At 37.0% G+C, this 116,801-nt stretch overlaps 1 protein-coding gene across 4 annotated transcripts; it reads left to right on the forward strand.

Annotated features, from left to right (window-relative positions):
- Window positions 1-40,583: 40,583 nt before the first annotated feature.
- On the forward strand, window positions 40,584-101,535 carry SLC1A3 (solute carrier family 1 member 3; the record flags this gene model as incomplete). 4 transcript variants are annotated; one of them, XM_084304955.1, is made up of 9 exons in its annotated part: window positions 40,584-40,764; window positions 60,061-60,198; window positions 83,716-83,920; window positions 85,318-85,360; window positions 92,897-93,192; window positions 95,085-95,318; window positions 97,417-97,611; window positions 99,752-99,886; window positions 101,331-101,535. In XM_084304955.1, 9 exons carry the CDS (start codon window positions 40,584-40,586, stop codon window positions 101,533-101,535), a joined length of 1,632 nt encoding a protein of 543 aa, XP_084161081.1. The 4 variants fall into 4 exon arrangements, with proteins under 4 accessions (XP_084161081.1, XP_084161082.1, XP_084161083.1 ...); XM_084304956.1 differs by lacking the exon at window positions 99,752-99,886; XM_084304957.1 differs by lacking the exon at window positions 60,061-60,198.
- Window positions 101,536-116,801: the final 15,266 nt, after the last annotated feature.

Raw genomic sequence — 116,801 nt, forward strand, 5'->3', positions numbered from 1 at the left:
TGAAATTTGTCTTTTGGTGTTTTTATTATGTTAATAGCTTAAGCTTATTTTCTCTAAGGCTTAGAAGACATATTAGAAATGGGATGATGGGATGATAGTGCAAGAAAGTGGTTTCAAAAGTTGCAATAAGTGAATCAAAGGCATATTGGTGATGTCTTTAAAATATGAATCCCATGGCTTTTGAGAATCTGCCCTCTTATCATTTCTTACAAAAACATGCTGAAATATTCTGACAAATTCCATTCTGAAAAATCTGTCTTACCTCCCAAAAGTCACCACATGGCTTCAATTTGTAGTTTAAAATATATCTGTCTTGATGGCTGTGGGATGCAGCTGAGGGCTGGCAGTGAATGAAGAGTCCACTATAACTGACTGGATCTGGATGTTACTCTGGTATAGTGAAACATTTATCTTCTAATTAATTGTCACTTGTAAGAAGTGAATTTAATGTACGTAGCTCACCAAATGTTTTGGGATCTGTCTTGCTGAATGTCACCATGGAATAATAATACCTAGCTTGTCTCTATGGAGCACAGAAAATTAGACAGATCTAGAAAGAAATGTCTCTTATTAGCTTGTTTTTTGTAGATGGAACAAAAAAAAAAAAAAAACAAAAAAAAAACTCTCAGAGTGTAAATGACATATCATGGGTTACATTTGGCACCTCTTGCAGAGCTGGAGACAGCTTCTCAGCCTCTCGTCTATCCTGTGCTTCAATAACAAGACCATCGTTCTTCAGTAAGAAGAATTTCCCTGGGTGTGCAGTTGCCCATGGCAAAAGTATCATTTCTTATGTTACAGGACTGAAAGGTCAGAAAAAAATGCAAGAACTGTGGCAGCCATACAGTTAACTCTTGTTTATGTGTGAGTAGTTATCTGGGATGCTGAACATTCAACCATGCATAACAAGTTTAAGTTCTTCTCCTCTCAGAACATCAAACAATTGTGTTTCCATCCTGTGAAATATAGTCCTAAAACTCTTCATGTTGCCAGCCACAGAATAGCCTCTGATGCTCCTAAAAGCACTTAGGTTCATTAAAGTTTCTTATCTATATACATATATAGATAAACATAAAATTTAATGCTGAGAAAAATAATGCTGAAGCGAAATTGTATCTCAAGCTAACATTGTAAAAGTTAAATTCCAGTTGTAAATGTAACTTTAAAATGTTACAAAATACCTTAGAATAATATTTTCATGGAATTCTTAAAAGAATTAAACTTGGCTTGAAATCTGTAAAAATTTGACATGATAGGCAGTAAATTTTCAGTTCTGTGGGTAATATGTAAGCTCAAGAATACCCAGCTTTTTAACTTCAAAATCTGCCCCAAATGCATTGGAATCTGTGTAATTTATCTGAACCAACTCACCCACTGCTGAAATTAAGACCCTGCTCCTTAGCTCCTAGCCCCTTGAAGAGGCATGAAGTAGTTATTTCATAATATGCAGCAACACAATGAAGGGTGGGATAAAATTTTAGGGTTACCTTAAGAGATAGTACCAGGATGATTTTTTTTTTTTTTATCCTTGACAAAGACAAAATAGGTAATAAGCCTAATGTTAACAGTGCTTTAAACAGTTTCATGATTCAGATGAACACAAGGGCTTGATTTCATATTGCAGTCCAGTACCAGCAGCTGCTATTGTGCAGTGAGACATCAGTAAGACATCAGAGACACCAGTGAGATATCAGAAACATTAGTGAGACAACATGTAAGATTACACTTTGCACAGAGAAAATATTACAAGCTGAAATACTGGTATAGCAACAGCAGCAACAATCTTTTTCAAGCAATGGCACACAGAGCGTGAACCTACAATAATGATTTGAGAGATCTGCTTAAAGACTGAGAGGGTTTGGTTAGTCTGTGTAACACTTCAAGTGTTTTCTCCAGTGAGGAAGGGCTGAGCAGCTGTAAAGGGATACTTTAACCTGTGTTATCAGATAATCCTTGTAGTCCTTTAAAGAAAACAAAAAAAAAGTTATTGTTCTTGCTGGTAATTCACTTTGAAAGCAAGAGGAATAAAGCATTAGTATTTACAAACTGACAAAAAAAAATAAGCAAATATTGAAACTTTATTGAGCTTTCAGATTTTAAGATTCTTGGTTATGTGTCTTCAGAAATTTGATACTGTCATGTGATAGAGGCTTGGCACAGCTCTAGTTTGTTCACAGTCATTCTTTTGTTGTTATCTACAGCTGAATTTAATTGTATTTGAAACACCAATCTATATTTCTTTCCCATATGTTTGAAGTGTATTGTGTGTAAATAGATGTGAGAGGAAAAAAAAAAAAAAAAAAGAAAGAAAGAAAGAAAGAAAAAAAGCCTGGAACAGGGATACAGTCATTCAACCAGCTAAGACTGAAAGACATATTTATTATATGAGTGCTTCATTGTGAAGGTCATATCCGTATATCATATGTATACAAAGTCTGTCAAGAATTGTGCATTTTGTTAGTCTGTTCAACAGATTTGTAAGAAAATGTTACATTGTTACTCAGCCTGCAAATATACATATTTGTATTTAGACAGTGTTTGTCACTTTCTCTGTTCCGTGTTCCTTACTTTCACTCTGAAAAACTTAAGAGGTACCTCAGCTGAAGTTTGGATTACTTGTTCATAATTCATGTGCATAAACTATGTGGAAGAGATTTCTGCCTCTGTAATCTGAAATAATCCACATTTATGTGTCCCTTCTTATAAGGACAGAACTAAATGCTTTTCAGAGATTTGTGAGCTGAGATGAGAAGACTTTTCCTTTTCATTTAACAGAAGAATAAGACACAGAAAGACCATTTTCAAAACCGTCCCAAACCACTGTCAGTGGCTCATTTTTCAGAAAACTCACTTGAAATACTTACAGTGAGAACATGTTGCTGAGCCTATGCCACATTGCTTTGTTTTGTTTGAATGGCAACTGTAGACATGCAGTCCTTTTGAAAATCAAAAAACAAGTGTCTTAAATGATGGGTATTGCGTATGGACAAATGTATACAAGGGACGGTACTTTTGAAAATTTTGAGCTGTATCACGTCTCAAAAAGTATACAAGAGTTCTGTGAAATACTCAGAATCAGAACATAGCTCTTATGATTATGATTCCTTCCCCCAGAATTATCTTATACTTCCTGTCTCATTGCTCTCAAAGAGCTTTTAAATTTGCTCTACATAAGGTGCAATAGACCTGACATATACTGCCTAGCTACATTAGTAGAACAAGTCATTCCTTTCCACTATGACTTCAGCTGCTGACCAGGGTGAAAGGGTTTTTTGTGAAAAACTATTTAACAAGTCATGCAAAAGAACAGGAAGTATGTATTTCTGAATCTGTAAACCCAGTTTTAACGTTCTAGTTCTCGTCAGTCATTTATTAAAGAATAATCTTTCTCATCCTCTTTTTCAAACCCAGCAATAAAGCCAAATCTATGAATGTAGCAAGATAACAGGACATTGGAAAGTGTTCTGACATACTTTTATGGGAAAGTGTCTCAGTCCTATTTATGGGAGATCCATATGCAAGCAACATAGGTCATAACATGCCCTAAGTGATTTAAGTAGTTGGGGTTGGTCCACATGTCATAGAAAGAGGTGAAAAAAATCTCAGCAGGTAAGAGAATTTTACTCTGTTTCAACCAACACCAGTAAATTTAAATGGGAATCCTGCATTCACCTATACACAGAAGAATGAGAAATAGAGAAGACAGATGAGCAAAATAAACACTAGCTTTATTGTCTCTGTCTATCAGAGTATAAGGAGTCATGTTGGTGCTAATCTAAATAGGACACTCAAGCAAGGTGCAACTTCTTGTTATGCAATTGCTGAACAAATGAAAAATAAATACAATTTACACTTCAGAGATAAAGCCTAAACGTATTAGGGTCCTCTTGGATATTAAGCTTTATTCGTATGTCTGTTACAACCACAGCTTCTATTTCAGAACTAAACTCCTAGATGTGCAAAACCTTACAGTGTGTAAGTGATGAAACACTGTCTAAACACCATTAGAACTCTGAAATGCTGTCAGGGTGTCCTTCCTCATGAGGAACAACTCAAGAAGATTCGTTCAAAGAATCTGTTAAGTTCTGTGTTACAATAACTGTATGTACTAAACATGCCACAGACATCTGGTCCCTTCCGTATCTGGGTAGTTCTCTGACTATTTTGGTGAAATGGCTACAATTCAGGCAAAGCAAAATTTAACAGAATTTATTTAAGTTATATATTTGTTTTAGTTAGACTATATATTCAAAATGTTTGCACGAGATCTAACTTCCATTCATTATGAGTCCAGAGATTCCCAAAATGTTTGCAGTGTAACTCAGATAAATGCACTTTAAAAGGTAAAAAACAGAAAGCTAAGCTGTCTGCAGATGTCATACTTCGATCCTGCTCATTTTTGACCCTATCCATACATTTAACTTTTTACCTAATTTAACACCAAAGAGGATTTACCAGCATTGTAAGTTTATAAATCCTGTTACTCTCTATTTACTGAACCTATAACTTTAAAAGGGGAACACCTCATTTCCATAACTATTTTCTCAGTGTAAATACCATTTATGATATGTTATTTGCTAAGTTGAAGCTTGTTCTTCAGTTTACACAACAAAAACAGTCTAAGCGACATAAAATAAATCAAGCCACCTATGCTAAAGTACATAAAATGCTAAGAAATAATCAGCCCCAAGACTTTTCTCTTCCCTTTTGTACTGTACAGTTTGTCCATCTATAAAATGAATAAGATAATGAGTTACTTTGTGAAGTGCTTTCAGATCTACAGATGGAAAGCACTACATGAGAACTTGGTATTCTTTTTTATTATTGCTAATTTTTAGTAATGTTGAATAAAATCTACATTCTGGGGCAATAGCTTACACACAGAAGTTTTGCTAAGTTAGACATGTTACTGTGTTTAGTTTTTGGCCCCTCACCACAAAAAGAATATCGAGTTGCCCATGCCTGTGTAGGGAAGAGCAATAAAGCTGGTGAAGGAAAACATGACTTATGAGGAGTGGCTGAGGGAGCTGGAGCTGGTTAGTCTGGAGGAAGATGAAGGAAGACCTCATGGTTCTCTGCAACTATGTGAAAGGAGGTTGCACTGAGGTGGGTGCTGTTGTCTTTTCTCAGTTGACAAGTGACAGGATGTGAGGAAATGGTCATAGTTTGTCCTAGGGGATGTTTAGGTTGGATATCAGGAAGAACTTCACCATCGAAAAGGTGGTTAGTCATTGAAACAAGCTGACTGGGGAGGTGGTAGACTCTCCATCCCTGGAGGTATTTAAGAAACTTGTGAACATGGAGCTTAGGGATGTGGCTTTGTGATGGGGTTTGGTAGGTGTCCTGGTTTCAGTTAGGACAGAGTTAATTTTCTTCCTAGTAGCTGGTAGGGTGCTATGTTTTGGATTAGGATGAGAAGAGTGCTGATAACATGCCTGTGTTTTAATTGTTGCAGAGCAGTGCTTACACCAACCCAAGGACGTTTCAGCTTCTCACTCTGTCCTGCCAGCAGGCTGCAGCAGGAGCATGGAGGGGACAGACCCAGGCAGGACAGCTGACCTAAATTGGCCAAAGGGGTATTCCATACCATCTGACATCATGCTGAACAATATATAGGGGTGGCTAGCCAGAGAGGGGGGGCCGGCTGCTCAGGGTTAGGTTGGGCATCATTCAGCGGGTGGTGAGCAATTGCATTTTGCATCACTAGTTTCGTACACATTATTATTAGTAGTACTATATATCCCTTCCCTTCCCTTCCCTTCCCTTCCCTTCCCTTCCCTTCCCTTCCCTTCCCTTCCCTTCCCTTCCCTTCCCTTCCCTTCCCTTCCCTTCCCTTCCCTTCCCTTCCCTTCCCTTCCCTTCCCTTCCCTTCCCTTCCCTTCCCTTCCCTTCCCTTCCCTTCCCTTCCCTTCCCTTCCCTTCCCCTTCCCCTTCCCCTTCCCCTTCCCCTTCCCCTTCCCCTTCCCCTTCCCCTTCCCCTTCCCCTTCCCCTTCCCCTTCCCCTTCCCCTTCCCCTTCCCCTTCCCCTTCCCCTTCCCCTTCCCCTTCCCCTTCCCCTTCCCCTTCCCCTTCCCCTTCCCCTTCCCCTTCCATTCCTTTTAATTGGTGTCTTGCTTTTACATGTTTGGACAAAAGAAATGAAGAAATCATTTGGTTCATAAATATTTTTTGCCCAGTTCTCTCCACCAGAACTATACTAATCCATAAACAGTGCACATGAAAATGCCTATGGAGGGATTAGTGAATAGAGCAGAAACCAACCCATACTCTTTACTAGAACTGGAAGCTATAAATTTTGTTGAGGAATACACTGCGACTTTTTTACAAGTTACAAGCAGTTGGCTACTGTGAAGGTATGCTGCCTCAGGATCACACCTGAAACCAAAATATAAATCAAAATTTTGTAATTCCATTACTAGGTTTTCTTCATTCCAGGTCTTCAAACCACTAACCGTGCCTTAAGCACTTTTCGTACCATTCCATACATTTGCTGAACATACCTCTGCCTGAATGCGCACAAACTGTTCTCTCTAAATTCAGTGAGAAACTATAAATAACATACACCCCATGAAAGATTCAAATTTAATTGCAGATTCAGATTGCAAGTATTGATTTACATAATAGTTCATGCTTTGTTCTTTCTAAAGATCACAAAAGTGATCTTTCTAAAAAGTTCAACCAGTGACATGCTGGTTGGGTGAGGGAAAGGCTGTGGATGTGGTCTACCTTAACTTCAGTAAGGCCTTTGACTCCGTTCCCCACAGCATTCTCCTCAAGAAACTGGCTGCTCATGGCTTGGACTGGCGAATGCTTCTTTGGGTTAAAAAATGGCTGGATAGCCAGGCCCGAAGAGTTGTGGTGAATGGAGTCAAATCCAGTTGAAGGCCAGTTACCAGTGGCGTCGCCCAGGGCTCAGTACTAGGGCCAGTTCTCTTTAACATCCTCATCGATGATCTGGATGAGGGGATCAAGTGCACCCTCAGTAAGTGTGCAGACAACACCAAGTTAGGTGCATGTGTTGATCTGCTCAAGGGTAGGAAGGCTCTGCAGGAGGATCTGGATAGGCTGCACCGATGGGCTGAGGTCAACTGCATGAAGTTCAACAAGGCCAAGTGCCGGGTCCTGCACTTGGGGCGCAATAACCCCAAGCAGAGCTACAGGCTGGGAGAGGAGTGGTTGGAAAGCTGCCTGGCAGAGAAGGACCTGGGAGTGATGGTGGATAGTCGGCTGAATATGAGCCAGCAGTGTGCTCAGGTGGCCAAGAAGGCCAACAGCATCCAGGCTTGCATAAGAAGCAGTGTGGCCAGCAGGGCTAGGGAGGTGATTGTCCCCCTGTACTCAGCTCTGGTGAGCCCACACCTCAAGTACTGTGTTCAGTTTTGGGCCCCTTGCTACAAGAAGGACATGGAGGTGCTTGAGAGAGTCCAGAGAAGGGTGACGAAGCTGGTGCGGGGTCTGGAGAACAAGTCTTATGAGGAGGGGCTGAGGGAGCTGGGATTGTTCAGCCTGGAGAAGAGGATGCTCAGGGGTGACCTTATCGCTCTCTACAGGTAGCTTAAAGGAGGCTGTAGCAAGGTGGGGGTTGGTCCATTCTGACACATGCCTGGTGACAGGACGAGGGGGAATGGGCTAAAGCTGTGCCAAGGGAGCTTTAGGTAGGATAGGAGGAAGAACTTTTTTACTGAAGGGGTTGTTAGACATTGGAATGGGCTGCCCAGGGAAGTGGTTGAGTCATCATCCCTGGAGGTCTTTAAAAAATATTTAGATGTAGAGCTTAGTGATATGGTTTAGTGGAGGACTGGTTAGTGTTAGGTAGGAGGTTGGACTTGGTGATCTTGGAAGTCTCTTCCAACCTAGATGATTCTGTGATTCTGTGAAATATTTTTCTCCATTTGAGAAGGCAGTATTTCTGACTAGGCAGGTGAACAACCTACAGCAATAAAGATAGTAAATGCAATTCAAGAGGTATCTGTGAATGGTAAGATATTAACCAATTTGTTTTGCTTCTGATATTAACTGCTCAGTTATTCATAAAATCTTTAAACCCACAGATCTCAAACAGTGATTCTCCTCATACTTTTCTAATTTCTTCACTAGAATGGTTTTTATTACTTTCTGATATGGAAACTCACAGTGTATAATTACTTGGTGGGTAGCTTTTGTAAAGAACTACTTTTAACATGCTTCGTGAAAGTCTGGTACATATACCTGCGAAAAATTAAATTGACAATAATATTCTCTTTACTCTCTAGTTTCAGAATTTTTCTGGTGAACAAAGTAAAAATACATATCATGTACCCATCCATGTAAACAATACTTCCTGACAGTTGCCAAAAACTACCTTCAATATTTTACCTACTGCATATTTTGTGATAATTGATTCATGCTAGGCTTCATCGGAATGTAGCACTTCCTTGTCATATAGTTTTCTAGTATATTGTACTAGTAAAGGATGGAAACAAACCTATTAAATACAGTACAGCAAGCTCCCCTGTGGGCAAACCAACACATATTACACAAAGCTACTGCAGGTATTCAGCCAGTGAAGCTTGGTTGCCTGCAGCTTCTTAACATGACTGAAAACCCATAAAAGGTAGGCAGAATTAAAGAGGAAAATGAGACAGGTATGTAACTTCCTTCTGTGCTCTGAGGTGCAACACATACCAACAGAAGGGTGGGGATGACCTCCAATAAACCTTGCTCCACTAGCATTTTAGAAAAGGCAAAATACTGACAGAAGTGTTAGTAGAATTCTTATCCTCCAGCAATACAGAATCAATGATTTACATCTACTGCCTATTAGTTATTCAAATAGAGATTACATTTTTATGCATTATCTTAAGTGTAAGTCACACGTGGGCTTTGGGCTCCTCTCTGACGGAACAGTGTAATAGAATTCGATATTCTTGTAGGAGGCCTTAGAAGCATGGATATAAATGGATGAAGGAATGGACAAATAAGGTGTGTAGGAAGAGGAAATTGATCTTTATTCGACCAACAGATAAAGTTGGAAAAAAAAAAAAAAAAAAAAAAAAAAAGATAAGTTTCATCCTTTTTACTTTGTGTGTACTTTTATGGACCTACATGTATACCTGTTTCACCCTACTAAATCTGATGATTTTTCCTTTATGATATCTCTTTTAAATAACTGGGCTTTTTCCTTAGGTCTTAGTTTCAAAATTAAATTCAGTAAGGTTGGAACTAAGGTTCTAACAGTCTCCCAGATAAAATAAGGCTAATGGAAAGTTTCACCCTTGTTTGAATCGTCCAGATTTCTCTTTGTAGAACCATAACTATTAGCAAGTCAGAGCACGTCTTCTGTTTATGTTCTGACTTCTTCAATTTTAATTTCATTCCTGTACTATGCAGATTCCCTGCAATGACAGCCTTGTGATTAATTTCCTTAATAATCTACATAAGGTTTTAATTCCAGCAACACAGGGGGAAAAAAAAAAAAAATATATATATATATATATATATATATATATTCGTATTAATATTTAGAATAGTGGAACAGATAAAGTTCTCTTTTTTTTTTTTTGGTGGAGTTAAATCTGAGAGTGGCAGTTCTTATTCCTGGCATACTGTAATCACTTGTTGCTCCTTTTGAAATGCACTTCCATGCAGACTGCATTTTACTGGTAAAGGAAGCACAAAAATACACATGGTGGAAATATGCCTGATTCACAGATCTCTTCAATTCTGCAGTCGCTTTCCAAACTGATCAGCTATGGAGCTGACTTCTTGCCCCAGCAAACCAAGAAGCTGAGGGAGGATGCATGGTGTCCGAATGTTTTTAGGTGCCATTATGATCCCTAGTAACTGATATTTTTTTTATTTCAGATTTAACTGAGCACTGATTGATTCATACTAAGGGCTATTATACCATACCACATCTCTATTATAGTAAAAACCTGAGCACGAAATTCAACTACATTACTGAGAAAATGCTAGACCTTTTTTTTTTTTTTTTTAATATTGATAAAATAGCTTCTGAGTGCAAACTTCAAAATCCCTAGGACAAGCAAAAACTGGAAGAACATTCATGAAAATGTATGTGTCTATACTACTCTGTCACTCAGCAGAAATGAAGGACAAAGTAATGAAGCAGATTCTCAATACCGTTATTTTTCGTTGTGCATTGGAATATTTCAAAAGGGCCTGAACAGTAAATCCAGTAAATCACAATAGGAGAAAGTGTGTTTTTGCTGCTTTTTTTTTTGTTAGTTTATTGTTTTTGTTTTGTGCACAGTGACTACTGTTTTAATTGTACTACATTTAAAGTAAGACCCATCACCTGTAAATGAATCCCATTATTTTTAATGCCCAAGGAAATTTCTGTTCATTATAATGTGCCATTTAAGGATGGTGAGTACTCATTTATTTTCAGAAAAGCTTCCTTCACACTCCCATAGTGACAGGAACTGCCCACAGGGCTGCTGTTTGTGTGCTCTACCACTTCCAACTTTTGGTCACATCGTTCATTTGTTTACAATTACTATGGCAACGATGACTGCTATGGTAACTATTAATAAACTGCCACTAGTTCAGAAAAGAAAATAAAAGGAAAGAAAAGAAAGGAGAAAGAAATCAAAGAAAACACATTCTGCACTAAACTGCAGGAAGATAAAACATTTTAATCATCAGCTCATTCGCTGCAGGGCCAGATTCCATTCCCCTTTCTCACTCAGCGAGTAAAGGCAAAGGACTGATCAAGGAGAAAAAGCTAGCAGAGAGAATCAGAACTTTACCCTATAAGCTTAAGTTTCCCACTTCTGCAGAGCTCTTTTCAATGCTTACAATACTGTTGACTGAAAAAACTTTCCAGATCTTATTTTAAGGCCAGCCACTATAACTGTTTTTACAGGTTATATGGATCATACAAGTACATAAGTACTGACAATTCTTAGTGTATTAGTTTCACAAGACTCCGGTACAGTCTGGTCAGCCGGACAAGTATTTTGCAGAGGGGAAATTCATATACAGAAACAGTAAAGCACCAGACTCATGGATGACTATTCAGTGTAATGAGTTGCAAAGACATGACAACACTTCAGGCATGCTCCTAGACATGGGAAACATGCTTGAAATGCATTTTATTCTACTTCTGAAATGTTATATGAGAGACATCATGCTGTCTTAAAGCCTAATTTAAAAGTAATGGAACCCAAATCAATTACAGGAATGATTCGTAACTACTGTGTTCAGTCTTAGAAGAACAAATTGTGTATACTATTTTGATTCCTTTAATAATCAGTTAGCAGCATAGCCATATTTATAAAAGTTCTAAGTTCGAATTTAAACGTTAAGTTTTTAATTCAACTCGAGGTCATGAATCAGTAAAGATTGTTTTCCTCATTAATAAAATAAATAATAATAATTATTATAAAAATAATAATTTAAAAAAACATAGTAGATTGTGACTGTTGCTTAGACAGAAAGCTTTTCAACCTAAATAGACCCCACTGGTTTTATTTTTTTTATAAATTAGGTAGAAATGATAAACCCTCCAAAGAAGTCTCAATATCCTTATTAAGCTATGTTCACAGAAATCCTAAAAGAAGAAGAGGGTGAAGATTAAATCTGAGTAAGAATGCAGCTTGAGACCATGGCACCACATTCCTACAACCTTTGAAAACCAGAAGGCAGGATCCTTCTGAGAACACTCAGAAACTCAGTGAAAATCTCAGGGTGTTCAAGCTGTAACAGGACACTTCAGCTGCCCACATGGGCAAGTGTAGAGAATGGAATACAAAAAAGAGAGCTCTTTAGGGGAGTACAGTAGAAGTGCTTTGGCACCCGCCTGGCAGTGGAGAAAGCATTCAAACTCCAAATGTCCCTCAGAGAGTTTTTAATTTGTTATCTCTTGGATGTGAAAAGAGTGGAGTATTTTAATCTGCCCAACAGAAAAGCAAGATATGGCAACTACTTTTCTTCTCATAACCATTTTCAAGAAATCTTCACAGACTTGCAGAAGTGGCAGCACAGAAGCACACAAAGATACTTCTAGAAGTATCTTATACATCTATTAAGAATACCTGTTTTGTTAGTGTATTATTCAGTAGGTCTCATTCATCAGTCTTTGAAATAAATTGCAATTATAAGCTAATGAAGGAAAGGAATCTAGTTAAAAGAGACCAGCAGAAGAATAAAAATGTTAGTGTGGGAGCAGGGATGAAATCTACAGCCTAATGTAAAATGGCTAAGTAATGCCAGATGATGATAAGGGAGAGACTTAAGGCACAGAATTATGAAGGAGAAGCATTCATGTATGGTGGTGGAAGGATAGCATAGTGAAAAAAAAAATTCTGAGAAGTAACTTTACTATGGTCACAGTCTCTTGAAGGAAACATTTGAAAGTAGCTAAAACAAAATATTAAGCAATTTGCTACAGGAAACTTGGCTAGGTCCTTGCACCTGCCTGCTCAGTATACGAAATTATATGAAACATATATGAATAAGCAGCAAGAAGAGGTCAGACTAAAGAGCAATAAATGAAATCCACATAATCTCTTCCCATGTTGTAGAGAATTTCTCAATCCATAAAAATGGGGATCCTTTGTGGAGCAGACCTTGCAGCCAGCATGAATTGTGCTGTCTGTAGCTCAGCTGAAGACATGGGGGACAGTCTCATCTTTTAGAATTATTCCTTGCTGTTCTCCCTAGCTTGCACCTGGTGCCTCATTCATAGCTGCCCTTATCAAAATCTTTAAATGCTTTATGTTCATCACTTTCTTAAACAAAAACATATTAGCACTAGTAGGACAGCTGCGACCACAAATACTCACACTTCATTGATCTCAAAGAAAAGTTTGTGTCTTTCCAGCATGTTAGGTACTTTCTGCCTTTAAGATGCTCTCATACAAATACATGCAAGGTAACACTTCACATTACTCCGTGAAGAAAGCACTTTAGAGGGCAAAACAGTAACAGAGAGTGGGAAAGTACCTGTGGATGAATTAATTCCAAACATTGCAAGAGGCAGACATAAGACAGTTGTTACTCTACGTCTGTCTCTGTATAGTGCCTATGTCATTGCATATCAATAACTATCAGTGACAAATACATCAGCAAAACTTTCATCTGTACATCAAAAAGAGATCTTTCCAAGGGGAAAGTACAGGGTGCTGATATGAGAGGGAAATCTCAACTTTTTATATCTAGGTTTTCAGAATGCTTAATTTCTATGTAATGCAGATGCAAGTTAATTAATTACATATAATTAACAACAACAACAAAATTCAAAGCAATCACTAAGATTGTAAATTTTATATTAGTGTCTCTGTAAACAAGAGGCTAAACTCAGGATTTATGCATAAAATTCAGGGAAACCATTTATTCCACAAATAGTTAAAATATGCCTTGAAAAAAAAAAAAAAAAGAAAGAAAAAGTAGTACATTCAGTAAGGAAAAACAAATAATATTATATTTTGTATAAATTTATGTATATTACTGATATGTCAGATAATGCCACTTAATGGCATCAACATTCCTCCAGACCATAGACATACTTCAAGATCTATTCTCTGATAACCTCTTTAAGTAATGTAAGGTCTGAGCTGGCATGGCACAAATCACCTGAACTTCTTTACAGAGAAAAGCAGTGACACAGAACTATTCCATTCTGTCTCCCCTCACTGAAACAAGTCACTAAAGCTTTGGACTACTTTCTGGAATCTTTCCTGAGCTGTATTCTAGCCTTGGTCATTGGGTGACAGCCAAAAAAAAAAAAGTTTGAATTTGAGCTGCTTAATGCTTCACTGCCTAAAAACTAAAATCCAGGGTGCAGATAAATTTCTTATTTCATGATTAGGAGGGAGCTATATACCTAGAAGCTGTTGGTGTGAGGAGGAGATGACACCCAATCCAGATGACAGCGGATGCAAAGGAAAAAGCAGACCGCAGTGCTGTCTCTTGCCAGTCTGGAAGCTGCATCCAGTTACCTTTGTGAAACCTCAATTCAGAACTCAGGGTCCTTGGACACGTGTTAGTTCTGGCATGAACACATTGGCCTGAGGAGCCCCTTCCGAGTCAATAAAGTGGCTGAGCTGAAAACTTGTAACTTAATTCTCAGCCAGATCAGTCCCCAGAACTGGCCAACTGTTTAGCTTGGCCAAAGTTCATATTGGCAACTGAGACTTTTGGCAGCAGCTTTGAGAAATGGCTTGGAGAAATCAAGAAACTTCAGCTTAAGGATATGGTGTAAAATTACATCTAAGTGTGTCTAGTAGCTGCACGCTGCTCATGGGAAGAGCAGTTCTCCCCACAGTCCCTGCTGATCCGTATCTACTCCCTACCTTACTACAGCAATGAGGTTGATTTTTGATACATCAGCAATCTTGGCCACGAAGCTGGAGTGACTTAAAACTAAATTATGGAGGGGAAAAAGTTGCTTTCCTATCTGATCTCAGAACAATCTCTCCATCTAGTCAGGTATTATGGAAAACACTGAGGAGTACAATGGGGGTCAGAGGCAAGGACTGGACACATGAGGAGTAAGGGGACACAGGCTCACCTAACTGCTAGAGCAGTTAAAACTCTGGGATCTAGATGTTAGGTCACTCACAGGTCTTAACACCAAAACACAAAGTTTACTCACACATTTGAGCACTGGCACACAGATCATTGTTTTCTCCTATCGGCATAAAAGGTTAAGTAGGGATTTGTAGTTTTACCTTACCGCGGTAATCTAGTGTTTGGAGCACTTTCCTAGTCATTAGAAAATGTTAGGTTGTGTTCAGTCTCCACATGTAAAATTTTCAGTGAATGCATTTGTTATTTTATTTTGGTCTTACATCACACATAAAAGACAAATGTGAAAAAATAACACATCAAATGTTTACTTTGGTGTATTTTGAAGTCAGTAAAGATATCTGAGTAAAACGTTCTACTGTAAACAAGCATTCTAAGTAAACAAGGCAACTGCAGAATCCTGTAAGAATCAGAAAGGAAATATTTTAAATGTGTATACAGGTAATTTTGTAAAGTTAATATCTCCCTCTATAACATAAATTCACATTGTTTTGTACTTTCTATGATATTTTAATGTTTGTTCTGTCTAGAAGTACATTCTGTCCCAGGGCAAGAACAGAGACCTTTAAGCAGATTTTTTTTTTTTTTTTGATTGTATCCACTCCATATGTACAGCTATGACCTTACCATCTTGTTCTTTGGGCTCTTGCTTTATTTTGAATACCGAAATGCCTGACTAGTGAGTACAAAATAGTGTCCCTTTCTTCAATTTACGCCAATTTTGCAACTTAATATGCAACATTAGTTAGCTCTAAAAACATTTCTCCAGATTTTAAGGCATTTATCCCATTGCCTACTTATTCTTAGGAGTCTTTATAGGCATCCAAGTGCTAACAAATGCAAAATAAAAGAACCTGTTTTTCATGTTGCTGGAGGAAAACTTCAGACCAAAGGAAAAGCAGAATAATTATTTGTTCAGGATTTTCTAAACTTCTTTGAGAATGTGATTTCTAGTAATTGAGTTCTAGTGATGGTATTTCCTTCATTCTCATACGCGTTCCTTGACTGAAACAATTAATATGTAAGTAAAATTATAGCACGTAATTATTGCTAATGGTTTAATCATGTTATGCAGATACCAAAGTCACAGCTTCTATGGTTTCTCATTTCACCCTTTTCAGAAAAAGCAGAGTTGGAATGTTTTAAATAATAATCAAATAAGCCCTGTTTTTTTGCTTTGGTTTGGTTTGGTTTTTGCTTTTCCTGTGACTTGAAGTGTGTTTATAGGAAAAAACCTCTAGCTTTACAAATATTAGCAAGGGCTAGTCAAACGTATTTAAACCTCTTCACTTCATAGTCCTCATCTTTGGCAAGATCAAAAAGAAACTTTAGGCACTCAAGTTGTAATCCATGCAGAATTTTAAAGCTTATGGCTGTGACAAGTAACATCTGCAATATCAAATGTTTTGAGCCAAAACTTTTTTACCTGTCCAAACTCAATGTACCCTGTATTCCAGATGTATTCTGGATCAGCTATCCAACTCCCATGTTAGGCCACCTGGAACACAAAGGCAAACATCCTTGTGCCTAAATCCTCAGGAAAAAAAAAAAAAAAAAATATATATATATATATATGTATATATACACATATTAATAATAATAGTAACAGTAAATTAGATACATATATATGTAGTAGTGTCTTGAGCTCAGTTAATTTTATGTTCTTATCAATGGCTGCACATGACAAGATGTGTAAGCAACTGAAAGAGCAGAGAACTCAGGAAAGCAACATGGAGAAAATGGAAAATCTGTGACTGGCCTGGCAGGAGGTTTGACAGAGAAACCAATGAGAGATAATCGTAAGGCAATAGTTACTGTGATGAAAACTTCAAGAGGGTGCTGAAGCAGTTAAATTAGGGACAATGCTTTCTTAGAAAATGATGTGTGCATTGCAATAGAGAGAATGAGTTTAATACTTGCCCTGAGCTAGAAACTCAGAGTGAATGGAAGAATTTCTCCTGAGGGTTTATGCAGCACAGAAGTAGGTGTAAATTATCTCATTCTTATCTTCTCCAAATTTGGCCCAGTAATTTGAATTCCTTCTAGATGAGTGAACTAGGATATTTGAGCACTAAAATATTCCTGTAACTGGCACTATTTTTTTTTTCTCTGGCTCTTTTACTCACAAGTTCAGGCTTTTCCTAATCTGTCCCATGATAAAATATAACTTTACAAAAATGCAAAGGCAAAGAAAAAAACAAAACAAAAAAAAACAGTCTCTAATTCCATATCCTGAAAACTAATATTCTCCAAGTACCTCAAAGGAAACACAGTGGCAAAAGTTTTCTGATTAAATCCTGTTGAAACTTGATTGTGCAGATCATGTTTTGTATATATTTAGAGCTGTCTCTGTACAATTTTTTAACATTATTTTTTATAAATTAAATAAATTTTATAAATGTATAAATTACACAAACTCCATACAGATTTTTGTGAATTATATGTGTTATTCCAACCTACATGCATAAATGGCTGAAAAAGACCCAGGCATCTAATACACTGAAAGAAGTTACCAACAAACCAAAGGAGTTGTTATCATTTCATAGTTTTGATCTGACAGATATGCCTAAGGTGGAAGAACAGAGCAAAGAATCAAGATGGTCATAATAGCTTTAGAAGTGGAAATTTGGGCAAAAATATAAATCCAAATTTGGGGGTGATGTTCCTAGCATCTAAAGACTATATTTTTGTTATATTGACACCATGTAACAATGTTGAAATCTTGTTACCACATCACTTACATTCATGGAAGGAGACACTGAGTGTATTTTATGGTAATGTACATCTCAGGTCAAATTTAAATAACATTGCATTTACTTCTGCAAAATATAAATAAATTCAGTAGCTCAAGAGAATTTAGATCCCTGTTACTCTGGAGCTGGTTTATAATCTTTATCTGTAGTATGCTGCTGCCCAAAACATACAACTATGTTTTTCATAGTAACATCCTCAAGACACAATGACGCTATTCAATGTCAACACTCCATTAAAAGATTCACGGAAGTGTGTGTGTGGTTTAGGGCTTTGCTGCTCAAGGCCTTTTCCAGTTATGTTTTGAATACCTCTACTGATGGAGAGTCCACCACCTCTCTGGTCCCCTGTGCCAAAGTCTAATCAACTCTGAGGTACAAAAAAATATCTCATATGATATGAGTGATATAGTTTAGTGGAAGACTTGTTGGTGTTAGGTCAGATGTTGGACTCAATGATCTTGAGGTCTCTTCCAACCTAGACAATTCTGTGATTCTGTGATATCAAGTCAAAAATTTCCCTTCTTTCAGTTTATGTCCATTGCACACATTGTCCTTCTGCTGTGCACCTCTGAGAAGAGTCTGTACCCATTTTCTCTACACCCTCCCATTGGGTATTTGGAGACAACAATAAAATCTCCCCACTTTGTAATTTCTTCTAAAAGCAGAACAACCCCTGTCCCCTCCATATATTTCATGTGCTCCAGCATACTTAATATCTTCTTAGCTCTCTGTTGGACTCACAGTATGTCCATGTCTTTCTTGTACTGGGAAGCCCAAGACTTCATGCTCTCAACCAAATAAGGTCTCACAAGTGCCACATAGGGGAAAATTAACTTCCCTTGGCCTATCAGCTGCACTCTTGTTGATGAAAGTCATTTTCTGAATGTGATTGTCCTTCTGCAAGGACACACTAAAATATCTTTGAAAATATGCTACTACTAACAGAGATGAAGATACATATGTGTGCTAAACACTGCAGTACCAGGCCAAGAAAAAAAGATTCTGTTTTAATGGTATGCTTAAATGTATCATCAGGAATTTCTTAACGAAAATGCAAGCAAAATAGTTTGGCTTGTCTTCTGTTTTACTGTCCAGCTTGGGAGACATTCTCCAATTAATGGCAACTTATTACTCTTCAGCCCCTAACGGAAAAATAATACAAAGAGTATCTGATTCCTATGACTAGAGAGTATCACAGAAAGAAACTCTTCAAGGGGAGAGAAGTAAGGAGAAGGAGTGAGGTGAAGCGATGTCATGGGAAGTAAGTAAGAGGGACTAATCAAAGGGCAAAATGAGAAACGGAAAGGGAATGTGCAAGATGAGTATTAGAGGTGAAAGGTAGGGAAGAAATAGTCTAAAGTCTTTATAATGTTTGGAAAAACAGGCAATACTAGCAAAAGCATCTTCTCAAGCTCTAGAGCCTACTGCAAAGCCAGATCCTGCTGACCTCCTCTTTAAAACCCTTTTAGAGTTCTAAAGGCTATGAAATTTATCCTAGTGTTTTAAGTAAACTCATTGACTGCTTGCAGTGCGTGAATCCTTGATCAGTCTTTTGGCTTCACATAATCAACTTTCCACAGCGCACCGAGATTCTGGCATTACTTCTCAGTGGCCAGTGCCAGCAGCAACCTGAATTTCAACCATTTTAAATTTGGAAGGATTAAGAATTTAAATGTAAATCCAGTGGCTTGTTTTGTATAAAGGAACATTTTATGCTTCAATCTTTTTTTTCAACAAAATCATTCAACAAGTTGACCAGTTGTCCCTAAACTGGCTGGTTTCCTGTTAATTTCACTTTTCAACTTTCAAACTGTTCTAACTACCCCTCCTATTTTTTAGCCATTTGCCCCAACAGGATCAAACAGGGCATTTTTGTGTAATGAACTGCTTTCTCCATGACCACAGCTTTCACTGTGGACAGCAAATAGGGCTTTATTTATTTATTGTATTTGTTATATAACACCCATCCCCATGTATCTGGCTGCCCTACAAAAGTTAAAGACAAGAATAAATAAAATAAGGCCATAGCCAGTGGCCAGAGAGAAGCAGCTGTTCTGCCAAGAGAAGAGCCAAGAAAAAACAACTCTAACAAAAAGAGCTGTTGAGAAAAGCAAGATAAAATGATCAAAGATGCACTGTCCGAAAAGGTCAGTGGAGTTTATATACCAAGGCTTTTGCATGCCCTGCCTGTTTATTGCCATATCTAAGCATTTTACAGTCAGCCCTAGAGGCTAATGCAGGTGGAGACAGTGTGTAAACCTACCAATGGAACCAAAAAATGCTGTGTCACAGTGAAAGTCACTGTGGTGTGAAAGAAAAAAAGAATTGTGACACTCAGCCATAATTACTTAGCAGCAATGAGAACAGTTTACAGTTTATTAGAGTCACCACCATCAAGTCATGCAAAAGTTACTGTGAGGGCATAGCAGGAACAAAAACAAAAATGAAACCAAATTATCTTTCCTACTAGTTACTGTAGAAAAGTGTATTTTTTTCACTGTCACAAGTGGAACACAGCACAAAAAAATACAACAAAATTTCAGAGAATTAAAAAACAAAAACAACAACAAAAAAAGACCACTCAATTTCTGTTCAGCCTTGTTGGGTCTCTTATATAGGCATTAATAAACTATTTGAAATACATCACTCGACAAAAGAGGGGGGAGGAGTCATTATTCTATTTGTTACTTGAATAATCCAGAAAAGCAATTAATTTTGAGCCACAGCACTATACTGCACAGCCATGTGATCTTAAATTATCAGATAGCATAATACCAGACAGATTCTTCCTGCTCGCTAGTCAGTGTCAGAATATGATGTTGAACCCTGCCTGGAAGACATACAGACAGGACTGATTTGCAGCTGAGCTGAATTATGCCATTTGTACTTCTGGGCGGGCTAGGAGATTGTTCTGCTCTTTTGCTGTTGCTTTTCCCTCTCATTTCCTGCAAGTTTCACTGGAGATACTTACCACACACAGCAGCAGAATTCAGGTATTTTAGTGCACACAGAAGGTAGGCATCCTTTCCAGCTGCAGCTGTACCAGCTTAAGCAGCTATGAGTCCTCTTCATACTCTGGCTGCATTCTGGTGCACCCCTAGCAGTGCTTACCCCTTGCAGTAGTCCTGCCTGCAGATATCCTGTGCAGGCACCTCCAAAACATTTCAGGCAATGGGAAATTCATAGGAATTAGTGGGAGTATTACATATACATCAAGTTCCCAGCTAAGTCTTAGCAGTTCGAAGTGTTATGGGCCTGGGATAATTTATAGAAAACGAAATATGCCAAATCATGACACTGAAAATATTATCTCTTGTTGTAAAAATCTTACACTCTCTTCTTTTTCCTTTCAGCACCAAAATCCTAAACATGATTACAATTCCTTTATGATGATACTGTGCTTTGGAAAACTTTCCTCTTAAAATTCCTGTAACTAATTGGAAGATACTTTTATCTTCAACCAAATGCCTCCATAAGGCCCCACACTCTTGGCAAATTTCCAGCTATAAGATTTTGTGTCTGTTTCCCATCCATGCATTCCTTTTAATACTCCTTCCTTCCCAGCCTCCAGGCTCAGAACAATAACAGAAATGAGTATGTTTCATAGGACTCTGACAGCAGGACCAATTCTCCAACAAATTGATATGTTTGGTACAACCTGCTCATTCTTTGTACTCAGATAGAAAGCCCCTCAGGGCACCGACTGTCTGTTTTCTGTGCTTAATCAACACAAAAAGCCCAGCCCTCTCTGGGAATGCTGGATGCTATCTGGATTCTTACAGATGCTTTGATCTCCCTCCATTATGAGGCCATCCCTTTGAGACTCAAACTGCTGAGGTTCTTCCACATTTGTCATCATACATTAAACCCATATGCAGAAGAATATACATTTCTTTCTCTTCTTTTAAAAACACCCTCTTCTTCTCTCTGCACATCTGCTTAAGCACAAGAAAAGTTCCCTTAAAATTGCTGAATCTGTGCTCTCACACTGATTGTGATGCACACTGCACACAGGACCCTATAGCTGCAGGCTGCATAATGTGAGCTGGCCAATTGGAAACCAAATATATCAACATACACATCCAAATTCATATTCTATGAAACACGGATTTCTGAACACATGAAATTGCAGATAAATTAGTCTTAGTGGTAAGCACGTAGACCAGAAATTCCTGCAAGGGTTACTCCAATAACCATATGGAGTCACCAAATCATCAGGAAAATAGAAAAGGTGTTTTCTAAACTGTTCATCACCCTCAGCCCAAACTGAATAAGCGCAGAGATTGAATTACCTCTTGCCCATGGAGAAAATAATTGCTTTTGATCACAGGGTTCTGTGTTTTGGCAGGGTACCAGGGCGCTCCCAGCATGGCTGCCTGTATCACAGGACTGTATATGGCCAGAGGGCAAACATACGATTCCCACTGTGCCAACATATCAACCTTTGTAAACATAAACATGGAATGAAAAATAAGAAGAGTCAAGAATGTATCATGCCAGCAGTACATGCCGTATTTATTATTCTAGTGCATATGTTCTGAATAAAAAGATCGTTGCAGGGGTTCCATTGGCATTCTTCCTCAAAATTAGGCATTTCTAAATGTACAACAGCTGATTAGAGTACTTTTTAAGTTAAAAAAAAGATCATATGCAAAAAACAAACAAACAAACAAACAAACAAACTAGCTTAAGAATATATATATTTTTTCTTAATGTCTTTCCTTTTTTCATTTTCTAACTACGGTGTATCGTGAATCACTGTCAGTCATTGAATTGTATCAAAAAGAGACCTTTGTATTCTGATGCTTACGGAAAACAGCTGTCCCAGCTTCTTCAGGCATCAATTTCCTGCTGCTAAGTGAGTTGCAGAGAAGGTGCATACTATAGGAATTAAATTTCACATAAACCATCTATGAAAAATGAATTCTAATTATTTGAATTGTTTATTTTCCCAGTTATAACTTAATTAAAACCTTAGTTTGAAACAGATTTGAGAAAAAGAAAAAAAAAAGTTTTCTAAAGTAGTTTTCATTGTTCTAGTTTTGAATTTTGGTAAAAGTTATCATGATGATTGGGAAAAAATGGCATAATCAGTTTGATCTACTCTTTAAGTTACTTTATATCTAAGTTTCATATGAAATTTCTTCACAGTTACCCTGGGAAGGAATTCATAACTGTTACTGCCGGCTACATGAAATGTCATTTTTTTCTCTGAGTTTGCCCAGAGATTGAAGATTTTTCTGAAAACAAAATAACTTTTTTTTCAATAATTCATCTGAATCCGAACTCTCAGATCCTCATATGCTTTGACACTCTGCTTTTCACTCTTCATTCACACAGAATCCACAGGAACCACCGGAATGAGAATTGTGCCAGGAGGAAAGTGGCTTCAAGATCAAAGTGCAGATTTATCAAGAAAACAATAAAGAATAGGAAAACAAAACCACTTTAACTAGACAAAGCCACTGTATACTCATACCCAGAAGATTTCACTCATTAGCATATTTGTGAACAAAAGGGAGAGGCAAGCATAAAGAGGAAAAGCAGACTGACATTAATGAGGTTGCAAAAATGTAGCTGAGAGATTTGTCCCTCAAGTTTCATATGTCTATAATACAGTCAGCAGTTGATTAACATGCTACAAGAGAGAGGTCTGGAAGCTGTTCTGAACCCAGAAGAATGTTTGGTTTAAAAGGGATGCTGTAGCTAATCAGAACAGTTTCCCCCCCCAAAATTTCCTGAGAGTACCTCTGGCAAAATATTGCTATATCCAACTTTTCTTATAACATTTCCATTTTAATCTTGGTAGAACTTACAATGAGAAAATGCAGGATTCCTCGATTCCTAAATCAAGAAGGAAGTTAATGTTTTCCTGTCTGCAAGATTTATCCAAATACTGGTGACCCATAAATGATGTAAAAATATTTTCCAAATAACATGATTTAGTAAGTTTAACAGAATAATTTATAATTTATAACTAGAGAAATAATATGCAATAGTAGTCTTTTTTTTTTTTTAAGACTTTTCTGTCCCAACACCTTCAATAAGAAGCTTTTTTCTCTGCATATTTTCTAATAAATTGCACTGTTTACACTGAACTGCTGTGTTGTAAAAGTCAGTGAATGTACTGACTTTCACATTTACAAGTATAGAAGAAATCCAGGGAATTTTCTGACACGTTAGATTGTTGGAGAAGAAAGCATAATTTGTATAGGGGAGGCTCTTTTTGCTTGTTGGTTTGGGAAAGGCCATTCTGTGTACGACCAGGTTAAGACATTATTGTGGTAGCAAGGTAGGTAGAATGCAAACTGCTCTGGCCTGTCTGCTTTCATTATTTCCAAGTAAAACTGTCTGCTTTCTCTGCTGTGTGGTAGAATTTATACATTACCGTCCAGAGAAAGACTTCAAAGATCTCAGTATGAAAAGAATAGTTTTAAGATTAACACATATAGCTCATTTAAATATCAAAGCCTAGTGTTTAGAATCACTACATCTGTACTGCCTCTATAACAGCATCCAGATTTTACTGAGTATTTCTCTCACTCAAAAGATATTTGATATGTTGTTAATGGCAGAGGGACATTTAAAGATTAAGAGCCCTCTTGGCCTAAGCGTTTAGCCAGTTTATGGAGCAGAGGCAGACTGGTGACTAGAAAGATGATAGCTAGGTATTTCTTCTTCCTTCTCAAAAATGTACTGCAGATCCTATTTCACTGAGTACTGAGTATATGAGATAACAGTTAATTTCCAAGTTCAGGAAAGCATGCATTCTCAGTGACAACCCTTTTCCAAAGAAGGTCTGACTCTCAGCTGCCTACCAGGATTGTGCTCACCCATGCTGCTCCTGCTTTCTCTTTTTCTCTGCTTCTGATAGACACATGCACCACCAGCAATGACCTGTCAGCCCTCCAGCCTGATGTTTGTTGTGCACCAGCCAATTTGCCATAGCCACTCATCAGCTCCTTTTACCTTTGGACTGCTGTGGCGATTGTTTCACAGAGGAGAATATGACTCTTCTTCCATTTACTGTATTTTTAAAACCAAAATCTATGACATTGAAACTTACTATAATCATAAGAAAAGTATACATTATCTTCACTATGGAAAAACAAAACAAAACAGAACAACAACAAAAAACAGCACTTGGCATTTAGAAATATTGTAGCTACATCTCTAATGATAAAAAACTGTACTAAGGATATTAAATAATGAATGAATGGGCTTGGACTTCTAATGAACAGTTTATGCCTTTCTGAAATATATATAGAAATTGCTTTGTGCAAGATACCAAAGCTGTTCCCAAAATGATGTTCATCCAAAAGTCATTCCCAAAATTACATGAGTGACATTTGAGAACTGTTAAGACTAAGTCTTTGAAAGCCTTTAGTATTGTAGTCAAGGATTGACACACAAATAAACAATGAATAAACAATGGGAAAATAGTGCTATGTTTGTCATTAACTATAACATATGCTTAAGAATGCTCCTTTGCATCCCTGGGAATATTTTATATACCTATGCCACTTTATTTTGTAAGATGAGTGGGATCATCAAAAACCTCACTAATTCCAAGGTGCCCTCTTCTCTTGACCCTGCCCACCTTGCAATGCCCTCACTACACCATCCTGACTTTTATTCTTATCTGGCTCAGTTGGATCATTTTGGGAGTTGATTGAAGTTACACAGGAACAAGGAGTTTCCAAATAGGAAAGTTCCTAAATGATTTGTATATATAGCTATAACTCAGATTGTAGTCCTGTAGTCTCACTTGCTGGTCTAGGATTCGTTCCAAAGCCACATATAGCTCTTGATACAAAACTGCAGATTGTGTTGGCTCATAAATGGCCAATATAGGAGTCAGAAAAGTCTTCAGTTCTGTGGAATGTTCTGAGTAAGTAATGTGATTGAATGTCTGTGACACAGGCTTTTTAAAAAGTCTTGTAAAAGATCTTTTTTTTTTTTTTTTTTTTTTTTTTTTTTTTTTTAAGAAATATCTAAGTCAGTTGGTGGATATCCTAACATGTTATCTCAGATTGAATTATATCTTCTGAACAAGGTAAAAATCAATGACTAAACTGAAGTTGCAAAGGATTCTCTACAATGACACCTTTGGAAAACATCCAACTTCAACACAGTCAGATACTGACTTATGTCAATACTAACTAAAATCTTAAGTCTGTATGTACACGTGATTACAGTATAGGAACAAGTTTGTTCATCTGACTTGGAAGAACAGATAGTTTCCACTACTTTTATGATACTTTAAAATTATTTCAAAAACTTCTCTCACAATTAATTTGGCATCTGGTTAAAGCTACTAGAATAATTTCTAGAATTACTAGAATAAAAAGGAAATATTTGTACCATATAAGTGTTGACTAATATCTGGTCAGACAGTTTCAATAGTTAGACCCTCAGCTGGATATGTTTCATGTCTTCTTGTTCAGAAACTTTTCAAAATAGCGGCACATATAGTCAACGTGTTGCATTTTCAGGTCGAGTGTGATTATCCAGACAGAATGACACTTGTGTGGTTGGTTCATACAACATTTACAATGTGAAGAAGGTAAGTTATATCATATATAAAGTATCATTTTCAATATTACACAGTAAATTGAGATTTCATACTACTATTTGATTCTAATGAGCTCATGCAGAAGTTTTATGCTGCATTACATTTTTACTGTTTTTTATTGTAAGAGTCATTATTTTATTCTACTCAAAACATCTCAGCCTGCTACACACTTAAGTTTAAAATCTGAAAAAAAAAAAGAGAACTTCAAGAATGATTTTAATATAATTTTCACAGTTATTTCCACAAATATCAATCAAAACTACACTAAACTAAGCCAAACTAAACACATTTGCCTGTGTTGAGCTCCTTTTGTGGCAATAATATTTAATATGTTACAAGACCTGAAATATATTGTTTGTTACTCTTTTTTTCAAGGACAATCTGCTATGGAAAAATGTTCTTGACTCTTTTGCAGAAAACTTTACTATGGATGGATGTGAAGGGTGGACACTTTTTTGCTAATAAATATTCTGAAGTGTCATATATAGCAATTTATTTTATTTTATTTTATTTTATTTTATTTTATTTTATTTTATTTTATTTTATTTTATTTATTTTATTTTAATTTTAGAAATACCTCAGTAAAATATTATTACTACTATTTATAATGTCTAAAGCAACTGGTTAGCCCTGAAGTGGTCAGGCAGTTAGACTACTAGATGATTTTTGAAGATCCCTTCCAACTGAACTATTCTATTCTGAAAGACAAAAAATCATTTTGTCCTGGTTTCAGTTAGAACAGAATTAATTTTCTTCCTAGTAGCTGGTGGAATGCTGTGTTTTGACTTAGGATGAGAAGAGTGCTGATAACACCCCGATGTTTTAATTGTTGCAGAGCAGTGCTTATACCAAGCCAAGGACATCTCAGCCTTTTGCTCTGTCCTGCCAACAGGCAGGCTGGGGGTGCAGTAAGAGCTGGGAGGGGACAGACCCAGGACAGGTGACCCAAACTAGCCAAAGGGGTATTCCATACCATCTGACGTCATGCTAAACAATATATAGGGGTGGCTAGCCGGGGGGAGGGGGCCGGACTGCTCGGGGTTAGGCTGGGCATCGGTCAGCGGGTGGTGAGCCATTGCATTGTGCATCACTTGTTTGTACATATTATTACTTTCCTATTATCACCATTGTATCATTATTATTATTATTGTTATTATTATTCTGTTATTATTATTTTCCTGTCTTATTAAACTGTCTTTATCTCAACTCACGGGCTTCACTTTCCATTTCTCTCCCCCGTCCCAGAGAGGGAGGGGGGAGGGTGAGCGAACGGCTGCGTGGTGTTTAGCTGCCGGCCAGGTTAAACCACGACAATTTAAAATAACTGAAAATTTATACCCATTTTTCTATACTCTGATGTACCATAATGTGCAACAACATTTGCATGCTGTTGCAAACAGTATTTTCAAAATAGCTGCTGGGGTTCTACTTTACGCTTATACTATATGCATTTGTACTATTACTTACAAACAAGTTTTATGTATGTGTAACATATGTTTATTTTTAAGGAGCATAAGGATACAAAGGAAATCAGAAAGATAGTGTGCCCTGAAAACTGCTTAGAGCTTTCAATCGAAGGATGAAAATGCATGAATATTCTATACGAATACACTATCTAAAAATAGTCCTATACAAGAGTATGATGACAGATGGGTTGAAACTAGGTGATCTTTAAATGTCCCTTCCAATACAAACCACTCTGTGATTCTGTGATTCTATATCATGCCTAATGAGAAAAAGGGAAGAACCAGGATCCCAGTGAAATCAAAATTCATCTGATAAATGCACAATGTGCTTCATGACCCTAAACTTTCCTGGGGCACATGTCAGAGATGTTAGGAAGGCTCTGCCATGACTCATTAAACTGGAGGACTACTATCCTCTCGTAGTCATTCAGGTTGGATCCCAGGAAGCCGCTATCAGAAAAATGAAGAATATTAAAAAGGACTTTGCATCCCTGGGAAGGTTGCTGAGGGGATCGGGGGTGCAGGTAGTGTTCTCCTCTGTCCTTCCGCTGGGTGACTGGGATGCAGATAGAAGGAGCAGAACAGGACAGGTAAATGGCTGAGGGGGTGGTGTCTGGACCAGGGATTTGGGTATTTTGATCTTGGGCCGTCCTTTGAGAGGCCGGGTATGTGGGCTATGGACAGACACCAACTGAGCAAGTGGGGCACAAGTGTGTTGGGGAGCAAGCTCTCTGGGCTGATTACCAGGGCTTTAAACTAGGTTTGATGGGGGAATGGAGGGGAGCTAAAGGTGACAGAGAAGGGCTGGGGGAAGTCGTCACTGCTGTCACTGTTGAAGATAGGGAAAAACTTCTGAGCTCTGCCATAGGATTGTCTGAGGGCTCCTCAGAGAAGGTAGCCTTCCCAATCCCCTGTCCAGTATCTTCTTCTTGCATCCCCCCAGACGGTTCCTACAATGCGTTGAGGACAATCTTCTGACACAGGTGGTGGAGGAGCCGATGAGGCATGAGGTGCTCCTGGACCTTGTTCTTACCAACAGGGGTGGCCTTGTTAGGGATGTGAAGGTTGGGGGCAGCTTGGGATGCAGCGACCATAAGATGGTGGAGTTCCAGATGGAACTAGGCAAAGTAAGTAAGGCTAAAAGCAGGATTGCTACCCTGGACTTCCGAAGAGCCAACTTCGACCCCTTCCGGGACCTGCTTGGTAGTATCTCATGGGATAGGCTGCTAGGAGGCAAGGGTGCTTGTGAAAGCTGGGCTACATTTAAGCAGCACTTCTTCCATGCTCAGGATCGGCGCATCCCGAGGAACAGGAAATTGGGGAAGGGTGGCAGGAAACCTGCATGGATGAGCAAGGAGCTCATCAATAAGATCAAAATGAAGAGGATGAAATGTGGAAAAAGGGCCTGTCCTCTTGGGAGGAGTATATAAGTGTTGTCAGGGCCTGCAGGGACGCGCCCACCTGGAGATGAGGCTTGTGGAAGAGATAAAGTATAATGAGAAGGGTTTTTTCAAGTATCTAAACAGCAAGAGGAAGACTAGGGATAATGTGGGTCCCTTGCTGAATGAGGGAGGTGTCCTGGTCACGGGAGACGCTGAGAAGGCAGAGATACTGAATGCTTTCTTTGCTTCAGTCTTTGCTCCAAGGGCACTCCCCCAGGACTCCTCACCCCCAACAATAGGACAAAGTGTCTGGGAAATGGAGGGCTCCCTCCTGGTGGATGTTGGAGTGGTTTGGGTGCATCTGAGTGGGCTCAATGCACACAAATCCATAGGTCCCAATGGGATGCATCAGCGTGTACTAAGGGAGCTGGCAGATGTGATCGCCAAACTGCTCTCTATCATCTTTGAAAGGTCCTGGAGAATGGGTGAGGTGCCTGAAGACTGGAGGATAGCCAATGTCACTCCGGTCTTCAAGAAGGGCAGGAAGGAGGATCCGGGAAACTACAGGCCAGTCAGTCTCACCTCTGTCCCTGGAAAGGTATTAGAGCAGATTGTTCTGGATGCCATCTCCAAGCAATTGGAAGAGAAGAAGGTTATGAGGAGTAGTCAGCATGGATTCACCAAGTGGAAGTCATGCTCAACCACCCTCATTGCCTTCTATGATGGCATCACCAGCTGGGTAGATGGGGGGAGAGCGGTGGATGTCATCTACCTTGACTTTAGCAAGGCTTTTGATACTGTCTCCCATGACATCCTACTAGGAAAGCTGAGAAAGTGTGGGATAGATGAGTGGACGGCAAGGTGGGTTGAGAACTGGCTGACTGGCCAGGCTCAGAGGGTGGTGATCGGAGGAGCAGAGTCTGGCTGGAGGCCTGTGACTAGCAGTGTTCCCCAGGGGTCAGTGCTGGGTCTGGTCTTGTTCAACATCTTCATCGACGACCTTGATGAGGGAATAGTGTCCACCGTCAGCAAGTACGCCAATGACACAAAGCTGGGAGGAGTGGCTGACATGCCAGAAGGCTGTGCTGCCATTCAGCGAGACCTGGGCCGGCTGGAGAGGTGGGCAGGAAGAAACCAAATGAGGTTTAACAAGAGCAAGTGTAGAGTCTTGCACCTGGGAAGGAACAACCCAAAGTATCAGTACAGGCTGGGGGATGACCTGCTGGAGAGGAGCTCTGAGGAGAAGGACCTGGGGGTCCTGGTGGACGACAGGCTGACCATGAGCCAGCACTGTGCCCTTGTGGCCAGTTCTGGGCTCCCCACTACAAAAAAGACAGGGATCTCCTGGAAAGAGTTCAGCAGAGGGCCACAAAGATGATACGGGGCCTGGAGCATCTTCCTTATGAGGAAAGGCTGAGACCTGGGTCTGTTCAGCCTGGAGAAGAGAAGACTGAGAGGGGATCTCATCAATGTGTATAAATATCTGAGGGGTGGGGGACAGAAGGATGTAGCCAACCTCTTCTCAGTGGTTTGTGGGAATAGGACAAGGGGCATTGGCTGCAAGTTAGAACACAGGAAGTTCCGCACTGACATGCGAAAGAACTTCTTCACGTTGAAGGTGACAGAGCATTGGAACAGGCTGCCCAGGGAGGTTGTGGAGTCTCCTTCTCTGGAGATATTCAAGGCCTGTCTGGACGCCTACCTGCTCTGAGGAACCTGCTTTGGCAGGGAGGTTGGACCCAATGATCTTTCGAGGTCCCTTCCAACCCCTACACTTCTGTGATTCTGTGATTCTGTAAACTATTAGTAATTTCTGAGGCTTTGAGGGACTTGTACTAAAGGCCCACATTTTTAATGCAGTCCAAGGGAAGTTCTGCGGTATGCAGAGTAATAATTTTTTTTGAATACAGCTCCCACATCTGACAGTGGTGTTTTTTTGTTTTTGTTTTTCAGAAGGTGGAACTTATTATTACAGATGGCTCCTTCAGTTTCTGGTAATGCAAATAAAGTTTACTAAGGCTTATGATTCATATCTATTTAGAGTATAACTTTTTAGTACATTGCAAATGTTTAAAAAACAACCTCTTTTCAAAACGTTTACATAATAAACTTTAAAAACACGATCTAGACAGGCATTTACATTGGTGGGATTAAAGAAACTAGTCATGTTTTACATTTCTTTTGCACAACATATAAAAAACCTTTAGGTATCAGAGGAAAAACAAGAATGAATTTATTCACACCTCTTTAATAAACTAAGTGAAATGCAGAATATGAAAAATTTAACCTGAGGCAAAACGTATTTTATTTTCATGGTATTCACATAGCTCCATCAAAGTAAAATACACTTCATAAAGTTCAAACGATTTCAATAGTTCTAAGAATTCTGAGATTCATTAGTTCCTGACCTACTGAAGACTTTAACAGTTTGTGATTGTGCAAAGTTTGTGTATCTTCATTTAAGTTGTTTGCATAGAGCATGACAAAATCTGCTGAATGTTATCAACTCATTTCATTCATCTCTTACTTTATTCTCCCATTCTGAGTCTCTGCATCACTGGAATTCTGCCTATAATAGCATATCAGAAACTTGATCAAAGAAATTAATATTTTGAAATTACTGGGATTAGCAGGAATCTCAGATCTCAGATAAAATAGTGTTATAGAGATGCTTTTCCCAAGGTGACACATTCTCATAAGTGATATCTTTTTAATGTTATAGGCTAAACCAAAATTGCTGGGTAACTGTACATAGAATTCAATAGTGATTTTATGGAATTAATGAATCATCAGGAAATTAATATCAAAGCACAGCTGACTGGGTTTCTATTCAGCACTTCTGAATCACTGCTCATTGAGCAAAGCAATCACTGGACAATGGTGGTTTTGCTTGAGCAAAATGTGAGTCAAGAGACCTGGACTCCCATTGTCTTCACTGGGAGTTTTGCCTGCATATGGAGTGAGCTGGGACTGGTGGTGAATGGGAGCCATTCACAGAGTGGCTAAGTAAAACACCCAATACATCACTATTTTGAAGTTAAGACTAGGTGGTGGGCATAACTGGAAGAAATACAGACATTTTTGGAGCTATGTGAAAGACTTGTATAAAGCGCACTTGAAAAGCATTGTCTCCTATTTCCCCCTGTTTTGGTATAAACCTTTTTGTTTCAAAAGGTGTCTGGCTGATCACACTGACATTCCCTTTGGTTTAACAAATTAATTAAAATAATTTCCTTTTTGCATTCAGTCTGTAGGCAGAAGAGACATCCCTGTTTAGAGCAGAAGAACTGACATCCTTGCAGCTGCAAATGGAAATCTCTTCTACTGTGCAGACCCTCTATGATTATTTAGTTGGAGGAGGGAGAGATTTCTGTCTAACCAATTCTCAGCATGCTGCTGTTTGATGCTGAGATGCTGTTTGAGTGCATCTTCACTGATCTACCGACCCCAGATGTACATTTGGGAAAGAGAATATGAGTGACTAAGGAGAAAAGAGAATTACTGTCTACACACAAAAGGAGCACAAAATAGGCAATGACTTGGAATAGGTGTTGAGGAAATAAATAGGCCAAGATCCAAGCTTCCTTCAAAACTTGAATTCACTGAATCAAATTAAAAGAAGACCTATCCTTAATTATCTTTCTCTGACTCAAAGAGAAGTGCTGGTGGACCAAGGAGTAAGAGGGGAGAGAGTCTTAATGGAAATAGAAAGGATCAGAGTGCTGAACATGCATAAACATGGAGAACAGTTGCTCTACCAAAGAGGACAAGAGAGAAGGCAGCCCTCAGCTGGGGCTGAAATTCAGAAAGAAGCAGAGGGATGGACTGAGTGACTGCATGAAAAAGCAAAGTTACATGTTGTATAGCAAATCTATGTAACATTCCTGTTCACCCTGACATCTAACATCTTCATAGGCTTATTTCTTCAATAGATCTGATGACAGTCACTTGGTAATATTTCAAGAAGAACAATGAGTAATAAATATTAAAGGACTGCTCCTACTTTCTTTCAAGTAAATCACAGATAACCAATGAGTTCTGTACGCCTCGGATCATAGCAGAGATGCAGAGATTGGTATTTCAGAATGAGAAACACAGCAAGAAAATAAATGCTGACTACTGCACAGCCCAAATATCTGGATGCTGGATGCCAGGGGTACCATGAAACAGATATTGTAAGATCTTTCATGGTATAAGAAACAAAAACTGTCCAGAAGAATTTAATGACTTTACATCATCTCAACCAGTGTGGACTGATTATACAGCAAGATAGAAGCAAAGAAGACTTTCTCCCATTCGGTTTTCCAAACCTGGTGCTGCTTTTTCCCTTGCTGAAAATTTGCATATTTTCTCAGAGCCTGTTTCTTTCTCACAATAAACAATGCAAGGCACTCCTGCCAAAAAAATGTCCAAATGCTAAGCAGTTGCTATTATAGTCATTATTATAACAGCAACTTTGAGCTGTGTGCTTTTAAATTATAATTATTTTTACAAAAGATTTTTATGTGTCTTGATTGCAGTAATTATGATCCTACAGTAGTAAATGTGTATTTTAAAAGTCATGTTAGCTTACTGCTCCAAATAAATGAGTTTCCTTAACTGAACTTCACACAAATGAGTGGTTTTCTTTGTATTTATCATACTTGCTATTCTAGCAACACACTAGCACATATTAAATAGCTGATAAACCACTGTTTCATTATAAAAATAATGATGGGCAAAGATATAAAAAAACAGACAAATAATGTTTCATACAATATGTGTTTCACGTAGATAATACTATATTTAATTTAGAAATAAGTGTTGCTCTTTAGTCTTATTTCTCACCTATTTGTCCTTGCTTTGTTTAAGGAGTTCGTGTTGAGAAAATAAAGGAATTTAAAAAGGAGGGAATTTAAGGGAATTGTCTGTTGTACAAGCTAGCTCCTTGCTCTAGTGTTAAGCCTCTACTCTGTGTAAAGAATATCCAGTATAAAGAGCATCACAGGACCCAAGAAATGGACTCTTTTAACAACAAGTCCAGTAGGGAATAAAGACAGAAAACTGTTCAGCCAGTGAGACACCCACCAACAGTGCTATTTTCCCAAAATAGGACAAATGTGGTGTCATTACTCTGTTGCTACCGTGACCAGCAGGGATCGGAGGCAGCAGCGTATCCGTGACAGTGCGTGCTTCCAGCCAGGGCTTCCCCGCAGGATGTTCAGTAGTTCAGTCAATTCACAGGCTAGGAAAGTTTACAGCTGGTTGGAGAAAAGGTTTAAAAACTGAACAAACAAACAAACAAAAAAAAAATCAGGAAGAGGAAATAGAGGGGACCTGAGAGAAAGGGGAAAGCAAGTCTCTGGCTCCAATACCGTGCTCTTTTGTAAGGAGCCAGAGTGCTGTATCAGCTTTTCAAATGAACCTGTCTGTCCCCCGGAGCCCATTTGAGTCATTGCTACTAGCCGTGGGGGAGCTAGTGAAGACATAATGTGAAGCAGTTTGGATCTGAAACTCAATCAGCTATCAATGCGATCCCATTAGATTTGTTACAATGACATGCCTGTCTATCTCCCATCCCTTCCTAGGCAGCCTTGCCTATCCTTTGCTGAGACGAGAATTACTGCATTGTACATTCACAATCATGATAAGACATTCAGGGGAAAAGTTCATAAGCCACATCCTCTGCTGATTTAACTTCATTTCCCTTCCCCTTTCTCCCAGGAGTGGGCGCATGAGCTGACTCCTGGTGCTGGAAGGAATCAAGGTTGTCTGTTAAGCTGCAGTCAGACACACAGTATGCCATGAGGCCCAGGAAGCTGACAATGCTGAATAAAGATACTGTAGGTTCATGTTTCTCTGCTGGGAATTATCACCAAGCAGAAAGTAATGCCACATTTTTGTTACACAGCTTCTGATTGAAAACCGACAGAGCTCTAAAGCATAAAAATTACTATTATTTTCATGGGAAAAGATCTCAAAATGTGGGAATAAAAATGACCAAGAGAATTTGTTGGCTGGATTGAGTCAGCAATGTTAAGACTGTAGTGGCACACAAAATAGAGATGTAGGTACAGATTACTGGAAGTCTGAGTCCTGCTGGCTACTGTGCCCATTACTACTAATCATTCAGCCTAATCTCAGAAAAAACACCTTGCTTTTAAATGTTATTTTATCAGAAGAGTAGCATTTTATCATTTAATCTTCACCATCAACAGAACATTTTACAACATCATTTTTATTGATAATTGGCTTTGGCCAATGACTTGTTATGCAGCACAGATAAGCTGAAGTTCAGAGTAACCAACAGAGGAAAATTTCCACTAAAATTGACCAATAGAGACATGCTCTGATTCATATCCTGGAGTGGTCTTAGAAGGTGTGATCTGGATTCCTTCAGGAAAAGACAAAACCAGATCTTACAGTCCAAGCACTAATGGGTGTTTGGATCAGAAAAAAAGAGTTAACAGCAATTCACAGTAACGCTTTTGGAGTACATACCCTGCAAATATTGGGTCCTCAGTGCCAGCTATGGACCCACAGATCTTTTTATTTTTACGTGTACTAACAGAATATAGCCTATATTCTCTTTGATGTGTCTAGAGCACATATAAGCATACACATTACAGTGTTAACCTTCATTGCATCAGATCTTAATCAAAAATGAAGTATATTTTTCATATTTAGCTGGAGAAAACTGAAGTATTTTTCAAATCCCACTGTGATAAACAGAAAGCAAAGAAACACTAAACCTCAATTTCACATCATTTCAGCATGGTCAAAAAAGGAAAGAGCCAATCTAGTATCTCAGGAAAAAAAAACATGCCATGGTCCAGTGGAAATATTCAGGAGCCTAAGGCTGTGTCTTAACTCTGCCAAATATTTGCTAACTTTTAAAGAATAAATTTGATCTCTTAGAGCCTCAGTTTCTTCATTAGCAAAACAGGGTCTAACGGTCTAATTAACTGTTCTAAGACTGGTTGGAACTTGCAAGGGAGTAAAATATATTCTCGTTTTGGTCAACTCAATTGGAGACTGGGGACATACCAACTTAATATGAATAAACATATTCTTTCACAAGCATATCACTCCAATTTTGCCATTGCAACATGGATTGCAAACACATTATAATAGTATTTCACTGAGCTTCTACCTAAAACTTTGTGACAGTGAAGATACAGCCAGCATTAACTGATAATGCTGGTTTGTTAACATGAAAACTTGGTTACCCAGAGTGTTAAAATGCCTATCTCAGCTGGGATACATGAGCTCTCATACTGGGTTTATTACCCTCTGGAAAATGAAATAGTCATACAACCTGTTGCTTCACTTCCACATTTTGCATTTGCTGCATTTGACTTCCCTGGGATTTTGCTTGATAGCTCTAGTCAGCTGAAAATAACAATACTTTGTGTCTGAACAACGGCTTCCACTCTGATACCTTTACTTATTTTACAAAAGGCACTTTGCTGACGTGCAAGGTACATTTACTGACTGATTCTGCTAGCCAAACCGAAACAGGGCTTGAGTTTACTATGATACATGGATTCAGATGACTGAATCCATGCTGCTTGTAAGAATAAGGTTCAAGTTAAAGCCAGCCTTACCCGATCTGTGCATCTCCTGCTTTGTCAGCCACTGGGTGCACTGTCAAGTACTAGAAATGAAGCCCAAAGCAGAAAGAAGTATGCTGAGTTAAATGCCAACACAGACAAGCTTTTCAGGGCCTCATGGTGTTCCTTTTTTTTTTTTTTTTATGAAAAAAAAATGAAAACAAAAAAAGTAAGCATGTAGAAATGATTATGTCGATGTGACTTTGGTAGTAGAACAGATCACTGCTGCTTTGTTACTCTATAAAGTGTATCGATGTTTTCCCATATTCTTGGTATTGGCTGGTTTGATCTAAAGTCTACAATATTTCCAGGAACTTCTATGTTTTAAGTTGTTCTTCCTAGTCACTAATAGTACTACTGAAAATTACAGATATAAGAACTTATCCAGTCAAATCGTAAATCTCATCCTAGTCCTGGTAATTAAGGATTGTATAATATATCTGTTAAATTTATTCCATATTTAAAAGTAGGTTCAATGCAATTATGTATGACCAAAAGACACTGTACTATTAACAGTGACTCATTTATCCTTATCCAAAGATACCTAATATACATGTGTATTGCAATATGGAGGATAGTATTCTTTATTTGCTCTTTATAAGTTTCTTTATTTCACCACCAAAGATAAACAAATTAACAAAAGGAAAGGATGTCAGGAAAGGAAGGAGAAGGTAAAAAAAAAAAAAAAAAGGAAAGGAACATGTTGCCAAAAAGGATTCAGTTAGTATTTTATTTTTCTAAGCACTGTCTGTTGCTCAATAAGAGCTAATAAAAATATTGGTGCTGAAGTCAAACTGAAGTCAAACTGTAAAACTACTTATTTTCTATTTACATTTTGTCTCATAGAATAGATAATTCTCTCTCATTAGATTATCCTTGTTTCTCACAGACTCTACTATTAATTAAAGTGTTAAATGATGACATACTTCGGGACCACCTCAACTGGGGCCTGACCCCTCTCCCGTTAGGCAACTGGAACATTACCATTCATATGAACATGAGGAAGAATGAAGTCCTTATCTGGGAGATTTCAGAGAAAACATGCCATACTCCAAAAGGAAGCATCAAACAAGCAGATCACTAAAGGCCAAAGGTCAGTAAATAGGTCAATCCCCATCTCCAGGCAAAAAGGTGAAAGTATGTAAAAACTGAACCAGGAAAAATAACGATGAGATAGACATTTAAGATGACAGATATAAGAAAATACAAGACGTGGCTTCTATCTTTGCAACACAAGCTGTCAACATTTTTTCTTGCTTTTTAAAATAAATGAATAACAAATAAGGCAATTCAGATGTTTACTTTCTCTCTTGAGATCAAGACTGCAGTTCTAAATACAAGTACAAACCTACAATGATCCCAAGCATGGTTGCATTAAAATGTAAAATTATTTTTCTCTGTGTTACACATTATGTGAAGCCTGTTTTAAATTAACAAACATTTTAGCAAAACCATTGCTGTGACTGTTTGAAAGTAACGCTGCTTCCAGTTTTATTTCTTACCTCACTGTCTTCTGTGTGCCTGGTGCGTAAGATTGTTTCCACATACTAGAAATGGCTTTATAGAGAAAAAGAAAAATAAAAGCAATATAATCCATCAGCAGAATTCTTAACTTTTACATTTATCATACATTTATATAAGCTTCTATTCATAGTATTTGTTAATCTTTTAGGAAAATGCACTTAAAATCTCATGAAAAATGCACTGCAGTATAGTTATTGAAGAACTTAAACTGACTCTAAAATGAAAATGTTCTTCTAAAAGTTTAGATCTTTGGGAGTCCTCCCAGCTCTGCTCCCCAAGCATTTTTTCAATAGTGCAAACTTTTAAATGCTAAAAAAACTGAATGCCACTAATTTCCCAGAAGTGGAGGTTTTATGCTTCATCATTCATTCCCTGCTGTGGAAATAAGCTGGATAATGGGGCTTAGCATCCAGTGACTTTAAATTGCTGAATTAGAGGCAAGTCTCATCACAAATCTTGTGTATCTTCAAGAAACATACAAATAATTATAGCTGATTACATTTTTTCTCAATTCTTGACCATGCTCCAGTCGCTTTTGAAAGATGTCTGGTTTCCTACCCTGGAAAGAGGGAGTTCATGAATAAGTGTGTTTAAGGATTATAAAACATTTGATAGCCTTACACTATGCCCCTTTTTAGTACAAGCTAGCATACTCATGTATTTTGTCATTTATCTGGAAAAACACAGGAACAGTGTTATGTAATCATGTGGAGGCTTTTCAGCTTCCCAGTCCGGAATATGGAATGAAGAAGCCGTCCCTGCTCCGTGTGTGGGTGTGTGATCCTCCAGTTCTTCCTGGGTTCTGATTTTGCATTTCTAATGAAGCTGAACTGACAAAGCGTGAAAGTGGTCTAAAAGGAAAAACAAAGAAAGTGCCCCTGTTCTCACTGTGCCAAGACTCATCAATATTCCAACAGCTCGGCTTTCCTCCCTTGTCTGATGTGTTTTTATTTTTTTTTTTTTCAGAGCTGGGCTGAGTCTCCTCCCCTTTCCTTAACTTACAGGGATAGTAAGTTGCTGTATTCCCAGCACATGCAGATTGTCAGTTTTCTCTGTCTCCCACTCGCTGAACTGCTGTATCTGCTGGGAAATTCCTGCCGTATCTGCCACCTCCATTTGTGTACAACACTGCAAATCTGTAAAGGTGAGCTGATCCATTAATCTGCTGGGGCTTGGGGAACGGAGTCTTCTTTTTTCTCTCTCCTCCTTTGTATGTTACTTAATGTAATGATACTTCTGCCTACAACCATGTTCTCTCTTGATCTTACTGTTAAACTATAGAGGACAGACTAGATGTGTGAATTGTCTTGGAAACAAAAGGCACTGTGAATGAATCTGTGTTTTACAAAATACTGAAAATTAATTGGTTTGAAAAAGTCCTTCTTGCACACAGTAGTTGTGTCCAAGCTGGAATATATAGTAATGTAAATACCTAGTTCAGTCTATGAATGCTTTCACTCTAACAAGTTAAGCATGCATCATTCCGTCACACAGAATTTTGTACTCAAGTGCCAATGTTCCAACATAAGGTAATTCAAAAAGCAGTGATAAAATCCCACCAAAATAAATTTGTTACAATGTGGTATTTTCTGTAAGACAGACTGTTTCAAAACCCTGTGTATTTATAGTTTAACCGCTTCCTAAAAAAGGTATTTAAGCACTAGACTTATTATGATGTTACAGTTGCATTGTGTATAAATAGAGAGACAGATTTCACTGGAAACTACTAACTCTGAACATTTATGAATTTCTAATTTCATCATAAAGGCATGATTAATGAACACTTAGAAAACTGGATTTTCAGCCAGGAAAACACTTTGTGCAGACTCTTTTATTAAATAAGTTCATACTAAGGAGACATAAATATTTAATCTTTAAACAAACAAACAAAAATAATATTTTAATGAAGGATTTTTAATACTAAAACATTTTAGGGTTGATTCAGTATTTGATTTCTTAAAATCAGATTATGTCCCCATAGTTGCTGTTGGACCAGGCTAGACATTACTCTGCCATGTGAACTTGTATTATGGTCAGAAGCGACAGGCTAAGTGGGATATAACATATGATGCTTTACAGATGTGGTCTAAATAGTTTATACACTTCAAACATGAATGTTATCAACATAAAACTGTCAAAGGCATATCTTCTAAATTGTGGTTGAGGGATAAATAAACTATTCCTGCTGGGTTTTGCCATGTGAAAAGGAGGAATTCAGACAATGCAGTCAACCATTTGAAAACATCTGAAATGCAGAACGTTTTAAATGTTCCATTTCAAGCAAAATATCTCTCTCCATTGGTTAGAGTAAAGGTGAGCTTGATTTTTTTTTTTTTTTAAGATGGTGTGGACCAATGAAAAGTAAGGCTGACAGATAGTTTTAAATGTTATAATTACTTATACTTCCATGTGCTGTACCCATTTTATGTTACTATATCTCTAGCAACTGGAAAAAAAAATACAGAATTACAGCAAATTCAGATTAATTTCTGAAGACAGGATACCTATCTGAACAGCTCATAAAATCATTTTCAAAGAGTTCTTCTCACAGCCAACAGCTTAGATGTTTCAAATAATACAAGTTGTACTGAAACATGAAGAATAACCACTTTCATGTAAACATATGGCTAACCATTTCTCTGAAATCTTATTTCTTGTCTTACAGGTTTCTCCAGTACCTCCCACGGAAAAGGGTCTCTCACTTTTCTGAAGGGATTTTGACAGAAGTTAATTGTAAGAGAAAACTTTCTGCAAGACAGATGACTAAAGGGAACGGAGAAGATCCCAAAAGTGGAAGTAGGATGGAACGCTTTCAACAAGGAGTCCGGAAACGTACACTTCTGGCCAAAAAAAAGGTGCAGAGCATAACAAAGGATGATGTTAAAAGTTACTTATTGAGGAATGCCTTTGTGCTCTTCACCGTTGTTGCTGTGATTCTTGGTGAGTAATTTGTTCAATAGGAATATTCTGTTCTCCAATGCATTTGACAGTGACAATTTGACTGGGCAATTTGCATTACAAAAAAGATCCCAAATTCTTCTGAACTGATAAGAGTGTTCTGGCTTGGAGAGTTTGGGCTCTGACGCCAGCACGTTGAACTTTTGCAAAGAGCCATTTTAATTATTCTAGGGAAAATTGTGATGAAGGAAATCAGCTGTTCTATGGATTCTCCTCTTAAGGAACCAGGTACAATAGCTGAATGGAGTATTCTCAGCAAAAGCTTCTACCAAAAAAATTTGCAGCAAAATGCTTAAGATGTAATTTTTATTTACCTAATCTAGCCAAAACTAAAACCTTGCAATCATAAACAGAAGTCCTAAATGAATTAATTTAAAATTAAAGGGTGACATTTCTGAGCAAAGTTCTTTATCAGAGCCTCAATCTTTCTAGTTTTCCCTTGACAAATACAAACCTATCTAACCTAAGTACAAGCTTATGCTTGTTCAGTTGCTCACAATCTTACACATGCATCTTTCAGATGCAATTGGGGCAACAATAGAAATGCTACTTGTTCAAAGGACTGCAAGATATCACCTGATTAAATGCCTTTTTTAGAACATATTGAATCCAGAATATTAAATAGCACTTAGATTTGGAATGCAAAAAAAGTGTGTATTTAAAATACAGCTACACATTTTGTTCACATAAGAGAATAAAAATACATCTACCCATTTTGTTCACATAAGAAAAAGAATAATCTGACCAAAAAATGTTTAAAAATCAAAATTTACTTAATATAATTATGTGATCACGTCTGGTCATCTTGCTTTAAATACAGATTAATTTTCTACATGGTACCACCATATGTTCCAAGAAATTATATTCCTTATAGTGTGAGCATTATTATTTTACCATACATTTTTCTTTTTATCTTCTGATCAGTTTAGGTATGAAACTGTGAATCTGATCGTCAAAACCCAAATGTTAACACTTAAAGATAAGGGTATAAGTCCTAAACCTACATAGGCCCTAATGCTAATGATGATGCTGTTTAGCATAGATCTGCTTGTTCTATGTCTTTCTTAAGGAATTTACATTTCAGGGATTTATTATTATTTTGTTTGACACCACTACCGCAAGATTATTTTAAATTACTTTCAGCTTTCATAGTCTTTTTCTACAAGAGAGATTTGCATAAGGGTAAAATGAAGTACTTTGTTGCTGTAACAGAAAAACCATTCTCTCATGTTTATCTGTATTGTTTGATCAAAAGTGCTTTTCATTCCTAACTAAGAAATTGTTCAATGCAAAAAAAAAAAAAAAAAAAAAAAAAAAAGAACCCCTACCATTCATATCAAGGATATAAAGTGTAGGCATTCTATCTACAATTTTCAGGAAAGCAGAACGAACCAAGCAGGTCTTGAAACACCCTCCAACTGCTAAGAAATACAATTCTTCTATCAATATCTGTCTTTACTGGACAACAAGACTAAAGCACTTACAATTGTTTCACTGTCACATAGCTCCAGTGTCACAGACCTCCATAAACTTGGCAATGTGGGAACAGAAATGTAGTCTCAACAAGTGTGTTTACAGTAACTACATGTTCCAATTAGCTTTAGATGAGTAGTGACAAATGAGAGTCCATAGCTTTGCTAGCACCTACAACCATTTCAGAGTACTAGTAAGGCTGGAACAAGCTGGAGAATTGAAAATATGCATCTTAAGATGACTAAAGCTGCTAAAATAGTGCTCGTGAACCAGACATATCTGGTGTAATGTTCAGAAAAGAGTCTGTTCATTACTGTTATGGAATATTCCAAAATTTTCTCCCATTTCTGGTGTAGTTTTATAGTATACTCATGACTAAAACAGCAAGTTCACACTTGACAGCTCATATAAAGGTAAAACTTCTACTTTGGGAAATTTTTCACTGTTGTGGAAATATTCAGAAGTAGGGAATAAGTAGGGAACAAGTAGGGAAAAATTGGTTTGGAAAAGTATTTTTGGTTGAACTGCATCTGTCTAGTTTGGCAAGAGCAAAACTTCTACCATGTCTCAGGTGTTTGGTGATCTATGCAAAATCAGATGATGGGCTTTTCTAGCAGACAGTAATTAACATCGCAAAATTAATGCACCAGTTAACACCTCTAACTGCCTCATTGAAGATGCTCATATGTAAATATAGGTGGAAACCAAACTATACTCAGGTCAAGGTTGAATCATTTAAAAGAAAATATGCTTAATGCTCTCTGTAGTCAACAAATAGAGACATCAGTTTCTAAGGCTGTCAGTCCGGTAATGTTCATAAAGACTCAACTCAGGAAAACTCAAATTTTATCTTAAAAGAGTGCAACATTTCCTCAGAAACATTTCTTTTAGGCCACTTTTGCCAAGGGATCAAGATGAAAAAGCCTGTTTAATAGAAAGCATTTCTGAATTCTTTGCTGGGCAGGATTGATGCTAGTAGTGGTCAAGTGTATAAGATCGTGTCTTAGCCCGGTTTCAGGACTGTACCTTGTAGTAGGCATTTGAGTTTGCCAGATAATTTTGTGCCTGTGGAAATAAGCATGAAGCTGCAACATGCTTTTTTTTTTTTTTTTTGGTTATGTTTTGTTTATTTTTGTTTTTGTTTTTGTTTTTGTTTTGCATGGCTATTTTACAGACAAAGCAGAGAATTTCTGGCATGCCCATAATAAGGAAAATATAACCACCTACCCTAACTTCTGCTGGTAATCCAATTCTGAACTAATTTCTAAAGTAAATTTACTAGTTGCTCCAATACAAAAACAATTACTCTTTAATAACCTAATTACAAACATGCCAAAAGTTATAACTCACATTGAGAATTACTTGCACACCATTCTCTCTTTCCTAAAAACCTAAAGAAAGATCTTCTTACTTCACATTTTGGACATTATTGCATCATTATTATGATGCATCATTATTATAATTGTTGCCAATTTCAAAGCCTTTGAAAAACTTTGAGAAAAAGTGCTCAGCAAAGCGAGTTACAATGAAATTTTTCAAATTCTGCTGGCCCACCTAGAAATATTAAATTAGTTTTTGTGGTTTTTTTTGAAGTGAATCTTGGCAAAAGCCAAAAGATGGGTGAAGTGAATTGGGGAAGCTGACCACTGGTGAATTCAGGGCATCACAATGAGCAGGAGCAATTTTAGGTATGCTAGAGGTCTGGTGGCTCATGGAAAATCTGCAGGAAGTCTTACAAACTTTTAAGTGTTAGCCAAATTACTGGAAAAATCACAGAGGCTGCCCTTTCTCCCATGTTACTTAACTTCATCATCCAGTCCCCAAAATACCGTCCTTTCAGACACCTTCCTCTAGCAGACACTTGATTCTCTGCTACCTACCTTCTGCTTTTCCAAAACTGCTAAAGTCCAGACTTTATTCTGGAAGGACTTTTAAATGCCCAAGAATCTCTTGTGAATTCTGAACTTATACTGAAGGAAAGATCACAGTGCACAGAGGTCCTGAGAAGCTGTTCACAGAGAGGAAGGATGTGAAGTACTATAAAAAGTAGTTTTTGCATAGGTCAGAAGCTATCATAGCCCCTTTCAAAGGGGACAGGAATGGAGCATGTTCTGGAAGCTGGTTTGGGTTTCTGGCTGTGTGAAACTGCTTCCAGTCCTCTGTAATTCAGGCAATCTCACAGTGAATGTGAGAGGTCCATACGTCTATACCAAGTCTGTTCTACAACAGCATGTACCATATGTAGGATCCCCAAACTTTCCAATATCCTCTTAAAAACAAAAACAAACAAACAAACAAACAAAAAAAAAAAAAAAAAAAAAAAAGAAAAGAAAAAGCTAGCTTAAATTACAGGGTGAAGATAGCAGCGATGAAGGCATTTCCAATGTCCCTATGGCCCCAAAAAAGTAGCATTATAAAGTCTGCAGATGATCCTTCATAATACAGAAGGAGGCAGTGGTGGGAGGGAGGGAATGGGGGGAAAGATCTAAAAGATCTGGACCACAAAAAGCTGTGCAGAGCAGCAAATTCACCTATTTCAACACACAACTTGTCCAGACAGCAATTTAAAATGTGTCTTAAGAGGAATAAGTCTGTGATACATGGTTAGATGGAACCACTGGATAACACCCACAAAAAAAAAAAAAAAAAAAAAAAAAAAAAAGACATTCTCTTGTGTATTAAAATGACATCTTTTCTGCTAGTGGTAGGTCCTCTGTATCCAATGAAGAGAAGGGAATTTGACCCCATTATACACTGGCAATGTGCACTGTGACAGTGCTCAAGGCAGCCTTGGTAAAATTTGCATGAGAACAAAGCAAAGATCCATCACTGTAAGCAAAACAGCTGTGGGAGGTGAATCCTAGGTGAGAGAATATGGTAAAATATAAAGAGAGAAATGTAATACTGGACAAAAGGATAAGACGTATACAAGAAAATCAAGACAGCTTAGAAACAGCTAAGGAGAAATTCGTTCTATTTATGCTGAACTCAGAGGCTGTCTTTGTCTCCATGCTCTCCTAAAGAACCTGTCCAGCATGATTGCTCCTTTTTACTGTGAACCTTACTAACAATATACTGAAAACAAATATATAGCAATAAATTCCTAAGCCAAGATTAATTTTATTTGAAGTTAAGAAATATTTATAGTTTTGTGGAAAATAAATAAATAAATAAATAAATAAACAGACAACGTATGGTCCTTTAAACGGTGCAACACTTAAAAATTAAAACATGGTCTTCTTCAAAAAGGGGTAAGAAGTATAGAAATACAAAGAAGTGTAATTCTGCTATCTAGTATCCAGTAATAAATGTCAGATGGTGAAACTGTTAAGCTAGTTTAACAGGTACTTGTAAAATAAAATTATGTACATTTATTATCACAGTCTTAATGTCTTATCATACACTCTGGTGTTAATGAAATGAAACAACCCTAGTTGTCAGACTGCCATACATAGTGTAGTAACATCAGTACACATGGCTGCTCTGTGAATCACAGCTGTGCACTCAGTAATAGTGCAGATATTATTAAAGATACAAAATATGATAAATATTATATTACTAATTTCCTATTTGCTCTAATTTGAGAAATCAGTGGTCTAGTGAAGTGGTGCTGAAAAGTAACATTTCTGAGTGGTCATAAATCAATCCAAATAAACAATCATTCACTGCTCTCTTCATACAGTCTGTGGAAATGTAGGCATTGATGGCCTTCTCAAATCTCTCTCTAGAAATTCAGTTTAATTTGATTTATGTAATACTACTTCATAAAAGCAGATTTCATGGTTATGGGTGGAATTCAGGGCATTAACAGAGCCATTTAGAGTGTTTATGTGATTTCTAAGAGATTTAATGAAAAAATTCCGTGCAATGCTAGTACAACATAACACTCATATTATCAAAGCAGAAATAACAATAGAAAAATTGGCTATATTAAAGACCATTAAGAAACAATTTGGGGTTGTATGAGCATCAGAGTGGACTAAAAAAGACATTTTCAGCAGCAAATCATCTAGTGTTAGAGCTGGCCAGTCCATTCCACTTTTCAACATGTGTGCACTGTAGTCACTATGGTGACTGCAAAGCACTACAAAATCATAAGCAAGGTGCTACTGACTTGTATGCTGAGTAAATGTTTAACATCAGCTTCTTACCAGCACCCTAGCTATTTGAAAGACTCAAATGAGTTGTCATTTGCACTGGAATGTCTTCCAGTTGGCCAAAACGAAGGTATAGATGAAGATGGCATATTCAGTTATTTATTCCTGAAACTTTCATTCTTCCAGTGTGAATCTGTTACATAGTACTCTTGAAATAATCAGGCATCTAAAAAATTCTGTGGGTTTTATGATATCAAAGCAAAAGTAGTTGTATTTTTAGGTGAATCAAGATAAAGTGTGTTTGAAAAAGTATGCAAAGAAACCCAATATGAATGAGGTAAATAAAGAAATTCAATCTTCTGAATAAGGTAAAAAAAAAAAGAAAATTAAAAAAAAAAAAAAGGAAAAGACAAATATAGACATTCTGATGTTTTGTACTGCAGCGTTGATTTTCAGGTCAGGATAAATAGCTACTGGGAGATATTAATTATCTTTCTCATTTTTTTTCATGCCTTCTTTAAAAAGTGAGAACCAGCAACTGCATAAAATAATCCATGCAGTCACATTAGCTGTATATATCCTCTGTCAATCCTCCAAATTCTGTACTTTTATGGTGCATTACATTCAGACTTTGTATGTTATTTATCTTCAGATTAGAACTCAGTATCCTTGGGATTTACCATGTTTTGTCATCTATTTGTTGCCTGGATTAATATAGCCCTGTTCAGCCTGGACCTTTCAAGCAATAAGATAATCTAAGTGATAAATTAAAATAATAATAATAATAATAAATGTAAAGAGCTAAGAGATTTCTTGCTTGTACGATAATTTCTTGAAACTTCTCCATATTCACAGAGTATGCTAATGTCTATAATGTGTATTATGAAGCAAATAGGCTCCTAAACATGCAGTTTTAATTCATATCATTGACACAACAATGACCCCCCCCCCCAAAAAAAAAAAAAAAAAAAGTGTTTGGAATAGGGAAGATACCATGAAAAATAGGGAAAGAAAGGAAATTATTCCTGGTAAATTTCAGTAAGTGCTGGATTACTCCATTTATTACATCAACCCAAGAGAGCTGGAATTGTACTGACACTGTGTGTACTTTTAAACAACATGATGAAAACCCAGAATATATAAGCTCTTTAAAGCCACGCAAAGTAAGTATATTTTGATAAGAGATTTTATAAAATGTTTTTGGATTAAAAAATAATAATAATAACCGGTCCATGGAACTATAAAAGAGTGAAAAGGAAAACATTTTAAAATGTTTTAAAAGGAAAGGAGGCAAAGAAAAACAGAAAGACAACATGAGAATCAGAAGGATACAAAAGTGTTATTGCTATCCATGCATTGTAGTTGTACTCCCATGATCTTTCTCTGGCAGTAGTTATATCCACCTTTTGAACCTCGTCTAATTCCTTAAACTGAAGAAATTGATTTTCTTTTGTTACATTTAACATGGCTACCTACTCTTTATTGGTATTGTTATAAGATCATAAATGGAAATCAGCTTAGCAGTTATACACTGTGTGTTTGGTATTCACCATTTTGATAACTTGGTATAACAGAAAAATCATTTGTTCAAGAAAGGTCTATAAAAGGTGGGACTTACATGATAAGTATAATTTACACTGATCCTTCAAACTGGCTCTAGTAAATATTTCTGCCATTCACAAGGACCAGATTAAAAAAGACAGAAGTTACAATTGTGTGAGTATAACAGGGCTGTTAATAAAGAAATTTCTGGGAGTACTAACAAAAGACCATTGATGAATTAGACAGCTGCATATTTTTTGATGTTTTTTTTTTGAAATCTTTTTATTTTTACATACATGGAACAAAAAAGGATGTGCTACCTAGCTTTTGAAAGTCTGAAATGTAAGGGAAGCTACATGTGGAATCCAAAGCTCATACCCAGATGTCTTTATACTGCATGGATGAGAGAGGGCAGATTCAAAAGGTGACCCCACAAGTGCACAAAGCAAACATGTAAATGCTTAAAACTTGCCAGGAGGAAGGCAGGATTGAAGCAGATTACATTCCCACTCCTTGCTGAGTGAGTAAGAACCATGCCAGATATTTTCACCTAATCAAGATCCAGAAACAGATGAACCCTCACCTTGGGAATGGTGTCAACAGTGCTTGAGGAACTGGCTCACACTTTTCCTTTAAAAACTGAAGTTACAGGATGGATTCCACCATTCGTTTCAAAGTTCTGTCATTGGGCAGAATGAAATGCAAGACTTCTAAAGGCAAATGTGTATACCAAATACATATACCTAATGGCTAAAACAAGCAAGGAGCCCCAGGTTGTTAAGCAAAACTTGAAGCAAGAACAGTAACACAGAGCATCCCAAATCCAGCTGATTTTCTGCATGTGTGTGTCAGCCATGTTCAGATCAGTTTCTAGGCCCCCTGTACTTACACTGGGTAAAGGCAAATTGATGTTTAGGTTATGGCAATTCCGAGAAAAACACAAACAGAACTGTGAGAAGTGATGGGTCTTCCAAAATGAATGGATTAACTTTAATGTTATTAACTTTATGGATTCCCAGCACTAAGCTTTTTTACCTAGAGGGACTTTGAAGGTCACAATTTGGACTCAGGTACTTACTTTGTGATTAAGTATTGTTCCAGGTGCCAGTTTCCCTTTGCTGTTTTTGTGACCTTTAAGGTAGAGAAATTCTTCCATTCTGAATAATGACTAACAGTGAGAAGAGGGTAACTATATATATAACCTGTATGCCAGCTATATCCAAATCAATTCTCTGTGGTACAACATTTTCAGAATCACAGACCACCCACTGTATCCCTCAAATGACAACTTGTAAGAAGTCAGTCAGTTAAAAAGCTCATTTGAGACTTCTTTTGAATCAACTGAAATAAAACAGTTTTGAAATTCATTTATTGAAAGAGGCTGTTGAACAGCATACTGAATAGATGGGAAATGCTAGTTAAGTATATTTTCATTGAAGTCATAATAGGGAAAGAGAGGCTCACTTAACAAAATCAAATAGCTAGAGACTTGAAAGCATCCTAGCTGTCTTTTTGAAAAGATTATATGACTCCATAAATTTCAGTCACAAACCTAAATGTGTTATTGAAAGAATATACTGGGTGATAAATCTAAATAAGGGATTACAGTAATACTTAAACCTGATATTGCAGAAATCTTGTATTCTAGAACAGGAAATCCTTCTCAGTCTGTCCAGGTTGTTTGCATGTGTCAGCAAAATACTGGATGAGAAAGAATCTTTAAAATCTTCCAGTGAAGTCTGCCACATGAGTTATGTTCCATGACCAAACAGTTCTGGCACAGGCGTATCTTGATTCAACAAAAACTTAATCCTCAGTGGCAAACACCTCAATTACAGATTTAGACTATCAGCACTAAGTTAAATTAACAGGTGGTTTTGTAGGAATGAGAAGTTGGGCTAGCTCCACAGAGATACGAATGCGTAATGTGAACCTCCCACAAATGATCATATAAAACTGCACATCAAGGAAGCCAAGCCTGTAATGAAGTGTTTTGAGATATATGTCTAAGGTGGAATTTTAAAAACTCAAATAAAGGCAACTATCAAGGTCTAACCTCAGGCTCTCTGTTAGAGTACACCAGAAATTCTTCAGAGTAGAGCTGTTTTCTGAGTACATTTGCACAACGTTCTTGGCATTGAGGGATCTCAATCTCATTGACTGATTCCTGAGTGTTGTTGTACTGTAAAAAAATAAATAAAATAAAAATAATAATAATAATAATAATACAGATGGGCAGATATAACTGTTGAAGAGAAAAAGGGAATTTGGTGCTGTTAAGGACTATGTCAGCTTCCTGTTGAGGAAAAACAGGCAAGAAAGTAACTATGTAAACTTTACAAGAGATCAGCCTTCTTATCTGTTGGGAATTATTTTTTATGGGAGTAAAAACAAGAGCATTAGTCAAGAAGGTGGAGCTGCAAAGTAAACCCAGGCATGAAAAAAGTTATGACAGTAATTTTGTAAAACACTAAGTAATATCTTAACTCTAGACAATACTTCAGAAAATGTACCCTGACATATTTTTTTAATGCTGGATCTTTTTTTTTTATGAGAAAGACAAAATTCATGAATTTTACTGGAATTATATGTCATTTTATGCAGCAAAACCAGTTATAGTCTGTCTTTCAATAAAGTATTTTGTGTGAGAATGAAATTAGGAATATAGAAAATATAGAAACACTTCTAGAAAGACAAGGGAAAAATCAAGAAAAAAAAAAAAAAAAGACCAACAGAGAAGCCTAGGCTGGACAAAAAGAGAATGATATTTTTGATGTGTTATCAAAGGGAGAAAATTGAGTGGGGAAGAAAGGCAAATGAACTAAATAACTAGAACATGGAAACAATGTTACAAGGATAACAGTGGAGCCAAAAAGCAGCAGAGCACAGATTTCAATGGTTTGTTGGTGGTGCTGGTGGCATTTTTGTCTGCTTAAATTTTCTTACAGCACTCAGATGTTTTTATATCCTCAGATTTAGTACACAAAATATCCTCATATAGGCTGTATCTCATAAAGCAGTGATTTTACTTATTGCTTAGTTACATCAGTTCTTCTGCACAGCTCCATACACCTCATTCACACCATATGCCTTCTGTCCACAAAATCCAAGGAAGAGATGCTATGTCTGCAGCTGAAAACAATGTGTGAGTTGCCCAGTCATAGCTATCAAGGTGTTTCAGAAGTTCAGGCCCCTAAAGTTAGTCATTAACAGGCAGACGATTTGAGTCTCCTAAGTTGGAGATGCAAACTCAGTGCCCTGCAAAACTATACTAACTTAGTTATAAATGCTTATAAAATACATGAAAATTACAAAATGCCTCTTGATCTCTGCAAATTGTACCCGCAGAGGTACAAGTTACAAGTCTGTTACAAATCTGGTGTGATTTTGGAAGGTAACAGCCCTCAATGAATGAAGGAGATCTTCAGGGTCAGGGTCTGGAGGCAAGCGCTGTTGACTCAATGGCTGCAGCACTGCCACTCTGCCTCCACTTGGTACAGTTGGGAACACCATGGCACACGTGTGATGCCTGAGGAAGGGTAGCACAGCAACTTCTCTTCTGATACAGGGAACAACTCTTTGACATCAGTGTAACTCTTACTCCAGTTTACATTTGTTTTTCTCCAGATACGTCACTTTTTATAGCCTTAGAATTCTATCCAGAAGGAATCTGAGGCTTTTTGTCTGCTGTTTCAGATCTTTCACAGCTTAATTGAAGCAGGAGTTTCAGCTGAATCCCTTGATGTCTGGGAGTCTTAGAAAGCCCCAAGTTTCATGGGTGCATGCGCAGCAGACTCTGTAGGATGTAGGTAATGACCAGCCTGCCACCACCACTACATGCCACCCAGGACTCCCAGGGGTAGCCCACTTGTGTACAATAGTATAGTGCATCCTGACTCAAACAGGTTTGGTTCTGGTTTTGGTTTTGTTTGTTTTTATACACAGATAAACCAGGTAGTTTTTTTTTTTTTTTTTTTTTTTTTTTTTTCCCAAAAGAATTAAGTTAGTATTTTGCTTCTAGAACTGTCCCACACCACAGTCTCATATCACAGGCTTCTGGGTTCCAAGCAGATCTAGGATATTTGTCTCTCTCAAAGGACTTCTCCCCTGACTTCTGTCAGCATCTCTCTTCAGCAAAGGAAACAGATCTGTTTGTGTCCAAATTGACCCATAATCTGCTTCACTATATTGACCTGTGAGAGCTACTTTGAGCACAGCTCATGAACATCATGGCATTAAAAGTGCAGGAACACATCACAGGGATATTCAGCTATAGATGTGAGATTCTCTGACGGGCCTCTATCATTTGAGAGCTGTAGAGAAAAGTCAGCTAATTTATTAGGCCAATTCATACCAGGTCTTCTTCAGGTCTCAAAAAGAGCAGCAAGTGCTTGTTGAAAATAATTAGTCCTCAGAAAGAGAGAATTGAAGGAACTCCAAGACACCTATTATCCCCAATTCTGGATGGCTTGTGAGGAAGTGTAACTGATAAGGTCGCTTAAGGGTATGTTTTTGTGATCAATTAATCCAGTCTTACTCTGCCATAGGTTGCATACTTAGAGCCCCAACTGTTTTTTGTTTGTTTGTTTGTTTGTTTGTTTTCTCCACTTTCAATTACACCAGCACTCCTGCCACCCAGCACAGCAGTAAACAAGTCTGCAGAAGTAAACTGGCAGAAAACTGTCCCAGTAAAAATAGTTCCTCCCTAGTTCAGCTCCCAGATTAGATCATCTCAGTATTTGACAAGTACAAGTGCACTAAAGCAGTAAAAATTTGGATCAGTTTAACCTGTAGCAATTTGGTGCTCTCTACAACATAATCCCCCTCAGTTTGATGCCATATGTGCCCATCCTTACCTTTGCTTTTTTGCCCACCACCGGACTTCCAGGAGTAAACAGCCTGGAATTACCTCTCCTGAACCAAGGGGACTTTCCTATTTTGGGAACGAAGACTCACAGAGAGCTTTTTCAGTTATCCCACCAAATACACTTTATGTTAAAGAGCTTTAGAGAGATCTTACGTGTCTAGGATAAAAAAGGTTGAGGAAATGTAATAAGGCAGCACTGATGACTATACATGTATAATAAAAGATATAGTTCTCAAATGCTTAAGAGCAGTAACAGCTACAAACATAAACTGAATAAGTAACTAAAAGTAACCATCTAGCTACTAAACAACAGTTAGCATAATGAGCCAATCTTTAAGATAAAATTGGTAAAAATAACAACCCCACCACCACCACCACACACACAAAATAATAGTACTAAAGAAAAAATTGCTGCAGTATTTAAGTATCTAATATTTATGTTAGGCACCTAGCATTTAGGTTCATCAAAATGGCATCAAAAGGATGCCCACATAAGGAAAACCAGAAAGGAAGAAAGGATCAGGTAGTATAAAGGAGAGTAAGGGGAATAGGAAGCGAGGAGAAGGGTAAGTATAAACTTGTGAAAGCAAAAATAGATGAAGAGCTTATGAACTATTATTGTCGGCAACTTAAAGTATTTCTTATCATTTAGAGAGGTTATTTACCTGTTTGCCTCAAGTAAATACAGTTGAAACCTTATCTGAAAATGGCTGTTAGAAGAAAAGGTGTCAGAACAAAATGCTAAATTAAGCAGAAACAAATGACCCAAAGAACAAAAGCATTCATTCCAGGGCTCTGCAAGAACATAAGAATGAAATGGTTGTGCAGCTAACAAAAATATACAATGTCCCATTAAACTGGTAGGAGCCTGATTCTCTTACTGGCTGTAGCCCAACTTCTGTTATAGAACAAAATGTTATTTGCTCACTGGTTACAAGATATTCAGAAAGATCGCTCTTAACAGTAGTTATTTTAGTGATCATTCTACCTAGTCTAAGGTAATCTTTCCCAATTATAAAGAAACTTTTTATTTCTTGCTTGAAAAGAAAAAGTCTATATGTCCACTGTTAAAGAAAAAGATATTGACACAGATCTCATTTAGCAGTGTTTTGAGATTTACTGGTAAGAATCAGAAGATCTTATTTAAAGGGCAATTTTTACACTGTTAATATATCATCTAGTAATTTCCCCTTGAAAGATGTTTGAGTGATTTATGATCAATTAAAGAATAAAACTGCTAGATTTTGTACTTTCTGCATGAAAATATAGAGAGCATAGGCATTATAAAAATATACACACCAAATAATTTTATGGGTTTATTTCCTGTGTGTTTCTGATGCAAGAGAGAGGAAACACTGATAAGGATTCATTATAAAAATTCAGAATTCACTTATTTAACAGAATTGTTGCTATTGTTCACTTAAAATACCATGCCATTTCTTAGGAGCTTCCTTATTGCCTTGAAATAATCAGTTAGTTGAATCAGGGAAAAAACAAACAAACAAACAAACAAAAAAAAAGCTGTCCTCCACTCTTTATTAAATTTTCATACCTAATTCATCTAAATAGGTTAAGGAGAAGGATAGAGACTTCCCTAAAGTTCTTAAGTAAGCATTTAGATCTGGGTAAAACCCAGTCTATCATCTTCTAGGAGTTATGGTTAATTTTTTTAACTGATGTGGTGTTTTAAACCCATGAGTACAACATTTATCTATTTCATCTATGTAACACAAAGAATTGTGTGAAACAGTTTTCTACCTCTGTAAGACCAAGGTATTTTGTAATGTAGTTAAGAAACTTTTCACTTTTTCCTTGAAGTATTTTAAAGTTCATTTGTAAATGAACTTTAGGAAAAAAAAAAAAAAAAAAAAAAAAAAAAAAAGAAAACAAAAGGATTCTGTCAAGAAATCTACGCTTTCTTGCAGTGTGGATATGGTACACCATTGTTGTGGTTTAACCCAGCCAGCAGCTAAACACCACACAGCCGTTCACTCACCCTTCCCCCTCCCTCTCTGGGATGGGGGAGAGAAATGGGAAAGTGAAGCCTGTGAGTTGACATAAAGACAGTTTATTAAGACAGGAAAATAATAATAGCAACAATAATAATAGCAATAATGATGATAATAGTACTACTACTAATAATGTGTACAAAATAAGTGATGCATAATGTAATTGCTCGCCACCTGCTGACCGATGCCCAGCCTAACCCCGAGCAACCACCCACCCCTCCCTGGTTAGCCACCCCTATATATTGTTCAGCATGATGTCAGATGGTATGGAATACCCCTTTGGCCAATTTAGGTCAGCTGTCCTGCCTGGGTCTGTCCCCTCCAAGCTCCTGCTGCACCCCCAGCCTGCCCGCTGGCAGGACAGAGTGAGAAGCTGAAACGTCCTTGAGTTGGTGTAAGCACTGCTCTGCAACAATTAAAACACAGGCATGTTATCAGCACACTTCTCATCCTAATCCAAAACATAGCACCCTACCAGCTACTAGGAAGAAAATTAACTCTGTCCTAACTGAAACCAGGACATATATCCACCCCTTATTCCATACCATTTATGTCATGCTCAGGTTACACTCTTTCTCACAGACAGACAGAAAAAGACAGACAGAATTTCTAGGTTGGAAGAGACCTCAAGGTCATCGAGTCCAACCTCCAACCTAACGCTAACAGCCCTCCACTAAACCATATCCCTAAGCTCTACATCTAAACGTCTTTTGAAGACTTCCAGGGATGGTGACTCCACCACTTCCCTGGGCAGCCTGTTCCAATGTCTAACAACCTTTTCAGTGAAGAAGTTCTTCCTAACATCTAACCTAAAACTCCCCTGGCTCAACTTAAGCCCATTCCCCCTCGTCCTGTCACCAGGCACGTGGGAGAACAGGCCAACCCCCACCTCGCTACAGCCTCCCTTGAGGTACCTAAAAAGAGCGATAAGGTCACCCCTGAGCCTCCTCTTCTCCAGGCTGAACAAGCCCAGCTCCCTCAGCCGCTCCTTGTAGGACTTGTTCTCCAGGCCCCTCACCAGCTTCGTCGCCCTTCTCTGCACCCGCTCAAGCACCTCGATGTCCTTCTTGTAGCGAGGGGCCCAAAACTGAACACAGTACTCGAGGTGCGGCCTCACCAGAGCTGAGTACAGGGGGACGATCACCTCCCTAGCCCTGCTGGTCACGCTGTTCCTGATACAAGCCAGGATGCCGTTGGCCTTCTTGGCCACCTGAGCGCACTGCTGGCTCATATTCAGCCGACTATCCACCAATACTCCCAGGTCCTTCTCTGCCTGGCAGCTCTCCAACCATTCCTCTCCCAGTCTGTAGCTCTGCTTGGGGTTATTGCGCCCCAGGTGCAGGACCCGGCACTTGGCCTTGTTGAACTTCATGCAGTTGACCTCAGCCCATCGGTGCAGCCTATCCAGATCCTCCTGCAGAGCTTTCTTACCCTCGAGCAGATCGACACATGCACCTAACTTGGTGTCATCTGCGAACTTACTGAGGGTGCACTCGATGCCCTCGTCCAGATCATCGATGAAGATATTAAAGAGGACCGGCCCCAGCACCGAGCCCTGAATACATTCTAATACATTCTAATTAGTCACCATTTTCATCTAGGGTATATAGCAATCATGGTATTGACAACATACAGTATTATATAATAATTAACATGATACAATTCAACTCATGGGCTATTCTCACCCAGTATTAAATCCCCTTGAGGTACACACCAGACCTCCCCATTCTTTTGCATTACCCACCAAGTGCATCCAGGTCCCTGAGCAAAAGCAATCCCACGAATGGGTTTGCCTTTTCTTGAGGCAGGAGTAGCTCAGACTGTCTTACCCAACGTATTTCTTAAAGGAACTACAGGAACTTTATCCCCTTCTATAGTACAAAACAGGTTTGATTGGGCAGGTCCAGCTCGGCTGGCAGATCCCCTAGTATTGACTAACCAGATGGCCTTTGCCAAATGTGTATCCCAATTGTTGAATGTCCCAGCACCCATTGTTTTCAGTGTAGTCTTTAATAGTCCACTGTATCGTTCAACTTTCCCAGAAGCTGGTGCATGATAGGGGATGTGATACACTCATAGGAGGAAAATTAACTCTGTCCTAACTAAAACCAGGACAACCATTTACCATTTGGGAAGTTAGGCTCTAATATCTTAGATTAGTTGTCCTTTTCTGTTATTGAGGGTAGACAGAAACCTGCACAACAGGTTGTGGGAGCATATTTCACACAAGGCTTTGTTTCATTACAATTTTCAGAATTAATCAGAAACTTGAAACTTTTACAGAGAAAGGCCAGCTCCAGTATTTACTCTTCTCAGTCTTGACTGTGGGGCTCGCTTATCAGTACAACACTAACCATGCACAGGCGTGGATGTTTGTTGAAATACTGTACAACTTCCAAAGGTTTAGTACCTCATACCATGTCTAATTTCCAAAATTCATGTTGATACTTTTCATTGTGCCTGTCTTTAAATTATCATGTTATCATAAAGGTTTTAAACCTGTGAACGTTGGCCCTAAATTTAGAGCTATCTTATCAACTTCCACTTGTCTGTTTCAATCTTATATTTTTTTGTTAATAAAACTTTGACTTGAGTTAATATCTAGTACCTAGATATTTAAACTGAGAACTGAAAAAGAAATTTATTCTTCATATTTTCTAAAATCAAGAGAGGATGGTAAAACCATGCTATTCTTCTTTCTTTAACAGACTAAAAACAAAAAATTCATTTCTTAAATTCCTTCTTCTGTACTCAAGATCACTATGTTAACACAATTTTCAGGCCTTTGAAGCAATAGTAATTATATTTTACAGATAGGGAAACTGAGTCAGGGGAAGTTGTTTTGGCTTCACATAGATCAATGCTAAGATTAAGGCTAAAGAATTAGTAACCATCAGGTGACAGCCCAGGTCACCAGGGCACATTCCTTCCATGTAGTAGAATTTTTTTCTAGTAAACTGCAGTGGTGGGCAATACCGTAATAATGCACAAAACATATTAGGACAAAAAAAAAAAAAGCTCAACAGATTTGCATGGTGCTTCAGGAACTGACTCTCACTACCAACAGTATTCAATGAAACGGCCATCTGCTTGGACCCTGATTCTTTCTTAACACACTTTGTACAGCTTGGACAGTAGAGGACCAGATAATAAAGCCCTTACAGTATAGCATAAGGACTAGTTCTTATAGTAGCCTTAGAAGCCCTCACTAACTTCACAGAGGCTTTGTACTGGTGCAGAGATTAATCCATGTGGAACTAATTGCAGGACTGCAGCCTAAGTAAGAAACTGGTCTATCTCTATTTGCTTGTTATCCAGTTATCAAAATGTACTGCTCATTAAGTGCAGAAACAAAGGGTCCAGATGAATTCTTTATATCTGAGAAATGTGTTTTCCATATAAAAAGAAAATAAGCAGTAACACTGCAGTGGAATTTAAAATATTACTGAAAATAAGGGAACATTAATGCAGGTTTTCTGAGACCCTTTCTCTATGTGGTTTGTGATCTACTTTTACTTTAAAAATAATCTATGCAAAATGCACTTTAACTACCTGAGTCCATGGAATATGAATGAGGCTAAAATAAATACTTTCCACTACCATACCTCTCTTCTGTAGTGTGAACTCCATGATTTGTTCCAGTTGTACTCTAATCACTTTTCCTCCATCCTGTAATATTGGAGTTTTCTGTCCTACTTTTTTCTGGACTCTTCCAACCTAAACAATCTGCTAAATCCCTAGCAGCATGATCAGACAGACAGGTGTCACTAATATGAGGGTTTTATCACCAGCAGATGGTAATGAGCTGGTGTAGAGGAGGCATAACTGTATATTTTACCTTGCAAAATTTTGACACAAATATATTATCTACTGTATAGATCTATAGATTTACAAATCAAAAATCCTGTTTAAAAAAAAAAAAAAAACAAAAAAAAAAAACCAACAACAACAAAAAGCATGAAGTGATAAGAACTGGACCTAGTCAATGTTATTGCACCATCAGCTCTAGAAGTGAACCTGAGTGCTCTACTGCCTATCATCACTGAGGATGCAGTTCCATTAAAAGTTTTAGGACACCTGAGTTTACTTGGCTGCCAAAAAGGGCAGTCACACTTTTTCAAGGCACATTTCTACCTATTCCTTTGTGGAGCTACCAAATCTTGTGCAGCCATGCGAACAAGTCACCTCAGTGATTTGACCTGGCTGAAAATTAACCTAGTAAAATAAATTATTTCTGCAACAGTAACAATTCTCTGATCCAACTTTCTATACAGCGGCAATTAGCATAAATGACAGTGCTAGACAGTGGGCAAGAAGTCAGGAGTGCAAAAGACAGATAGTTGAATTTCACTACCTTTATCGTTAAGGAGTGCTCAAGATACAGCTATGTGTTGCTCAGCTGGATATAGAAGACCTACATCATATAGGCACCAAACTACTTACTGCTCAGCACATTGTAATGAGTAGTGTTAATTAAGCAAATAATGAAGTAAGAAAATAAGGCAATTCATGCCAGGTGAGGAAGTCCCAGCTGAGAAGTGTGAGTTGCCACACATCAGCCTGCCTATGGCTTCCATTTTTAAATATCTGTCAAGTACCATTTATCTGTTCCTAGCAAGATAAATGGATTTAGGCACTCCCTCACCCCACAGCCTCAGGCATTGAAACCCACCACTTAATTATCCAGCAAGACCTTGTAACACCCATTAAATGCTTCTTTGCATGTGCTTGTGTGTCTGAAGGTAGGCATGTGTAAAGCCTACTTATATCCTGGTGCTGTTTTGCTGGGTAAAGACCTAACCACGAGGGGATTCTCAGCTAAGTCTCCCCTGGTTATCTCATCCAATCTGAAGCATGTCTACAGGATCAGGCCCAACAGAGAAAACAGGCATGAACAAGACTTCTGAGAGTTGGTGACTAGTATACATATGCATTTCATATATGATTACACTCAAAATCTCAGAAGTCAAAGCACTCTGCTGCAGTCGTAGAGACTGTTTCCCTTTCATTAACACTCAAAATGTACCTTTTACACAAATCCTGATTTTATAAAATTGAAATGCAATCAACCTTCTGGATCTGTTACAGTGAAAAATAATTCATTGGCTTCAGTAGGACTACTCATATAAGTAGCTGATATTTGGGAGAGCAAATCAGGAGTGCAATCCAGAGCATAGTAAAAAATGCATATTGCAATCAGGTATGTCAACTAACTAATATATACATATACATGTTTAGATGTTACTACTACTATAAAATAACGTTATGACTATCTTTTCTCTCTCTCCAGGTGTAATTCTTGGATTTTCTCTCCGTTCATACAAGATGAGCTATCGGGAAGTCAAGTACTTTTCATTTCCAGGAGAACTACTCATGAGAATGCTGCAAATGCTGGTCTTGCCACTAATTGTGTCCAGCTTAGTCACAGGTAAGCAAAAAAAAATTATTCTGAAGTTTTCTTTTAATTACATTGATAAACATGTACACAGTGAATAACAAAACAACAGAAAATAATATTCCAAGTGCTAGAACAGAAGCATTAAGAGCTACAGGGAAGGAAGGAGGGAAGGAAGGAAACACTGTTTCTGTTGTTAATTTCGAGTGATCATTTATGTCTTGCCATTCCACCTAAGTTTCATGAAAGACCTCTCTTTTACGGATATTCAGGATGTAACTGTGATGTGTTTATCCTATTAATTATCTGGAAAAAAAAAAAAAAAAAAAAAAAAAAAGAAAGTAAATACTTTGCACTATCAGCAAATTAGTGGTACATCTTGGAGAAACTAATCATAGCATTTGCTGTGTTGTTCTAGGGCCTAAACACCCAACATATTACCTCATTTCCTCTGGATCCTCTGAAAATTAAGCCTTACTCTATTCCACTGATTTTCAAACATTTTAATATTAGGATCTCCTGTAAAATACAAATGAGTCCAGACCCCAATTTCAAGGACACTTAAGACTACGTACATATATAAACTGTTAATCTAACAGCAGAAAACTAGGGTATTCGGAGTTGTAAAATTGTTTGCCTTCACATATTTCAAGGAGAAGGAAAAGCTTGCTTCTGTATACACGTATTATATGAATACTGAAACTAGATAAATTTATGAATCTTGTAGTAGAAACAATAACAGGTTTTATTCCCAACCAGTGTATAATTCTGTTGCCCATTATTTCTCATATCTCCTTACTGTCTTCTCGCCCCTTTCACCTCCAAAAAACTCCCCAAGCTGGCTAGGCATTGATAGAAGAACTGTTGAAAATAGAAAGGAAGAGACATTTACCTTTCTTCAGTGTCAGCTGAGATTCCTGCTGCTACTCCTGCTGCTCCATTTTGTAGGATGAGTTTTTGCAGCAGAAATTACCTGCTCAGTTCCTTCTAAACCTACATCTATAATGTTTCCCTGAAAGAGCTGCAGAAAAAAAAAAAAAAAAAAAAAAAAAAAAAAAAAAAAACAGGAAGTTTGGTAGATCAACCTATATAAGGACTTGAGTTCACTTACTTTCAAAATTCTAAGTAGAAACCCTTTGTTCAGGTATAGATCTCCAGATCCAGAGTCACAGGTGTCACAAGGATGTGGCCTTGCAATAAAAAACATACCAAATATCAAAATACCAAAACAATGAGTTTCCAGCTAATTCTAGTCTGGAAAGAATCTTCCATCCGTGTATTGAAACAATACCCTTCTTTCTGACTTTTGTTTTGTTTTCTTTTGTTTTTGGTAACATTCTTTTACATTACTATATCAAGATTTCTGGCAAAGAGAATGTCATCTACCTGTAAGATTTGTCTTATTATACAGTTGCTTCACAGTGTTTCCCTTGTGGAGTCTATTATTCTTAGAATTTCCCTTTGAAGTACAGACACTTATTATCAGGGTGAATAACAAGAGTTTAAATTTCCTTAGTCAGGAAGGGAATTATCACAGAAAACTCAAAGCGATTTCCAAATGAAGCATCTGATTCTTAAAAAATAAATAAAATAATAATAATAATAATAGTTAATAAATCATAAATACAACAATACCACATCCTTCTTTATTGGATAAAATTTCACTCTTTTTTTGCTAAAAACTTTAGAAAAATTATTTTCTACACTGAGTGACACCTTATTTAGCACATTATTTATAACCATTACAGCTATACTACTGTACAATTTCATAGACACTATCAAGGTATTTGTTTCACACATTACAGGTTAATTCATTGGATAAAAGTCTTATCCTTCTTAAATCAGTTTTAAGACCACTCTGTGGTGAATCCATGAGCCAAGTCTCTTATTTCCTGTATTTTGTTTGGCAAAGCCATAACCATAAGATTCCTCCAGGGTCTTACATGCTGATAATGTAATTATTTCTTCCCACTGCAAATTATCTGAATAAATATTTTTACTGTTTGTAGACATGACAATATCTCCCAGAGATGATGTTCTGGGTTTCCATTTGCGTTCATGTAAGCGTGTGCAATATAACAGGTATCAGAACATATGATGTCTGAAGTATTAGAAATAGGCTTGACATTCATTTGCAAACTCTTTGAAAGGCAAATAAATTAGAATAAAAACGAAGCAATAGTTATCGAAGGTATGGGTTGTTACATTAGAGACAGATAAATGGATTAAGTGAGAAGCCTTGTTCTTCAGGTAAACAGTTCTGACAGTCTCATTCACAGTCTCTCACAAGGTAAATATGGTGAAGTCAATGGTTAAGTCAGCTCTGACACATATCTCTAAAGACCATTTTGGTGCTTTCACTAAAGAAAAGTTTCAGAATCCCATTTAGTTTTAATTCACATTTGACTTGTGACTTACCACTGTTGCATGTGGCTCAAGCAGGTATACAGTTTTCTCCATGAGATTCTATCTTTTGACGTTTATGTTACCAGGCATGTACTAACATCTGCTTGGGAGAAAATTGAGGTTATTTGCATACCTTTCACCATTTTTTATTGTTTATAGGAAAATGAGATTATATTAATATCTGTATTCTTCATCTTCTGTGGTTTAGGCACAAATCCTATGCATATTCTATGCTGGTCTTTACAGTCTTACAAATGTGAGAACTCCTAAGTCAGCATTCCCAATCAGTGTTTCTTACAAAGCCTAGGGCAAAGTTAAGGCATAGTATATGGGAGTCAACAAAAATAAACAACTACATAGAGAATATTCCCATTTTGGGTTATTTTACAACTAAGTCTGGACTGAATTCTTGTACAAACACAAGGCTGACAGTTTTGTTCCACTTCTGTTTTGAATTTGCTGCATTTATAGGAGTTCAGAATATTTTATACTTTCTTATTTTATTATAACTCGAAGCATTTGACATAAACAATTTACTTGACATAATTATTTTAAAATATACATTGTCCCTAATAATTTTATAAAAGAAATGTATGTGCATATGCTAACAATTCAACTCATCATGAAAAAGGCAAAGACTGCAAGATTTACATTACAAAGACTATATGTTAACATTTTTTTTGAGCTGTTTACAGCAAGAACATCATGCCATTAAAATTCCAGCTCTAATAAGTGGCCCACAAGTTTTGTCTGCATGCTTCATTTAGGCAGAAAGTTTATGAAAATTACTAATGACCAGTCATTAAAAAGCGTAGTTAGATCATAATGTATATAAAAAGAATAAAACTAAAGAAGATTTCTAAGACTTATTTGCAAACATTTTGCGCAATTATTATCACAGTTCAGTTTAACAGACATGCTCCATCTCTCCCCAAAATTTTGGAAGCTTGGACCACTACTTTTAATGAAAATAAACTAAGATTAAATCCAGTGCATTTCTTTCAGGTACCTTTGTTAGTCCAGCAAAGCATGAAAGCCCAGTCAATCTGCACATCAGTCAAACACAGTAAGAAAACAGCCCTGGAATATTTTCTATCTTAAATCAAGCTCAAAGAAAAGGAATGTGAAAATAATGAAACAGAGTGGTCTACTGACTGCCAAAAATGATATATCAGGTCAGCAATAGAATCAAGCAAAGATTGTGATCATGAGTACCAATGAAACACACTGTGCAGTAGGTGATAATGTTTGCCTGAAGTGTTAATGGGAGCAATGCTGATAAATGAAGTTCAATCACAGACCAGGATTTTGTGTGCACAAAAAAATAAGACTGTGAATTACCTTATACAAATGTAGGCTGTATAGTAAAACATACAATGTGTTTTACTATATATGTCAAGGATCAGTGTGGAAAAATTACCTCAAAGATTAAAACAATCTGTAGTTCATAGTATGTCTTCTTTGATATTAATTTCCCATTCTAATTCCAATTATGACATGATCCTCCTCCATGGATTCTGGAAGATACAGAAACTTCTCTGTCTTTGATGTAGCCTTTCAATGTCAGACTGCAAAACCGACAACTGCAGGAGACACAACTGACTTTCCTTTCCCAAAGCCAGAGGCATCACACTTTTTGTCCCCAGACTTTTTCAACATGTGCATAGTATTTACCCCTACACAAACTACAGAAGAAGTTTATAAAGTACAGAGAGCTGGAATTTCCATGTGTGGTTTGTTACTGTCCTCTTAACTAACCACAGATGTAAGTAGGATGCCCCTGATTTCAGCTATCAATGTTGTGCAACAAATGGTGAAAATGCTAAAAGCAAGTAGCAAGGAACATGGTCTATCACTTCAGCAAAATAAAAGCAAAGGCACGTGGAGTGCCTCAAGTAAAAAATTGAAACACAAGCAGAGACCATCATTAATGCTAAATTCTTTGAAAATACCTATAATGAAGCAAAGATAATATTCAACGAAATAACTGAATGAGAAATAGTTTCTAAGCCACTCCCTTATGTAGCTCAGGAAAAATGCAGCATCTGGATATGAATACAGATTCAACTGGTGAAAAGCCCAGTTTTGCTCAAAGCAACTTAGGGATATAAAATGTGGAAAATTAATGCTGTGACGTTGTGTAACCTTGGGCAAATCATGTTACTTTTTTGTATCTGTACTTTCTTTCTCTTTTCAGATGTAGTGCTGGCAAAGGTGTGTGTTGGTTTCTTTTATTTAGTTATTTATTTATATCTACTGCATAGCAGAGATGACTATACGCTGAAAATTTTAATTGAGACAGGTACATTAAGATTTCGTGGCTCAGCAGACACAAAGTGTATAGCTATTGTATTTATATCACTGTGGAGATGGAAATAAACTTGAGCATATAATTACAGCAAGAATGTTATGGGGCCACCACTGAGCCAATTGCTACAGAAAAGCTACACCTAATGTTACACCTAATGTTCAGCTAGTTATGATGATATCACCAAAAAACAGATATGCATTAATTGACTATTTGTTTTAGTAGATCCATCTGTTTAACAAGAATGTATTTGCCATGATGTTAAATATAATTTCTCCTGAAGATAGCATATGATGTGATGGACCTAAACTAAGTTGTATGACAGTGAACTGTAATACAATAGCACAGCCTTCCACATCCATATAGAAGCTGTATCCAGTCCCCCAAAAAGACATAATTCTAGAAAAGACTATAGTCCCAACTTATTAAATTTAAGAAATGATGTTTTATATCTGCCTTTCCAATATATGAGACAGTACCCATCAAGTGTAACTGGATACAAATACCATTAAATATTATCAATACATCCTTTCTCCAGTAAATTATAAGCATTTCTCATTTTGACATTTGTAATGTCCCTTATTAACACTTTAAATCAGTAGCAGTGAACATAAAGTGCCAGAATTTTGAATTTGTTTTTTTTTTTTTCTAACCTCCCACATCAGAGAACAAAAAATAATAGGAAGGTTTCATAAAGAGGCCTCTGCATCAACTCTTCAAGGAACAGGCTGGGAATCCAACCTGTGTCTAGTTTTGTAGAAGCAGAAGCCACACTGCATAAAGTCTCCAAGTAGTTCCAGTGTTCTCCTGTCTTCTCACTGACAAGTCTATTGTGGGAAAAATATTATCACTTACAAGGTCCCAGGTGCTTTTTGTTTTCACCCAGAAATGTTTCAACAGATGGGAAATGTCTTCCTGATTTCCGTATGTATAAACATGTACATAATCCTTATGTCTGTTCTACTGAGTCTTAGCACAGCACTAGCAGGATTCCAGAGAGGGAACAAATACTTTGGAGTCAGCAATATTCTTTTCCCAGGAAGAAAAAGGAATTCCCTTTAATTCATACCACCAGAACAGACCTATAAACACCTTGGGCACCCACAGTAACGCTGGAAGCCTAAAATGTTACAAAAATCAGTCTTACTTTTCCATGTTTCAGCTTAAGAAATATATTACTGATTCAGTTCATATAATACATACATGACAATTGAAAAACAATTAGGCCCTGTCTGTTAAATTTGGCTGGTTACCAGAGCAATAAATCCACGTCCAAATTCTAAAAATTGCAATTTTTCCAACATTTACAAAATTCACTGATTTTGTATGTCCTCACAAAATTATTTTAGAAATCAGAACAATCAAAACCTATCAAATCAATGGGAAATTTTATACTGATCTTAGTTGAGTCTAGTTGGGACAGAAGAACAGAACTGACAGATTGTCTTTGAATGAAGCACCTTCTGGATTACCAATGTATTTGAGTTGCCTGTAGATATGTAGTAGTAAACTTGCTAAGAGAAACCAATCAATGAACATCCTAAGAACTTGTTTTTTTCTTATGCCTTTCTTTTAATACAAAATATTTTATTAAACAAATAACATATTTTAAGGCAATTTTTCCATCTTCCCACTCCCCCATATTATATAAGCATGTCATTGCCATGAAAAATGAATTGTATGGAAGATTTAATTTTATTTACTTTTAAATTTCATGCACACATCAGTTTATGCATTCATATGTATATTTACATATGCAGTTTGCATAACTGGATGACAAATACTTTTTCCACAAATAAAGGGAAACTCACACTTTGATTTGTGTGTCTCCAAAAAGAGACACACATGTTCTCCATGGATGAAAATATGGCCATGCAGGTTAATAAGTTTCTGAAAATACTTAATCTTGTAAATAGGATCAATCAATTGCAGGAATAAAAATAAATAAATAAATAAATAAGAAGAAATATCAGTACTAGTATAGATCCAAGTTCTACAATTTCATCTTGAAGTAACGTGTATGGTAGATTAGGGCCAACAGCACCTACAAATCTACAAGCACTTTGCTAGAGAAGTAATTTTTACACTATGTTCATAAAAGTAGAAGGAAGAAGGATGACACTTTATACACATTTTACTACTCTACCACTACTGCAAACACCAGATCTTTAGTACTTGTACTACTGTTTAAACCAAATGTCTATCAAGTTTGATATATAACCTCTAATAATCATTATTTAGACAAGTACTAAAAGATGAAAACGTTGGAACCCTCCTATACACAGTTTTTAAAGGGATGTTGGCAGGATACATTTGATAATTATGTCATGTAATTCTAATACAATTTGGACAAATGCTTTTAGAAGTTAAAAAATGAGTCTAACAGGGCAGCTGCATTTTGAAATATCATTAAGAAAATAAAAAGGTAGACTGGAACCTATTCAGCACCTAGAAGTATCATCTTTCAAGGTGTTGGAATTGAATTTGATTATGAGTTCCTCAAGGTTTCCCCATATGTTTCCTCAAAACATATTTCCTCAACATGTTTCTACATAAAAATTGTTCCAGCAAGAAATGAACTAAACCCAGTTGTAGGTCAGAAAGCATTCTGCTAACCATTAATGGTAGAAAATAATAATGATTGACATGTTATATGTATTTGTAAAGTAAAAAAAAAAAACAAACAAAACAAAACAAAACAACAAAAAACAACTTTGGATAGAGCTTCTTACTCAGCAAATCCTATATACCTTAATTTACATGTATGCAAACACTGAAAGCAAGGAGCTACAGAAGGAAAAAGAATCATAAAATGAACACTTAAAATGATAATCTCACTTCTAAACACTTTTGCAATAGGAAATATCCAGAATTTCTCCTCACAAGATTTTCAGAGAACAATCCCAAGTGAACTCAGATACCACTCAAAATTACAACTCAGTGAAATGAATTTACTGCATAAAATGACAGTGTATAAAATAAAATCTGTTTATACCTAAAAAGTGGAAAGTAAGCAGTAACATAGTTTTGGAAGTCTTATTCTCTAAAAAACAGTAATACAGAAACAGCAAGGGTTATTCATGAAGAAGTCAGTTATACCTAAAGAAAGTAAAATTCAAAATACTCTCTAAAGTCATTTAAGTTTGCATACAGATCTTAATAAAAGACTGATTTAAATTTCACTACAAAATATAGCTTTTCTCAGAGAACCACTACTTTTAGTCTTTTCACAACTAAATGACCTGTTTCACAGGTCACTACACACTGTTATTCAATTTGTGTTCTCCATAGGTTTCCAATTTAGCTGTTAACTCCCACCAACAAAGGCTTTGTTTTGATTTTTTATGTAAATACATTACATCAAGACTTTCCTTGCTGACAGGAAGTCACTGGCAGGGAAAAAATAAAATTAAAATAAAATAAAATAAAATAAAATAAAATAAAATAAAATAAAATAAAATAAAATAAAATAAAATAAAATAAAATAAAATAAAGTAAAATAAAATAAAATAAAATAAAATAAAATAAAATAAAATAAAATAAAATAAAATAAAATAAAATAAAATAAAAACCACTAAGAAGAGCTTGTAACAACACTTTTTGCTTGAGCACTAATGGAACATTGTAAACCCACACTGTCTCTTTACTAATAATTGCATATCTCTCCATTTATTTCCTGTTCCTATCTAATGCAACAGGACTTAAAGTATCTTAGAGACAACTTATAACAATTTCTTAATTATTTTCAAATTATTTTCAAATTATTTTAATGCAAATACATTTGAATTGATTACAAAAACAACATACATGAAAAGTAAAAACCACAAATATATCATGAAACATAAAATTAGCTACGCTAGACTGTAAGTGGAAAAGACTTGGGTTTGCATTTTGTACAATTTTTAGTACAAAATACAAAAAACATGTCTCCTCAGCAGTTCAGGAATTAGGACACTGAGAGCAAGCATTTTATTCAGGGTATTGAAGACTGAAACTGTAAAGAATTATGTTTTCAATAGTGAATGACTGTGATAAAATGACAGATGATTTAGAATGGTGCCAAGTGCAAAGTAATACACCTGGGAAAGGCAACCATACTGCAGCTATAATATGCCTAATTATTAGCTCTCAATTGGTCATTAGTACAGAGGAAAGCATTCTCAGATTTACTATGAACAGTACAGAGAAGGTGACAAGGCTTACTAGTGGTAAGGCGTTGCAGTGACGTGCAAAGAGGGATTAAACAGACTACAGCATTTCAGCTTGGAAAAGGTACAACTGGTGTGGAACATTGCCATAAAAGTCTACACAACTCATGAATCATTTGTAGAAGCTTAGATGGAGCAGTACTATTATATCTCATAATGATTTTTCATAATAATTTTTCATAATAAAGGAAACACGGGGTGTCCAATGAAAATAATCAGGGAGCACATTTATAATAAAAGAAGTACTTTTTTTTCACACAGCACACAACTAAATTGTGCTGCATGTTGGTACAAGCCATAGGTTAATAGTTTCAAAATGAAACTGGAGAGTTCACAGATACAGCCACCATTGACTATTAAGCTTGCGGCTTTTGCTTTTCTACTGCTTTCACATCTTTACCTGTAGCTGGAATGCCATGGTCTGCATCCCTAGTTCTCATGCATGAGTGCAACTCCATCACAGTTGATTCTTTGTCAGTTTGTCTTCGATATAACACAGGCAGCACAAAGATAATTACCATAACCACTCGTGTAGAACAGAAACATCTAAACAACCAAGAACATTCCCTCAATCAAGAATGTTCCTGAGGGTGCATTCTGGGGACACCAGGACTACTGGGAGTACTTGCTCACCAGCAGGAGTAATGCACATCATCCTTTCATCAACATTATAAAATCTGACAGACACAAATTACTTCCTGCATTAGCTGCACAGATTGCTGCAGAAGGGCCATCTGCAGACCAAACCCTATGTGTATAAGCAGAAGGTTGTCAGCTCTCGAAAACAGGAGACTCTAATGCTCTCCTTAGGTACTCTACCATTGTTTTCACCCTCAATTATTCTTTTTCCGTGTTTTGATAATGGGCAATTGTTGGCCTTTAATGTATTATTCCAGTTTAATTGGGAAATTAAATGTAATTACTGGATCTGCTATATGCTGCCCTTTAGCTATATATCTGGATTAAAGAGTTCTCTAAAACAGGTTCAACTTTGTCATCACTACTGGGGGCAGACATATTAAACACCTGTCTCTGGACAGTGCTGCTGAGTGCCCCACCTGAGCAATTGATAATGAGGAATGCCATTGCACACCACAGAAACTACAAGACTCAAGCCTGGTGTCTGAGTTCCATTGAAATATTTGATTGTCTGGAAGAGGAGGAAGACTGCTCAGCTAGCAGTTTGTCATTCATCGCCATTCACTGGTGAGGGAAGTTGAGGAGGAGAAAACAGATAGTGAGGACAGAAATTTCTAGCTGGGAAAAGATTTGTTGAGACTAGAGATATAACAATCATCAATGTCTGGGATTTGAGCTGCATGTTACAGTCACAAAGCAAATCCTGCATCCACTATAATTCTTTTTAACCAGGTGCCTCTACTAGTGCATATTTCTTCTTTATTTTTTCTTCCTAGTTATTTCTGAATATATTTTGTATCCTCTGGTTCAGACCTTGAGAAATGAATGCAACAAAAGGTAAATAGTGCCATCATATATGCAGTGAAGACTCTCTCAGAAGATATCATTGCAATTTAAGAGCTTGCCTGGTTGCTAGGAATTGCTTTCCAGTTGTGTCACAGTTACTTTTAATAGCTGATAGCTTTCTACAGATACATGACATAGGGTATGGTATCTTTTCCTTATTTGTCTGTTGCAAAGTTGTCTCTAACTTAGTGCCTGAGGCAGCCATGAACACAGCAAAATGTATGCTGAAACATGGAATCTCTTTACAGAATTGACAGCCTGTTTTAATTGTGTGGAAAATCTCTTGATGTGGACTTTTTCAGGTTCACACGAGTCTAATCTAGTTTTCTTCATGTAAGTAAGTCCAGGGTGATGTTATATTGCTGAAGATTGATGCAGAATTTACACAACAACCCACCAGCTCCAGAAATCACTACTTGTTTTGGTTTGGTCTGGTTTTGGTGATCATTTATTCTAGGAAGTTTAATTTTGTCTACGTCTGGGCATACTCTGTCACTTCTATGTACTGCCTCAGATATTTTACTTGGGCCACCCTGATGACTTTTTCCCCCATTTACACAAAGCCTTTTTCCTTTTACTCTCTTTAGGACTTGATCTCCATAGGTCTGACTGAGCACAGTTGTCACTGATACATACCACAGCAAAGTCAATTACATTCACTTAAAAGCCCCATGTGTCTGTCCCTGGAAGGTAGCAAGTACCATCAAAGTTCCAGAAATAGCGAGAAAGAAATTTCTGCAGGTCAATGATTGTTCTCAAGGCTGGCTTTTCTTGTGTGGCCTGTCTCAGAACTTCTCAGGTCAACAGTGGTGGTGTGTTTAGTTTTTCTCATCTTGACACAGAGTAAATTACTGCAAAGCATGGCACTGCCATCTGAAAGAGGGACATGTGCAATCTGTGCAAACACAGATTCCTCAGACATTTGCACAGTTAGAAGAATAGGGCAGTTTAGTGCATCACAAACTCAATTCCTGCTATTGTGAGCACATCTTGCAAAATGTCAAGAAAAACCGCTGGAACAGTTAGCTCTTAACTTTTGTCTCCTCAGTTCATCAGATACAATTGTCCCATGTACCTCTATAGGTTTTTTCTTGAAAGGACTTCTTTCTCTGAAGGAGTTTTACCAATGATTGTCTACAAAGAGAAGTAAATTATGATACAGAACTACTTGTGGAAAAAAAAAATAATCTCATTATTTATGGGGCAATACCATATAAGAAGTTAAAAGATCACATTCTTTCCAGTTTTACATAATTGAATAACAATTCAGTTCTAATACCTAATATGAAATATGGGAATAAAGAAAATATTGAAGTGATCTACTCTCCTGCCATCAGAAGTGTTCAGATCTTAATGATATTCTTAAAGACTCATCCTCTCTGAATGTCAAATATCTAAGTATATTTTTATTCTTTGGATGTGAATAAAAACTCAACAGCAGACTATACCCTGAAAACCCGTGAGTCAGACAACAAGCACGTATTCTACAAAATGTTGATTTTTAAGTTATTCCAATATTTAGAGAGCTTGACAAGTAATTCTTGAGTAGTTAGAGCTGTCAATTCTAGTATTATCCTTTAAACAGTATTCTTTATTCATGGAAGAGTTTGAAGGGCCTCATGAAGTTGCCTTAAGCATGTTTTCAGGAGCAGGTTTTTAATGGTAACGTACTTAAAGATAATTCAATTTTTTTTTCAGATAATTACACCTTTCCACCTTAGGCAATTATGCCACTAGCTCTTTACTGGTGGTCGATAAGAAAAAGAAAAGTACAACATAGTAGTAGAAGTATAATATTTGCACTAGAATTAACATGCTGATACTGTTTCCTCCCTCCATAAACAGCTCAGTCTACTTGTATGTAAACCTAAATACTTACTCTATTCTAACGTTTCACCACCCACTTCTAACTTAGATTTGAATATTTGATAAAATCAGAGATTCTCCAGTGAATGTATTTCCTTTTCAGAGCTAGTGAAAAAATAAGTTTTGGTCAAGGGTTCACCTAATGAATGGCTGTTTCATTAATGAATACATTCTTGCACTGAAAATCAGCTTTGTCTAGTATTTACAATTGCAGTAACTTAACTCCCCAGACCCTGAAAACAAAGCTAGAGAACATTAGCTTACTAAGCCTGCTAATGTCTATCTCACAGCTAATGAAGCTGTGCAAAGGACCTGCAACCACAGAGAAAATAAAGCTTTCAAATTCAAGATGTTTGATGTCCAATGTTTAATAGATCATTAAAAAGTAAATAAACTTCTTCTCTGTTCTGCTAACATCACAGTCCAAAAATAACAGTAACCTAAAAAACAAAACAAAACCTAAAAAAATCTTCTCTTTCATCTGTTCAGTTTTAAAGCATTTGCTATTTTCTTTGGTACCTCATACCTCTCACAGAAATTCACATGCTAAGTCCTACTTGTAAGCAGATGATGCATAGATGGCTCTGTATATCATTTGAATCACAGAAGCCAAAAAAAAATTTTTTCAGCCACACTTAGCACCTAAATATCTCAGAAAAGAATAGAATAATATTATTAAAAAGTACTGATTGCTACTGTCAGGCATTCCAAAGGAAGACTTAACTTCTTCCTACTGCCTCCTACAAGTCTGTAAGGTGGGGAAAGACAAAGCAAAAAATGTACTACTTTGATGTTGCAAGGCTGTAACTGAATCAGTGACCCAGAGTTCAAGAGGTCACAGAAACAAAGGAGAGAAGAGAAGGAAAACAAAAGCCCATTCACATGAAACTCCAATTCCACACTTTCATAATGAGTTCTCAGAACAGCCTTAACATCATTACCCAACTATGAAAAAAAAATTATCCAAAGTGTAATGGCAATTTAAAGTGTAATGGACTAGTTGCAGTGAAAGTAATGACTCCTTAGTGGTATACATATGGCATGTTACCAGTGGACCTTGTGAGTTGGAGTTCAATGATCCTTCAGGTCCCTTCCAACATGAGCCATTCTATTCTATGATTCTATAGCATTAAAATCCCACTGCCCGACCCCCCCCCCCCAAAAAAAAAAAAAAGCTAAAATTCATGTTCATTGCCTTTTAAATTCTTGGCACAGAGATAGGGTGTAATTAAATCATTGTTTCCTCCTTCCTCCTATGGTCTGTAAAAATAAATAAATAAATACATAGAAATATGCTAGTGATCTCATAAATTAGGATGTTCTTATTTATTATTAAAATATTAGCAGGCAGATTATAAGTGGTGTTTTAAAAAGCTGCCAGTTCATAAAATTGAAAGCGTCTTTACAATTTTCTCTGCAATGATGTTTACATTGGATCCCATATGCTTCAAACAGGTGCTGTATAATTGATAAAGGAAGTCTCAGATTATTTCTAGATTCATTATTAAAGGAAGATTCAGGTCTTGATGGTATTAAAGAAATATGCAAAATTTTTGTTATCAAATCCAAGTTAATGTTATTCTTTGAAAAAGAAGAATCTAAATAAAATCTATATTGTCAAATAAGTTCAAATTCTAATGCAAATAGTGACATAAAAGAGGTGGTAAGGACCAATCCTGTGTATTTCCTTTTGACAGACAGAAATTACTATCTAGCAGTACATATTATTTGTAGTATCAGAGACTGAGGCCCCACTACACTAGGTGCTGCACCAAAGTCACTGTGGTATTGGTGGCAATGTCTTTCAGGACAAACTTCCCAAACTGAGAGAATATTATGTCTAAACTGCTGACTTCACTGTCATAAATAGATAACAGATATTTTTAAATCAGTCTGGGGAACAGACCAGCAACAGCAACGTGGAGCTCCATTCAAGCTGATTTGTGGTGCTTCAAGTGAATGCAGATAGCACTACAACTTGGCAGAAATTAAAATTATACCTAAGGTGTGAGAAGAGAAAAGAAGGGAGCAAAGTAAAAATCAATCAAGAACAGCTTATAAAAGTATACGGAGTGTTGCAAAGAAGTACAAACTAAGAAAAATGCCTGACAAATGGGAAATAATACAGTAGACTAAAAGGATTACAAGAACACGTAAACACCAGTATAGTGTCTGTATCACAGATAGTAAGCAACAGCTCCATGAGCAGCTCAGATAAATTCTGTGCAAGATCAATAGATAAAACTGCACCAGATGATTAAACTGCTAGCTTGAAAGCAAATTGTTCAAAAAAAAGAAGTAATCACATGTTGCTAACATATCTAAAGGCAATGTCATGCAGTTCTTTCCCAAAATGCCCTAGTATTGCTGAGTTAGTAAAGAAAGATGAAGTCTCAATATTTTAAAAGTTTTGCTAGAATTAAAATATGAGCAGAAACCTGATGGACAGGCTGTCACTGTACAGACTAGGAGCACATCACTATTGGTTCAAATCTTAGTTGAGTCACATCCAAGTGAGCAAAACTTCTTTCCAAATGATTGCTGCTGCATGAACTTAATCAGTTTCAGATTCTAGTGTGCAATCATCCAAATAAGAAATACCATCACTGTATTATTAGAAGTTTTATTGAACAGCCAAAAATTGGCTGGCCATCAGTGCTGGATCACCTTTTGAGTGAGAAGGTGATGCCTCCTTCATAGAGCAGTGACAAATTACAAATTGGTACAAGTATTTGGTACAGATTTTGTACCTCAAATCCTATGTCAGTTTGCAAACAAAGATTTATCCATCTCTACCTTTATATTTCTATTTTTTTAAGTCAGGCAACCTAAATTTTCCAGTTTTTAAATCTTGCACTTCACTGACTAGAATTGTGTTCATTTCATTTTTATAGCAGTTCAATAGATGTGCCTCTTCAGACATCTATTACATACTAAAGATGTAAAAGCAAAATGCATTTTAGACTGCATTACTAGCTACTGTTCCTTTAGGGATACCTTTAATCTCACATCTGGATTCCAAAGTATGTCGTACTATGTTTTGCAGTAGTGGCTAAGTTACATCAGGAGTGCGTTAGCATAGTAGATAGTTTACAGCTTCATCATGTGATATAGAGCCAGTCAGATAACAGAAGCCCAGTACATCTGTGGAATGTTGTTTAATAAGTACTGCACATACAAAAACATGTCTTTGAAGGGCTCCAGGCACAGTCTGCCAAAACGCAGACCTGCCTTTTAGCAGATTAAAAGCTTCCACGTGTATTTTAAGGTACTGTTGTATGAAGTTTACGGAGTACTATATAACATACTTAACAGCATTCAGAAGGGCAGGTTATCTTTATCAATTGTATCTTACCAGAATGTAGTATGTTTTGTCATTAAAGTAGATATTTTTGGCAATATATTCAGAATAAGTGAAAAGTGGCATTTTTATCCTTGATGAATAGAGTAGAAGTCTGCTTTAACTACCTGCATACTTATTTCAGTCTTATAACAACATTATCTGTAGGATTCAAGCTATCTTAATATGCTTTGGCTTATCAGCTACCACAATGAACTTTTTTCTGATCAAACTGAAATAACTCACTTATTATATTATTTTATTACATTATGTTTTTCTTAGGCAAATGTTCTGAGCTCATTGTTTCACTCCTGATACAGAAAATGAGTAGCTTTATGCCCAACAGGAATCCTATTTACAGGAAAGATTAGGCCAAATGCCTGGATATAAAATGATGTCTTTTTAGAATTGCACTGTACAGGTAGCAGCAGTGTTTTGTTACCAAAAAAAATAAAATAAAATAAAAAATGTGAGCTGCTATTTTCTGGTTTCCTGGGTCTCTGATTCTTGGCTTGAAGACAGTCAGTCCTTTGTACTCTGTTATTACAATGAGGTAACCAAAGAAAGAGAGTCTTGGTTTGAGACTGTCAGCTGTTACTAATCACTGCTCCATGGCTTGCTGTGAATCCCTGCTTGCCTCTACCTCCTGCTCTGCTTAGCACACATAAAGAAGATAAATTACTCCCTAGTTTCCCTTCAAAAAGCATATTGTTTGGCACATTCCAATACTGTGAGCAAAAGATGGAATAATGTGAAGAGTTAAATGGGTATCTAAACAGACCCACAGCAGGCTTCTTCTCAGGCAGATGTGAGTTTCAGGAAATGTACTTCTCCAAACATACTCTGGTATCTTGCAGCCCCTGAGAGTAAATAAACTATGGTCTTTATAATAGTACACCATTTTCCTTCAGTAACAGAAATATCACTAACACTCAATAAATGCAGCATCTAAGTGCTATTTACATATCTCCTTTTACTGGGGGTTGTAATACTTCGGTGTCTAAAATTATTTAGCAACAACAACCACTGTCTGGGGAAGATTACTGAATTCTTCCCTGCCTTCAGTGACTGACAGTCCTGAGACAGAAGAAATTTAAAGTAAGAAAGTGAAGCTGTTTGTGCAACTGTAAAAAGTACTGTGGAAGCAAGCTAAGTAAGAGAGCAAGGTTATGGAATAAACTACCACAAGAACAGCTAAGGTAAAATTAGCAAATGATTTGAACCTCAAGCTTGAGAAATTTATAAACAAGACTGTATAATGTATTTGCCTGTTGTATCAGAGTACTATACTTGATTGACCAGGAAACACTTTCCAACATAAATTACCTTATTTTTTAAAAATAAGACAACTTTTGTTGATGCACTGAAACCAAGAAGAGGTTCATACCATTAAAATGAATTTATTCCACTGACAAAGCAATATTGGTGATGAATGACAACAAAATAATCTTTCATTATCCATGGTTAACTGAAAGGTAAAAATCACTGTGAAGCCAATGGAGATTATTTGGGTTTCTACCATTGACACTGATCAGTACTGTTCTGACAGTATCTTACTGTGTTTTAGCATACATACCCTTCTCCAACTGCAGGTGGAAGAGCATAGCTGCAGACAGGAGGATGAAGGCCAAAGGAACATTGTCAGTTACATGTATTTACTATTTTTCCTCAGAGTTAGAAAGGGATGGAGGAAATACATTTGCCCCAAGCACAAATTACACCTATTTGCTAGCATATTTTGTACACTGTATCTGTCAAGAAGTATTGGCCCAATGGGAGTATGATGTTCAGTCTGCATCACTGTGTTATTGCATGTGCAAAACCTTTCAGAATTTTTGAGTGATTCACCATCAGTGATCACTGAGAGGTATCCAGCATGCACATTCAGGTGTAACTCAAGCCAATAGCTTTATTAATACCAGAAATATATACATATGGTAGGGTGGAATCCTCTAGAATTTTTTTTTTTCTTCTTCTTCTTTTTTTTTTTCTCATCATATGCAACCTTTCTGCTTGCTCTAGTGGTAGAGAATCCACAGAGAAAGGCACAACACTTCATTTAAGTGTTTATGTGGTCTCTTGGAATTATCTTTATGCAGATTTTTTGGAAGGCAGTGCTGGCTTGAGAAGCCATGGCCCTCTCCAGGGGCCATACCTCTCCAGAGCCCAGGTGTTCTTTTACACACCTTTTGTTCTCTCCTTGTCGTTCAGCTGGTGCATGTTGTTTGTTCAACTGTGTGGTGAGAACAGAGACAGCTTAAAGATAAGCACTGCAAAGTGAGGAACACAGAACTCACTTTAGAAGCACTGCTACCAAATAGCAAAGGATGTGGTCTAACAGTACAGACAACCTGAAGTAATGGCTGCCAAGAGCTGCCAAAAAGGCTAGCTGTCTGCCTCCGGACATGCTCTCCTTCTGCTTCCCTTGTAAAAATTTTGGTGTTTGTATGACCTTAGGATGAATCACCACATCCTGAGGTGATTCAGAAGACTGACAGAAAAAATGACCCTACAAAAAGCAAAGTGAATAGCTTTCTGGTGGAGTTGGACTACAAAGCTGTGGGGCATTACTGGTCGTTCAAGAGCCTCTCTAGACACTTAATTGGCTCATTAAATTGCATTACTACATCCCAGCCATGGGTTTCATTAGTCAGTTTGGCTTAATCACAGTCATGTAACTTTGGATCAAACATAATTACTAATTTTCCTGTGAGATTTGTCAAATGTTCTTAATAGACCAGTAAAAATTATTAAAACATAGAATTTCATTATTTAAATTTCCATATTCATATAAGAATAAATTAAATTGAGATTTGGGGACAGCTTGTCCCATTGGTTCATGCAAAAATGCATACAGAACTATATTTCAGACTTGTACTTTATGGGGTTTCAGGAAATCATTAGCTGTATTAATTTAATATTCATTAACTTCACTAATTTATAAAGTTTTTGAAAATATTGTTTAGTTTTTTTCTTGGCAATTTTATTCTTCTACTGCTATTGCTTCTAAAAGAAATAATCTTGAGTTTGGACTAATGTGGGCCCTGATCCAGTGAAGGACTCAATTGTCAAAACTTTAAATATTATTTGACTTTTATTTTCTGGGAATGCTCATCAGCTATTAGAATAAAGCTTTAGAGCTTAATTAATTGTGTTAATTAAAGTCAGGCAATACTGCCACTGTCTTTTCCTAACTAATGCTTTTCCTTAGAATTTTTCTGTCAGGATATTTTACCATGACCTTGCACAGTGTTATTCATTTCCAGAAATCCTCATCAACATACACAAAAGAGATTGTTCTTATGGTCTCATACTGAGCGTTTACTCATCACACAGTGGTTAGTAGATGTAGGGGGTCGGGAGTAGCCCATTTAAGACTGCTTCATTAGGAGAGTGAAAGACAACCTACAAGAAACAAAATTAGGGCAACACTCCTGAATCAACAGTTACCATTATTGCTGTTCCACCATAGGAGTCTTAACAAGCAAATGCAATTTCCTAATGAAGAGACTCCAAATAATAAACAGGAAAATAATTAGCCGTAAAAAGATGTTCCATTCATAATGCTTTATTTTCAAAAACTTAGTCTGAAACATTAGTCCCGGGAAATTTATACAAAAATCTACATTAGCAAGAAAGTACCATCAGTACAATTCTGAGATATTGAATAAGGAAAAGATAATAATAAAAAAATAGCGATCTTAGAAAACCTCTTTTTTTACTCACATCAGTGAATATTTATGAGGACCATACTACACAGTTTGTTCTACACACACACATTCAGAACTGGTTCATCATTTTATGTATTTTAAACCTTCTTTATTGTGCATCAAAATTAATTTTAAAGTAATCAAAATTTAAAAATATTTTGCATATATCTTTTATACAAAACACAAGAATTTTTGTCTAGGAAAGCAAATACCAATAGAGACACCTCAGATTTAGAAATTTCAGTATTCTGTATAATTTAGACTCAAACGTACAATAAAAATATAATTAACATAAATCAGTAATAATATGGTAGCTATTCAAGAAAATTGCTGCATGATCATTTTGTGATAATTTGTAGACCCATGATGAAATTAAGTGAACAATCAGAGCAATCAAATTAACAATTCACAATTTAACAAATCACCTAACTAGATTTTTTCTCCTTTTCCCTCCATCCTTTCTTTCTCTTTTTCCTTCTTTTGCAACTACCCTGCTTACTTGCTTGCTGCCTTTTCTATGTCCCAAAATATTTTCATTTCTTCTCCAACAGCTCTGTTGAAGAACCGCTTAGGCTTTGCTTTTTGTCCTGGCAAATGAAACTCCTCATTACATCTTTATTTCACCCACAGCATGACTGATTCATCACTTATTTCTCAGGAGAGAAGAGTGTGTGAAGGGAGAGGACAGGCAGGGGTATGGGTCTGTTTGCAGTCTCACAGACTTATGCCTGCCCCCTTCTTTCTTCCCTTCCTTCCCTCCCTCCCCATCAACACTTAAAAAATCATTCCCATTCATGTTGTTTGCGAGCACACGCTAGGAGGAATTACAGGCACTCTGCTGGGGGTTGCCTTGACAACTCCAGGGCATCCCTGTGCGTGGGGACCGGTGGCCCAGCAAAGTTTCCCAGGCCCCTTGGGGAAGGGGAGGGAGGAGGAGGAGAGGAGGCAGTGAGAGGCAGAGAGGCAGGAGCCAGAAGCCATGGGGAGGAGAGAGCAGCAAGCGGGATGAAAGGGGCACATACATCTCTTGTGGGACAACGGGAGTTTTGCTGGCTGGCTGTGAAAAGACACACTGAGGATACAATGGTTTGTGACACATGAAAGCTTTGGAGCGAACTTTATTGCTTCTTCATTAAGGACACTTCCAGAGACTCATTCAGCTCTAAAAAATCCCGTCAACATCTTAAGACAGAAAGAAAACAACCCCCTTCATTTTCTCATGGTTTTAAGAACAGATTTTAAAAATTATGTAGCTAAGTCTTGCTGTTGGTGTGCTGGAAGCTTTTGCAGATTTGGCCCTAGAAGGAACCAAATGTCCGTCCTTGGGTTCCCATTACCTCCAGTGGGTGGGAGGGAAGGCTGCCCAGCTGCTCCCCCGTAAGGGCTCTCTGAAGTGAGAGCTTACTTCCCCCTCATATAGCTTTTGTTCATACGTACGCCTGGTATCCCTCTGCTTTGAATGCTTCCTGCTATACATGCCATGAGCAGTTAGAGCCCAAGAAGAGAGGAACTGCTGTTCCCTACTTTCAAGCTGAGAAGTCATTTATATGATAAGCAAGAGCAGAAATGAGACTGAGCAACCTAAAGCAAGGGGCCATGTAGTCACAGCCAGAGCACATAATAGGAAACCAAGCTGGAAAGCAGCTTACAAAGAAAAGAGCATGACTCTTGCTCCCTGACATATCAGTTACACACAGTTCACCACTTGATCCCAGAATCAGTCCAAGAAAGAAATAGGATCACAAGCTTTAATCCTTCAACACAGCAACCTTCTGTGCCCTACACTGACTCCTAGTGATTTTTGCAGTGCAGGCTGCTCAGCCTACTATCAAGTGTGGAATACAAAGAAAGATCAGAATTGGTTAAAGCAGTAGGCTCGTATGCCTGTGAGCCACGTAGACTGGCAGTGCTCAGCATGTGATCCTGAATCTATTACCTGGAAATGGAAGGATTCTGGAAACCGATTTAAAATCTGTGCGTTTCCTTTTTTTTTTTTTTTTTTTTCTTCAAATTATATAGATTAAATTCACCTTTCCATCTTCAAGATGTAAACTAAGGTTAAAACTGATCTTAGCTAAAATGAAAAAATGTACAACCCACTGCTTCTATTTTAGAAATAACAAGTAAAAATGTAAAACTGCTATTAAAATATATAAAAACAAAGTTGGCTGGACTAGGATGCATGCATTCATTTTTCACTTTTAAAATTACATTTCTTTGTAAGTTATACAGTAATGCTTTAAACATAAAATTTCTAACAAATGCTGTCAGATATAAACACTACAACTCAGTAGCAGATCTGAAAGACTGCAACAATTGTTAGCTGTATTTTTCTATACTGGTTAATTATGCTTGCATTTGCATTATTTTGAGGACTCAGAAAACAATAAGCAATCCTCCATCCACCCACAAGATTTCTTTCCTGTTCACAAAAATAAGAAAACTTTTTATTACTTGTAGCATTTACCATTTTCCTCGCAAAATTTCAAAATGTATGAATGAAAACTTACCATAAATATTATCATCCATGACAGTGATGGGAGAGCCGAGCAGAGAAATGAAGGATCCAGGGCTTCAAATGTTGGATTGCCATTTTCAGTTTCTTACTGTGTTCCTAACACTTCACTCTTCTGTTACGATAACACATAAATCAAGCCATTCAGAGTGCAAATCTAGTGGTCTCTCTTTGTAATTTATTTTGTGGGTACAAATTTTACTGGCTGTAATGGTTTCTGCTGAGAGAACAGGAGAGCCCTAGGTGAAATTAAAAGGGTAAGTATGAAGCATGAGATTGGTTTTCTTACTTTACTGATCAGAGCCTGAAATGCAGCCTTGACCTCAGTTACATCAGTGACTATCTAAAGTAGTTTCACTGTACCTCCAGTAGCACGTATTTCTTCATTTAAAAGGAAAACAGAAGTACAATGTATCTAGTAACAAGCATTTTGAGAAAACACTTAGTTTTGCCAGGTCATGATTCTGGTCTTATGTTTCTGTATTATTCATGTTCACATGCTCCTTTTGCCTTATTTTAAATGTTTTCTCTTCTAAGATTGGTACTCAGAGCAGGAGCTGGGCAACATTCATTATATCCTCTATGTTCAGAGGATGCACCTAGATAAATATGTGAGTGGTCAGTAAAATTTTGGATCAGACAGTGCCATATAGCAGTGCATTGAAGAAGATAATACAGCAAAGAGATCCTTCCATGACCACTTTCTTCATTCTGCCCTTTGAAAGCATTATTCTGAAAGAAACAGCACTGGTGTAGGACAGATAGTATAGCCACCAAGAATGGTGAAGTTACTGACTACTTGAAATTTTAAAGAGAAGGTGCTAAGAGGCACTTTAGGTAAACAAACAGTAACTGCACCTGTTTGGAAAGAGAAGTAGCATTTCCATTTGAGAGTCCTCATGAGACACTCCTGAGAGGTTCAGAGCTCTTTCCCTGGCAGAACTGCACCTTCATTTAAAAACCACTGTGCAGCCCTGTTGGTGCAAACTGGTGAACAAATACTTTAGCAGATGCCATACTGAGCACCCTAGTATTCACATTAGACCAGACACATTGAGAACAGCCAAGAATTAGGATTAATGTCAAAAGTTTTGCAAAGCTTATAAAGGACTCTAAATGCATATTCATAAAATAGCAAGGATTTTCTGAAACAAGCTAACAGCACTTAATCTATTTTAAACTCCCATGGCTTGGGACAGAGGTAAACTCAGGTCATTCCATTAAGGATTGAAGAAAACTCCTCATAAACATTAACTGTAGCAAATATTATCAAATTTCTTGAGAGTACTTGGTTCTCTTTTTTACCATTACCAGTTAGGTGCAGCACATTTATAAGTCACATTTCTCAGATTAAGGTAACTATGTTATTAAAAAGATAAAAGTTGGCTCACTGGATCTAGGGAGTGCCACACCACGTCAGACCAACAATTGTTGCCTTTTACAAATGTAAACAAAGCACAAAAAGCTGTAATTCTTACAATAGAAAACGAAATAGCAAGTATTATGGGTGGTAGCAAGTATTAGGGGTGGGATGTGAAAATAGTGGCAGTATGAGCTGCAAAAGAGCGATGGTTTATGCTGGATAGCTTTAAATGTAAAAAAACTTAAAACGTCTTAAAACTTCTTCCCACAAACCTATTTTCATTATGCTGAGTTTGTAGTCATTACTCACAACTGTATGAGGTGAACATGTTTGTGCTTAAATTTACTAGGAATTGCTGCCCTGGATAGTAAAGCATCAGGGAAGATGGGAGTCCGAGCAGTAGTCTACTACATGAGTACTACGATCATTGCTGTACTGATTGGTATAATCATTGTGGTCATCATCCACCCTGGGAAAGGTACAAAAGAAAACATGCACAGAGAAGGCAAAATTGTGCAAGTGACAGCAGCAGATGCTTTTCTCGATTTAATCAGGTATGTCTATGATATTGCACATTTTCTGTACCAATGTCAACAACAGTAATATTTAGATTTGCATGAGAAAAATAGTGGATAATTGTAGATAGTGACTGTGTAAACTAGCCAAATTTCTTCCAGCTATGCAATATCACTGTTTCTAACCCCTACAATGCTACAATACATGGATTTATATTCAAATCAGGCTGCTGCAAGGGAAGAAGCTGCTTTTAATATTCAAAGAAAGAAAGATTCTTTCACACACAAAAGAAACATTTCTGCTTTCTGCATGGGTCTTTTCCCCTCTTTCCACATCACAATCCTTATTATCCAAATTCCTCTGCTTTCTTTTACTTCCAACTTTTGACAGTTTTCTCACTTCACTTGAATCACTGATTTAGCTATTAATATTGAATGGTAGCTGCCAATTTGCGTGCATCTACTCAGCTTTCTTAAATAATATGGATGGGAAATAAATTCCAGGAACATGCAAATAAAATGCTTGAAATAGAGGGGCACAGATATAAAAGCTTGTTTTCTCCTTGCTCAGAGACTCTGCAATACCTCTTTTGTAGAGCTAATATGTCATAGATGTATTCCAGGGAGTAGGGAAGCTGAGGTTTTGAACTCAGGAGCTTTTCCACAGGTAAAGCCACCAAAATTTTGTGTTCCACTAACCCATTTGGAGAAGCCAGAGACATGGAGAAAGGCCTCCAAGAGTCATGCTGCCAGGAAGGGGGACTTCAGAAAGACCCATGAAGAGGTTTGCACTCAGATTCCTCCAGATTTGTTCAGTTAGGCTGCCTCCAATTCCCTCAGAAATATCACCATTCTGGAAAGCAAACAAACAGACTCCCATATGTAACAAATATACACACATGTATGTAACTATATGTCCGTGTTATTATTAAAGCATACTCCAAATTCAGAAATATTTAATTTTTTAATCACAAGGCAATAAATTGAGTAATGAAATTCATGCTGTGCTATGCGACTGCAAAAAATGTTTGAGAGGTAGAAAAGAGTTAAATATTAATAACTTCCTTATTAATCTGGATTCAGACAGAATTAATAAATACAAACTTTAATTAATAAATACAAAGTCAGTACAGACCCACAGAGCTTTGTTCATTTGGTAAATTGCTAATATCCTGCTTCATAAAAAAACCTGCTATGCAATGTTGGATCCAGAAATTATAATTGACATGGTCTATCCCACCCTACAGCATTTTGTCCTGATAAAGCTAACCAGGCCAATGATGTATGCAAAGCTCTACTCACTGTATGCATAAATATATATTCATTTTAGGGTTCCTTTGAAAATTAGTTGGTCAATCCTTTTGTTAGCTGTGCCACTGCCTAAGGTATTACTAGAGTCCTATTACTTCTCATATTGTTTTCTTTCTCTTTCACAGAAATATGTTCCCTCCAAATCTGGTGGAAGCTTGCTTTAAACAGGTAAAAAAAAAAAAAAATCCATCTAAAACATATAATAAAGTAAGACACTTTCACGTAAAAGCATTCTCTTTAATAATATCCTATTGTTTTATTTGTACTTACAGCAGAAACAAATCTTTTATGTCCTGCCATCTGTCACCAAAATAACCCCCAACCAAGTCCGATCTTTGTTTTCAATCTTATCATCTCAGTATTTGCTGTAAGAAGGGATGAAAATCCACCTGGCAAAACAAAGCAATACTTTTTTTCATAATGTCAAAGTCATCAGTATACAGCAACCGTCACTAAAGGGAATTTAGTTTTCAGAAAAAGTGTTCTACTATATTGTGAGATACTGAGATATGCACCATCATACAAAGACTGGAATGTGTTCAAGAATGTCTCATGGAAAATGTGCATAGGTTAGAAACTGAGACAACTTTGTGGACATCAATAAGCAAATCAAACAAGGGAACATCCTGTTGCCTGTGGTAGGAATGTTCTTTCCATGTTGCTTCCCATATTCCTCTCTCATTAGCTTTAGTTTATCTTAAACTATGCTACAATAAATAAATAAATAATAATAATAATATATATATATATGATAGTAACTAGTTACATTCCTCTTTTTAAAATGGGACATTATGAAAACCTATAATGTGTATTATCATAATCTAATTGCTTCATATTGAGCCCCCAGAAAATCTTGACCTGATAATATTTAACAGTTATTGCTGTAGCAATTAAATAAGCTGGAATATGGAAGTCAAAAAGCAAAAATACAAAGCAGAAACTTCCAAAAGACAGGCTCATTTACAGAAGGAGAGAATTTAAAAGAAACAATAACATTTTCTTTAGTTGCATAAATCATGACCAATAAAAAGTAGTGACTTTCTACATTAAAGATTTTTCTTTTAAGTTGAAGATAAACAAGATGCAGATCCAAAACCAATGAATACTATCATTTTGTTTTTAGCAGGGATGATGGTGAAGTCAGGTTAATGATGCAAAAGGGCAGTGTGGAAATGCAAAAGTCTAACCTAAATAGAAAAAAAAAAATAAAAGAACATAAAGAAGTCAGGAAATTAAATCATCTTCATCTCAAAATAATGTAAGAGTTAAGGCTTAAGGTTACATATCTAGCTGCAAGTATTTTTAATAAATCTGTCAAGTACAGGAGTTATTATCTGTAACCAGTGAAAGCAATTATACAGCCTTTTGAGTTGCAACTGCAAAAATATTTAGGATTTGATTTTAGCTGTTGATAATCCACTAGCCTGATCTAAGTTTTACTGAAGGCTACAGCTACCTTGAAGGAAAGAGAAAAGATTTAGTAATAAATGAAAATAAAAAATACATAGGGCAAAAACAAAACAAACCAAAAAAGAATAATCCTTCCTTCCTTCCTTCCTTCCTTCCTTCCTTCCTTCCTTCCTTCCTTCCTTCCTTCCTTCCTTCCTTCCTTCCTTCCTTCCTTCCTTCCTTCCTTCCTTCCTTCCTTCCTTCCTTCCTTCCTTCCTTCCTTCCTTCCTTCCTTCCTTCCTTCCTTTCTTTTTCTTTCTTCCTTTCTTCCTTTCTCTCCCTCTCTCCCTCTCTCCCTCTCTTTCTTTCTCTCTCTCTTTCTCTTTCTCAGGGAGGGGGGGTGGGGGGGTGCAACAAAAGTGCAAGAACTCTAATCTCTTTGGACTTCTGTAGAACACAGTTTTTAATATTAAGAGGGAAGTGAAATAGTTTAGCAAGGGATAAGATTATTTTAAGAACTACAAAATTTGGGGAGGGGAGGCCCAGCTTCCAAACTTATGGAAGTTGCTGAATTGAGATGCTGGGTGTGTTGATGTTTTTATGAATGACCTTGCCACAAGATACACATAGTGAAATTTACAACTTGAAAATTACAACTCAAATTCACTTACACAATTACACAGTGAATTTACAGTTTGAAATATACAACTTTACTTTATTTGAAAGTTGAAACACCTGGTACTGAGATATCCAACAAAAGCAAAAGAAGTCAGTATGCCCTAGCACAGTGTAACCCTAAGAAAGAGTATAAGGCACATTAACGAAGTGAATTGGCCATTGCAGAGATGAGCAAGGAAATTACTATGACTGAATTAAAACTGGGAATTAGTGTAAGATTTTTACCTTTGATTACCTTAAATGTGAAGTGCTGGAAAAATCTTAAATTAGGAGTAGTGGGAATGAACTAGCTCAACAGTTTTAATATATCACTTGAAAAATAAAAATAACAATCATTCAATAAAATTTCCTACAGCAGCAAGAAACTCAGCACAGTGACTAGCAGTCATAAATCTAAGTTGTTAGTTAAAGATGTCCTGTAGATTCTGTTTATATTACATATATTGTATTTCTCATACACTTCACAGCTTACAGGCTAAAAGCTTAAGGCTTAATTTCAGCTTAAAGGCTAGAAATGGCTTAAAACCTAAAACAGTTCAATAAACAGGAACTGTTTAATGAAAATTTCTTCTGCCTTTCATCAGCAGATATGCTTACTGAAACATCAGTCATACTGGTAGAATTATCTTCTCAATCAGGTAGCAAAACCTGGATTTTTTGTTGTATTAGGTATGTTACAATAAATCATTTTATAGGAGAAACAAGTATGTCTGTGATTCATAGGTATCTAGATACCTTTGTACATCTGACTCCAAACTTTCTTTCCAAAAGCTCATATCAGATTTCTCTTAAGTATCTTAAAAGATTTATGAAGGATGGTTATCCATTTGTCACTAATCTGCTTCTGCAACACCATGTTCGCTGTCTCATACACAGAATACTCATAGTTCTCTGAACTCAGATGCATAATACTGATCAACAGCTTTGCACACATGGAAACCATCACTGGCATACACTCTCCACATTCAAATCACATCTATTGATATATTAGGTGCTCACATTCTACCTTTTCCAAAAGGAAGCTTCTTTCATGACAGATATGTGAATTAGAATGCACTGGAAGGTTTTTCTCTTTCTTTCTCACCACTCACCAATTTTTCACCACTATTGTGGTGCTGGTCATTTCCATATGACATATGCTGCTACCTTCACTATTCAGGGGTTGTGATTTTTATCAGTGTCAGGAGAATCTGAAAAGACTAACTGCAGATAAATATGCAACTAAACAACTAAAATTAGTTAACTTTGTTCAAGATCTTCTCCATATACCTATATTTACCCCCAGTTAGAGGATATGTTAATAAATAGTTGGATATATCTTTCAGTTCTAGCCACTAGCTTTTAATTTCTCTTTCTTTGCTAAATTCAAAGTTATCTATCATGTGGCCGAGCAGTCTGCTTGTTAGGCAGAAAGCGCTTTATAACTGGTCATTCTTTGTGCTGTACTCTGGGAATACATAAAAAGACAAAAGAACAAAAAACAAACTTGGGACATCAGGAGAATAATCAGTCTACAAATTTGAGGAGGGTTATTGTGTTGTATTCACAACACAGGTGGAACTGGGTGTGAGCCAAAGCTTAAAGAACTTAAAAGGTGCATCAAGTAACTGTGTTTTTAGTGTTTTTTTGTTTGTTTGTTTTGTTTTGCTTTTTCTGTTTTTCATTAATATTATTTCCCTAACTCATACTTACCAGGGGGGTTGGAATTGTAAATCGCACATCCTGACATCAGTACTAGTATATACTGTCTATTCCTCATGATAGTTTTGGCTGGTTGAGATATATTTTAACCTGGCATCAGATCAGTGATATAAATTTTTATAGTTCACTTACAGATAAGGTAGTTCATATAAAACTATTAGTACTAACGTATTAAATAGTATTTGCCTCTCTCCTAGTTTGCTCTCTATACGTGAATTAATGGAAAAATTGTGACTATTTTGCATCTGAAGTCTTACAAGGCAGAAATGTTTCTGCCTGGAGATAAAATGTGCCAATCAACCTCAGAAATGACAGCACCACCAAGATGTTGTTTAGCCCTGTATATTTGTGCCTACTGAGCGCTTTATGTGAGCAATTTTATCTCATTTCACCCATTATTGAATGATGGAAAAGAGTGAGGATATGCAGAATTGTAGTGTGCCATTAAAATGTCAGTTTGAGCTAAAAAAATAAAAATCTAGGAGAATTAAGTATTTTTACTTAGATGTCCCAGGATCTTGGATAACCGATTCCCAGCAAAATACAGTAGAGATCTCCCTGAAAATAGGGATCTCAAAAACTCACAAATTTATGTTTGTCACCAGTTTCTCGACAAAGTGGTAATCATCAGCTCTGCTATTATTCACCTAGTTCAAAATCTTTGATATCTTCTATCCTCTTGAAAGTGCTCTTTAGCCCCATCACTTTCTATAAAAAGTTGGCTTTTCACCATTCCACATACAGAAAAATGATTTTGTAGTCATCAAGCATTCAAGTATTTTGTGCCATCTGAAAAATCACTAACAAGAATAAACCTCAACCTACACTTTTTCCTTGGCAGTTCCTGTATTTGTTTTTTTCTTAATTTCTTTTGTTTAACCAGGAATCTTCTCATGACTTTTGATAGACAATGTTGTGTATAGGAAGGCAGATACATCCACAAATTTATCCTTACCCTCATTTATCAATAATGGAAGAATCACCAGCTCAAGTGACTGTCTCACAGCAAATAAAGTAATAAGAATAAAGTAAATAAAGTAAAATAAAAATAATAGTAATAAAATAGTAATAAAAGTAAATTAATCAAGTAAAAAAAAAAAAGGTGAACAAAGTAATAAAAGCAAATAAAGCTCTACTTCTGTTGCTCAGATTCCAATTTTGAATAAAAATATGTCATTTAGAATGTGCCATTCTAAATAAACTCATTCTCCACTGTTCTCCACACTGGAAAGGATTCTAGAAAGACTGTTCTCTCTAGGCTAAAGCTAACATTTCTGAATACTTAACTCTGACTAACAGAGTGAGTCAACAGAACAGGTTTACAGCTGTGTGTACCAGTAATACACAGAGTGCACAGCAGTAGTTGAAATGGAAACAGAATATGCTGAGAGGTCCTACAATCCATATTATACACCTAAAGAGAGATCTACCTAACTCACAATGTAATACTTCCTCCCATTGGGAAAGAATTCCATAATCATCAGGAAATAATTAAAGATAAATTTAAATATAATAATAATAATAATAATAATAATAATAATAATAATAATAATAATAATAATAATAATAATAATAAAGGAATAAGCCTATTGCAACCTAAGATGATCTCTAACTGTGTTTTCAAAGGTCAGAAACTTCACGTGACTGTATTTGCTGCCCAAGTCATTCTCAGGCCCCCATCCTAATTTTTGAGTCTAGTAGCTCCAACATAGGGGACACAGCATGGGGGGGAATGCCTTGCAGAAACAAAGACAGTGGTAACACTGAAAGAAAAGCAGTTTATGACTTCACTCCTAACCTGTTCCAACAGTCAGCAGCCAACACATATCTAACACTGTCTAGCAGCCATATAATGTGTTTCTTTTAACATACTCATATACCTACTCATATAGAAATGAGAGAAGAATCTAAAGACAATGGAGGAGAATCAGGCAGAAGTCAGTTATTGTGTGCCTAGAGAAAGAAGGCGAGGAAAAAAACAGCAACAAAAAATGCAAACAGGAAATTCTGTAGACTGTTAGTCTTTACTTCCAGTCCTCAGTAGGAGATTACTTTTTCATGTTTTTCTAATCTGCATGCCCACAAGTCCAGCATAATTACACACTTCAGATATTTGCATTTTGCTTATACTGTGATAAAGAAATACAAATATACATATAATAAAATCATATCCATACACTTAAAAAAATAAATAATAATTAGAAGCATCAGATATATAACATTAGGCAATACTTAAACACTCCTGTCAGGACTGAAATAAAATCTCTTTGCTGTTAACTTCTAGGTAATTTCATTTTCAACTCTAATACCTCTCTGTCTCTTAAAGAGGTAATCCCATGCCCTCCTTCCCTGGCTGTTTAGTCCCACTCTCAGTGTTTTGCCACTTCTGGCATGCATCTGATTTCTCAGCAAGCTGATTTACCTCCATAGTGTGTACAAAAAAATGGCCATCTTTTTACTTGATCAGTTTTCTGCTGAAAGAGTACTGGCTCGTGGGGAGATCAAACCTGAGCAGGCACAGAGAAGAAATTATCGCAAATTGGATAGAGTGGGTGAGGGAGTAGAGCTGTGCTTTTCTGTGCCAGCCAACTGTTTGAACCATTCAGCTGCCTCTTCTAACTGCAGACCAAGACTTAAAGCTTTTAGGGAAATTTCATTTAAAACTCAAGAAAATCTGAGCTCCATAGAGATTTACATCCTACGACATCTTATTCAGAATATTTCCATATATCTCCTGTAAGAAAAATGTACCTGAAATTATGAAAGACTTAAAGCCTTTGGGCTTTAGACACAGCAAATATGTTTTAAGTGTACATCAAAACTATTCAGGCATGGAAAATAACAGAAACTTAGGTCAGTGTTTCTAGGTGTTGATATTCAGGTCCACCTTAGTCCATAAACTCCCTTTCACTCAAATACTCTCCGATTATGCAATAGTATCCCAATGTTACTAATAATACTACAGCTCTTGGACCAAATATTTCAGTTTTGTAGGTAGGACCAAAGAAATAAAAATCCAAGTTGCTAAATAACCTTGACACCTGCATTCCATTACTTTAAAACAATATTTAGCATCCTGAGATATATTAAAAGCATTTTACTAGTGATATACTTTGATTCTTTGTGCTCAAAATAACTTAATTAGGGCAGGGTTGAAGGGATTTTTGAACCCTGGAGGAAGTATTCTGGCCACATATTTCTCCTTGAAAAATAATTTGGTGGAATACAGCTTGTCAAAGAAGAGATTTAGTAGCATACTGAGATCTTGAAATTGATTTGTCCATTCCACAATGGAAACATTTAAAGTAGAACCCTTTCCTTAACAACAACAACAAAAACAATAAATATTAATGAATTGTTACTGCAAAGCAGGGAAAACATTAGTTTTCCTATTTTTGCTATGGCTTTGCCATAGCAAATTCCTAATTTCAGGTTTTAAAATATGGAAAAAAAAAAAAAAAAAAAAAGTGTATGTTATGTTTAGGTTGCATTCCACCTAATTTTTTTTGTAATTCAGAAGAAGAAAAAGTAAGGAAACTCCAGAGCACATGAAAGTATTCCAACAGCACACACAAAAAAAATATTTATTTAACAGTTGAAAATAAAGTTGATGAAAAAATGACAATTTATAAAAATGCAAACTAAGTATCAATAATTTTGTCACAAGGCTTATGAGCATGATAAATGTCTTTGATTTCAACATACTTATGAGAGAGCAAATACTGGAATCTAAAGGGGCGAAAATTTAGCTCTTGAAGTCAATACAGATTTTTGTTGTTTTCAGGAAGGTCAGGTTTTCATCACAGTACATTTTACTAACAAGTACTACACAAAGAATTCAAATGTCTTATAGTAGTAATTTAATGTGTGATTTTTTTAACTTTATTTGCTATAATTCACATGATTTCCATATTTCTGTTCTTTTTGTTTTACCAGTTCAAAACTAACTATGAAAAGAGAATGTTTAAAGTAGATATTCCACCCAATGACACATCCACAGTGGCTTCCATAATAAACAATGTGTCTGAAGCAATGGAAACTCTCACCCAAATGAAAGAGGAAATGGTTCCTGTTCCAGGTTCTGTAAATGGAGTGAATGCCCTTGGCTTGGTGGTTTTCTCAATTAGCTTTGGCTTAGTGATCGGAAGCATGAAGGAGCAAGGTCAGGCATTAAAAGACTTCTTTGATAGCCTTAATGAGGCTATCATGAGATTGGTAGCTCTAATCATGTGGTAAGTGCCTCTGATAAATTCTGCATTAAGTTACTAACTATTTTTTTTTCATCACAGTCATGCACTGAATAGCTAGAATCTGTCTGGCAGAAAGTCAGACAACAAGATTTTAAATTCCTTGTAGCCTTTTTGGTAAGTGAACCCAAGAACTGTAATTCTGTATAAATAAGTAATTTGTTAAAAAATGCCTGGTCTTTCCGAGTGCTTGGCTTTTGGCCCTGAGCAAAATCAGGATATATGGCAGAATTTGCCAGGCTTATACAGGGCCATTCTATGTCTTCATAAAGATAGTAATCAAAACAACATGCTGTCGGAGTCCTTATGATCTACTTAGACTTCATTAAAGGAAACCGACAAATGTCTCCCATAATCACATTTCTACACAGCAAGACTTTGCTATCTTTACTTTCCAACACAACTGGTTCCTGGTTCTTGTGTAGTGTGTAAATACATCCTTGCATTGTAGCTGCACTGCACGCAAACATACATAACTTTGCTACTTCATTGTTGTGTTCAATAGATAAATAAAACCAATAACTTTTCCCTCAAACACGAGGTATAAAGTCTTTTAACACTGAAGTTTCATCTTTTTGTCAGGTAGAAGTTTAATTATGAAAATAGTCTGGAATGTCTTGGTGCCTCCTTTACTACGGAAAAAATAACAACCAAAAAACAAAACACAAACACACACAACCAAACCACAAAGCCCTAACACACATTCTTATTTTGCAGTATTAAATGCGAAACTAAAAAGTATATAAGTATATATAATTATGTAAGTATATAAATATGCTTATATATTTTTCATATAAGTATATAAAGAATAATATATATAGTATATAAAGAAGTAAATATTATTATAATATTTAAATAATAATAAATATACATATAAGTAAAAGTTATCTTAAAAATCTATATAAAGAAAAAACTTTTTCTCATTATTTACTGGCAAACTTAAGATGATAAAGCACTGAGTAGTATCTGAGAAATTTCTACGTGGATTTTATGGCTAAAAGTGCAATTGAGATACACTAGATGATGGTGTGCTCTGATAACTTAGTGTAAAAAGATGGGTTAGCATTTATGGAAATAATGCTGTATCAAAAGTCTAGCTGTAACAGATTTGTGTTTCTGAAAATCTTAAGAGATTTATGTCTAGCTCCTTCTTCACTTGTAGCTGTGTTTTTTGATAAGAAAAAGCAGATTAAACTACTCTGTCAGGGCCCCACAGAGCCATAACCTCTGCCATACACACAGCTCCATGCTAGTGTTATCCAGTGCCCCAGTAGGAATGGCCAGAAGCCACTTAAATCATTGGAAGCGTGAGTTCCTTCCCCAGTAACATGGGAAACAGCAGTGGAGAGAGAACAGAACTGGGCACTTGGCATAGTCTGCAATGATGTTGGATGCGCCTTCATTCAAACAGGCAGAATTATACCAGAATTGGCTAAACTAGCTTTTAGATGACACTTGAATTACAAAGGTAGATCATCTTCCTACAAGTTAAAAAAGTTACTGAAGAATTTGAATTGAGACTGCTCTTCTATAGGCTCATCTTTACATGGCAGTTTTTTTCCGGTGTCTATCCAACCCAGGTTTGCTATGTGATTTTCATGTTTTTTAAGCAGTTCTTTAAGATTTCATGTATGAAAGGTGCAGTATACATCTCCTCTTCCTATATTCCTCTTACCAGAGCCTATTAGAAATATTCACTGCTGTGGTTTCATCTAGGTTGACCCGTTTAGAGTTAAACAGTTAAACTCTCAGATTGCTTCTGAATAATTATAGTCATCCTACCAGTAAATGCTACATTCATGCTTGCATATAAACACCAAAGATATGGCTGGAGAAGTGGTTTTTGTCCAATATCAATTATAATTTCTTATTTGCAGGTATGCACCACTTGGAATCCTCTTCTTAATTGCTGGAAAAATTGTTGAGATGGAAGATATGGGTGTGATTGGTGGTCAGCTTGCCATGTATACTGTAACAGTTATCATTGGTTTGCTTATTCATGCTGTCATTGTCTTACCTCTTCTGTACTTCCTGATCACTCGTAAGAACCCCTGGGTATTTATTGGAGGCCTAATCCAAGCACTAGTCACAGCTTTGGGAACATCTTCCAGGTACAACACAATATTTTAAGTCCATATTTTTTCTATAGTATTATTGGTTTGGGAAAAAATTTTGTCTAATATAATTGGTTAACTTCATATTCCAATATTTACTTGGGCACTTTATTGCAGTTCCACTACTCTCTGATAGAGATGGTTATTATTATGCTGACTTGAACCTTATTTTTTATGAGACTGCTTGAACAGAGACTAAATAGGCGTGTTTGGCAATGCATACTCTATGGCTGGAACCCTTGTGACATTGTCTTGGTCTTTGAGAATTGTAGGTAGTTTGTAACCACTTGTTAGTAAACAAGTTGGTAAACAAAAGGCTGAAGCTGGCAAACAAGGCTTTGCATTTGTGCATGGGAAAACAAAACAGCAAATGGGATGGCTCAGAAGGGATTGTGTGAGAGAGTGTGAGAATCCTTCTTGGCACATGATATTCTGTGCTAAAGATCCTGGTAGCCAGTGATGGATAGTACGACCTGCAACAGAAATGCCCCTATTGTTACCTGTTGATGAGGTCAGAGGAACCTCATGTGAATAAAAACCCTGTTTGCATCTATGATGAAAGGAAATATTGCTATGATCAAATGTTTCCTATACCATATGGCCTTTCATAAAGCACCTTCCATTTCAATAGATTTTGAAAGTATCTCATAAAGACAGATGTTTTTGGTCAGCCATTCTGCATAAATAAATTCAAGACACTAGTGTTTGGATTTGTTTTGAAGATCTGGATTAGAAGCTACAAGGATTATTAATGTAGAATCTGATTAAGTTTTGTATCAATAAAAATGCTTTTAAGGAACAATGTCCTTATCTTAGTGGGTAAAGAGTGATGATTACTAAGTTTCTTATTGAGCATTTTGATGTCAATCCTTGCAATCTGTGGAATGCCTAAAAAGTAAATATATTAATAATGATTTTAATAGGAAGATGATACAACTGAAGACAAGTGACACAGTTTAGGAGAAAATAAATAGTGCCAAATAAAATTAATATCTAATTTTTACGATACTAAAACTTTGGTGGGTAACGTTAATGGTTTTAAGAGGATATTTTCCAATGTCTGTGAAATGTTCAACTTGGAGCTACTCAAGATTCCGAGTAAGAACATAGACTGATGCTGGATCAAGAGAGCACACTACAAGTGCATTTAAAAACTTCAAAATTCAACAGTAAGTTGACTGCCATCAATGACATTTTCTAGCACAACCTCCCACAGCCCTTCTTTACTTAATACTTTATCAGTATTTTTATTTTATCAGGATTGATAAAGTTTACAAAGACATGAAAGTCTGTGAAGTACTTGGCAATGAAGACGTCACAGAAACAGAGTAATTTGAATTACCGAGTCTTGAAAAAACTCTTTATTTTGGTGTAATCAGGTGTAGCTATACATCTTCAAAGAGCCCTGTCCACTCTTACAAAATAGCCACCTTATCCTTCCTTCTGAGACAGTATCTCTGAAATGTAACTTGTCAACCTGTGGGCTGAATGGGCAATAGTATAGGAAGCAAATTGTTCAGTTAGATTTATCTTTAACTGGGATGACTATTTATTTGGATGTAGCAGAGTGTAAAGATTAAGTGGTAAAGTGGTGTAATCATCTATCAGAATGCCCCTTGCAATTTAGCCATTAAATAAAGAGGGAAAAAATATGCTGTTTAGTGAAGGTTTGAATAGATGAATTTGTATAACTTCAGGAAAACAAGGCTTAGGATTGGTTCAGTCATGACTCCATGGCATCAAAAATGGAAAGTGGGAATTTTAAAATAGATAGTTCTGCCTAGCATGCCAAAGTATAACAAAATCTGATGACAAATGCTGAAGTTAGACACATTGAGACTAGAGACTACATAGTAACAATAATGAATGATTGGAAAATCTTTCCAAACACATTAGGAGAATCTGCATTATTAGAAATGTTTAAATTAAGCCTTGGCTTTATTTATTTATTTATTTTTGATATTCTGGTAGATCGCATAAAAACAAAGACAATCAGAACAATCTTTCTTGTTATAATAACATATGACACTTTGCACTCCTCTTCGTAAAATGTGTATCAAGTAGTGTATCATGCGTTATCTTCTTTTTGTTTCAGTTCTGCTACACTACCTGTTACATTTAAATGTCTAGAAGAAATAAATGGAGTGGACAAACGAGTTACAAGATTTGTTCTCCCTGTTGGTGCTACAATTAATATGGATGGAACTGCTCTATATGAGGCTTTGGCTGCAATTTTCATTGCACAGGTTAACAACTTTGATCTGAACTTTGGGCAGATTATCACAATCAGGTACAGAAGCCATTACTACCTACATCTACTAAAAGCACCTTTGTGATGACTCCTTCTTGCCGTTATATGAGGGATTAAACAAAAGCATCTAGAGCTAAAAACAAGAACTGCTACAGTAGCTGAATAACTATAATTACATCTTCTGCACAGAAGAGCCCCCCCAGCACTTATTCTCCATTAGGTAAACATTTAAAAACTAGAGCATAACACATCTATCACTGAACTTAGTACACTGAGTCAACAGGAACAATATTTAATAACTTTTTAATTTCTTTTGTCATTAAAAATTTCTTTATTAAGAATTCATGCAGCTGCTGGGAGCTGTGGACTGGATATCAGAACTGGATAGTTTACTTCGCATGTACCAAACCATAGCATAAGAGCAGCACAGTGGCATGGTACCACGGCTAACCTAAGGCTAGGAGGGGTGGTGTTTTCCTTGTCTTCATGGCCTCAGGATACAAGTAGAGCAACTTGTGTAAGGAGTAGAAATACCTTTTAGAGTAGAAATACCTTTTATTAGTTCAGCTGATAGAAGTGGAGAAGATGGGTATGTTTTCAAGCACAAAAGCCTTCATGACTCGATGATCTTGAGGTCTCTTCCAACCTAGAAATTCTGTGATTCTGTGATTCTGTGATGTTTGAAATAGAACAGAAAAACAAACAACAACAACAAGAACAACAACAAACACGCTACATAGCAGTTGATGTAACCGATCTGCATTAATGTCATTATGTAACACAAACAATTTAAGAGAAAAGGGTGATGGGTACCTGTGCAAAAGAAAGAAATGTCAACAAGGGGAGAAAGGGACACTATAGGACAGGGAGGGACAGGGAGAGAAAAGTATTTATCACTCAGTAATGAACATTCAGACAGTGGTAAATGGGGAATGTAGGAGATTTTCCAGCAGAAGTGCTTTTCTCCTTAAAAAACAAACAAACAAATAAACAAACAAAAAACAGCTTAATTCAATATTCATCAACAGAAGGCGTAACTCTGCCTCCACACTCTGAGGCAATAATTCCGCATTCATTAATACTAGAGCCGCTAGCTGCCAAATCACCTGAAAAAACAAATTCTTCCTAAACCAGGTGTGAACAAGCATATTTATGTCAAGTTACTAGAGTGTATGATTCAGGGTTCCTGCCAGCTTTCTGTTTTTTGATGGCTGAATGCCAACAGCCAGAGGACAGATTATAATTCACTTGGCATAAAGTACTGCATCCTGGTTTGGGGCCCCCAGCACAAGAAGGATATGAACCTGTTACAGCAGGTCCAGAGGAGGGCTATAAAGATGCTCAGAGGACTGGAGCACCCCTCCTGTGAAGAAAGGCTGAGAGACCTGGGGATGTTCAGCCTGGAGAAGTGAAGGCTCTGGGGACACCTCATTGCAGCATTTCCATACTTAAAGAGGTCTCATAAAATGGTTGGAGAAGGAGTCTTTTCTCAGGTATATATTGATAGGACAGAGGGGAATGGTCTTAAATTAAAAGAGGATAGATTTAGATTATACATTAGGAGGAAATTCTTCACTGTAGAAGGGTGGTGAGGCACTGGCACTGGCTGCCCAGAAAAGCTGTAGATGCCCCATCCCTGGAGGTGTTCAAGGCCAGCCTTGATGGGGCCTTGGCCAACCTGATCTAGTGGGTGGCACCCCTATCTATGGCAGGGGGGCCGGAGTTCAATGATCTTTAATGTCCCTTCCAACCTGAGACATTCCATGATTCTATGATTCTATAGTGAGGTAGACAGAGAAAAAAACTTTTTGCATTAGGTCTTCCATGACAAAATTATCTCCTCAAATTCACTTTTAATGTGTTCGAGCTGCTGGAGTGCATTTGTTCAGCAAGTGGTGGCATGTACCTGTGTTTTTGACCATCCATTAGCATCTTCCAGGGTATTTACAGTCACAAAATCATGTGTCCATGGTTCTGGATAAAGGTTTAGTGTATACGTTTTAGGTTAAAATTCACACAGTCCTGCATCTGTGAAGTGCTTGGATTAGGGAATGGAGTCATTTTTTTCTTTATTACTGAGTAAATGGATTCTTGCTTCATATGTGTTGTTAATGTTTGCCAGATGATAAGGTGTTTACTATGAAAATCAAATAATTTTTCTTGTGGTCTCTTTTCTCAGCATCACAGCTACTGCTGCCAGTATTGGGGCTGCAGGCATTCCTCAAGCTGGACTGGTCACCATGGTCATTGTGCTTACATCAGTTGGTTTGCCTACAGATGATATCACTCTTATCATTGCAGTGGACTGGTTTTTGTAAGTACTTTTCCAGCATCATTAAGAGCTTAGACCACATGTACAGTAGCCAGGGATATTTTGACAATACTGCAACCAGTGGTGTACTTTTGCTGTCGAAGGTATTTGGAAAGAAATGCTGAAAAGAATCACAGTTTATTGCAATTAATGAATATTCTTAGACCAGATGGTAAGAGGTGTTACTTATTGATGGTTCCACTTGTGTGCAAAAGCTTTACTTAGAAGCATAGATCCTTACCGTACTAGAACTTTCAGATATGCTGTAATTCAACCAGAAAAGAATTGCTATAGTTTGTTGTTGTTGTTGTTGTTTTGTTTTGTTTTGTTTTGTCATCCCGGCTGAATTTCTCTCTGAGCGCTGTGCTTAGTTGTTGATTTCTGCGCTGCCTCGAGGTTAGGACGGTCAGCAGCACAGCCAGCAGGACGGGGACTTCACCTCTGTCAGGTGCACAGGGGGTCGTGACCCACCGTGTCAGTCCCGTCAGCATCTCCCCAGGGCAGTTTTGTTTTGTTTTTTTGTGGGCAGTTGATGAAAACCTTTCCATCAATCAGGCTCAAAGTTGACTGGTTCAGACCTGACATATTTCATTACAGACCTGTTGTCTATCTAATCCAGGAATCTACATCTTCCCCATAGACACAGAAATGAAACAGTCATGTAATTCTTACCCAGCAACCACAACGTAGCGTCCTTCAGATTTTCTATTCCTCTGTTTGCAGTATGGCTACACTTGTAGGTATATAGGGAAATCTCATAGAGAAATCCAAGAACCAAATCACAACTAATTTCTTCCAACCTCTCTTTGCCCATTTTCCAGAGCCTTTTACCCTTCAGTCTTCCCAAATGATCCCTGTATGAAGTTGCCTATGTCTTTTTTCAGAATGTTAATATCTTCAAATAATTATCTAACCACATGCCACAGCCATAAGTGAGTAGACACCCATCCATTAACAGTACCACTCACTCCTCATCAAGCTGCCTCCTGCATCTTCTGGGCAGAGCTTTCTAAGAGGGATGAGTTGTAGTTTACTTTGAATCATTTCAGCTGGATTTCATTACTAAATTACTGACCGTACTTTATAGTCAGGAAGGAAATGACGATAACATACATTTTCATTGGCTTTCTATGTTGAGAGGATATCAACCCAAACCAACAGTGTATAGAAATACTTCTGAGAAGCATCTGTCATACTCTCCCTTTGTCATGCTCATTACAGTTACTTCTTGCTATGAGGTTACCAACAGTATTTACATATTTTGTGCCCCCAAATCCTAGTATATTTTATATTACTACAGAAGGAATCATGGCATTAACAGTCATGTTAAATGAATATACCTAAAATGACTGTATCAATAAGTAGCTATGAAAAGGTTTTTTAAACTAGTCTGCATGCTTCCCAGAACAAGTGGTAAAGCCAAGGCTAATTTACCATTTCTTCTTAGGGATCGTCTCCGTACCACCACCAATGTCTTGGGAGACTCCATTGGAGCAGGAATTGTTGAACACTTATCACGGCATGAGCTGAAGAACAGGGATGCTGAGATGGGTAATTCTGTGATAGAGGAAAATGAAATGAAGAAACCTTACCAGCTGATCTCACAAGAAAATGAGAGTGAGAAACCATTAGATAGTGAAACCAAGATGTAGGGTAAAGAAGGCAAGAGTCCAACACTACAAGTGTGAAAAATACACACTTATTCCAGCCATTTATTTCATGAATTTACCAAGTCCACTTATTCCCTGTAATCTCCCTTTATGCTTGCACTGGAAAGAATTAATGAAAATATATTCCAAATTAGCAGTGATCAAGGTATATGTTGTCTTCCCACTTAAAAAAAATAAAATAAAATAACAGGCAACAACACTGGTCCTGCTATACAAGTGATAACTGGGGATAAAAAAATCATAATCAATTAAGTTAAAAAATAAAAATATAAATCAGTGTGTGTGTTACTCGGTCCTGTAAATGTGATTTTTTTTTTATGAACTGGAAAGTAAGAACAGATAACAGAGCCTGAAAATGGTTTTATTTTTTTAAATACCTGTTGTGAAATTCCTAACATCTATAAACACACAATCAATACTTCTAACTTAATAACTGCATTCAGCTAAGTAAATTAACAACATTTTTTGTTTTTTTCATCTGATGTTCTTTTGTCCTAGCATTACATCCTTGTTCAATTACTAGCAAGACAATAAAAAGGACTGTAATTGAAAGGATTAAAAAAAGAGAGATGTAAGCAAAGAAAAAAAAACAAACAAACACAAACACAATCAGCACTTTTATCAGCTGACTTGAAATACTTCAGAGAAAGTGATTTTATCTGGACACAGTTTTTTGCATTGTCCTCAGCTGATCTTGACAGATACCTAGTCAGCTCCCACTGACTTGTCAACATTTATGTATGTACCTCCACTCTGGATTTGCCCCCATAATTTCAACACCACGACCCAGCTGAACAATAGATGCGTGTAAGTGCTTGTAGGAGCAAAGCCCTAGGCTGTATTGACTCTGGGACTGGAAATGTATCTTCATCTATGTGTGGAGGAAAAAAAATAATAATAATAATAATGCTCTGGGTATGCCAATTAATCTCCTTAATAAGCAATAATGAGACTATGAGGGAGTGGTATCCCTCTGCAGAAAGTGCAGAAGGGTGAGATGATCATATCCTAATGGGACTGGATTCTAAATCTGAATCCCTGATGCCAACAAGGGACTTTCTGATTGGAAAACTTCCAAATGCTTGCTCATTCTACTGACAGCAATAAAGCTGTTAGTTGGATTTACATTTTTTCGCATGGAGAATGCTTCCTAACTACATGATAATTTTCAAAATCCTTGTGCATTTATTGGCAGCATCTCAAAAATAATAAATAAATAAATAATAATAATAAAAACAACCCTTTAGAAAGCAAAACTAATGGGTGCTTTTTTACATTTTTCTAGGAAAAAAATATATAAAATGCAAAATAGTAAATACTATAATAAATATTGAAAACTTAATTAGAAAGAATTTTAAAGCGCAATATTGTAGGTTTCTTTCAGGAAACAGATAAACAAAGAATGAAAAAAAAAAGGGGATAATTCACTTGTAGTCTTGTGGCTGTTAGTTAATTTCAATATTATTCTCTGATTAAGCCCAGTTCTAGAAATGTAAATTATAAATATTTTTTACTTTTTATCTTCTATTATTATAGAGGTTAAACTGGAAAGTTTAATAATACACTTATGGTTGAGGGAATGAAGAAATATTAATTGAAAGGCACAATAATGTTGAGCAATCACTTGTATTCAAACATAAGTTTCTCTTCTTTCTGCATTCCCTGTTTAAAAATAAATAAATAAATAAAAATGAAGGATTCCCTTGCAATGTCACAGTTGTTAATCAAAAAAATAGTATGTTGCTTTTGTCACTAAAAGAATATAAATACAGTGTGCTTGACTGTAGTGAATATGTCAGCATCTTGACAGAAGGCAAATCTTTTTCCATGTCTAAAGTAACAAGGCAAGACTGTTTTTTTTCAGGACTGAAAACTCCTGCCCAGCTTCTCCTGTTGAGTAGCCGAGACAGCATGGGCAGGAAGACTTCAGTGACTGAAGTGAGCCGGGTTTAACCCAGATTATCAAGCAGTCAAACCTGCAAAGCTCTAAATGAATCTCTGGCTGAAAGAAAGCAAGTATGATTTATTTTTTTCTAACAGAACACAAATCTAGAATTCAGACATTTTCTGATATGTAATTAGAGATATTTTTATATAGCTACTGTATTCAGAATGTGTGTGTAAATGTTAACTGTAGAATTTATGGCATAACAATTTAATTTTTGTTAAGATTCTGTTTGGAAATACATTGCAAAGGCTTAATGTAAATGGCTGTCTTTCTATGACATCAGCTGAGAAAAATGAATTGTGTCACAAAGTATGTGATCTTCTTTTATACTAACTGTTTCTTTTGGAAATCAGATATTATAGAAAGATTCCTTTTCCCATCCCTTATTGGTTCTGCATTGGTATGCACCCCGAGTGGATTGAGAAACATTACTTTGTAGATGTATTTTCAATAAAAATAGTTTTACATTACTGCTTTTTATTGGGGGATTTATTTCAAAGGCTCTCTAATAGAATCTTCACACAAATTCAATACAAACAAACACATAATATGCAACTTAGGAATTACAGGCCATTATATACAGTAGGATCTGGCTATAGCAAAGCTTCCTCATTTTAAAAATCTGCTTACAGTTTCAAGAAAAAAAAAAAAAAAAAGAAAAAAAAAAAGCACAGAAGAAAGGAAAGGGTGGGTAGAGAGGAACATTAAAAATAAAAAGAACCAAAGTTAATCAAACTTAATTTCAGTCAAATTCAGGTATATAACTTCATATTAATATCTGCAAAATATTAAAATATTAAAAAATTATATTTGAGTTTATTCAACAACTGAGAAGTAGTCATTTCATTCTGGATGTGTAATTACATGGTCCAAATGCAGAAATATCATAGTGCCATGTGAATCAATAGAAGTCATTTGACTAAGATATTACAGCATTGTTACATTGCAGTCGTCCTAGACAATCCACTGTTTTTCTCACAGAAGTGGTTTGGGATGGTGTTAAGGTCTATTTGGCAACAACTTCAGCTAGCAGAGATACCATCTTATAGAAATTAATGTCTTTCCAGAAGGAGTGGGAAGAAGTAAAAGACATGAGCTGAATCACTTGAATTTGGAAATCTGTGTTGACTGGAGCAGATGGAGGCAGCAGGGAGATGCCCTGCCTTCCTGAACATACACCACCAAACCACTGGACAATGACCTCTATTAATTGACCTGTAGTACGTTGAGCAAAAACCATATATAAATACAAACATGATTTAAAACATAATAAAATAAAATAAATCAAAGAAGAGATAGAGTTATAAAGTGCATAAGCATATTTTTTCCCATTTTTCTCCAAGTTATCTACACTTTCATTCATTCTATCCAGTTAGGTATCTTTGTTTCTAGAATTCCTATTATAATGGGAAGAGCTATAGAAAAGAGGGTTAGTGTATCATTTGGAGGCGTTTCTGGCATGGTGGTCTCACTCACTTTTCACCCCACCCAGAAAAAAAGATCTCTTGTATTCCTTAATTTTTCAGTAGTTGGGATACAATACAGGCATGGAAGTTGGGATACAATACAGCCATGCTGTTCTTAGGGAAGAATTTATGTCTCTGTGACAGTGTGTGGCCCATATAAAGCAAAGGGATCATGCATGTGGAAAATCAGCTACTGGCACAGAAAGTACTTTTGCCTTCCTTTCAGAAGAACTGGGTTTGCATGAGTAAAATTTGTGTTCCAATGCAGGCACAACTGAAGAGAAACTGAGGTCATTTCTTTCAACTGACACTATAACATGTACTTGGTTTAAAAAAGTTACAATGAAAATGGTACAGAAGAGCATACCTTGCTTCTGGTGTGATCAAGTGTGCTAATTGTATTTGCTGTGATCAACAATGTGTGATCAACTTGCTCCCAGTGTGATCACCTCTTTCCCAGAACAAGATAAAAAATTGAGGTGAACTGATAGTTCACTCATTCTTTGGCTTTCTGGCATCTTTCTACTAAGAGATCGGCTTACACTGGGAGTATGGAATAAGAGAGAGATGGAGAGAGATGTCTACACCTCCATGCCAAGCTGAAAACCCAGACTTGCAACATCAGAGAAGCAGTGAGATTCCCTCTGATAATAAAAAGAACTGTAGTCAGATGATAACATCCTGCATTGTGAACCTTTTTCTGTCCCTCTGCCTTCCTCCTGTCTCCTCAGATGTCTCTAAGATACTCAAATGTATCTAAAATTCCAAAATTTTACTATAGGAGCACTTGCATATCTAATTGAAGTTCTTCAGCATGCCTCATTACACAACTAGGGCTGCACAAATAATTGAGTTTATACTTCAGTGAGGGAACTGAAAGACTGGGGGGGTATAATGTTTCCAGGTCATCATGAAACATTTTTTTTTCTTTATAATGCTAAAATAAAATAAATGAAATGAAATAATAAAATAAAATAAAATAAAATAAAATAAAATAAAATAAAATAAAATAAAATAAAATAAAATAAAATAAAATAAAATAAAATAAAATAATAAAATAAAATAAATTGTCAGCCTCAAGTATGAAAGAATGAAAGAGAATATGTAAGAATGAAATATTTCATTCTCCACTTCTTCAAACGTCTCATTTTTATCTCATTTCTGGATAAATTTTAGTCTACTCTAAATTAAAATAAATAGCTGTAAAATGAATGGTTACTCTGAAATAAGAGATTGAACAATTTAGCTAAGAAAATATCAAGTAGAAATATTTCAACTTTTCTGTAATAGCTCCTCACTTTAAAATCAGTTATGTTTATAAAAGTTGGCACACCTTCACAAGTACTTGCCTCAAAAACTGCATTTTTCAGCAATTTATTTTTTTAAGAACACTTTTTCATTGCTCTTTATAACTTCTTTTCTCCAGGTATTGCACATTTTTCTGCTTTTCCTGATTGTTCAGATTTTTTTTTTCTTGATTGTATCATTGACTTTTTAAGTTTTTGTTTAGTTTTGTTTTGTTTTAAGTAATAAAAAACCCTCTCCCTTTACTGATATTTTTCCCAGTTCTATAGTTATTATTTCTCATCAACTTTTACTCTTTTCCTGCATTGTTTTTGTTGCTTTTTTTTTTTTTTTTTCCGGTGCCCCAACCAGTTTCCCATTTTCTCCAGTACTATATTCCTCTTTCCATCCCACCCATTTTCTCTCTTAGCTCTTCTCTTCATTTGTACAGCTTCCACTCCAGAAACCCCACTGCTGTGGCTTTCATAAACCCAAATTCTTGTCCCAATAGTGTCCTTGTCTCTTTCATAAACCTATACAAGTCTCTCATCTTTTCTTTGTTTTGGTTCTCAGTAAGTAAAACTGGAGCAATACCATCACCCTAGCGCCAGGTTTGTTGATAGAGAAATAAAGGTTTTGGAGCACCCACTTGGCAGAGCTGATGCTGACATCTGGGTCATGCCTTATATGCCTTCCAGACCCTGGGATTTGCCCCGAAGCAAAGGAGCTTTGGACCAGCAGCTCCCGCACTGTAGACAATTGAAACATAATTAAGCAACTGTTACTACAAAACAAATTTATTCACTGTAATTGTACATAAAAAGAAGTCAAATCCCATGGTGCTTGCTGGCACCAAAGTCCCATAAGTAGCAATAGGGAGAAGGATAAAATAAAGATCTAACTCGAATTTCATGCACATGGAATAAACTACGCTGCAAATGTACTTTGAATATGATTAGGACTGGTTCCAGATGGTGACCGTAGTTCAGTCTGAGCAGGTGCTACACAAGCTTCCCTTCACAGATCTGATGGTTCACCATGCCCTGGACCTGCCGTTCCCTGCACAGCTGAAGCCCACTCCTCTCCCAGGAAGCAGCTCCTGGCCATGCCAAATTGTGTGGTGTTTTTGTGATATGCACAAACAGGGACCAGGATGAGACCACCCAGCTTGTTTGCATTTATAGGCCAAGTCAGGATGCAGGGCTCAGTCTCCAGGAGAAAAAGACTATGGTACTAACCCACTGTGCCACTTAGCATCCACAGTGCAAAAGAGCTATTCAGATGCTGCCAATGCTTCATTTTTAGCTGTACTGTGGCCCAGTAACAATCAGCCTCCTGAAAACTCCAAAATGTTTCCCAGCAATAACAGCCAAAATTTTGGTCCCATTGGATAGTGCCGCCATCGTGTGGCAAATGTTTTTACAATAAACATTTCCCCCTCTCTAAAAAAAAAAAAAAAAAAAAAAAAGGAAAGCCACATTCATTTCACTGTTATTGTTATTGCAATCCAGCTTACTCACATGAATAATACAGTCTTTCATCTTGTCCTTTTTTTAGGACAGCCTTAAAGAGGTTCAGCTGTGAACACCTTCATTCTTGTTACATTGGTACTTCTGTGCATGTGTTCATTTCTCCTTGCTTTATCCAAGCACCTCAGGTGAGATGAATGTCTCTTAAGCAAAAAGTCTGCCACCATTCCTGAAATACTCTTAAGAACTGGGGGAATGCTGGTGTATGTGTTAATTTTCTAACTGATTGCTAACACAGTGGAGTATAATGTAACTGTTAATCTCTCCTCCACTCTCACTGGTCCACTTTGAAGGGGGCCTTCCTTTGGTGATCTGCCATCTGCCAAAGCACTGTGAGAATGGTAGATTTCCACACTTGGAAACTACTGACACATATTGACAGTACATAGACATCATGCATTTTGAAGGGACTTGAAAGTCAAATCAAATGTTAGTCTTCCTACAGGAATCTCTTGCAAACCCCTGGAGTAAGAATCAGGAGAATTTGGGGTACACTGTCTTAAAATACACTTCTGGCCTTCCTGGCTGTTTAGAAACATGCTTACAATATGTCATAAAGAACCACAAAGAGAAGAAAAACAGCCCCTAATTATGCTTTTGGCAGCCTTAAAATGGCCCAACTCATGCTTTTGAACATCTGAGGTCTGCAATACCGAATCCTATTAAAATAACATCCCTTAAAGGCTACTCCATCAAATATTGACTTTTCTGTCAATGAACATCATCATCAAATTGCATGAGGATTTTCACAGTTTAGCAACAACAAAGCCACCCAGAAACTCCACTGCTATCAAAAAGTTCATGATCTGCTAAAACTATAGAGTTACAGAATTGTAAAACATAATTCCAGGAACATGGGCAGGACTTTGTTTACAGCCAGTATGGAGCAGAGATACTATTTTAGAGCCCTAATCAAAAACCAAAACTGGGGTCAAGTTTTGCTTATTCCTTTTTTCCTTTCATTCATGACTTTTCACAGTATACTGTGGCCTGTTGGGTAAAGCACTCTCCAGAAATAAGCACAGCTCTGGACACAAGAAATACAGTATTGTAAAGGTGCAGGGGCTACTGGGAACTATGGAGCAGCAGCTCTGATTTCCTTCCAGTGTAAGATAGTAGGATGAATTTACTCAGTATGTGAATAAAAACAATATGTTTCAAAGAATCTGACACAGTTTTTGCAAAGGGAAATCCTGCACTGTGGATCTGATGAAGCTCTCTAAGTGCCCTAGCAGGGAAGCCACAAAATCTATGAAAGCATTTTATTAAATATGTTACTTAGAAAAAAACAGAAGAAAGATATTTTACAATGGTGTGCTATGAAGTTGCTACATTTTCTCTCTCTTGTGAGACACAGAGCATTCTGTTTTTATTGTGTTGAAAAGGGGCCCTAACAAAAAGTATGCAGAAATTTTGCAGCATGTGGCAAGTCAGACTTATGAGTCAATTCTGCACCCCTCTAATACATTCTTTTGGGAGCATTGATGATAGCTGCAAATATCATAAATATTAATATGCTGGGGGTTTCAGATGTGATGTGATGTCTCCATTCTAACAACTGTGCCAAGAATGATGCAAGGGAATACTGGTGATTTCCTTCCCTTAACAGGTCAGGGCTGTAAACTATTATAAGCTCATCATTGGGCCATCATTCACTGACCTGACCAGCTACTTTTGCCAGGGGTAAACATTCATTTAGCTGACATCACATAATAAATCACCCATTTGTATACAGCAATTCTGTTCATTTAATTTTTATCCCTTTTCATTTCTCTCCTCCTTTACTCTGCTTTCCCTCCTGTCTACTGCTCTCTGGAACTAGAAGTGGCAAATTTTGTACATTGGTGCACATTGCCTGTTCAGCAAGGGGGCTTCATGAAGTACCTCTTGGAGACTGGCCAGCAGCCATCCTTCCTGGTGTGATGGAATTGGTTGAGACAAGAAGCAGCACTGAATTTGTCAGCTTCCACACACTAGAATTTTTGCATCTAAAAGCTGCAGTGAATTGGTGAAGTTTCAAGACCTTCCAGCAAAGTGTTTTGGGCCAGAAGACATGCTGTCCCTACAATATATAGTTGCTAATGTTCAAGAGCTTGAGTGATGGATGTGATACACAGACCTAAAGAGAAAGACAGTCCACGGACTGTGAACTTGTTTCCTCCTCGTGTTCTTAAGAGGATTCATAGGCTTTGCAGTAATCCCTTACACAACGACGAAATTCACACAGAACAGGCTGTGTTAATTCTTTGTTCAGCCTGACATCTAGCGGTCCTCAGCAGAACCATTGTTACTTGGTCTTTATCCTTGTTTGGATAGTGTAAATATCATATGAAACTTTACTGTTTAAGATTGAAGGTGTGTGGCCTTTTCTAGCATTTTTCCCTGAAAGATTTAAATTAGAATTTTGATCTGAATTCTGTTTTTATTGCAAGGGAAGCCAAAAAAATAAAAATAAAAATAAATTAATTAATTAATTAAAAAATAATAAATAAAATACAGAGTTTTGCCATGAGTCTTCCACATGTACATGCACAAGGTGTGAAAGCTTAGCAGCTCTGGCACTTGACAAGTAGAATAACTGTACTATGCAATACAATACTCCTATTCTTGAAAAATTGTTAAATTGTAGATTTTTTAAAATAATAATATTACATTGACATGTGGCACTCAGTACAAATGATATGTTGAAATTCAAGTTGGATTTTATGTGCATTGCTCTTCATTTTTCCTTATTCTGATCCAACAATTTAATAACTCTTTCAACTATAACTTTCAGAAATACACCTTTCAAAAAGCAGTATCAAAAAATCATACTCAGAGAAGATGGATAAAGGCAGAAAATACTTCTACTTTGGTACTTTTTTGTTGTTCTTGTAGTTGTTTTTACCCCAATGGACTGAACAGCAACTCCTCTCTGTTCATATTTGACCACATTATATCAAAAAATATACTGCAGCAACAGGGCTTTCCAAGAAAGACAAATCATAGAATCACAGAATTGTCTAGGTTGGAAGAGACCTCAAAATCATTGAGTCCAATCTCTGACCTAACAGTAACAAGTCCTCCACTAAACCATATCGCTAAGTTCAACATCTAAACATCTTTTAAAGACCTCCAGGGATGGTGACTCCACCACTTCCCTGGGCAGCCCATTCCAATGCCTCACAACCCTCTCAGTAAAGAAGTTCTTCCTAATATCCAACCTAAAACACCCCTGGTGCAACTTTAGCCCATTCCCCCTTGTTCTGTCACCAGGCACGTGGGAGAACAAACCAACCGCCACCTCGCTACAGCCTCCCTTGAGGTACCTATAGACAGCGATAAGGTCGCCCCTGAGCCTCCTCTTCTCCAGGCTGAACAATCCCAGCTCCCTCAGCCGCTCCTCGTAGGACTTGTTCTCCAGACCCCTCACCGGCTTCGTCACCCTTCTCTGGACTCTCTTGAGCACCTCCATGTCCTTCCTGTAGCGAGGGGCCCAAAACTGAACACAGTACTTGAGCTGCAGCCTCACCAAAGCTGAGTACAGGGGGACAATCACTTCCCTAGCCCTGCTGGCCACTCTGTTTTTTACACAAGCCAGGATGCTGTTGGCCTTCTTGGCCACCTGAGCACACTGCTGGCTCATATTCAGCCAACTACCAACAAATACTCCAAGGTCATTCTCCACCTGGCAGGTTTCCAACCACTCATCTCCCAGCCTGTAGCTCTGCTTGGGGTTATTGCACCTCAGGTGCAGGACCCGGCACTTGGCCTTGTTGAACTTCATGCAGTTGACCTCAGCCAATCAGTCCTGCCTATCCAGATCCTCCTACAGAGCCTTCCTACCCTCAAGCAGATCGACACATGCACCTAACTTGATGTCATCTGTGAACTTACTAAGGGTGCACTCGATCCCCTCATCCAGATCATCGATAAACATATTAAAGAGGACCAGCCCCAGTACCGAGCCCTGGGGAATGCCACTAGTGACTGGCCAAAGAAATTATATTAGCAGCAGGAAGAACCTGCCAGACAGAAATATCACAGGAGCAGCATCAGTTGGAGTGCTATTAAAGAAGACATTAAGAGTCCAAGTTCTCCATTAAGTGGAAAGATACGCCATGTATGTTTTCTCTGTAATGAAAAGGCAAAATGGGAATCTATGAAATTACATACTACAGTCAGATACTTCAGATTATCTTGAGGTGAAGATTTCAGTAGAATCCAGAAGAGTTGCCATGTTTATAAAGACAGTTCAAACATCCATACTCACATCAGATGAATTCATACACAAACTTTTAAAAGCAAGAGAAATTCTCATGCCTCAGGGCATCCACCAGTCTCTGTGTGATGAGTAGGAGGAAAATTGCCCAGGGGTATGCTAGATCACATGCTTTCCTTAGCAGTTTTGCACTTTCTCTGAAGCTTTGGCTTGCTGTTATTGCCAAAATCAAATTATCAAATGAAATGAACTGGAGGTCTGATCCAGGATGTTAGTCCTTATGTTCCCAACCACCACAGCAGTATGTAAAGCGGAAGACTTATATTTTTATTACTGGAAGACAGGAGGCAAGAAAGCAAGATCTTGTGATGTGGGTGCCCTGTTGTCAGTGATACTACTTCATACATCTCCTGGCATGAATTTACCAAGGCTCTAGTTACTTATGAGTAATTAAGATGTTTTAGTTGTTGTTGTTGTGTTTTGTTGTTGTTGTTGTTGTTCTATTTCTTTCACCTTTATCACTATAATTGGGAAGCTGTTTATTAACCTATCCAATAGTTAGGAATTTCCTTTTTATTTCCTGTTTTCATAAAACCATTTAATATCCATTTGTCCTTTAATACCCATTTATCCATTTAGTATCTATTTGTCCACATATGTAGCTCTTTGCAATCCCCATCCCTGCTGAGAGGTTGTTGTATTTTGTTTTTTTGTTTGTTGTTTTCTCTCAGCCCTCTTTCTGCTGGACAAAGAATAAACCTTTTCTAGTTTATTCCTACATTTATCTGCTCCCCTGGTTGTGCTAGCAGTCCTCTTCTACATTTAAGCCCTTACCCTTCTCGCACATAAGTGACCAGAATTGCAAATGGTATTTCAGAGGAAGCTAGGGATGCACAAGAACATTAATTCTTCCTACTAGCTACTAAATACCTCACTGACACATTTCAAGATCTCATTTACAACTTTACTTCCAGCTTATTCTAGCTACATGCAGTCATCCTTTAAACATTTTCAACTAATTATCTCACAGTTTATAGCAAAAAACCTTGTTATTACTCCCTAAGTGCTATGACTTTGCACTTTGTACAAATGAATTTCACTACATTTAATCAGTACCTGACCTCTTTTTAAATTAAAGTAATTTATAGAATTATTATTAAGATTTGTCTCAAGTGGGGGACTTTACTAGTAATCCACCCTTCACTGTTACTCTTCTCTGTTTCTCTTTTAACCAGAGCTTCAAATTCCTGAGCAGTTCTACATACTTCACTTAATAATTTTCTTCAAGACATCATACCAAACACTAGATTGAATACCAAAGAAATTAATACCAAAGTAAATTGTTTTTGTCAATAAAATTAGGTATGTTAAGAAAGAACATGATATGGGAAATTTGGCTTGATCTACATCTAGCGAATCCATGCTGCATTTTATCTTGTTGGGTTTGCTCCCCATATCTTGCTTCCTTCAGCTTTTTGCCAAGTCGTAACATTTTACTAAAATCAGGATCAACTGGCAACATAGCAATTGGGGTTTCTGGGAGATATGTAGAATCTAAGTGTCTGTGTAGATGCAAGATCAGGTACAAGCAACATTATCTTTTTCAGGTGTCTTTCTAACCTGCTCTTGAAAACTAACATGGCTGTGAAAATCTTCCAGGGTTAATTTCCAGTTTAGAAGCATCTCCTAACCTTCAATTCAAGCTCTTTCTGCATCAATAGAACATGAGGGGTTTTTTTCTTACTGTTTTCTCATTAGAACAGAAAACTACTGATCTCCTTCCATTTTAGAATACCCTTGCTGTACGGATAGATGTAGCTGTACTTGCAGTTTAAGTAAATCTCATTCCCTCAGCCTTCCCTGACAGCATGTTTTATAATGTTTTTTTTTTTTTTTTATTTCTTCTTGTTCTCTCTGGGACTTTCTCCTGTTTATTTAATAAATACTTTATGTTCTAACCTACTTGTTATAATTAACAGTATAATTTCCTTGCAATCCTGTAATTCCTGTTTCAAGCATGAATGAAACTTGGTAACGAGTATAGTGAGTGTTTCTTGTGCAACACGTACACCAGCACACATGTGCCTGTACAAACAAATATACAGAAGATCTGTCAATGCCTGGTAACCAGTGCAGCCATTCTTTCATTGTGTGTCAGTCAAATAGATACACCTGCTGCCCATTCAAAATATTTTATTTATTCCACTTTATTTTATTTTTTTCCTGGACATCCTACAGACTTAAAATGTTAAGTCACTTCAAGGACTCTGCAGGGTTCATGCCCACTGTTTCTGATGACTACTTCAAAAGAATTACTATTAACACATACAAATCTATTTTTTGTAGAGTGCTTAGACAACTGAATAATAGATCCATTATGTCTATGAGCAGCACAAGATTCCTTTCAGTTTCTGCAGTATTCCAAACTATTCAAGGAATGTTCAAATGAAATTTCAGTCAATGCGTAACTTTCTGCTTCCAGTCTCCCTGCAAGTACTCATCACAAGGTTAATCCAGTGGTGACTGGCTCACTGCTCACTCGTACCCTGCTCTTGCTGGAAGAGGCAGCTCTTTGTGAATGGCTGCTTCTCCACCAAAAGCATCTTGCCAGAAAAAAATGGTGCTGTTCTCCCCTTGAGTGACTTTTGGATAAAGCAGAAGGAAAGTATCTTGCATTAAACAGTTGCAGAGGGTGCACCCACCTGGAGGTGAGAGCTGGCCTTGGAGAAAGCTCTTCAGATGGGGACAGATGGAGACAGCATGGTCTCTCCCTGTGCTTGAAATTATGCTACTACATGGAAAAGAAATTAAACTGAGCTAGAACTACTGTCATTCTGTTGTTCAGTGGTTTGGATGTGCATGTTTTTGTCTCTACTTCAATGCACACTTCCATATTCATATTAAACAATCAGTGAGTACAAGCACACAAACACAGCTTGAAGCAAGAATTGAAATCAAGAGATTTTCTCTCTCAAGTGTATGAACAGCCACTTAACATTGCCTGCCCACAAATTCACAAAAATTCCATTTAAAATAAGGTAGATATTTTGACTCCATGATTCAACAAGTGATAATCAAAAGATATGTTCTTATGTTCAGAAGATAGAACATAAGAACATAAATGCAGATGTACAAAATCATTAGAATACAGACTCAGAGATTTGTCTTGGAAACCTGAGCCTTGCCATTTCCAAGATTTTGCATCTTGTGTTGCAATGGATTCCCTAGACTTTTCCTATGTATTCTTTCCCCATGTAGAAATCTTGGAAAAGTACTGGTACTTTCTAGATTTTATCTTTTAAGTTAAATGTAGCATTTTACTAGACTAATTGCAACTACCTGACAGGGTTTTTTTGGTTTGTTTGTTTGTTTATTTTTCCTGCAACAATGATTTCCTTTGGAGGCATTCTTTGTTTTCTAATTATAATTGAGAGCCTAAAATATATCTGTTTAGGAGTTTTTCTTTTACTTCTTTCCATCACAGAGGTAACTAATCTCTTGCTGCCTGCTCTGTAAGCAGTATTGCATCAGCTTACAGGCTTGAATTCCAGTCCTGTTGTCAGAACGACCATGACGAAAGTGCCTGAGTACCTGATGCAAGGGCACTGTCCACAAGTGGCATCTGTACCTGATTTACAACATCTTAACCTGAACCCCTACATTTATCTGTCTCATCAGAAGTTCCAATCATCGTTTCCAGTCTCCTCATCTCCTCTGCTGTTCACTATGTTAAGTTTGACAGTTGGGTTTTCAGTGATTTGCTCCCCTCTCAACTTTTGCTGTCCTGTGCTTAAATGAAATGAGCTAAAAAGGATGTTGTACTGCAGCAATCACAAGTTTTATAATGAGGGTGTGTTCCAGTCCCAGATCGCTTCCCAAGTTTCTGGCTTACTGATGCTTTACGCTAATCAGTGACAGGATGTCTCAAGGGGTTATAGAAGCCCGGGCTTGCACAAGAAGGGAAACTACTGTCATTTGCAGTTTAAAAGGCTTTGGAAAGCCTGTCTTTGTTACTCGAGATAATTTCAGAATCACTCCTACTTGAAAGTATCTTATTGCAACAAGTCAACAGACCTTTAAGCTGCTTTTATCCACTCACCATTTTCTGATTGCTAGGCTTGATATCACTATGGATGACACCCTTCCCTTCCCTTCCCTTCCCTTCCCTTCCCTTCCCTTCCCTTCCCTTCCCTTCCCTTCCCTTCCCTTCCCTTCCCTTCCCTTCCCTTCCCTTCCCTTCCCTTCCCTTCCCTTCCCTTCCCTTCCCTTCCCTTCCCTTCCCTTCCCTTCCCTTCCCTTCCCTTCCCTTCCCTTCCCTTCCCTTCCCTTCCCTTCCCTTCCCTTCCCCTTCCTTCCCCTCCCTTCCCTTCCCTTCCCCTCCCTTCCCTTCCCCTCCCTTCCCTTCCCTTCCCTTCCCTTCCCTTCCCTTCCCTTCCCTTCCCTTCCCTTCCCTTCCCTTCCCTTCCCTTCCCTTCCCTTCCCTTCCCTTCCCTTCCCTTCCCTTCCCTTCCCTTCCCTTCCCTTCCCTTCCCTTCCCTTCCCTTCCCTTCCCTTCCCTTCCCTTCCCTTCCCTTCCCACAGGAGAGATGGATGCAGGTCAGAAAGGTGCTCTGTGGGGAAGGAAGTCATAGCATAGGAGCAAGGTCTATACTCTCCCTTATAGCTCCAGCCATAAGGACTGTAGCATGTTTTCTTCATGGAGTCTTGAGTTCTCATTTCCCAATGATTATGCTATAAACCTCTGCTTCTTTGTAATATGTACCTGAAGTGCTCTGTGAGCACATCTCCTTAGAGGAGGAGATGATACTGTCCCAAATAAA

Source organism: Netta rufina (assembly GCF_964035555.1).
Source record: "Netta rufina genome assembly, chromosome: Z".
In the NCBI taxonomy this organism is placed as follows: Eukaryota; Metazoa; Chordata; class Aves; order Anseriformes; family Anatidae; genus Netta; species Netta rufina.